Raw genomic sequence first — 144,179 nt, forward strand, 5'->3', positions numbered from 1 at the left:
TGTAAATCATTAACAGACGTGAGAAAAACCATTGATGATGTTAATGGCTCTCAAGGTACTATAGTAAAATTGGTATGGTGTGAATAAATGAGTTAATATCGAACACCACACAGAATATTTTAGTCGAAGGCCATTGATGTAAAAATGTCTCCGAGAGCAAGGAAACTTTCCATTGATGTATGGAAGCACCAAGGTACCAAAGGTGTGTTTCTAAGTCAACTTCCTCGATTATGTGCTGATGTCGATAGGAAGTGACCCGTTGCAGGAGGGCCTTGATGTATCCCCCATCAACGACATGAAACAATTACCATGATTGAGATAGAATGATGTTGACATGGAACTAGATCAGGAAAGGCAGACATGAAATTAAGGCTTAGGATTATTGTAGACAAGATCAATTGAATTACTTCTCTTGAACAAACCCGCAACACTGAATGGAGTTGGAAGCATTGACCCAAAACCGAAATGGAGGCTTTGAAAATGGTATGATAACCAAAAGAAAAGTAGATTACCCAACCCAACAACTATGGAGATGAAGTGGAAGAGTGTCATGTTCAAGAGCGACTCGCTACCATTAGAAAAATGGAATCCCTTGTTTTCCCAATTTCTCCAACCATACTAGTCAGTACCTATTTATTTTTTAACAATCTTGAGGAGGATAACACATGTTTGATCTGTAAGTTCATCCTTCAGATGAATCCCTCCGAGTATATTTAGCAAAGCCCAAGAAGAAGTAGTTCAACTTTTTCATGCTTGAATATTCCATCACTGTTTGATGTTTTTACGAGTCCAGCGAAGGTAAAATTTGACATATTTTTCATGTTTATATAGTTTGAAAAAGAGGCAAAAAAGAAAATTCCAAATGCCCCTTTTCGTAGGTAGTCCCTTAGGTTCAAAAAGGTGGAAAACAATACCCAAGAGAACCTCTTAGCCATGTTCAACTAAGGTATTCCTTTTTCGTAGCTAGTCTATCTTAGTCCAAAAAAGGGTTAAAGTTATACTAAGTAGATGTATTTACATTTACTTTTACGAGTTTGAAAAGACATGTTCTTGACAATCTTTTCATATTTTGAGAGTCTGAAAAGAGCTGAAAGAGGAATCCTCCTTGAGGAACATGTGGTATAAAGGGTAAAAATTAGTTCCAGTCATGATGGAACTGCTCAAAAACACACAAAGGTCATGAGGTTGACTAATACAACCACTCATCGTAGTTGTTCCTCAGGAAAGAGTAAAACAACCAAGTGAAAGCATATGATTGGCTAAACATATGGTGATGATGGAATTAAAAAACCAAGGCTCATCTGGAAAAAACAGGTTGATAAAAATGGCAATCATGAGGGATAAAATGGGAATGGTTTCATTTTTACAGAATCTTGAAACATGGGAAACTATGCTTGAAATTGGTTTTATTTTTACACAATCTTGAAACAGAGGAAAAACAATGCTTGAAATAAGTTTTCATGCTCCCAGCATAATGACTCAATTCAGGGTACATGCCCCCCAAGCTTCATTTCATGCACCTAAGTATATTACTAGGTACTAACAGGTGGATGGAATGAAGGTTCATTTGCAATATCAAGTGAAAGAATCGACTGGGAATTTACGAGATCTAATCAAAGACTCTAATTGAAAGGGGACTTGTTTCATATTTTAACAAGATTGACAAAGGAAAAGAAATATGCTCATAGGAACTTATTTCATTTTTTAATGAGGTTGACATAGTAAAATAACTATCCTTATAAGAGCTTGTTTCATTTTTTAACGAGCTTGACACAACAAAAGGAACTCTACTTTGACGACCTTGTTTCATTTTTTAATGAGCTTGACAAAAGAAAATAACTCTACTCAAACCTTGTTTCATTTTTTAAGGAGCTTGACACTAGAAAAGGAACACTGCTCCAGAATCATGTCCTCCAAGAGACCATGACTTCCAATAGGTTCTCATCAAATGGGAGAACAATGTTCTGGAAGGGATCAAAGGATCCAACAGAAAGATAAGATTCAAATTCCCCCAATATATGATTCACCATATCACCTACCAAATCTAGGTCGAAAGAAGTTGAGAAAATAGTGAAAGGCTCATCTTCAACAGTAGGTACGTGAATGGGATAGGTCGCAACATAATTAACCTTTGGCAGGGAAGATATCACTTGCATATAAGGACCATTTCATAATGCTGGTTGATTGGGAGTCAAATTAGGATTAACGAATGAAAGTTGGTCAATAGTCACAATTCTTCCTTCATGTGAGAAACACATCACACAAAAGAATGAAGAGGCAAGAGCTCCCATGGCATAAACATACTCATGCCCAAGGAGTAAATTAAAATCCAAACGGCCCTGGAATGCCATCACATCAATTTAGACAACCTTTCCTCCCAAAGTAATAGGAAACATAGGAAGCATCCCTATCAGTTGATTGGTTCCTCTGTTAAAAGCCAACAAATTCTGGGTATCAGGGAAAAGTTGCGAAGAGCCTAAATCTTTCTAGGTAGTTGAGGACATAATACTAACATATGTTCCTTCATCTATGATTGTTCTAGGTACAACCACATTATAATCCTACACGATGATCTGGAAGGGCATGTAATAATGAAGACGATATCCTACTAGTCGACTCCAATCAGAGGAAGCGACCATACTACTTGGAGCGGGTGTCGTGAGAACAGGAGAAATGCCTCCTTGTTCTATGGGAAAAGAAAGATTGTCCCCCTTTACTGTGGTAATGGGAGAACTATCCCCTAGTTCATTGGAACCTAAAGAACAAGAAGAACCTGAGTGGTATGCGACTCACTCTCTACGAGAAAGGTATGATAAACTAAAGGTGGAATCAAGTCAACCATTTTCTGAACCAATGGTTGGTCGAGAACAGACCCATGGGATTCATGTTCATAGAGAGCAGGATTGATTGGATTCAGATTCTGATCAATCACTTCATCAAATATTGGAGGATTGGGAGAGAGCTTCTAGTAACTAGCTTGAAGTAGTGGTTGAGAAGCTGCAAGGTTTTCCAACACTTTTGAGGCATCATCTATATAAGGAAAAAGGTGAATAGGATGATTTCCTTCACATAACTTACATGGAAATTTGATTTTACCCTTTTTCCCATGGACCTTGCTATTACTATTTGAGTGTTTATCACCAGCATGATCTCTAAAGGCTGATGACGAAGGCTGATGTGAGCTTGCTGACCAAACTTCTAATACCTTGGGAATACCAGGGAAGTATCTAAGAAGGTGATCACCCTTACAAAGCACACAAGGGAATTTAACTTTTCGGAATTGATTGGAAGGTTCATCCTTACTAGTTGCATTTATAGCAATGGTTGCTTGGCTACTCCCCTGCTTATTTTTCTTCCTCTTCTTCATCCTTTTCTTCTTCTTCTTAGCTTTCTGGTTACTAAAATCAAGACCTTCACCAAACGGGGAGGAAGAAAGGGATGAAGAAACAATGAGTGAAGAAGAAAAAGGGTCAACTTTAGGATAAACACGAGGTTGATGTTGTTTAGGTGGAGAAGAACCTCGTCGAGAAGCAGCTTGGATATTCGGAACCATAGGGGTCGAAAAAAGCCAAACTGGCAAACCAATGGTAAATCCAGGAAGGGACAATGTTGCCATATAAGGAGTACCAATATTTCCAAAAGAAGGAAAAGGACCAGGATTCTCGTCAAGGGGGTTTTCCTTTACTAGTAGAATTGGGAATTGTTGCCATTAGTCTTAGCCTGAGATTCACTAAGTATTTGTTCCATGGGGAGTATGTTGTTACATGCTCAATTAATTGATTTTAGAAATTAAAGACACGAACAAAACAAAGGGGTAAATAGGAATAAAGGTTTACCAAGCAACTGTGAACTCCAATATACACCTTGGCGAACTCAATGTATGTGCAAGAAATATCCCCGAATGTTGTGTTCGGTGTATTGTAGTATACAAGCGACCGACTCGGTTACCTATAGATGGATAGCAACCTATAGGGTACTCCCAAAATATACACAATACCCAAGATCTTCTCCCTTGTAGGATCTTCTCGTTATCTAGCTTTATTATCCACCATTGAACCACAAAATGTAAATCAAGCGAGTAAAGATGAATGTTGGGTTAAGGCCATGAGTGAGTAAATTGATCAAATTGAAAAGAATGATACTTGGGAATTCGTTCCAAGGCCTCATGATAAAAATGTTATTGGGACTAAATGGATATTAAAAAATAAGTTGAATGAAAATGGAGAGGTCACTAGGAACAAAGCTAGACTTTTTTGTAAAGGTTATGCTCAACAAGAAGGTATAGACTTTGAAGAAACATTTTCACCAGTAGCCAGACTTGAAGCCATAATAATGTTTCTTGCATTTTCAAGTTTTCGAAATTTCAAAGTTTATCAAATGGATGTAAAATATGCTTTCCTTAATGGAGATCTAGAAGAAGAAGTATATATTGAACAACCAGAAGGATTCATTTTGGGGAATGATGAAAACATTGTATGAAAACTCAAAAAACATTTATATGGGCTAAAACAAGATCCACGGGCATGGTAGTATTGTATTGAAAAATATATTAAACAACAAGTTTTCACAAAAGGATCCATAGACAACAACTTGTACACAAAAATTGAGGGTGATATACTGCTAATTATTGTTGTTTATGTTGATGATATCATCTTTGGCAGTGATGAAGAATCTATGAGTCAAAACTTTTCTGCTGTTATGCAGCAAGAATTTGAAATGTCTTTACTTGGGGAACTAACCTATTTTCTTGGTCTACAAATGCAACAAGCAAAAGATGGCATCTTTCTCTCACAAACAAAATATCTCAAGCAAATTTTGAAGAAGTATGGTGTTATGGAACCAGCTCACAAAAAGATAGAAAAGAGAGATCCACGCCTTAGAATTCAGCCTCTTCGAGGGGGCAACCTCCTTTACATTACATAAATGAACAATTCTTGGATGATACAAATGAAAAAACCTCCTTTCTATATATAGGAGTCTAAGGAGTCACAATATAATCCAGTCGACCTAACAATAATAATATAAAGCCACAAAAATAACAATAGAGGGATTCTATGGGGCACATAAATAATAATATGGGGGTAATAGGGGCACAACAATATAAATAAGGGGTATAACTACAATAGTAATGGGGTAATCACTAGTATTATAGGGACCCAACATGCCCCTCTCCTTCAAAAAAGTGTTGTCCTCAACGCTTGAGTAGTTCTGGATAATTCTGCATTAAATTCTCATCCTCCCATGTGGAATCTTCAGCGGATAAGTTCTTCCACTTGATAAGATACTCTAAAATTGATCTATTTCGTAGCTGTCTAGTTCTTGTTTCTGTGACTGCTTCCGATTCCAATATAATTTTTCCTTCCTCGTCAAGTTCTGGCAATATTGTTTGAACTGGGAGCTTGTCGCCTATAACCTTCTTTAAACATGAAACATGGAAAACTGGGTGCAATCGAGAAGCTGCAGGAAGCTCCAATTTGTATGCCATAGTACCAATCTTTTCCAACACCTTGTACGGACCATAATACTTTGGTGATAATTTATTATCCTTCTTAGCTTGCTTTAGGGACATTTGCTTATATGGTTGTAGCCGTAGGAATACCCAATCACCTACATCAAAACTTCTTTCACTGCGATGTTGATCTGCCTGTTGTTTCATTCTATTTTGTGCCAACACGAGGTTATCCTTTAAGAGTTGGAGGACTTGTTGTTGATGTTCGATGTGATGTTCCACTGCTTGAACCTTATAATTTTCTCTTAAATATGATGTGATTGATGGTGGTTGGTACCCATAAAGTGCCATAAATGGGGTCATTTTTGTTGCTGTATGGAAGGAAGTGTTATACCACCATTCAGCCAGAGGCAACCATTTGACCCATTGTGTCTGTTTATCAGATACAAAGCAACGAAGATATCCTTCCAAACATTTGTTTACTATCTCAGTTTGCCCATCAGATTGAGGATGATAAGATGAGCTATGAGCTAACTGAGTACCCAGACAAGAAAATAATTCTGTCCAAAAATTTCCAGCGAAAATGGGATCTCTGTCACTTACAATAATCATTGGGTTTCCATGTAGCTTTTGAACTGTTTCCATAAATGCAGTAGAAACTGTACTGGCTTTAAATGGATGTGATAATGCACAAAAGTGTGCATACTTGGTAAGTCTGTCAACTACCACCATGATGACACTCTTTCCCTCAGACTTGGGTAAACCTGTGATAAAATCCATTGAAACCTCCTCCCAACGTTGGCTTGGAATGGATAAAGGTTGTAATAGACCGGTGTCTTAATTGTTTCAACTTTATTTTTTTGGCAAACCAAACATTCCGCCACAAACTTTTGAATATCTGATTTAAGGCCATCCCAAAAAAATTCCTTCTTAACCCTGTGGTAAGTTTTTAAAAATCCTGAGTGCCCTCCTAAGGGAGAAGTGTGCAATTCCATAAGAATCTTTTGTTTTAGCTGGGAATTCTTACAGAGGTATAAGCGATCTTTGTACCATAACGAATCATTTTGCCAGCTAAATGTATCAGAAGTACTGAAATCTTGTTGTAGCTTTCGAATAAGTGCCCACACTTCTTCGTCATTCTTCCATTCCTCCTTTGCTTCGTTTATCCAATCTGGTTGGATAATAGAAATGGCACACAACAATGCTTCCATATCCTCATCCTTTCTTGAGAGTGCATCTGCCACCACATTTTGCTTCCCTTTTTTGTAGATGATTTCAAAGTCATAACCCAACATCTTTGTGACCCACTTTTGTTGCTCTTCAGAGGATAATCTTTGTTCTAAAAAGTATTTAAGGCTATCATGATCCCTTTTTACCTTGAAGTGTCTTCCCATTAGGTAGGGTCGCCATTTCTTAAGTGCATGGAGTATTGCCAACATTTCCTTCTCATAAATAGCTTTGCTTAAAAACTTTCCCTTGATTGGACGACTTTCAAAAGCAATGGGTCTTTCATCTTGCATTAGAACAGCACCAATTCCATTTCCTGAAGCATCACATTCCACAATAAAGGTTTTTGTGAAGTCCGGTGTAGCTAAGACCGGTGCTTGGCACATTGCCTCTTTAAGATGTTTAAAGGCCTTTGTTGCTTCCGGAGTCCATGAAAATGAATCTTTCTTCAATAATGTTGTTAGAGGTGTTGCTATTCTCCCATAATTCTTAACGAACTTGCGATAATACCCTGTCAACCCAAGAAATCCTCGCAGATGCTTTATGGATGTGGGGATTTTCCATTCCTTAATGGCTTTAATTTTGCTAGGGTCTACCTTAACTCCTTCATGAGATACAATATGACCCAAATATTCCACCTCCTGGACTCCAAAGAAACATTTGGATCTTTTTGCATATAATTGTTTCTCCTCCAATAGTTGTAGCACCTTGTCAACATGTTCAACATGATCCTTCCAAGACTTGCTGTAGATTAGTATATCATCAAAAAATACCAACACAAATTTTCTAAGGAATGGTTTGAAAATTGAATTCATCAAACCTTGAAATGTTGAAGGTGCATTGGTAAGGCCAAAAGGCATGACCAAAAATTCATAATGACCCTCATGAGTTCTAAATGTCGTTTTCGGAATGTCTTCAATCTTCATTCTGATTTGATGATATCCCGAACGAAGATCCAACTTGGTGAAGTAAATTGATCCATGCAATTCATCCAGTAATTCATCAATGACAGGAATGGGGAACTTATCTTTAATAGTGAGCTTGTTGAGCTCCCTATAATCTGGACACATGCGCCATGATCCATCCTTCTTGTGCACCAATACTACTGGAGCTGAGAAAGAACTTTGACTCGGTTGAATTATACCAGCCTCTAGCATTTCTGCAACCATACGTTCAATTTCACTTTTTTGGACATATGGATATCTGTACGGCCTGATGTTTGGAGGAACACTTCCTGGAATCAGATGAATAGCATGATCATGATCACGCATAGGTGGGAGACCTTTGGGAGTCTCAAATACCTTGGAATGATTGTCCAGGACTTTTTGGAGATCTGGAGAAATAGATGATTCCAATGTGGAAACATCTAGCGAACATAATTGTGCAATTACACCTCTTTGCTCCTTTTTTAGAAGCTTTGTCATGCCATTAGAGCTGATTATCTTTCCTGGTTTCCCTGCAATACCCCTTAATTCAACTTCCTTTCCTTCCACAGAAAATTTCATGAAAATTTCTTGAAAATTAAAAGCTATTGTACCCAAGGATTGTAGCCATTGGACTCCTAGTACAACATCAGCACCTCCCATTGGAATGGAAAGCATTGGGCTAGTCAATACATATTTTCCCATGGATAGCTTGATATTATGGCACTTTCTAGAACAATTTATTGTTCCTCCATTTGCAATCATCACTTGACACTCTGGTGCTGGATATAGGAAGCAATTCAATTCTTTTGCTACCCTACAATGAATAAAATTGTGGGTGCTTCCTGAATCAATCAACACTATTACCTTTTTCTTCTTGATTTGTCCTTCTATCTTGATGGTTTGAGGAGTGGTAATTCCCGCCAATGCATTACAAGATATGGTCGGATTTATTTGTTCTTCATCTAGGCTTTGTTCCTGGAATATATTCTCTTCTTTTGACCTTTCTTGCTCCTTTTCTTCTTCCTCTTCACAATCTATGTAGAATAATTTCTTCTCAGCACACTTATGACCTTTTGTGTATTTGCTATCACAATTGTAACAAAGCCCTTTTGCTCTTTTTTCTTCCAATTGTTGTGGTGTCAACCTTGTAGGTTGTGGAAGACTATGGGCAACAACACTTCCGTCTTTATAGTTGTGAATGGTATGCTTCCTAGTTGCCATAATTTTGCTTTCCATTTTTCTTGCTAACCTGAATGCCTTCTCTAATGAATCAGGTTCCCAAAGGCGCACATCATGTTGGATATTATCCTTTAAAGACCCTATGAACACATCAATCCTATGCTCCTCTGGAATATCTTTTACCCTTATGTTCAATTTTTGGAACTCCTCAATGTGCTCCATTATTGAACCCTTTTGTTTGAGACTTATCAATTGGCTAAAAAAAGTGTTGCTTTTTGTATCCTCATAATGTGCTATCAATTCTTCCGTAAAAATTGCCCAAGTGATAAATTGTTTACGAGAACAAAGCCATTGATACCATACAAACTGATTTGGTTCCAAATATAAACTTGCCATACGTACCTTTTGTGTGTTTTGCACATTATTGAGATCGAAGAATTGCTCCATCTGTAATATCCATGTGGCGGGATCCTTGCCATCAAACTTCCTCATATCGATTTTTGGAATGTGGTGATTCTTCGATCCAACATTAGCATCTATGGAATCATGACTAACATTTCTTTTGTTCTCATCATGAGTTTCCTTTACTACCTTTTCACCATTAGTAAGTATTTCTTGTAGAAAATTAGTCAAATCTGTCTTCAAATCTTCCATGCCTGTCTTCAAATTTGTGTTCAAATCTATCTTAAAATTGTCCATCTTAGCTTCCATGCCATTCATCTTAGCTTCCACGCCATTTATCTTAGCATCTGTTAACTTTTGTGAGTGTGACATTTGTTGCACTTGTTCTTGTAATTTTGATATATCATGTAGCATTTCTTCCTCTTCTTCATGAGTCATGCTAGAGCTTTCAGGTTCCTTACTAGGTATTTGCATTTTTTTTCCTCGGGGCATCAGTTACCGATAATAATGCTCTACTATGCCCTTTGAATTCCTTCAAAATAAATTTTCAAACCAAGCTTAAGCAAAAATTTTAAAAATCTACACACCTTTTTTCACTTTGTAGGAGCTCGATATTTCCTCTGATGTATCTCTGTACTTTCCAGTCATCTAGTTCTAAAATTGTGACCTGTAGTAGCTCTCTGTGTCCTCTTTCCAATGCCACAAGTCTGACGCAAATTGGATTCTCCAAGGAAGAGTTATGCGAAATCTCCCACAGTGACTTGATTATAGACTAGTTCAGTAGAGCTAACTTGTACGACGTGCCGCGAGTCACTGTTTCGACCTTTGGATCTAAAAAACATCCACAAGAAACTACAGTCCGTCCTCTTTCTGTACCTTTTTACTAAATTTCAATCCGATCCTCAGAGAGAAAGTTATGACGATTTTCCCCAGGTCACCTGTTTTGAATGTAATTCAGGAGTCTGCAAAAAGACAAACTTCCTCAGATCATATCTCCGAAAATATCGCGCGAAAAGCTCTGAAATTTGGACCCAAGGTTCAGCGCCAATACTTCTCAAATGGGTTTTTTTTGCAACTTCTGAAACTTCACAAAAAAAGAGTTATAGCGAAAATTCCACGATGACCTGTTTGGAGCAGCGAAACCCTAGAATCCAAAGCTCTGATACCAAATGTTATGGAACCAGCTCACAAAAAGATAGAAAAGAGAGATCCACGCCTTAGAATTCAACCTCTTCGAGGGGGCAACCTCCTTTACATTACATAAATGAACAATTCTTGGATGATACAAATGGAAAAACCTCCTTTCTATATATAGGAGTCTAAGGAGTCACAATATAATCCAGCCGACCTAACAATAATAATATAAAGCCAAAAAATAACAATAGAGGGATTCTATGGGGCACAGAAATAATAATATGGGGGTAATAGGGGAACAACAATATAAATAAGGGGTATAACTACAATAGTAATGGGGTAATCACTAGTATTATAAGGACCCAACATGGGATGGAAGATTGCAAACCTATATGTACTCCCATGATGATAGGATGTAACTTTAGTTCTAATGATGATTCCCCCATAGTAAACCAACCAAAGTATAGGTATATGATTGGAAGTATGCTTTATCTAACAAGTACCAGACTAGATATCATGCATGCAGTTGAGATTGTTGGAAGTTTCCAAGACAATCCAAAGGAATCACATCTTCAGGAAGTAAAGATAATATTCAAACATCTCCAAGGAACCCAAGACTTTGGTCTGTGGTATCCTAAAGATACAGATATTACCCTTCATGCATACAGATATGAGGATTGGGCTGGAAATGTTGATGATCAAAAAAGCACTAGTGGAGGTGCATTTTACATGGGGCCCCGATTGGTATCTTGGTTCAGCAAGAAACAAAGTTCCATTACCTTATCTACAACGGAAGCAGAATATGTGGCTACTGCATCTTGTTGCACACAATTTCTCTGGATGATGCAAACATTACAAGATATACAAATCAAATGTTCTCCACCCATCTCCAACCTATGTGATAAAACAAGTGCTATTAGTTTTGTAACTTAGTAACCGGAGAACCCACAGTAAAAACCATTTTTTGTCAACGTTTCAAATCCCAACAGGGATCCATCATCAGGACTATTTTGAATGTTGATAGTAGAAGAGCTCAATTGCGAGATTTAAATAGTTATGAGAGAGTATGGTGAGTCTACATTAGGCCTCATATTATATTTATACCTCTGTGTAATTATTGAATGTGACTTGTGAGGATGATTATTTGTTGATGTGAGAGGTTTATGTATTGAGTCAGTTGGCCATGTAATACAAATTTTATTGTTGTTCCCATGAGTAGATAAGGTATGCCAACTTGATTGAACTAAAAACAAAAACATGGATATGACCTTCATCAATTCCTTTAATAAACTAGCAGCATAAATAACTAGATACTTTTCCAATGGGATACTTACTTTACTACAGCGAGAGTAGCCATAGGAAGAGCATGAGTTTTGATATAAAATCTATTCATTAGGGATAGATTTTAGATTTATATGGTTTTCAGTAAAAGCCCTTCTCAAATTGGAAGAAATAACTTCACTTCTTTCCGAGGTGGATCAGTAAAATGGGAAGAGATTGATTTGGGTTCTAAAACTAGCCATGCTTGCCTTAGTACAAGACAAGTATTTGGACAACCCTTGTGTAGGGGTTAGACTTCTAGTTTCTTCTTGACTCAGTAGTATCATGATGTTGATCACATGACCTATACCTCCTTATAGTGATGACATAATGAGGAGAGTCTTTAGATTGATAGTGGATACCTTTCAGGATTTGGATAACAGTAAGGGCCCTACCTTTGGGAAGAGGCTAGAGATTCTAGAAGTCGTGGCCTTGGTTAGATCTTATGACCTTGTTTTTGAGATGGAGTGTGACAACTTAAGGCTACAATTATTCCAATACTTATTCAGTATTAGGAAATGTCATCCTGGCACGATCATAACACACATGCATTCCATTTTGTCCTCGTGTATGGGAGGCTATGATGTCATTTACAAGAGGTTGCAGTCTAGATTATTGGCCATTTGGAGGAGAAAAAAATTGGTCCCACCTATTTATTATGAACTACGAAATGCTAGTTAAGTAGAACACTGGTCTATTTAGGAGACGATTAACCTAGGAGGAGTTACGGATGATTGGTGGTGACCAACCATGCACAAAGAATGAATTGAGGAGGAAGGGTATTTTCTTCATCAGCAAGGAACCTTGGTGATCTAACCACTCATGCTTGAGTGATGCAGAGGAGACAGCAGAGGTAGAGCATGAGGAGATTCCTAACTTTCAGTATGAGGATTCTTCTTTGGATTAGTGCATGGGTTGTTGCGAGGATGCCTCTGAGGACCATGAGCAATCATGTCAAGTTTTTGACAGCAGGACAAATTTATATTTTGGTGTGTATAGTTATCAGTCAGTGTACCCTATGGGATACATTCAGGGTGATGTGTCACTGGTGAAAATTCAACATGAGTAACATATGTTGTAGCATGAGTCTCTTGAGGAGGATGATATAGAAAGTATTCATGATGAGCATTTTATGGAGACTTAGTTGGAGGTTCATGTTAAGCCCATGATAAGGGAGGATGAGCAACCATATTTTGGACCAACCATTAATGAGGAACATGTAGATACACCCTGTGTGATGCAAGAGTCACCCTTGTTGGAGATTCCTTTGACAGTCCTAATTGACACAGTGGTGGAGATATTTGAGCATACACCTGAAGATCCATCTATTGATGAGGTGCATGGAGACACAAAGGTGCCTACAGTTGTGCCTAATTTTATTGATGTTAGCCACCAACAACAGTTCCATCAATTCTAGGCCAACCTTATAGCATTGAGAAAGAAGGCCATGACACTCTGAGAGACAATTTTGAAAGAAAACGAGGAGTTGGCTGACATGAAATCTGTTTCTGCCAAGTCAACAAATAAGTTGACTCATTGTTGGGACAGGGTCCCCTAGGGTCAATTTTGGGGTAAAAGCCAAAGTTTTGGGGTAGAAAGCCCAAGTTTTTGTTATGTAAAGTGTAAAGTCTCCGCAAGTTGTGGTCGCAGAGCACGTAGATAGTAAAGTGTCATAAAGGGTTTTACCCTTCTTTTATGTAAATTGTGTCAGCTTTTGTAGATCCACCCATGGTCTGCAGACCATGGGATTGTATAAAAAGGAGAGTCTTAGAGAGTCTAAGGCATGATAATGATAGATGATGAAGATGAATATAAGGGGTCAGTAGAGAGAAGAGTGAAAGGGCTTCGAGTAGAAGAGAGGATCTGCAACTATGTACACAAAGGCCTAGAGTAGAGTCTACAGTTGAGTGCGCGAACCCCTGCAGCTGAGTGCGCAGGGTAGTCTTGAGTCTGAAAGCAGGAATTGAAGTAACAATAAAGAGATTATTGGAAAAATATTTGTGTTCATCTATTTACTTCTGTTATGAATGAATGCGTTATTATGTTATGATGAATGGTGGGTTTATGATCTAATACCATATTGATGCGGGATTTTGCATGATTTAAACTATTATATGAATGCAAGTAATAATATTTGTTTACGCGAAGAATATATTAATACATGTTAAAGTTATCAGACACTTAAGCTGATCTAGGTAAATACAGGAGTAGGAGTAATCACAGAAGCGCTTAAGTGGTTGATTCACCTGTTTAGAGTCCGCGAAAGACAATCGTAGGACTTTGTGAAGGTCTAGAGGTCGATTAAGAGAAGTATATCGATAAGCCCTAAAGGGATTATTGATCTGTGCGAAGGAAAATTTAGGGCATAAAATGACATTACGCTAATCTCTTGGTGCAAAAACTTGGTTCCAGCATCCCCTCATATTGCTTCAGGTGAGACTTCAATCCGCGCTCCACAGATTGATACCGAAAGGGCCAGTAGTGTAGGGATTTGTTTGGAAAACTAACTCTGAAACTGGGTCAGGACCCACTAAACCAACAAATGGTTCATTGCTGGGATAGAAATCTGCATAAAGAGATGTGTGATGTCGCATCACTGGAATCCAACTAAGAAGGAAATTGAGGATTGGTAGGATAGAAAGATCCACGAATTCGCAGTGCAAGAAAACAAAAATCCGCAATTGACAAAAGAACAGTGGTTGGATAGATATCTATACACATAGATACACAGAATTTTCTTATGTTCCTTCTCAATCAAATTTTACGAGTGGATCCCTAAATTGGCAGATGACAAAGGAAGGTGGAGGCTTGACGGTCCGATAGTGTGGACCTTGGAGCTAGTGCGGAGATTGGAAGCCTCTGAAGATTGGATTGTGTGCGCTATTGATCACTAGCTTGATCGTGTCATAGGAGGATTTGTGATAGAGTTCGCAGTCGATACCTCGGTCAACTACAATGAAGTAGAGAGACGTTTTTTCAAGGGGTCGTGGGCTAAGTATTTGAGATCTTTGAATAATTGGATTAAGATGCTCTCATGCGAAAAGAATGTTATGCAATTAACTTGACGTTTGGAGCTACGCGAAGTGGAAATATATTCAGGGATAAAGGGAGAACAAGACTTGAATACAACCTGTTGATTGGGCCTCCTTTGAGCGACGACGAGGAAGCAGCACAAGCTTCTCCATAGAGCGTTGTCTAGTTAATACAATAAGGGTTTCTGTGAATACCTCATCCAACCACACCACCTCTGGATTCACCTCCATAGACTACACCTTCGCCCATACCGCCACCACCTCTTCCACCGTTCGATATGACGAATACAATGAAATTTCCCGTTTTCAAGGTCCTGGGAAATGAGGACCCCAACTAGTTTTGGTTCATTGCGAAGGTCGTATGGACAACCCAGAATATTACAGATGATCAGATAAAGAAAGCAACATTGGTCACTGTGCTACAGGATCGTGCGTTAACCTGGTACATTAAGTACTACACTAATAACCCGACGGTTACATTAGCAGACATTCAGACTGTGCTAAATAAGGAATTTAGTAGTCCCAAGTATGAATCACAATCGGTCGTTGGATTCAAGGAAATCCTGATGAGGCTTGGTGAAACACCCTAGGAGCTGGATAAGAGATTGAAATTCCAGATCTGCGAAGCTAATATGAACCTTACAGATGGGCAGCACCGCGAATGGTTTGTAGCTTTGCTCTTGCCTCACCTAAGGGTTGCCTTATCACAACAAAATATTGGGACCCAGGCAGAAGCTCTGGAAATTGCAATGAGATTGCATGAGACGAAAATTCAAGATGTTGCTTTGGGAGTTCAATAGATTCACGTGGGGTTGCAGAATATTTTCCTAGAGTTTCAAAGTCTAAAGAAGGATAGAGCGGCTCAACCACAGGCGCACGAAGAAATTTGGTGCCTGAAATGCAAGAGTTAGTTGCATGACAAAGATCACTGCCCAGTCTTCACGAATTATGTTGCAGGAGGAGGGTTGATGCCTCTAAGGCCAGAAGTTCAAGCGAAGCCAAGTATAGGGCCCGCACTATGGTGGGCTATCTTTCAGGTAGCTGGAAAATACGTAATAGACAATTGCCACTTGCCACAAAAATTCGTATAGACACTGCAACAACTCTTCTACAACTTTTGTAAATTGGTGGGTCACAATGAGCGTAACCGCCATAGCTATGAGCTGATGATGGAACGAATTCCTTCAATCGAATGCAGACATAAACTCATCCTCTGGATCAAGGCGTTGGGGGAGCACAAGGAGGATATCAAGGACAAGGACTAGGCTCAGGTGGAGGAGGACCTGGTAGAGGCTGAGGACAAGTTATTTGTTACAATTGTCGAGTGCCAAGACACTACGCACAGGAGTGTACGAGCCCAGCAGACCTGTTGTGAAAATACTGTACTCAGTTTGATCATGTGATAGAAGACTGCCCTGTATTAATAGCTGATATGCGGGAGAAGAGGACACAACCTCAACAACCTACCCAGAACATGTAGATGATGAGGGCTGAACCCCGCGAAGAGGATCCTAATGTGAATATTGTGTTGCGAAGTGGAATGACGACTGGTGAAGATAAAGGAAAACAACCTAATAAATTGAGTGGGTCTGCAAAGCTCTAGCAAATGAGGTTGGGTTTGATCTAGAGCGCGCAAAAGAAACCTTCATGGAAGCAAAGAAAAGCTTTGCTGAGGCCTCTAACTCAAAAAGTCAGGATAAGCTATCTAAAGAAATGGACCCCTCTATGATTACTACCTTCTTGGAGACCTGTATGAAGCTGCTATGCGATACTAAGGCCGTGAACAGGTTACAGGAGTTGATAAATAAGTGTGTCGAAAAAGAAAATCCTCTTAAGGGACCGTGAGTAGTCAGAAAAATTGGTAAGCATAAGGCAAGAACGGGGCGTGAGATGAGCCTCACTGCACAGATAGGGGAGTATGAAATGGACCAAGCTATTATGGATTTGGGGTCAGATGTGAATGTTTTAACTTTTTCCTAAACATACATGGGAGATAATGGGGAGACTTGCATTGCGATGGTCTCCGATTCAATTCAGGATGGAAAATCAACAAAAGATCATCCCCATGGGAAGATTGCAGGGAGTAACAATAGATATTGAAGGCGCAAGCGCATTGGCCGATTTTGAAGTGATAGAGATTGTGGATGACAACAATCTATACCCTGTGATCCTTGGGATTGATTGGGCCATTAAAATGAATGGGGTGATCAATTTGAAGAAGAAAACAATGTCATTTGAAAGAAAATCGCTTCACGTAGTAGTACCTTTGGAACGTGCAGAAGGACCGCGCTATTCGAAACCAGGCTACAATTATGAAAGTGACGATGAATTGGACCAAGTCTATAAAATAATAGTGTGAGACCAGGATTGGGTTAATCCGACAACTGATGGGCGCATTGCATGAGACCGCGAAATCTCTTGTACATCAGATTTAGATGAGGAGTTGGAACACTGGTAGAATAGGTAGCATGAAGTATCTACGTTGCGTTGTAACATGATGACTAAATCGTTGCGATGTGTATTGTCAGAGGTAAGAATTTTACCTTACTATGATGGTTTAACTGATGTCGAAAAAATTTTGGACTCATTTGAAAGGGAAGTGCCAGAGAAGCATCACTTCCAAGCCTTGGATTTTGCACTGCGTGCTACGCCCGCAAGGTGGTGGGGTACGCACAAAGACAGTTTTGATGGATGGCGCGAGTATAGAAAAATAATGAGATTGTGGTTTGGACTCCCAAAAGTTCGGTTGAGAGAGAAATATGATGGAAGGAATGATCTGCGCGATCATTTAGAAAAATGGACTAAGGTTTATGGAGTGGAGCCGCAACCTGAATGGGTACACTTGTTCTGTCACACTTTGGATGTAACACCAATGAACTGGTACTTGGAGACAGAGCTCCGCCACGGCATTAAAGAGTGGGACATTTTGAGACAAGGATTTTTGATGACATTCAGCTTTGAGGATGGATTCAAATGTATTGATGAGGTGTTGCAGGAGGTCAAGGCAACGATCTTCAGAAGGATTTGATTCAACCAGATTAGACTACCCAGTTGTGCCATGCGCTGGAGTGCTATAGCGTGATTATCGAAGAATAAGACAAGGATCCAAGGAACGTTAATATCCCAGAGACAAAAGGCCACCGCGAAGTGGAGGGACCACTAATAGAGAATCCATATATCACGTGCCACAAGACTAGACAAGTGAATATTGGTACAGAAGCAGAGTCGAAGTTTGCAAAGATTGGAGACTACTAGGATGATGCCATAGTAGATAAGGTCGTTGAGCTGCTCTACGAGTATCAGGATTGTTCCCTAAGAAGTTTTCATACTTGAAAGGAATAATAGGGGACTTGGGTGTCATGAAGATTACCATGAAGCCTGACGCGAATCCGATTAAGCAAAGGCCCTATCACCTTAATCCAAAGTATAAAGAAAAGGTTCGCTTGGAGTTAGATAAAATTCTTGCAGTAGGTATTATTGAACCGATAGAGGAATATGATTGGGTGAACCCAATGGTAGTTCAGGAAAAGAAGCTGAAGGATGAAATAAGGATATGTGTTGATCTTAGGAAGCTAAATGATGCTTGCGGTCATGATCCTTTTCCAATTCCATTCACCGATGAAGTGTTGGATATTGTTGGCGGGCAGGAGGCCTATTTAATCATTGATGGGTTCTCGGAATACCATCAGATTAAGATTGCGCCGGAAGATAGGAGTAAGACGACCTTCACGACCGAGTGGGGATGTTTTCAGTATACTATAATGCCTTTTGGACTTAAGAATGCGTTGGTGATCTTTTCGCGCGTAGTCATCGCGACATTCAAAGAGTTCATTCACAAGTTTTTGGAGGTGTAATTTGATAATTGGACGGTCTTTGGAATGGTAAAGTGCCATGTGGCTAGTTTATTCTTGATGCTCGATACATGTCAGAGATATCAGATCGCGCTAAACTTGAAGAAATGTTTGTTTTGCATTCCTTCCAGAATCGTGTTGGGTCATGTGTTATGCAAGCAAGGATTAATGGTGGACCCTGCTAAGATCACAGTTATAATCAATTTGGAGGCACCAAGGAGTGTTAAACAGTTGCGCGCAATGCTGGGTCATACTGGATACTATTGAAAGTTCATCAAGAGTTATGCCCAGATTACCGCGATGATGGAAAAACTGTTGAAGAAGGACACTACATTCTGTTGGGATGAAGAATGTCAGTGGAGTCTGGATATATTAAAGGAGAAAATGGTCACTGTGCTGATCCTAGTCTTCCCAGATTGGAAGAAGGAGTTTCATGTGCATGTGGATGCATCATTTATTGCACTAGGAGCAGTACTGACCCATGCCGGTGAAGGAGAGTTGGATCACCCTATAGCGTTTGCAAGCAGAAAGTTGTCTAAAGCTAAAAAGAATTATTTGATGACAGAGCACGAAGGTTTGGCTATGGTGCACGCACTCCAGAAGTTCAAACATTACCTGCTAGGCAGACACTTTAAGATGTATATAGACAATTCTACATTAAAGTACCTAGTCAACAAGCCTGTGTTTGGGGGGAAATATCCAGATGGCTACTGCTGTTTCAAGAGTATGATTTCGAAGTAATTGTGAATCCAAGATGATTGAATGCAGGGCTAGATCATCTGTCACGCATTGAAACAGGAGAGGAGCCTACTAATTTAGAGTAGGGGTTTCCTGACACGCAACTCTTTATGATGCGCATAGCAGACAATCACTTTGCAGACATTATCCACTTCCTAACTACAAAAGTGGCTCCATAGGGGTACACCAGTCAAAAAAAGAAGGAATTAGTGGTACGTGCGACAAAATTTTCTATTATTGCAGGCCATTTGTATAAAAAGGGATCGAATGAAATACTGCGACGTTATGTGCCTGATTTGAACGAGACAATGTCCTCGCTGAAGCTCATGGAGGAGTTGTAGGAGGCCATTATGCAAGAAAAGCTGCAGTGAAGAAGATTGTATGCGTTGGGTTGTGGTGGCCAACACTACATAAGGATTCCAAATCTTATGGTAGGGCATGCGATGAATGTCAGAGAACCGACAGGCCATCACGGAGGGATGAGCTACCTTTGAATCCACAGGTATCATTGCAGCCATTTGAGAAATGGACAATTAATTTCGTACGACCGATTCAGCCTCTAGGAAAGAAGACGGGTGCACGGTATATCATCACCACGACCAAATATTTGACCAGATGGGCAAAGGCACAGACCATGAGGGATTGTACAAGGGAAACGATAACGAAGTTCCTATTTGAGTATTTGTTGACCAGGTTTGGTTGTCTCAAGATTTTGATGAGTGATCGCGGTACACATTTCCTTAATGAAATGATCGGTGTGCCGACGGAAGAATTCCAAGTGTATCATCAGAAAAGTATGCCATATCATCCTCGGGCCAATGGGAAGGTTAAAGAATTTAATAAGATATTGGAGAATAAACTGGTGAATGTTTGCAATGCATAGAGGAATGATTGGGACGTGCACATACTAGCGGTGTTGTGGGATTATAGAACTACTTGTAAGAAGCTTACTGGTCAGACACCTTTCAGGCTGGTCTATGGCGTAGAAGTTGTGATGCCGATGGAGTACATTGTGCCTAGTCTATGAATAGCGACATTCATAGGAATGGCGGACAGTGGAGCCTTAGAAGAGAGGCTCGTGCATCTAACAGAGCTCGAGAAAGATAGATTTTTGACTGGATTCCATCAGCAAGTTTAGAAGTAGCGCGAAAAGGCATGGAATGATCGACACATCAAACAACGCACCTTCAAGGTAAATGATTTAGTTTTATTATATGACAAAAAGTTTGATAAGTTTCCAGGAAAATTTCAGATGCATTGGCTGGGGCCATATGTTATCAAAGAAATTACCGATGGTGGAGCAGTTCATCTTGTGAAATTGAATGGAGATCCATTTCTAGGAAAGGTAAATGGAAGCCAATTGAAGCCATACACTGGGGATCCATCTAGATGACTACATGATGGTAGCACAATATTAGCGCTCCAAGCAGCTGTAAGGAGGCGCTGGACTATAAAATACACTGCCCGGGTTGTAGAGCTGTGCGAAAGGGGGTCTGTGCGGGATAGGAGGGTGTCACAACATCAACAGAAGCGTGAAGGGAGTTGTGCTATAGGAGGAGAGACCACGCAGCGCAGCTAGAAAGTGATCGTTACCATTACTATTCATGATTTGACATTTAGAAAACGGTTAAGAGGAGCGGGGGTGCGACATTTAAGGTTTAATTTAAGTGTGAGATCTTTGGAAATCTACCACCCATCTATCATTTATGGATGAATTTGAATTCGAATTTGCATATAAATTACATGTGGCCACCCATTGAGAAACACTTTGCATTCTTAGACTTTCTATGTTGAGCTGTCTATTATGCATGAATCGTGGGTTCTTTGAGGAGTTTCTTGCAAGCCCCGTGTTTGATCAGTATCTCGAGTCAAATAGAAGGACTATTCGAGATATCATGTTAGGACCAAGTCCCACAGAAACTGCAAGCATTGGAGGGACTACTACCTCTAAGGGAGCTACCCCTGAGGTTGTGAGTATGGAGGTTCCTGCAGTAATTCCTACAATGCCGAGGTCACCTAGGCCTACACTGACGAGAGTGGTTCCCAAGCCTAAGAAGGATAGAAAAAAGAAGCCGATGCTAGTGTGCGAGTCACCGAGGAAGCATGCAACCATAAAGGCTTAGAGAAAAGAAAAGTCGAGTGTAAAGGAGAAAGGGAAAGTGGTAGATCTAAAGGACAAGGAGGGAGCGAAAGACATAGATATTGAGGGGGTAGACCCTATTTCCAAGCTATCGGAGTATATCCCTCAGCACTAGGGAAAGGTGAAGGTCTCGAAGGATCGAGATGAGGGACATTTCCTCCTTAACACACCCCTACTGCCAGAAAATATAACTATTGAAGGTTCGCACTTGGCGGGCATCCCGCATCTGAAGCTTGAAGATTGGGATTTGGCGGACCTCGAGTGGTTCCCCCACCTTGCTACAAACACCTTCATGAAGAGGGTTTTCTACAAGGAGTCTGGTGTCACCATGCTGGAGCCAGTGGAATGGATTTGCGGGGTAAACAAGTCAGGGTTGTTGAACCTGCTATGGGTGCCTCACTACCACCGCGCCCCAATAAAATTAATTGTGATTAAGCAGTTCTTGTGCCTTGTGCATGACGGGAGCGTGTGGTTGAATGAGTTGACACCAATCATGGATATGTTGATCCATTGGATCACATTACTACCTCATTCAGGTATGAATCCGGCCAAGGCGTTTGGCGAAAAGACGAGTGAGCGCGACCTCACTAAGAAAATGAAGGACAAGTTCAAACTTGTCAAGAAGTCATGCAGGTATTCCATTACTAGTATTACTAACCCCACAGTGAAGGTTGCCACTCAAATTTTGGCTGGAAAATTTATGAGAAAGTGTCGCGCGGATGAGGTGCCAACACTAGTGGTTTCTTTAGCAGCTCATTGCGCAAAGTCTGTACAGTTTAACTGGGCACTCTACCTGTGTAGCAAGTTGCTCAAGAACTACAGAGAGGCACAAGACCACAATAAGACCTTCCATTATTCATGGCTATTACTCTCGATTGTGCTGGTCACATGGGAGTTACCGGAGGACAGTCAATTTCCTCCGATTGAGATGGATTTACCAGAAGCAGCAAAGTTTGTGTCTCTATGAGCTACAAAGGATGTTGCGTGGGTTTGAGAAAGCAAAGTCTTTTGGGTGCTAATGGAGGCAAGAATTCACGCAACCATCAACCAAAAGCCACAGTTGTCACCAACCATGTTTGAACAGCTATCTAGGTATGTGGAGTTCAAAGTGGACTTCCACCATGTTTACATTTAGGTGCGGAAGGATCCAAATCAGAAGTGGTATGGCTTACCCTACTTAGCTACGAATGACACCATTGCAGAGGTCCTCAAGCGCTAGCTAGAAAATTGATACTCAACATCGGATTTGGCCACTGAGACTAGAAAGCCCATGGAGAAGCAGAAAAAAGAAGTAGCCAGACTAAAGGTTCAGCAGTTGGCTTAAAAGAGGAAGAAGGAGACAGAGGAGAAGGCTCGGGTAGAAGCGGAGCACTCTGCAAAGGAACAAGCAAAGCAGGAAGAGCATAGCTCTGATAGAAGTCAGAAATATCCTTCTCCCCAAACGGAGGAAGAAGAGCGGTCAGCACAGGGTGGCGAAGATCAGGAGAGCACTCCCTTCTGCGTAAAGTGACATAGGGAAGAAGAAAAGGAAGGACATTGAAAGAAGACCAAAGCCTTCAAGTTGTCGCTCGATCCAATTACCTTAACGGAGGGTGATTTAGATGATATTGGCATAAGGTAAGGGATACAAGATCAGAACTGCTGCAACAATTTGAGCAATAATAGAAGCCAATACTGAGCACCATACAGAAGGATCTGCGCGAGCTGCAGATCCAGACGATGAGAATTCAGGTATGTACAGGGCAGATCAACACGACATCAACTAGTTTGACACTAGGGACCACTCAAGCAACAGAGTTGGTTCGATCCTTGGATCTCCGGGTAGTCTCGCTGCTTGATGGAGCTCTGAGCATAGAGGCAGCCGCTAACAAGGCTACTATTAGCATTTTGAAGAATATTGGTCTAAACTTGGCCACACTCCCTAGTGAATTCCTTCACACACTACAAGTAGGTGTAATTGCAAAGATAAAGGCCCGAGAGCAGCGTGCGTTGAGCTTGATCAACGAATATAAAGTCAACAACGAACAGATGTTCGTGTAGAGATCAACAAAGCTAGAAGCATGGAAGAAAGTTCAGGAGAAAAACAAGTGAACTACAGCCGTGGTGGCCAAAGCGTGCAGAATAGTTCCTGAACTCCATATAACACAAGAAGTGTCATTGGAGGCCAAGACTAGGAAGTTGGTTGCAAGTGTGTGAAATGCAAAAACGGAAGTGGCCAAGGTTCAATTTGAACTGAACTTGAAGATAATAGAGCTTCAGTTGAAGTCACAACCTTCAACTCCACCAGAGGTCAGAGAATAGTGTGAAGCCGCTGTAAAGGATTGTTATGCTCTTAACCTGCAAAACAGTACCAGAATACCAAATATGCGAAGAAATATACCCAGAACATAGAACAATGAGAAATAACAGCAAGTATTTTATTATTCAGAAAGCAATATTCACTTGCCTCTTTGAGGGGGCAACCTCCAATAGAGCAGAGCTTGATTACAAAATAAGACACGATGCTCCTCGAGGAGAGTCTCTATCCTTTATATAGGATTCATACATGCAATACCATGGTTCTTATTAATACCATCTATCTAATACCATGGCCTATTTGCAACTAACTGTGGTCCCTTCATTAAATGCGGGTTAACCACTTACAATTATTAATATGGGCTTTATCGACTCTTTACTTAACTATAACTATGACTCGATCCTATTACATAAATAAGGGGGTTAGGGTGGGACTCTAACAAGGATGGAGTCACCACAGTAGATTTCGCGGTGGTGGAGTGCACTGTGCTCTTCGGGCAATCTATGGAGGTAGTCACAACTCTGCAAGAAGATCCTAACCTGCAGAGGTTAAACATAGAGGCCCATGAATTGCAGCAGCAATATGATGAAGAAAGAGTGATGATACGCACTGTCGCTATAATGCAAAGATTGGCAAAGTTGCAAGAGGCGAAACAATTGCTTGAGCGGGTGGAAACAACGCAGCAGAAAGAGGCATTCCTCAAGGCCATATTGGGGCCTTGGTTGGATGAGGCCTATGTTATCTCTGCCACCATCGAGGAGAAGTTGGAAAGCCTACAGAAAACGTAGGAGAAGATCAAGGAAGATAATACAGGACCAACAACAGAGCAACTAGTGGAGCAGATCAAGCAGGCAGCCACGCAGAGCACAGCTGAGGTAGCAGTGGTGCAAGTAGAGTTGGGAGGTCTCCGCAGTAAGATATTTGCACCAGTAGAGTGACTCGAGGGCCGGTCATGATATTTGTGTTGGGGGCCTGCTAGGACAAGGTCCCCCAGGGTCAGTTTTAGGGGAAAAGCCCAAGTTTTGGGGCAGAAAGCCCAAGTTTTCGTTATGTAAAGTGTAAAGTCTCCACAAGTTGTGGTCATGAAGCACGTAGATAGTAAAGTGTCATAAAGGGTTTTACCCTTATTTATGTAAATTGTTTCGGCTTTTGTAGATTCACCCATGGTCCACGAACCATGGGATTGTATAAAAATGAGAGTCTTAGAGAGTCTGAGGCTTGATAATGATAGATGATGAAGATGAATGTAATGGATCAGTAGAGAGAAGAGTGAAAGCACTTATAGTAGAAGAAAGGCTCTACAGCTCTGTGCGCAGAGGCCTGGAGTAGAGTCCGCAGCTGAGTGCGCAGACCCCTGCAGCTGAGTGCGCAGACCCCTGCAGCTGAGTGCGCAGGGTAGTCTTTAGTCCGTAAGCAGAACTAAAGTATCAATAAAGATATTATTCCAGAAATATCTGTGTTCGTCTATTTACTTCTGTTATAAATAAATGCGCTATTATGTTATGATGAATGATGGGTTTATGATCTAATACCATATTGATGTGCGATTTTGCATGATTTACATTGTTATATGAACACAAGTAATAATATCCGTTTATGCAAAGAGTATCTTAATGCATGTTAAAGTTATCAGACACTTAAGCCAATCTGGGTAAATACGGGAGTAGGAGTAATCACAGAAGCGCGTAAGTGGCTGATTCACCTGTTTAGGGTCAACAAAAGACACTCGTAGACCTTCATGAAGATCTAGAGGTCAATTAAGAGAAGTATATAGATAAGCCCTAAAAGTCTTATCGATTTGTGCGAAGGCAGGTTTATGGCGTAAAACAACATTACACTAATCTTTGGCTGCGAAAAATTGGTTCCATCATCCCCCCATACTGCTTCGAGTGAGACTTCAGTACGCGCTCCGCTGATTGATGCCGAAAGGGCTAGTAGTGTAAGGATTTGTTTGGTAAACTAACTCTAAACCTGGGTCAGGGCCCACTAAGCCAACACTCATGTTGGGGAACGATTGGATTCCCTAATGGTACAACTAGAGGAGTACACATTAGAGCATCAGAGAAGCCCTATTCAAGTATACGTAGGTGGGGCTGATAGCACTGTTAGGTTACCTATGTACATTGGAGAGAGAGAGGCAGAGTTACCAAGTCATATCTCATGTGTTGACTAGGACAGTGATATGATGTGACATGAGTTGTGCAGGGCACAACATTCACATGTTGTGGTTATTGCGTGTATGGGTATACATGCATTCGATCCTTCTCTTGGGGTTGGATGACGAGAGATATTGAGTTGGTATTGCATAGACAACCAATAGGGTGGTATACTGGAGGAGAATGGAGTTCCCCATTAGATGAGGGATATGGTGGTGCATCCATATTTGGGTCTACCCATTGATGAGGTGAAAATAATGTAGCGGCAGCCAGCAAAGCTGCAACTTTTTTAGGAAGCGACCTTCTCTGGGAGTACATAGATAGGGCATGCATCACAACTTGCCCACTTTTTCCCACTATAGGGAGAAGGGAAGCATTTATTGGACAGATCTTATCAGTGTACCAGACAAAGTAGCATGAGTTGAGCAAGGACCAATGACAACATAGTAGACTTGCTTCATGCATAGGTGTCCATGCATTCGAATATTTCCACAAGATAGATTGGTGAGAGTTCATGAGTTGGTATCCTACTTATGGAGAGGTACTTTTATTCAGGGATATATTACAGCGAGAGACCTTCGGTGTGAGGGATAATGCATGTTTCAATTGGCAGTGGGATATATGTCGTTAGTTCATTATCATTCCAACACAACATCAACATAATGAGTTTGACATTGGTTTATGTTAGGGGTTAGAGTGGAGAGAGGTGATGAGTTGGTATTCTACTAGTCGAGTAGAATCTACGGTAAGATAGAGAGCACAACTCAAGCCATGGGGGATGGACGAGGATGATTAGTTATGGTGGCTTTGGGATCCAAGTGGCAGATTGAGTCAATGGTTTGTTTGGAATCTCGGTATTGAAGTACCCATTCATGCTTGGTGGTGAACACCAATATTGCAGTAATAATGCTGCAACTCCTAGGCTGCCTACTTTACTCTTATCAACCCGGTAGTTCGTAACAAACACGGAAGCGATGGTGTTGTATGCACAAGTACTAGTTCTTACTGTAGGCTGTCACTTGGTCAATTGGCACAAGATCACTAGGAGCTCAAGCCAACTTCTATGGATTCCAAAAGAAGCTCTATATGTGATGAAAGAAAGGAAAGCTTACTCTACAGAGGCTACTCTACTTGCAGAAAGGAAAGAGACTGGATTGTAAAGTAAACCTAGCAAACCCTACTTAACCAACTAATTCTACTTTTGCAGAAAAAGCTATGAAAACCATGAAATGAATGCCATTACCTACTCAAGGAAGTAAACAACATCTACTCAAGCTATTTTTAGAAGGAAATAAGGAAAGAACATCTTTTTGAATTTTTATGTGAAATTGTCATGCATGTAATTTATTTGTTTGTGAGTATGGTAGTGATTAGGTGGTGATGAAGGGAGGTTTATGGACTTGAGAGGATGTAGGATGGTGTATATAGGTCCTAGGAGGTCCCAGGTGGCCTTCTGGAGGCTTTTCCTGCAATCGGACTTCAAAAGGAAACCTACAAGAAAATCTACAAGAGGCTACAGGGGATATACAAGAGGTCTACAGGAGGATGCCGATAGTAGTTTTGAAGGTTTTAAAGGTGTGAGAGTGGGTAGAAAGGGTATTTGAAGGCTGGGATGATGTACTAGGGTGCCTAGGGTTCACCAAGGATCACAAGGAGAGGGAAAGATGGTCGAGAGAGAGGAAGAAATCCTATGGAAAAACGCAGAAAATTAAGGTAGATTTGAGGTGAACTTTGGGCGACCTGTAGGGCATAGACCTGGGAGAGAATGTGATGGCTGCTGTGAGAAGAAATTTGTTGCACAAGAACTGAAAGTCAAACAATGAGATCAAGCAAGAAAGGAAATTAAGTACATCAAAAAACAGAATTTTGCATCAAGCTAATCTAAATTATGAGCTATGGAAAGAAATGCTGAAAAATGCCATAATGAGAGAAATCATGGAAGAAGACTTATTGCAAAGACATAATGAGCATGGTGAAAGAGATCTAAAGTAAAGCATTAACCTTCTAACAAACTGCAACACTAGAAATCCTATGGAGAAGGAAAATCTGTGTTTTTGTGGCAGCAAGAGGGTCTTGGCCTCAGTTCATGGTCCCAAGGGGAGGAAAGGAAGCCAAGGCTCTATTGATGGCCTTTTGTATCTTCTTTCTATCACTGTTCAACCTGCTACAGAAAACTCAAATGGAAACAACCTTCTAAATCACTAAAAGCAACCTATTCTTAACCAAGAAAGAAATTTATCTAACATCAACTAATCCATAAACTAAAACAAAGTATATAAATACAAGCAAGAGGAGCTTGGATGCTTGGATTGGGCCCTAACCCAAGAGCTTCAGCCCTCTAAGGTAACTCAGTGCTAGTTCAAAAAGGATCTCATCCTTATTATCAAAATAATAATAGGATTACATGAAACTGTCAACAAAAGTAAGCTCGAAGTTAAGCAGAGAAAAGCTGCAACAAAAATTCGAAAATTTGACCAACTCCCTAATGATGCCCTAGGCCTCTCTACTTATACCATTGAAGCTCCCAACAACTTCCTTAAAATCAGGGAGGCTTGGCTCCCAAAACTTGAGATAAACAGAAGTTATCCTCCACTTGCTCGGTTGCCTCCTAGTGCATTGATTTGGCTGGTTATGCTCCGAGCTGCATGGAGGAGAATTCGAAGTGGGGAGTCATAAATGAGGGGGATAACCTCCTATAAATCCTCTACCTTGTCTACTTCGAATTATTGCTGCCAATTGTCCATTAAATCTTTTAATTTGTCTCCAAAATTCAACAAAAATATGCATTAAACACATATTAGACTCCATGGCATAATAACCAACCCAACTCACTCCATAAGCATAAATATAATTAAAAAACATGTAATAAGCTAAGAGAATGGTTGATTAAACTATGTTAGGAGGCAAAATGAGCTAATATAATTACCCAGTTATGGGGCTCATCATCACCCCCCTACTAAAGGTGTTGCTCATCCTCTGAGCAACCTAGTCCATATCCTCATCTTTGATGGCCCTGATGGCCTCCCTGACATCCCATGCTTCTGATGTGATCTCCTCTTCTTTGTCATGGAATCCTGCCTTTCTTTCCACCTCTTCCCACTGCTGTTGCTCTTCTTCCTCTTTTCTACCCTCTAGCATGCCTAGCAGCAGTGGGGGACTCAATTTGAGGCCAATCCAATTGACCTTCAAACTCTGCATAGAGCGCATGTACAGTGGCACTCTCCTTAATTCTTCTTTCATCCTTGTTGGGCAGTGACACTCCCTGATCTGTAAACTATGTGGCAATGTGTTCCACCTCCTCATACAAGCATGAATATAGCCATCCCCAAGTAAGCTTTCCATATCCTCAAAATGTGCAATGGCTTGGGCCTGATCATTGATATACTTAGGGGCAATTTGGGGATTATTTGCAAGCAGGTGATGTGTGCTGATGAGTGCCATGGGATCTGATGGCTCAGCTCTGATCATTAAGGGCTCATTCTGCTCTTTTACCATCAACTTTTTTATTTCTGTTGCCCTTAACTCCTCATGATTCATCCATGAAGCCATGTCCATTAGTTGCAAGTCCCCTAGCCTAGCATTGGGGTCCCACACATTCATGTCTGTGAGGGTCATGTTATGCAAATAGAATTATGTTATTTTTGCCTTGTCTTCTGAAGAGCTTTGGTCACATAGGTCCATAAACTATTTGTAATCTTGAAAGGGCATTGTGCCTCTCTGTTCCAAAGTCTTTATCTGAAACTGTAGCCATTGATCCTTAAGGTATAATCCATATGATTTTGCTGGTGTTCTGCACTGCAGTGCCTCCATAGACTAGCTGGCCATGCATGCCAATTGTGTCTCCTTTTCCTGCAATTGTCTTCTTAGCAACTCATTTTCTGTTTCAAGGTGAGTTCTTGTGATTGCCTCTCTATGTCTGACAGCACTTAATTCCCTGCCCATTTCTCTAACTCGATTCTCCATATGGCCCATATCCTCTACTCCCTTGGACTTGGTGATTTGCATCCACCTATGGCTCCTTATTCTTTCTTTCTCCAACTCAAAAAAAAGTGGGATTGCAAATTTCTGTGGAATGATTCCCCCCCCTCAAGAAGATTGTAGTAAGAGCCCAAACTAGGTTGGGGGTCAGGTTCTTGTGCCTCTGTTGCTTCCTCCTTCCCCTGTGGCTATCCTTCTATCCTTCTTTCAAGTTTTTCGGTCTCCTGTAGTCTTGACAGGGTCTCCTGTAGAACAGTCTGTGCTTCCTGTAGAACTGTTTTTGAGTCCTGTAGTTCTACTTTTTCCTTCCATGTGGGAGATCTAGGAGTCCCCCTTTCATAAGTGATAGGTGCCTTGGAAGGGGATTCCTTCCCTTGAGCAGAGGGTGAATCTTCAATAACAATGGGCACTTTAGAAGAAGGCTGGGGCTTCCCCTGTTTGATCCTTGTGCTTTTCCTAGCCCTGAAATACATTTGTGCTGCCTCTTCCTATTTTGTTTTGGTTTAATTGGGATGCTGAGGGTAGTGAGGGCAGTTGTTGCCTCTCTTTCTAGGTTCTTAGGAGACACTTCTGTCTTTTCTACCCCTTTTTCTCCTCCTTCTGTATTTTTCTTTGTCTCTGTTGGTTTTGTTTCCTCCTGTTCTATTTTGGTTTCTTCCTCCTCTGTTTTGGTTTCCTCCTTCTCTGTTTCGGTTTCTTCCTTCTTCCTTTCTTGTTCCTCAGTTTCCTCCCCTTCTCCCCCTTACTGCTCTTCCTCCTCACTATCAGAAGGACTGAGATCATATGTGAGGGCCTTTATGTCATCTTTTGCGATCATGTTTCTGAAAATTTCCCATGCTATGGGGATTGTGAAGGTATGGAGGGCTTCTTCCACTAACAGTTTAATTAACCCATGGTGAGCCAACTGATCTAGACCTCCTGCCTTCAACTTAATGCTGGAGTCTATGAGGGACTGCAGGAGAAAATAGGGGATGCTGAGTTTCTGGGGTGTTGGAGTGTCCATGCCATATCTCAACTCATGGAGAAGTCTAAAATGGTAGCCATAAACTATGCTATACCTCCCTTCATAGGAAATATATTTGATAATTTGGTAACTGACCTCATCCCAAGGGTAAGGTATGCTTGTCCTTCTAATGCCATTTTTGTCTTCTACATGATGTTCATTGTTTTGGAAGAAGTTTTTCTTGGCAGACTGTCCAATTGGCTTTTCATCTTTGCTCCAAGGTAATCCAAGAGGAAGGATGGTAACCATACTGATAAATTCGAGGGTGATTTCCATGAAGAGACCTCTAAAAGTAACAGTGGCATGGGTCCTTGAGTGAGGGACTAAAGAAAGGGAAAACTCCTAAGCCACTTCTTCATCAAACCCTCAGAATTTCTCAAAAAATGGCATCCAATTTGCTCTGGTGAATATGGCTACTACTTCAGGATGGGCTCCTTCCTCATGAATCCCCCTGTCATTGTGCTTGCACCCCTTTGAAACACCCAAGGTAGAGATGTAGACAAGAATTTTGAAGAAAACATTAAAATAGGAGAAAACTGTGTTTTTTTAAGAAAATAGGCAGAAAATTTTTATGGACTTCCTCTTCTTCTATGGACTCAATTCCTCCTTAAAATTATATCATTCCTTACACATATTGATAATCAAGGTGGGTATGCATAGAACCTACCTCCTCAAGCCAGAAATTGAGCAAAAACCCTGTGTTTTCTCCTTAAAAACAACTTACTTCCCCTTGTGTATAACTGCCTGTAGGTGCTCCTATAGAACCTGTAGGTGTTCCTATAGAACGTCGATAGTAGGAGAATGGATGAAAGCAATGGAAAATGATGGTTTCGAGGTTGTGATGGTGACAAAGAGCTTGTTGCAGCTAAGTGGACAAGGATGAAATGAAAGAAAAGGTGGTGAAGGAGTTTCGAGGAGGAGTACTTATTCCTTCTTTTAGATATTTCTGGTGATGGGGTGAGCTGGTAGAAATGCATGTTGCCATATTTGGACCGTTGTTCCCCACTAGCCTTGTCATCATGGTTTCTTCCCGCGATCACCTCCCATCATTGCATCGGAGTTTGCATACCCTCCACGACCTGTCCTTGATATTTTTCTCTGAGTTGACTAGGCACACGTGTGGTGGCATCTTCGAATGAGCACAATCAATTGGATGAGGGTGGTCAGTGAACTGGCCACCTTTTCTCATTAAACCATAACCATCTCATTTTCTTATGCATATTTTTCAATTACACAGATGCAACAGAGGAGAGGGTTAGTCACTTACCTGTGAGTCGAATGTACGTGTTGTGAGGCATTTTGGTTCCTTTTGCTACTGCATGCTTGTATTTCCTTTGCTACATGCCTGTATTTCCTTTGCTGCATGCTCTCTGCTTTCTGATGTGTGGTTGTTTGTTTTATGCAGGTATCCTCTGGTTGTATCTAGCTTCAGATGTCTCCTTCAATCCCCTGGTTTCACTTCTTTTGCTGTTGTGGCTTGATTTTAATGGGATCAACTGCTACAGGAATTCCTACAGGAGCTCCTGTAGCTGTTTCTCCCTTTAAAACTTTTAGTTTATTTTTGTACTGGGAGCTGTGAGAACGATGCTAGCGATGTTGATGAAGATGGAGAGGTACTTGGTAAGTTGCAGGTGAGATTTTAGGTGTTGCTCCCTTTATTTTTTGTTCTTTTTTTTTTCTAAAAAACTGGTTTCTGTGTTTTTTCGACAGGAAGGAAAAAAAAATGATGATGATGAGGTGGTGCAGGTGTGGGATGGATGGAAAGGAGGGCGGATAGTTGTAGGAGGGTCTACATGCTCTTCATTAAACTTCCCAGCCCCTCAAACTATTTTTTGGAACCATTTCTGGCTCTCTATGATTTCTACAGGAGCCTCTTGTAGAACACACAGTTTCCAGAAAAAAAACACAGTGGGGTGGAAGAAAGGACAAAAATGATGGAGAAGAGTGTGGAGGAGATGAAATAGGCTTTGTGGCATCTTCTAGTGCTCCCAGTGGTCCTCCTACAACCTGCAATGCACCTTAAGATTCAATTTTCTTTTTCATCTTTTCTCTGTTTTTTTTTTTTGAAAGACAACTAGGGCACCTCAAGGAGGTTTTCACCCTAATTGTCTGCCCTGGGCGCCTCCAAGGGAGGTTTTCACCCAGGGATCTTATTCTCTCTCTTTTTTTGTTTTTGTCATCACTGGGCCGCCTCAGAAGAGGTTTTCAACCCAATGATGGGACTCAAGTGCCTCATGGAGGTTTTCACTTGAGTCATTATTTTTTTATTTTATTTTTTGCTTCTTTAGTGAGTGGGTGAAGTGGAGGCTAAGACCTGCTCCACTACCATCACTGTCTTATTCATATCTTCAATGAACTCTCGCTTAGAGAGGGGCTTCTTGTAAATTTTCAACCTATGTCCATTGACAAGCATGGAGATGGCTTCCTCATCAATGGTTCTGATCAGAACTGAACCATTGTCATTGCATTTTTCCACAGTGGAGGGTTCTAGCCATCTTATCCTCAGCTTGCCTTTGAAGTCTTTATACCATGAGTTATAGAGCAGTGCCCAATATCCCTCTTGGAATTGCTTCTCCTTGATATTTTTGTCATGCCATATCTTCCTCTGAAGCTGAACTACCTCTATGTGGAGAAGGGCCTGCAATATTTGTTCATCCAATCCATTGAGCTGGAGTAGTATTTCCCTCTGTGCATGGCTGAGGTCTAGGTATAGCTGAGCTGCCATCCTCAGTTTATTGTATTCAAATTCTATTGATAGCAAAGCCTTCTTCACGTAGACCAGTTCATAGGGTGTGAACCCTGTGGTGGTCTTCCATGTTGTGTTGTAGGCCCAGGTGGCCTCAACTAATCTATCCACCCAGTCTTTTCTACTGCTGCTCACTACCTTGGTTAGAATTCCTTCCAAAGCTCTGCTAGTGACTTCCACCTGCCCATTGGCTTGTGGACGGTAAGGGGTGGAAGTCATGTGCTTGATTTTATGATGTGTGAGCAAGTCTTCAATCAAATTGGAAGTAAACTGACTGCCTTGATTTGTGACCACTTCTTTTGGATACCCGAACTTACAGAATATGTTTTCTCTCAAAAACTCAGCCACTTTTTCCTCTGTTGCTGCTTTGATTTCTTTTGTTTCTGCCCATTTTGTCAGATAATCGATGCACACAATGATGTATTGCTTCTATTTTGAAGGAGGGCTAATAGGGAACACAAAGTCCATGCCCCACTTCTCAAATGGCTCAAAGGTCACTTGAGGTTGTGTTATCACTCAAATTTTCATTGAAGTTGTCAGAAGAAGGAAAGGGGTTTGAGGTAACCACAAACAAACTTTTAAGTATAGAATCTAGCCAATCTATACTCAGAGAGGGCTCTATCTTTATGATTTAGCTTTGTTTATAGGATATTAGGCTAGTTATGAAAGCTTGGGGGGTTTTGATTTTGTTTGGTGGTGGAATTCAGGAGCAAATGGATAGAACAAAGTATTTCAGGCCATTAGGCTATGAAGTCAACAGAAGATGGCTTAACTGGATCAGGTTGATTTCACAAAGGAGGGTTTCACAGGGCAAGATAGCTAAACAATAGACAAATGATAGCTTAAAAGGGTGAAATGGTCTTGAAAGAGAGGAAGGGCAGTTAAGAATCCTTCAACAAAGTTTCAAGATGAGGGAAAATGGGTGATCATTAACAAAAAGCAATTAAGAATTCTTTGTCAAGTGTCCACAATGATAAACTAAGAAGTAGAGAGAAATTAAGAATTCCCTACCTATGATAGCTTAGAAGAAAACATTAAGAATATAAACGATTTTAAAGATAGAATGCAGTAAAGCACTTTCTGAAATATACTTTTTCGTTTATCATTCAGATATGAAACACATGTGAAATATATAACCAGAAAACTGTAAAAACATAAGATATAAAATACTTATTTTTCTCTCGTTTAACACATGAATCCTGTAAAAGTCCTTTGCTTTATTACTTCTTCCAGCCAGCCATACAATAGTTTTTCAACAACACTTCTATTCCAAAATAATGAGTCTATAGAAATGTCTAAGAATCCACACTAAGTACTTCGAATGAGGAAGTACTTATACAAAAATTTACAACAAAATATCTCCTAACTAAGAGAGATATATTCTAGGAAAACTAAATATATTTTACATAAAAGTAGAGACAGATGGTCTCGAAGATAGAAACTGAAAGTGAACTGCTGGCTTGTTGTCCCTGTTTTTGTTGAATGAGCTGGAGGCAGGCCCTATGATTGAGCATCTTGTTGTCTTACTCGTAATTCTGTGCTGGCTGATTTCTTTTGGCTTTTCACTAATACTCTTTTACCTGTTACTGATACTCTTTATCTGCTTTACCTTCATTCACCTTCTTTTACCAAAATTGACTATGGTAAATACTTCAATTTACTTTTTACCAAGGTAAATCATAAGATGTCTGTCATATCTATCCACCAATCATCCCTTGGTATCCTGGTCCTTGTTAGCTTTCTGTATATTTCATCAGCCTCTGTGTATTTTACAAAATTTGGCTGTACAGGAAACAAGTGTTTCAATTCATGCTCAACATAAAAAAGGTTCTCCAGACTATCATAGAGAACTTTGCCTGTAGGTAATGCTTTGGGTGCAGATGAACTGGTAGATGAACTGGCTTGGTTGTTTGCATACTGATCCAATTTGTCGATATAATCCTCATGCCTCATTAACTTATCATTGATAACTAAAGGACTTGGAAGTCCTTTACTCTGTAAAATGCCAAATTTTTCCATAAATTCATCTATATCTTCTTGCATATTCTGACATTTTCTTTCCAGGTTCTGCATTAGAGTTCTTTTTGTCAATACTTTCTTGATTTCTAGGATGGTTCCAGTTCTATCCTCAATATTCAGCTGTTCCAATTGATGCCTGTTTCTGCTGTTTAGAAAATTTATTAACCTGATAGCTTCTTCAGGTTTTCCTCCTAGCTCTTCCTTGGTTTTTTGAATTTCTTGAAGAGCAACTTTCACTAGGTCAATCTGTTCAAAAATGATTTGTATTGATGACTACACATCATTGATTGATTGAGTGATGTTGGTCCATAATATTTTCTTGATATTTGTTAAAGGCTTTTCAAATGTGAGATCCTTTTCCAGTGTTTTTACTTGTTGAGCCAAGCCTTTGTTTTTCCTCACTTCTTCAACAAAATTGATTTTTGAGACATCATACTTTTGTTCCAACGTAACAAATTTCTCCTTTACCTTCTGCAATTCAGAAACTTGGAGTTTCATTTCCTCCATGGACTTGATGTTCCTACTTGTGTTGTACCAATACCTGTCCCTGTAATAGTTTCTGTTGTGGCCAAGGGGACATTTGGTGCTAGAGCAGTTGCAAGTGTAGAAGGGACTGCTGTAGAAACTACTGGTACTACATTTTGAGGCTGAGAGGTCGACTCACTCTGCTTGCTTTGTAGTGTTTTCTCTAATTCCTGCTCTGTCTCCCTTAATTGTTCATTTAGCTTGAGGACTAAGTCCATAAGCTCTTCTTCATTCTTCTTTTCAATTACTTCAGCAGTCTGTGGATGCATAAGTGGTGGCAACTTTAACTGCTTTCTCAAGGCAGCTATGTCTTCATTTTTCTTCTTTATTAGGGCCTCTACAACTTTAACATCCTTTGGGTTATGACCCAATCCAATAATCAAATCCTCCAATGATTTGATTCTGTTGTCTTTTGCCTGTGAGGAGACTCTTTCTAACTGCAATTGAGCAGTGGTGTTGTTCAGTGAGCTCTCCAATCTGTGTGCCATAATGGCCTTGCTTGTCAATGTGGAATACACCATTTCCCCCGTTTGCTTATGCAATTCTATTTGATCTATGGGGTGAATGTCTTTGGCTAAGACCTCAAAATTAGTTTTGAGGTAGTCTGCAAGTGATTGGGGCTACTGTACTTTAGGCTTTAAAAAGCTCATCTGCATTTTGCCTTCCTTGATGTCATAAGCTGACATCAACCTAGTTTGATTGGTAGGAGCCATCTTCAAATATTGAGTGTAAGATTGGGCCTTTAGTTGTTCATTTTTTGCCTTTATTTGCTTGAATTTTTCTTTGATGTCTAAGGTCTTGTTAGATGAAGGGTTGAAAGATGAAACTTTAGTACTTTTCTATCTTTCCAGCTCCTGTCTTTGTGAACTAGAAGGTGTCCCACCTACTAGGAATGTATGTTGACTGTCTCCACCTTTCTTCAAAAAATTCTTCTTCTAAATGTGGATTTAGCCTATGCCTCTTAGCACCAGGCTGGTCTGAAGGACCACTAGAAGGGGTAGCTACTTCCCTGTCTCTTTTTAAGCTCTTTTCGTCATTCAGGGGAGTCTGCAAAACTGGGGGATCTTCCATATTAACTTAAGCTGGATGGGTCTGTGGTTGAGCCTGTTCTTCAGAAATTTCAGGCTGCTTTGACATGTTTGATTGCCCTAATGCTGGAGTACTGGTTCCTCGTTCATTTCCCTGTGATGGTTTTGCAAGGGGTGCACTAGTTTCCTGTGAGTGCCTTTGAGAAGTATTTGCTGTAGAGGCACTAGTTCTTGGTGTTGGCTTCTGAGAAGTCCCAACTGGTACCTGTTCAAAAGAGTCCAAGTCAAGTCTCTTTTCTAGGTCTTTCATCACATTATCTACATTTACCTTATCACTATCCATCTCAACTAGAGTCCCTTCCCTCCATTCATCCATATTAGCATATTGCTCTATTTCAGGGATTCTATGATGAAAATAGGGTGATAACCTATTTTTCATTCTCCTATCACAAATGAAACTGTGTGGGTCATATATCCAACCAAATTTATTTAATTTCATGTGTTCTAGGATTTCTTCTGCTTCTTTTCATGCTTCTCTATTGTTGCAGACAAATGGGCCTACGTGATCCTTGATTCTCAACTGTGCTTTCTTCTTGGCCTTGGTAAAGTGAATCTGATCTGAGTTTATCATTTGTCTATAATACTCCAATGCAAACAACCTCATAGGAACATATTTTGGTAGTTTGAATGGAGGAAGATCACAACCATATATCCTGATCTCTGTGTGATTCTGGTACAAGTACCAGTCACCTACCTTGTATTTTTTGGATATCTGAAGGATTCTTTTGATTTCATCACTAATCCTAAGAGGAGGATTTCCTGTCAGCATGGTGGTCACTGGGTGGACAAATTAGTCAATGAATTCATTGTATGAATAGGGACAATTAAATGAATGGTGGAAGATAGAAGTCCAAAAAATGAGTGACCTGGGATTACCCTTTGTATCAAGTTTGTTTACAGAGAATGGGAACTTTTCAGACTGATAGTAAAGGATAAGGTGATATATGAATGTGGAGTACTTGAAAACTTTTTCATTTTCCAGTCTCATGAACTGGTCATGGATTTTCTCAGCAATAAATGCAACATAGTTGTACTTGATAGCAGGAGGCTGACCAGGGGTAAAGATGGACATCAAAACTAGGGTCAATTCATCCACATATTCACTAGTATTGAATCCCATGACTACAACTATCATATCAACTATAGTTTTGCCTATCTCTATGAAGAAAACTGACAAATAAGGAGGGGTATTTTTGGGTTGATGCTGTTTATCTATGAAAGTCTGGCAAAGGCAATTGAGTTCAGACTGGGAGAATTTAGATGATTTCTCTAGCAAATCTCCAAGGGAAATGGGGGTGAGGGCTTGACTGGGCTGAAACTGGAGCATTTCATTGATTGAGTCTGCAGTAATTGTGAAGAGGACAGTTTGATTGGGGGACATTACTGCTCTGAGGTTGGGATCATAATTGGCATGACACTGATGGATAATGTCAAGGAAAATGCGCACAGAGGGGAGAAAGTACATTGGGAGATTTGATTCCCAAAGCCTTATAGTATCATAGCCATTCATGTGATTGTCCCGGCATTGGAAAAATACTTTCAGGTGGTCTTTATCAGTATCCAAGTATTTTATTTGAAAATCTTTATCCGCTAAGGGCAGATAATCCAAATCACGGTGAGGAGTAGTGATAGGTGCAACATTGAGGACCACGAGGGTTTCCATTCTGGTTTTTGTGGATTCAGATAGGAAACTGGGGTTTTTATGTGAAATTGGTGAAACAGAGGGTCTTGGGAAACTTGAATTGTAAATGCAGCAACTGAATTTAGTGAAAAAAATTTGGGTTTTTTTCCAATTAATTGTAGAGAAAGCAAGTATTTACAGGGTTTCTGGATGAAAACTGGTAAATACCTGTTTTAGTGATGGGCAATGAAATGCAGGTTCGCTGGGTGCGAATGGCGGAATTGGAGCGACGTCGATTGCAATTTTGAGGGTGGCTAATGGTTGGGTGCACGAGCTAGTTGATTTTCAACGTTCAGGTTGCTGCATGCATGTGTTTTTCAGAAATAAGGACGAAAACTGATTAACTTTGTTTTTTTATGCAAAGTCAACTTTTGGCCAGTTCGAGAATTGGACAGGTGGCGTCAACGGGAGAATGATTTGACGTTTTGTCGGTAGCAGGACGTGTTAAGAGGTTTTCATTGCACCGCTAATGGAGGGGAGGCAGTACTTGGGCGCGACCGCACGATTCCATACAATGAGCGACACGTAGCAATGGCACTGTTCAGAAAACCGCTTGCCATCACGCGCTAATGTTCGACCGTGGAGGCCCGTGCGATATGCGCGACAACCATTGGATTTGAGGGATCCGATCAGACAGCTATCGGGGAGGTGAGGTGGCAGAAATTTAATGGAGGGCGGACCCAACATAATTAAAGGTTTTTTAATTACATCGAGGGCAACTGGATTGGTTGTTGAGTTATTAATTAATCCTGGTGACTAATTAATCCTCACTTAATATGGCGGGGTCAGGGTTCTTAATTAGTTACGGTTTAACTAATTAATCCCATTTATTAACTCTATTATGGTTATATTTAATCGAGGGGCAGGATATATAATAATTTGGGGTTTTTACATTTTTATAATAATACGGGAGTGGGTAATTTTTTATAGGGGAATTACTTAATAATATGAATTAGTAGTTAATATGACTTTATGAAATGCATGCTAAGTTCAAAACATTTTCATGTATATTTAAAACTTAGGCTAAGTGAACATGAGGGTTTTTATGGAAAGTGTTTTATTTTCCCTAAGTAAAATTGGATTTTACTTAGGAAAAGATTTATTAGGGGAAGGGAATGAATGACTTATGAAGGGGTGTAATTATTGGTGAAGGGGTTTAAGTGCTTAAGGTATTACAGATTATTGGGCTGAGGGTCCAGTTCCTCCAAAAGTCAGAAAAATGCTCTGAGCCCCTCTAAATTGATAGATACCTTGGCACTTAGGGGAAATTAGTGAAAATTTAGGGGAAATGAGTAGGGAAGTTAATTATTTTTGACTTTTCTCGCTTGATGTGTCTTCCATGTGATGCATGCCTTTGCCTTGTGATGAAAGTAAAAGATTTACACATTTTAAACTTACCATTCACCACATATTATTCTGCAACCATTCATCTACTTACCCTACCTACTTAATCTATCATTTTTACTTCTTTATTAGGGTGCACTTAGACTGGAAAACCCTTATCAAACTTTCTTTTCTTTTACATGATGATGCCTATCTAAGTCTACACTTATTACATCCAAGGGCTCAGGTTAAAATGTTGAGCTCCTTTTATTCACTCTACCTATCTACTCATCTGCCAAGATTACACTGTTTGGTAAGATATTTATTCTCTATTTCTACAACATGAAATTGAAATATGAACTAGTCAAGTTTAAACTATTTGACTATTCATGAATTGTGGCATAGGTAACAAGCTGCACACAATTGCTTATTATACAAAAGTAAAAAGTAGTGGCATTTAGACTTGCACACTTTCCTGGTCTTTTCTTTTTGTTGGGGTTCATTTTCTTTCATTTTTTTGACCTCTTTTTATTTCCTTTCACCCTTTGATTTTTCTTTTATGGTATACCCTCTTTATATTTTTTAAATTTTTGATTTTTTACAAATATGGAAAACCTTTGCAACAAGTAAAGGTATGAACATATTACAAAGCTAAATCAAGTCAATCATGATATATGACACCTATTGTTATAGGGGCATAACAGGTTGCATGGGCATCTCATCCTTTGGAGTAGGTTTCCCCATATTTTTACACTGATCACATTGGCTGGTATACCTCCTCACATCTTGATAAAGAGTGGGCCAATAGTAGCATGCTTGCAATATTTTAAAGGAAGTCCTATTCCACAAGGCCCGTCATGTCAGGTCAGGAGAATGTCAAAAACTTCCTCCTCCCTGACACATCTTCTCAAGATCTGATCTGGGCCAAGTTTGAAGAGATTGCCCCCAATCCAGGTGAAAGGGGCGCTTTTCCTCACGATCTTGCTCTTCTCATTTGAGGACAGGTGTGGTGGGAACTGTGCTAAAACTAAGTAGTTTGCTATATCAGCAAACCATGGAGAGAGTACTGAGATAGAAAATAGGTGTTCATATGGCATTTGATCATCCACCATCCCTTCTTCACCTGTAGGCAAATTTACTCTAGACAAAAGCTCAGCAACAACATTTTCTTTACCAGGCTTATCAACAATGGTCAAATCAAATTGCTGCAGTAAAAACAACCATCTAATAATGTGAGCATTTACATCTGGTTTTTCATTAAATATCTAATTGCAGCATGATCAGTATGTACAAAGGTTTGATAGCCTGTGATGTAATGTCTGAATTTGTTTAAGGAATGCACTACTGCTAGGAGTTCCTTCTCGGGTACCATGTAGTTTAACTCTGCCTTTGACAAATTTTTGCTTATAAAGTATATGGCATAAGGTAACTTCTCATCAGTTTGTCCTAAGGCTTCTCCTATTGCTTTGTTCGAGGCATCTGTGTGAATGTGGAAAGGTAGGGCCTAGTTTGGGCCTCTCAAAATTGGGGCAGTCACAAGTTTGTTTTTCAAGGTATCTAGGGCTTCTTAACAGTTTTCAGTCCATATGAACTCGACATCTTTTCCTAAAAGACCAAACAACGGAGAGGCTAACTTACTGAAATCTTTAATGAATCTTCTGTAATATCCAGCTAAGCCTAGGAAACTTTTGACATCTCTCACATTTTGAGGAGGTGGGACCCTTTGGATGATGGCAACTTTGTTGGGGTCCACCTGCAATCCTTGTTGAGATATTGCATGACCTAGCACGGTCCCTTTAGTCATCAAAAATTCACATTTTTCCGGACTGAGGGACAGGTTCATTTCAATACACTTGTCCAAAACTTTTCCTAGGTTAGATAAAGATTCCTGAAAGTTAGAACCATGAGGAGTAAAATCATCCATATATATTTCCATTGCATCATGAACGAGTTCAGAAAATATACTCAATACTACTCTCTGGAAAGTGGCTGGAGCATTGCATAAACCAAAAGGAAGGACCCAATATGCAAAGGTACCCCAAGGACAAGTGAAAGTGGTCTTATCCTGGTCTTCCAGGCTGATTTGAATCTGATTGTACCCGCTAAACCCATCTAGGAAGGAGAAAAACTTTTTCCCCGCCAGACCATCTAACACTTGATCTATGAAAGGCAAAGGAAAATGGTCCTTTTTAGTGGCTTTGTTCAATTCCCAATAATCAACACAGATTCTCCACTTACCATTTTTCTTTGGCACTAGCACCAAAGGAGAGACCCATTCACTGTCAGAGATGGGGTAGATGAATCCTGCATCAAGTAATTTTTGCAATTCTTCCTTAACAATGTCTTTAAGGGCTGGATTCATCCTCCTTTGAGGCTGCCTGACTGGTTTGCAATCTTCCTTAATGTATATATGATGAGTACATATTGAAGGGTGCACTCCCTTCATCTCCTTATAACTCCAAGCGAAGGCATCTAAATGTTTTCTCAATAAGCTGCACAACTCCTTCTCCTGGGAAGTGGATAGGGATGGATTGATTTTCAAGGTTCTTTCTGGGCTGAACTCTATATTCTTAACACGGAGAGAGGTCAGGTTGGCCACACAGAGATCAGTTAAGGGATTGTCTTGGGTTTCTTTCACTATATCTTCTAATGGCAAGGTACTGGGGGGTGGATTCTGAATTAAATTTTCAATGATATCATCCTCATTTTGCGGTTTTCCCCCCATGACAGTTTCTAATGCACAAAGTGGTGTAGAATAGACTTCATCCTCATCCTCCTCCTCCAACCAGAGAGGTAGATCATGTTCTAGCAAGGGTTGGGCAAGAGGGTATAGGATTAACTGCTTGGACATATGCTCGTTCTTTATGGTCATATTCCCAGCCTGACAGCTAATATAGGCATTGATAGTAGCCAACCAGGGTCTTCCCAGGATGAGAGGATACCCAATGAGCTTTGCCTTCAGCTGGAGAACTAGGAAATCAGCAGGGTACTCCCAAGAATCAATGGAGACCATCACATCTTCCACAATCCCTTCAGGGGTCACGGTGGAGTTGCCTGCTAGTTGCAGTACTGTCGTGGTCTTCCTCAAGAAGCCCTGGAGGTTAAGTTTGAGCATGGTGTCCTTTGTCATCACATTAATGGCAGCTCCTAGATCAATCAAGGTATGTGGGATCATGGTGCCATTGATGTGGACATCAACTACTGGGTTTCTAGGGTCCAGATATTTCGGACAGATTACCTGCCCCAACATCAGGTCGGACAATTGTTGTCGGGTCCCTATAATACTAGTGATTACCCCATTACTATTGTAGTTATACCCCTTATTTATATTGTTGTGCCCCTATTACCCCCATATTGTTATTTTTGTGCCCCATAGAATCCCTCTATTGTTATTTTTGTGGCTATATATTATTATTGTTAGGTCGGCTGGATTGTGTTGTGACTCCTTAGACTCCTATATATAGAAAGGAGGTTTTGTCATTTGTATCATCCAAGAATTTTTCATTTATGTAATGTAAAGGAGGTTGCCCCCTCGAGGAGGCTAAATTCTAAGGCATTGATCTATCTTTTCTATCTTTTCTTGAGCTGGTTTCATAACATTTGGTATCAGAGCTTTGGATTCTAGGGTTTCGCTGCTCCAAACAGGTCATCGTGGAATTTTCGCTATAACTTTTTTTCTGTGATGTTTCAGAAGTCACAAAAAAACCCATTTGAGAAGAAGTCGCGCTGAACCTTGGGTCCGAATTTCAGAGCTTTTCGCGTGATATTTGCGGAGATATGATCTGAGGAAGTTGGTCTTTTTGCAGACTCCTGAATTACATTCAAAACAGGTGACCTAGGGAAAATCATCATAACTTTCTCTCTGGGGATCGGATTGAAATTTCGTAAGAAGGTGCAGAAAGAGGATGGACTGTAGTTTCTTGTGTGTGTGTTTCAGATTAAAAGGTTGAAACAGTGACTCGTGGTACGTCGTACAAGTTCGCTCTACTGAACCAGTCTAAAAGCAAGTCACTGTGGGAGATTTCACATAACTCTTCCTTGGAGAATCCAATTTGGCTCAGACTTGTGGCATTGGAAAGAGGACGCAGAAGGCTATTACAGGTAGAAATTTTAGAACTGGATGATCTAAAATTATAGAGATACATCATATTCAATATCTGGCTTCTATAAAGTGAAAAAAGGTGTGTAGTTTTTTTTTTTTTTTTGTGTAAGCTTGGTTTAACGGAATTCAAAGGGCATAGTAAAGCATTATTATCGGTAATTGATGCCCCGAGGAAAGAAAATGCAAACACCTAGTAAGGAACCTGAAAGCTCTAGCATGACTCATGAAGAAGAGGAAGAAATGCTACATGATATATCAAAATTACAAGAACAAGTGCAACAAATGTCATGCTCACAAAAGCTAACAAAAGCTAAGATAAGTGGCGTGGAATCTAAGATAAATGGCATGGAATCTAATATAAAGGGCATGGAAGCTAAGATGGATGATTCGAAGATAGATTTGAAGAGAGACATGGTAGATTTGAAGATAGATTTGAAGACAGACATGGAAGAATTGAAGAAGTTGCTACAAGAAAGGGTCACTAATGGTGAAAAGGTAGTAAAGGAAACTCATGATGAGAACAAAAGAAATGTTAATCATGATTCCATAGATGCTAATGTTGGATCGAAGAATCACCATATTCCAAAAATTGATATGAGGAAGTTTGATGGCAAAGATCGCGCCACATGGATATTACAGATGGAGCAATTCTTCGATCTCAATAATGTGCAAAACGCACAAAAGGTACGTATGGAAACTGTATATTTGGAACCAAATCAGTTTGTATGGTATCAATGGCTTTGCTCTCGTAAACAATTTATCACTTGGGCAATTTTTACGGAAGAATTGATAGCACATTATGAAGATACAAAAAGCAACACTTTTTTTAGCCAATTGATAAGTCTCAAACAAAAGGGTTCAGTAATGGAGCACATTGAGGAGTTCCAAAAATTGAACATAAGGGTAAAAGATATTCTAGAGGAGCATAGGATTGATGTGTTCATAGGGTCTTTAAAGGATAATATCCAACATGATGTTCGCCTTTGGGAACCTGATTCATTAGAGAAGGCATTCAGGTTAGCAAGAAAAATGGAAAGCAAAATTATGGCAACCAGGAAGCATACCACTCACAACTATAAAGACAGAAGTGTTGTTGCCCCTAGTCTTCCACAACCTATAAGGTTGACACCACAACAATTGGAAGAAAAAAGAGAAAAAGGGCTTTGTTACAGTTGTGATAGCAAATACATTAAAGGTCATAAGTGTGCTGAGAAGAAATTATTCTACATAGATTGTGAAGAGGAAGAAGAAAAGGAGCAAGAAAGGTCAAAAGAAGAAGATATACTCCAGGAACAAAGCCTAGATGAAGAACAAATAAATCCGACCATATCTTGTAATGCATTGGCGGGAATTACCACTCCTCAAACCATCAAGATAGAAGGACAAATCAAGAAGAAAAAGGTAATAGTGTTGATTGATTCAGGAAGCACCCACAATTTTATTCATTGTAGGGTAGCAAAAGAATTGAATTGCTTCTTATATCCAGCACCAGAGTGTCAAGTGATGATTGCAAATGGAGGAACAATAAATTGCTCTGGAAAGTGCCATAATATCAAGCTATCCATGGGAGAATATGTATTGACTAGCCCAATGCTTTCCATTCCAATGGGAGGTGTTGATGTTGTACTAGGAGTCCAATGGCTACAATCCTTGGGTACAATAGCTTTTAATTTTCAAGAACTTTTCATCAAATTTTCTATGAAAGGAAAGGAAGTTGAATTAAGGGGTATTGCAGGGAAACCAGGAAAGATAATCAGCTCTAATGGCATGACAAAACTTCTAAAAAAGGAGCAAAGAGGTGTAATTGCACAATTATGTTCGCTAGATGTTTCCACATTGGAATCATCTATTTCTCCAGATCTCCAAAAAGTCCTGGACAATCATTCCAAGGTATTTGAGACTCCAAAAGGTCTCCCACCTATGCGTGATCATGATCATGCTATTCATCTGATTCCAGGAAGTGTTCCTCCAAACATCAGGCCGTACAGATATCCCTATGTCCAAAAAAGTGAAATTGAACGTATGGTTGCAGAAATTCTAGAGGCTGGTATAATTCAACCGAGTCAAAGTTCTTTCTCAGCTCCAGTAGTATTGGTGCACAAGAAGGATGGATCATGGCGCATGTGTCCAGATTATAGGGAGCTCAACAAGCTCACTATTAAAGATAATTTCCCCATTCCTGTTATTGATGAATTACTTGATGAATTGCATGGATCAATTTAATTCACCAAGTTGGATCTTCATTCGGGATATCATCAAATCAGAATGAAGATTGAAGACATTCTGAAAACGGCATTTAGAACTCATGAGGGTCATTATGAATTTTTGGTCATGCCTTTTGGCCTTACCAATGCACCTTCAACATTTCAAGGTTTGATGAATTCAATTTTCAAACCATTCCTTAGAAAATTTGTGTTAGTATTTTTTGATGATATACTAATCTACAGCAAGTCTTGGAAGGATCATGTTGAACATGTTGACAAGGTGCTACAACTATTGGAGGAGAAACAATTATATGCAAAAAGATCCAAATGTTTCTTTGGAGTCCAGGAGGTGGAATATTTGGGTCATATTGTATCTCATGAAGGAGTTAAGGTAGACCCTAGCAAAATTAAAGCCATTAAGGAATGGAAAATTCCCATGTCCATAAAGCATCTGCGAGGATTTCTTGGGTTGACAGGGTATTATCGCAAGTTTGTTAAGAATTATGGGAGAATAGCAGCACCTCTAACAACATTATTGAAGAAAGATTCATTTTCATGGACTCCGGAAGCAACAAAGGCCTTTGAACATCTTAAAGAGGCAATGTGCCAAGCACCGGTCTTAGCTACACCGGACTTCACAAAAACCTTTATTGTGGAATGTGATGCTTCAGGAAATGGAATTGGTGCTGTTCTAATGCAAGATGAAAGACCCATTGCTTTTGAAAGTCGTCCAATCAAGGGAAAGTTTTTAAGCAAAGCTATTTATGAGAAGGAAATGTTGGCAATACTCCATGCACTTAAGAAATGGCGACCCTACCTAATGGGAAGACACTTCAAGGTAAAAACGGATCATGATAGCCTTAAATACTTTTTAGAACAAAGATTATCCTCTGAAGAGCAACAAAAGTGGGTCACAAAGATGTTGGGTTATGACTTTGAAATCATCTACAAAAAAGGGAAGCAAAATGTGGTGGCAGATGCACTCTCAAGAAAGGATGAGGATGTGGAAGCATTGTTGTGTGCCATTTCTATTATCCAACCAGATTGGATAAACGAAGCAAGGGAGGAATGGAAGAATGACGAAGAAGTGTGGGCACTTATTCGAAAGCTACAACAAGATTCCAGTACTTCTGATACATTTAGCTGGCAAAATGATTCGTTATGGTACAAAGATCGCTTATACCTCTGTAAGAATTCCCAGCTAAAACAAAAATTCTTATGGAATTGCACACTTCTCCCTTAGGAGGGCACTCAGGATTTTTAAAAACTTACCACAGGGTTAAGAAGGAATTTTTTTGGGATGGCCTTAAATCAGATATTCAAAAGTTTGTGGCGGAATGTTTGGTTTGCCAGCAAAATAAAGTTGAAACAATTAAGACACTGGGTCTATTACAACCTTTATCCATTCCAAGCCAACGTGGGAGGAGGTTTCAATGGATTTTATCACAGGTTTACCCAAGTCTGAGGGAAAGAGTGTCATCATGGTGGTAGTTGACAACTTACCAAGTATGCACACTTTTGTGCATTATCACATCCATTTAAAGCCAGTACAGTTTCTACTGCATTTATGGAAACAGTTCAAAAGCTACATGGAAACCCAAAGATTATTGTAAGTGACAGAGATCCCATTTTCACTGGAAATTTTTGGACATAATTATTTTCTTGTCTTGGTACTCAGTTAGCTCATAGCTCATCTTATCATCCTCAATCTGATGGGCAAACTGAGATAGTAAACAAATGTTTGGAAGGATATCTTCGTTGCTTTGTATCTGATAAACAGACACAATGGGTCAAATGGTTGCCTCTGGCTGAATGGTGGTATAACACTTCCTTCCATACAGCAACAAAAATGACCCCATTTATGGCACTTTATGGGTATCAACCACCATCCATCACATCATATTTAAGAGAAAATTCTAAGGTTCAGGCAGTGGAACATCACATCGAACATCAACAACAAGTCCTCCAACTCTTAAAGGATAACCTCGTGTTGGCACAAAATAGAATGAAACAACAAGCAGATCAACATCGTAGTGAAAGAAGTTTTGATGTAGGTGATTGGGTATTCCTACGGCTACAACCATATAAGCAAATGTCCCTAAAGCAAGCTAAGAAGGATAATAAATTATCACCAAAGTATTATGGTCCGTACAAGGTGTTGCAAAAGATTGGTACTATGGCATACAAATTGGAGCTTCCTGCAACTTCTCGATTGCACCCAGTTTTCCATGTTTCATGTTTAAAGAAGGTTATAGGTGAAAAACTCCCAATTCAAACAATATTGCCAGAACTTGACGAGGAAGGAAAAATTATATTGGAACTGGAAGCAGTCACAGAAACAAGAACTCGACAACTACGAAATCTATCAATTTCAGAGTATCTTATCAAGTGGAAGAACTTATCCGTTGAAGATTCCACATGGGAGGATGCGAATTTTATGCAGAAGTATCCAGAACTACTCAAGCGTTGAGGACAACACTTTTTTGAAGGAGAGGGGCATGTTGGGTCCCTATAATACTAGTGATTACCCCATTACTATTGTAGTTATACCCCTTATTTATATTGTTGTGCCCCTATTACCCCCATATTGTTATTTCTATGCCCCATAGAATCCCTCTATTGTTATTTTTGTGGCTTTATATTATTATTGTTAGGTCGGCTAGATTATGTTGTGACTCCTTAGACTCCTATATATAGAAAGGAGGTTTTGTCATTTGTATCATCCAAGAATTGTTCATTTATGTAATGTAAAGGAGGTTGCCCCCTCGAAGAGGCTGAATTCTAAGGCGTTGATCTATCTTTTCTATATTTTCTTGAGCTGGTTTCATAACAGTTGTCCTATGACATTGATGGTTGGGGCATCTCTCTTGCACCTGCCTGGATGCCTAAAGCACTTCTCTTTGATCATCCTATTGTATATAGGCACATCGTTTATGGCTTGGAGAAGTGGTATCTTCACACATAACTATTTCAATTTTCCCAGAAGTTCAGTTTCTTCTGAGGTGGGTTGTGTTGTCCCGGATAGTCTCTAAGGAAAGGGTGGAATTGCTTTAGGTTCACTTTCCTCTTTATCTTCCTCAACCTCCCTAGGGGGAGGCTAGCTATCTGGGAGAACCTTCCCAGATCGCAGGTTAATCTCTTGAATCTCCACAGCATAAGTTGGGCATGATGGTTCCCCACTATATACTTGTTGAGCTTGTCTGTTGTTTGGGTTTGGGTTCGGCTGGGCAGGCATTTGGGGTTGCCTTAGTGGAGCAGGAGGCAATGGTTGTGGTTGAGCAGGTGGTGGAGGAAAAAGAGCGGGAGGAGAGTTGTACTGGGGCCTACACCCCTGATGAGATGCATTCCACTGAGGTTGTGGCTGAGCATAGGATTGAAATGAATGAGCAGATGGTTGGGCATGATACTGAGATGGATAGGACAAAGGAGGAGGCGTGGACTAGGAAGGATGAGCAGGAGGGCCCTAAGAAGGTATGGAAGTGACTTGGTTGGGGTTGTAATATGCCTGGGATGTCCCTTGCATCCCCTGTTGATATGGTCTAGGTCCATGCGGTCTTCTCTGGTTCATGAAATAGAGTGGTTCAGTGGCTCCTTTGGCCCCTTGGTATACAACTTTAAGTCCGAGCAAGGAAGGACACTTATCTATAGAATGATCTTATTCACAGACTGAACAAACTTCTATAGAGTTCAATGGACATGCGTTCCTAGGATGCCTCTTGATGCACTTAGGACAAAAAATGGCCAAATCCCTCTCTGCTTCCTCTTGTTTCCTTTTGATATGCAAGGTATCCATTTACATGGCAAGAGTCTGCAGCATCTCACTCTTGAAGTCTTCCAGCATGTTTCCAAGCTCACCTTTGATGGATGAATTGGATGAGGAGGTACTGGCTATGGGTTGACTCCCCCTACCTCTCTTTCTGGTTGCTCTAGAATGGTTTCTAAAAACAGTCTTTATGTCCTCATAAGGTAGTTGGTAGATGTCTCCCTCGGTCGGTAGATGGAGGGTGTCTAGAAGGTCTTCCGGAATTCCCTTGAGCAGGACCAACTTCAGAGATTTGGGGTCAAGTGTGCACCTGGCCCTTTTGTAACTGAGCTGGAACCTCTCTTCATAATATTCTAAGGATTCATCACTTCCCATGGTCATTCAGAAGATTTCTTCCTTGGTATCTTTTGACCTACAGTAGTCTCGATATTTGTTATTAAAGGCTTGTTGCATCTGAGCCCAAGTCGTGATGCTATTTCTAGGTATCCCCATGAACCAGCGCAATGCTGCATCCTTGAGGGTAGAAGGAAATAGTTTCAACTTTTTCTCATCTTCTGCATAGTCATAGGTTCGATAGATGACAACAAACTCAAACAAGAAGGTGTCAGGATCTTCCATGGTCAAACCATGGAAGTGAGGTAGGGCTGAGGGACTTATATTCTTCATTTTGGTGTCCCCATTGGTCTCTCGGATGGGAAAGGTACCCTCTATTCTTTCTCCATTTCCCCTAGCATTTATGTTTTCAGCCATTGTCTAAGTAGGGATGTTTTCTTCTTCTTCTTCCCCTATAGGTTCTTGAAATATCTCTGGTTGTTCACCTAAAGGTTCTTCTTGATCACTGCCACTGAAGAAAAGAGAAGGTTGGCTATGTGATGTGGTGGGGGTGTTGGGCAAGAATTTTCCTGAATTATCTATGTTCCTACGAGGTGTGAAAGGAAATCTTTTGGTTGGTTTTTGCTTTGTCACTGCTTTTTCCTGTAAACTAAAATTGATTGAACAAACAAATTGCAACTAACTGAAATGAACTTGTTGAAATGAAATTGTAGAACTGAAAAGGAAAGCAAATGAAATGCAGAACTGAAAGCAAAGAAATGACTAATCTACTCTTGCTGAAATGGAAATTACAGAATTGAACATGAAAGCAGGAAAATGCAGAAAATAAAAGAAACAACTATTCTACTTTTGCTGAAATGGAAATTGCAGAATTGAAAAGGAAAACAAGGAAATGCAGAAACTGAAAGAAAAAACTACTCTACTTTTGCTGAAATAAACTACTTAGCAGAATGTTGCAAGAGAAAATAGAAGAAAACAATAATCACAAAATACTCTGACGCTTCCCCGGCAATGGCGCCAAAAAGTGGTGAGCACCAGTATTGCAGCAATAATGCTGTAACTCCTGGGCTGCCTACTTTACTCTTATCAACCCGGTAGTTCGTAACAAACTTGGAAGCGACGGTGCTGTATGCACAAGTACTAGTTCTTACTGCAGGCTATCACTTGGTCAGCTGGCGCAAGATCACTAGGAGCTCAAGCCAACTTCTATGGATTCCAGAAGAAGCTCTATATGTGATGAAAGAAAGGAAAGCTTACTCTACAGAGGATACTCTACTTGCAGAAAGGAAAGAGACTGGAATGTAAAGTAAACCTAGCAAACCCTACTTAACCAATTAATTCTACTTTTGCAGAAAGAGCTATGAAAACCATGAAATGAATGCCATTACCTACTCAAGGAAGTAAACAACATCTACTCAAGCTATTTCTAGAAGGAAATGAGGAAAAAACATCTTTTTGGATTTTTATGTATTTTTATGTATTTTTATGTGAAATTGTCATGCATGTAATTTATTTGTTTGTGAATGTGGCAGCGATTAGGTGGTGATGAATGGCAGTTTATGGACTTGAGAGGATGTAGGATGGTGTGGATAGGTCCTCGGAGGTCCCAGGTGGCCTTCTGGAGGCTTTTCCTGCAATCAGACTTCAAAAAGAAGCCTATAGGAAAATCTACAGGAGGCTATAGGGGAACTACAGGAGGTCTACAAGAGGATGTCGAGAGCAGTTTTGAAGGTTTTGAAGGTGTGAGAGTGGGTGGAAAGGGTAACTGACGGCTGGGATGATGTGTTAAGGTGCCTAGGGTTCACCAAGGATCACTAGGAGAGGGAAAGATGGTCGAGAGAGAGGAAGAAATCCTATGGAAAAACACAGAAAATTCAGGTAGATTTGAGGTGAACTTTGGGCGACCTGTAGGGCATAGAGCTAGGAGAGAATGTGATGGCTGATAGGTTGAACTGCTATGGGAAGAAATTTGCTGCACAATAACTGAAAGTCAAACAATGAGATCAAGCAAGCAAGGAAATTAAGTACATCAAAAAACAGAATTTTTCATCAAGCTAATCTAGATTATGAGATATGTAAAGAAATGCTGAAAATGCCATAATGAAAGAAAGCATGGAAGAAGACTTATTGCAAAGACAGAAATGAGTATTATGAAAGAGATCTAAAACAAAGCATTAACCTTCTAACAAACTGCAACACTAGAAATCCTATGGAGAAGGAAAATCTGTGTTTTTGTGGCAGCAAGAGGGTCTTGGCCTCAGTTCATGGTCCCAAGGGGAGGAAAGGAGGCCAAGGCTCTATTGATGGCCTTTTGTATCTTCTTTCTATCACTGTTCAACCTGCTATAGAAAACTCAAATGGAAACAACCTTCTAAATCACCAAAAGCAACCTATTCTTAACCAAGAAAGAAATTTATCTAACAGCAACTAATCCATAAACTGAAACAAAGCATATAAATACAAACAAGAGGAGCTTGGCTACTTGGATTGGGCCCTAACCCAAGAGCTTCAGCCCTTTGAGGTAACTCAGTGCTAGCTCAAAAAGGATCTCATCTTTATTATCAAAATAATAATAGGATTACATGAAACTATCAACAAAAGTAAGCTCGAAGTTGAGTAAAGCAAAGCTGCAACAAAAATTCGAAAATTTGACCAACTCCCTAATGAGGCCCTAGGCCTCTCTACTTATACAACTGAAGTTCCCAACAACTTCCTTAAAATGAGGGAGGCTTGGCTCCAAAAACTTGAGATAAATAGAAGTTATCCTCCACTTGTTTGGCTGCCTCCTAGTGCATTGATTTGGTTGGTTGTGCTCCGAGCTGCATGGAAGAGAATTCAAAGTGGGGAGTCATAAATGAGGGGGATACCTTCCTATAAATCCTCTCCTTTGTCTACTTCGAATTATTGCTGCCAGTTGTCCATTAAATCTTTGACTTTGTCTCCAAAATTCAACAAAAATCTGCATTAAACGCATATTAGACTCCATGGCATAATAACCAACCCAACTCACTCCATAATCATAAATATAATTAAAAAACATGCAATAAGCTAAGAGAATGGTTGATTAAACTATGTTATGAGGCAAAATGAGCCCATATAATTACCCATTTATGGGGCTCATCACTTGGTTAGCTTGAAGGCATGGCATGGTACATTGGTTCATTTTGGATCTTAGTATTAGTTTACAAATGCCTCTGCAGTGGAAAAATACAGATTGCTTGAAGGCAAGAAATCTTGGGCGGGGGGGGAGGGGGAGGATTTGTCACGTCCCCATTTTTATTTTCCTCTATAGTACAAGTGGGTTGGACTTCCAAGGCAAGGGATGGCTAGGTCATGGGAGTAGGTTTATGTCATCAAGGGTTCGAGGGAGTTTTGAGGAGTTTTTATGGGTTCTAATTGCATTCACTTGGCATATTATATCATCCACAAAACTTTTCTTTCATTACGTTGCATTCCGACAACTTTTAGAAAACTGGGCTATTATTGAGCTTGACTTAATTAATTTCGCTTGGGGTGGCAGTCCGGGAGAAATATTTGATAAAACACCAAGTGTAATAGCTCGTTGGAACCAGAATGCAAATATTTATAGGATGGGATGCTGAAAAGTGACTTTGAGTGGGCGAAGAGAGTATAGTGGAGATTTACCATTCTCCTTAATTAAAAATGGCTTTAATTAGTCATTTAATTAATGAAAAAAATTAATTGGAGGAAAAATTCCAAAAGTGGTTTAAATGAAATACAATTAAATTAAAAGGTCACTTAAGATAAAGCCAATGGATGAGCTTCTAGAATAATAATAAAATAACAAAATTAGATGCTTCTAGAGGCTTAAGGACCTATCTATGGAGATCTATAAAAGAGGAGGAAGAAACCATTTGGAGACACCTTGAAGTTGAGTTTTATTTCTTGTGGAGAGGCTTGGAGAACCGAAAGTTCCTAGCTTCAGCAATAGCCCCACGACAGAAACCCTCGGGTGATTCAGTGACAGTACGCGAGAACCTAACTCTCTCCCTTGGTGAATCCACTCATTATTCCCATGTTGCAGCATATTGATCGACCAATTTAGTTTTAGAGGCCCAATGCAGTGTTGGAGAAGATTTATTTTGGTGGTCATTCTCTCAGCCACTACTATTTTTATATGTACTCCTTTTATATTAATAAAATAAGGTTGAGTTTCACTGCATGTGCATTTTATCGAATTTTCAATTATAGTTCATATTTCTTGATGCAAGTTAATTTTTATGGTTCAATTTGTGAATTTTGTTTAGCAAGTTAACGACAAAAAAATTATAATCAATTTCCTACAAATTTTACAATTCGGACACTACACCTAAGGGCGTAGAGGAGATTTGACTTTGTGACCTCCCGATTAGCGAGGTACTTAGCAACGGGGACTCGACCAATTGAGCCATTCCTTGAGATAACATATGGAGTTATTAGAGTCACATATTATAATTAGAGATCTAAAAAATTCTCTTGGATTTATTAGGGTCTCTTATTGGTAAAGCATGAAGTCCAAAGGAAAAGTTAGACCAAGTTATTAGAGCCACCTATTATAATTAGAGATATAATTGGAAAAGATCAAGATGTCTTTGAAGAGACGATATATTTTAGCCTTATTGTTAGATGTTATACCTAGACTCCATGAGATCCCAGCTCCCACCCTTCATAATATCATTTATTATTTGATAAATATAATTAGTAATTTCATACTCTTAAATAAATAAATGTGAAATAGTAAACAAGTTCATTAATAATATAAATCTAACTTTAATGATTTAAAGAGGATAATACTAAAAATTATATTTATTGATTTAAAAAAATGATGAAAATATACCACCATTTTTACTTCATAATAACAAATTTGATATTTCTAATTAGGAAAGAAATTAATTTACCACGTTTCAATTTCATTTCAATGAAAAAAACCCAATAACATAATTAAAATTTTCAGAAATTAATAACCAAATCATTAGATACATGTCATTTTACAAATATATAAATTAAGTTTATGGTATTTAAACTATTAATCTTGCTGTTAAGACCTCAAAAAGAAACACTCAAAAAGTCACAACCAAATTTAATTCTAGAAACGTTTGCATAGACCTGTGTAGATTGAAGGGACAACAGACGATATCAAACAAACCTTCTTTAGCCGGCACTGAGGCGAATCTGTTAAGTGTGAAGCCAAATTCATGGAGGATTCTAGATCAGATCTTTCTAGATCTCCAAGATTCTAGATCTTTCTACACCGCCATTAGTTTCTAGAATCACATGCAGGATTCTAGATCCTCCAACACCGCCAGTAGTTTCTAGATCATTCCAGATCTCCATCACATACAGGATTCTAGATCCTTCTTCTGCCTCTATAAATTTGTAATTTCTCTGGCCAAGGAAAGAAAGCCAAGGCCCAAGTCTGTTATGTAATGCAAAGTGATTTCTGTTCTCCAGTGATTGTTTTATCTATTCTGTTGTTTCTGACTGAGTAATCTTGTTGTTTCTCCATTTGTCTGTCTCTGTGAATTATTCTCTGCTATTGCCGTCTAAGTCTCTGAGTATAAATCCGCTGTGTGTTATGTATGCTCTGGTCTAACAACTGGTATCAGAGCATAGGTTCGAATATCCACCATGCAAGCCGCTTAGTGCCATCGCCTTGCTCTGGAAGTGTTCATTAAAATGTTGGTTGTTACCCCTGGAGCTATTCAATGATCTTACCAGGAAATAGCTGAGGAACGCTGGAACTAAAAGGCAGTTGCTGCAAGAAAAACAAGGTCGTGGATCTATGTTGAAACGTGTTGCTGGAGTTTGAAAAGTGGAGATCCGTGGAGTTTGGAGTTGAAACGTGGTGTTCGTAAGTTTTTTTTACATCAAGCTTGCACGTATACGTCAAGTTTTTTTCTCAAACCAACATATGTATCTGTGAAATGTGAAAAGGTTAAAACGTTATATATGTTTTTATATTTATTATGAAACATATATAATTATATGTTGGAATTTTGAAAAGTATATTTTAAAAAGGAGCAGGAATTTTGAAAATGGTATTTTAAAAGGAGGAAGGTCATTATTACTAAATTTTAAAGATTAATAACTAAATTTTTATTTTTAAGTGGAGTTTTTGTGTTTTGGAGCGTGAAGTTGATTGAAAATGGAGACAACACTTACAGATATGGAGAAGTTGAGCGAGGCTAATTTTGCCCTATGGAAATCACAGATGGAGGATATATTGATTTTAAAGGATCAGTATTTTCCGATTAAGGGCACAACAAAGAAACCCTCATCGATGACAAATGAAGAGTGGAATAAGCTAGATAGAAAGGCGATTGCAACAATCCGCCAATATTTAGCAAAGAATGTTTATTTCAATGTGTCTAGAGAAAAGACGGCTGAAGGATTATGGAAGAAGCTCCATGATCTATATGAGAAGAACACAACATCAAACAAAGTGTTCTTGATGAAGAAGCTTGATAATCTCAAAATGAAGGAGGGTGCTTCTGTTTCTGAGCACTTGAATGCATTTAATATTATTACTAATCAGCTTGCCTCTGTTAAAATCATTTTAGATGATGAAATTAGAGCTATTTTGCTAATGTGTTCTATGCCAGACAGCTGGGAAAATTTAATTGTAGCTATGAGCACTTCAACAACTACAGGGACCCTGAAGTTTGCTGATGTCAGCAACAGTTTAATGAATGAGGAGCTGCGACGCAAGTCAATTGCGGAAAACCAGGGAAGAGAGGGTCTAGCTCTAGCTGATCGTGGTAGGAGAATCGATCGAGGCCAGCAAGGGCGATCAAGATCAAGAGGCCGATCAAAATCAAAGAGAGGAAGGATCATCTGCTTTCATTGTGGCAAACCCAGGCACATGAAGAAATAATGTCGATTCTGGAAGAAAGGACAAAAGGATCAGAGACCATCTAGTACAAATCACAAGTCATCCAGCACAAAAGAAGGTGAGACTACTGCTGTAGCCACAGATGGTGATGTGTTTTTTACTGTTTCAGTAGAGGATGCATGTGTATATACATCTAGAAGTAGCTTTGATTGGATCCTTGACTCTGGGGCATCTCACCATGTAACCCCATGCAAAGATAGTTTTGTTTCATATAATCCCGGTGATTATGGTAGAGTGCATTTGGGGAATAATCATTTTTGCAGTATTGTTGGAATGGGAGATTTCCAGATCAAGATGAAAGATGGACAAGGTATATTGTTGAAACAGGTCAGGCATGTACCAGAAATGCGCATGAGTTTAATCTCTATGGGACGACTAGATGATGAAGGCTATTCGACAAGCTTTGGAAAATGAGGCTGGAAAATTAGCAAAGGTGCATTGGTCGTGGCCAAAGGACCCAAGACAGGAGCATTATATACATTGAAGACACTGATAGGAAAATCAGATTTGACTGCTGTCACAAAAGAAGGAAATTCAGCAGATCTGTGGCATAAGTGTTTGGGTCACATGAGCGAGAAGGGTTTAAAAATCCTCGTTGATAAAAATTTATTTCCAAGTTTGAAATCCTACAATCTTGATCTTTGTGAGCATTGTATATATGGTAGACAAAGAAGGGTTTCATTCCTTAGAGGTGGCCATGGCAGAAAGAAAAATGTGTTAGAATTGGTACACTCGGATGTGTTTGGGCCTGTTAACATCAAATCATTAGGAGGAGCATCATATTTTGTAACATTTATAGATGATGCATCCAGAAAAGTTTGGGCATGTCCTATGAAAAATAAAAGTGAAGTGTTTGGAATATTTCAAAAATTCCATGTTGCTGTTGAAAGAGAGACTAACAAATTGCTGAAGTGTTTAAGAACAGATAATGGTGGAGAATATTGCTCAAATGCATTTAAGGAATATTGTAACAGGTTTGGCATAAAACATGAGAACACTGTGCCTAGTACTCCTCAACAGAATGGTGTCGCAGAAAGGATGAATCACACCATTATGGAAAAGGTGTGAAGTATGTTGTCCAATTCTGGTTTGGAGAAGAATTTTTGGGCTGAAGCAGTCAGCACTGCTTGCTACCTCATAAATAGATCTCCAACTACAGCCTTGGATTGCGGTATCCCTGAAGAAGTTTGGACTGGTAAGAATTTGAATTATTCTCACTTGAAAATCTTTGGATGTGAAGCATTCGTACATATTCCCAAGGAAAATAGAACTAAGCTAGATGATAAATCTATGAAATGCATTTTTTGGGGATATGCAGATGAAGATCTTGGTTATCATCTATGGGATCCAATCAAACATAAAATTATTAGAAGCAGGGATGTTATATTTAATGAGTCAGAAATATTCAAGAGAACTGTAGGTGAGTTGGAGGTCAGGAAGGTTATTGACAGGTTTGAAGAGCAGCAGGAATACATACCACCAATACAAGAAAATGAATAGCAAATTCAGGAGCATGAAGAACAACAAGTGGACAATAATGAACAACAAGAAGAAGGAATCTTGCAGGAACCTTTACAAGAGATTCAACCTGACAATGCACCACCATAGTTGGTTCGTAGATCTTCTAGGCCTCATAAGCCTTCACAAAGGTATCCTCCTTCAAACTATATTGTGTTGACTGATGAAGGTGAACCTAATTGTTTTCAAGAAGCTTGTAAAGTTGAGCAAAATAAAGAATGGAAGAAGAAATGAACTCTTTGCAAGAAAATAAAACTTGGGGGTTGGTAAACCTCCCAAAAGGTAGAAAGGCTCTACAAAACAAATGGGTGTACAAGATTAAGCATGAAGGTAACGAAAAGAAGGAGAGGTATAAAACAAGACTGGTGGTGAAAGGTTTTGCCCAAAAAGAAGGTATTGACTTCACTGAAATTTTCTCACCTGTTGTTAAAATGTCATCCATTAGAGTCATTCTTGGTCTAGTTGTTGCTTTAGACCTAGAATGTGAACAGTTAGATGTAAAAATTGCTTTCCTTCATGGTGAATTGGAGGAAGAAATTTATATGGAGCAGCCAGAAGGCTTCATAGAAAAAGGCAAAGAAGGCCTTGTTTGTAGGTTGAAGAAAAGTCTCTATGGGTTGAAACAGGCACCTCGACAATGGTACAAGAAATTTGATTCATTCATGTTGCAACATGGTTTTCAGAGGTTGGAAACTGACCATTGTGTCTATATCAAGAGGTATGATCAAGGAAAGTATATCATATTATTGTTATATGTGGATGACATGTTGATTGTTGGGCATGATAAGAATAAGATCAATAGGTTGAAGAAAGATTTGGGTAGCAAATTTGCAATGAAGGATTTGGGACTAGCACAACAGATATTGGGCATGCGGATTATGTGTGACAGGAAAAACAAAAAGTTGTGGCTGTCACAAGAAAAATATATCAAGAAGGTGCTTGACAGGTTTAATATGAAGGATGCCAAGCCAGTGGGTACACCCCTTGCAGCCCACTTCAAGCTGAGTATTGGATTATGTCCTAGTAACGACAAAGAGAAAGAAGAGATGAGAAGAATTCCTTACGCTTCAGCAGTTGGCAATTTGATGTATGCCATGGTATGCACACGACCAGACATTGCATATTCAGTGGGAGTAGTGAATAGGTTCCTTACCAATCCAGGCAAACAACATTGGCAAGCAGTAAAACGGATTTTAAGGTATCTCAAGGGTACTAGTCATTATTTTTTATGTTTTGGTCATGATGAGACCGTGCTTGAAGGATTTACAGATGCAGATATGGCTGAAGGTATGGACACCAGAAAGTCCACTACAGGTTATTTGTATACATTTGCAGGTGCAGCAGTATCTTGGGTGTCAAGGCTACAAAGAATAGTAGCCCTCTCTACAACAGAAACAGAGTACATAGCTGCAACAGAAGCTTGTAAAGAGATGTTGTGGATGTAGCGATTCCTAGGAGAGATAGGAATAAAGTAGGACAAGTATGTGTTATATTGTGATAGTTAGAGTGCCATTCATTTGGCGAAAAACCCAGCATTTCATTCAAAAACCAAGCACATTGAATTAAGGTACCATTGGATCCGGCATGTGTTGGAGGAAGAACAGTTATCCTTGAAAAAGATCCATACGGATAGGAACCCTACTGATATCCTCATTAAGATTCTACCACGAAATAAACATTATTTATGTAGAGGCATGGTAGGACTCGGTGTGACTTGATGAATCTTATTTGGCTTCAAGTGGGAGAATGTTAAGTGTGAAGCCAAATTCACGGAGGATTCTAGATCAAATCTTTCTAGATCTCCAGGATTCTAGATCTTTCTACACCGCCATTAGTTTCTAGAATCACATGCAAGATTCTAGATCCTCCAACACTGCCAGTGGTTTCTAGATCATTCCAGATCTCCATCACATATAGGATTCTAGATCCTTCTTCTGCCTCTATAAATTTGTAATTTCTCTGGCCAAGGAAAGCAAGCCAAGACCCAAGCCTTTTATGTAATGCAAAGTGATTTCTATTCTCCAGTGATTGTTTTATCTATTCTGCTATTTGTGACTGAGTAATCTTGTTGTTTATCCATTTGTCTATCTCTGTGAATTATTCTCTGCTATTACCGTCTAAGTCTCTGAGTATAAATAGGCTGTGTGTTATATATGCTCTAGTCTAACATAATCAACTTGTCAAACGAATAGTAATCCTCAACACTCCATGTTACTAATTCAATTTTTCAATTGAGATATTACATGACGTTGTTATTATGATGAAAATAATGATTTACCCCTTTAAAATAATAAAATACCGCATAATTAAGTTATATATTTGTAAAGTTATTTTCCCTGTGGTTGGTTGTGCTCTTGAGTTGCACGGTTAGAGCGGGAAATCTTATAGTTTCAATACTTATAGTTTATTTCAAATTCTTGGTTAATATTGATTTCAAATTATTTTTTAATTAAAACTATAAATATTATCTATATTAAAATTAGAATTAAAAAATATCATTTCTTTAAATAATAAAATCGATAACATCTACTATTCTTCATCTAATACATAATCTAATAAATCAAAATAAGATTTAATATATAATCTAATAAATCAAAATAAAAATTGCAAAACCTAAGTGAAATCAATTTTCAGTTTCAAAATGTATTGCCCATGTTTACAAGGTGTTCCAATTTTACTAGCAGTCCTTCCAATACATTGTCGTTCGTTTCAACTTCTTCATCTGTGTGGTCAACAACTGTCAACGGTGTTTTGTGTTCTTTCCAGCAAAAGTGGAGCAGGCTGTTGTCTTATGCTGTCTCGGGCTGACGAAATTACCAGTACATATCTCCATTGCAGTGCATGTTGAATTCAAAATGTTATTAAATGAATAAATTTAGAGTAACTAACAGAAAAGCAAATATAAGGTTAGATAGTGAGGAGAAGATTGAGATAGTGAGGAGGTTGTTAGATTAAGCTAGTGAGGAGGCTGAATCCAGGTAAAGAAGCGAAGCAAGCGGTGAGGATACTGTGGAGGAATAGGCATTAGGTCAGTGCAGGAGCTCCTCTGCCTTTGTTCCAAACAATTCCCACTACCAGCACCCAAAGAGTTTTAGTAAGCCAACGTTGGTCAACGTATTCCAGAGAAGGTTATGTTAAGAATTACAGATTTTAGCTCCCAAGATTGAATCTATAAGAGGTATCGTTCGGAAGAAATTAGCAGTTATTGTAACAGGCTTGGCCACTAGGCTATCATTGTCCTCTCCCAGATAGTGACAGCATCAAACTGGTAAAACATAATACATTGCTGTCTTTTGGGTAGATGGTGCTTCTGTAATTCTTCCTTTTATGTCTATCACCGGAATTCTTGGCAAAAAAGGAGGCTCTTTTGCTGATGATACAAGAATCACAGAGAAAAAATCCACGGCTGCTGCTTAAAAAGGTATGTTTTTTCTCAGGGATAATTGAAAATCACACAAAAATGGTTTGATAGATAGATAAAATCATCAGAGGAATAGAATTGTTAAAGCTCTTTCTAAAAGTGTTTTTTTCCTATTGGAACTTAACAGGTTTCTAGATCAACATTATTCCTGCTACTTTATGAGTATTTTGTCTGAGAAATACACTCCATAAAACAGTCCAATCCAACACAAAGTATGGACTAAATCTCAGCGTCTAGATCATAGGGTGAAATTATGGTCTGTAGAGGGATACAATCTACCCCTTTCCCATATGCGGTGGGGAACACAAAAAATTTCAGGATATCTATCGGATTTCTTGGCCTTCTGCCTATCCAGCAACCAGTTAAACTGGCATTTTCCGACATGGCTCCACCTATCAAACCTCATAATTGTCTCTAGACCCTGTAAACAGTGTGGTATTCATTTTTGTAATGTATGGATAGCCTGTAATTGTTGTTATTGTTGTTGTGTGAACGTTGGCTGTTAATTCAAAGTCTATGTCCTCTTACCAAGTGATATATAGTGATATCTGAAGCATGTCATTATTTTAGTTTTCATCTATGATCGCCATTAGAATTCACTCATACTCTCTTAACCCTCCCTGCATCTTGAGAGAATTGCCATAGCTCAAATTCCTCTCTTCGGCCTCTGCTGTAGCTTTCGCCGGTTTAAAGTTTTCCGGTCGACGGACAAATTTCCGGTGGTGAATGTAAGGTTCCGTCAACCCCAACACCCATCAACAATTAATTTTCCTGACTCCATACGCTGCACCTTCACTCTTCTCAAGATTTCACTTGAGATTCAAAAAAGGATTTATCCGCTGCCACATTCCCATTGTCGGGGGTTTTTAAATAGTAAAAGTCAAAAGGAAAAGGACCTTGTCTTAGTGTAACACCTCCAAAGTCTCCAATTGTCTCACCGAAAAACTTGGTGGGGAGTGATTTGGACCTCCTTCAACAAAATAAGACCCTAGATCTTCGTACTCTCACCATTCATAAACTGAAGGATAGTTCATCCCCTCATATCAGCCCAAACTCAGCAGGGAATATCACAGTATGAAGAAAACAAAACTGAGGAAGCCGCCACTTTCGGGGACAGTCCAATAAAGATCCTTTTTTTTTCTCCTATGGACAGATTTCTTGTTAACATTCCAATTGCTGATATCTCTCCCTCTCAGGCCCTTAGAGCACGGATGCCTGAAAAATATCTGTGATGATGTGCATCATCTCACTTAATATTCGGGGTCTGGGGACTACTCCTAAATATCTAGCCCTCAAAAACCTCCTGGAGTCTATTCATCCGCTCATAAACCTCATTCAAGAAACGATGCACAATGTTTTTGATTCTATTCAATATTTTCATAACATGTATCCGTCCTGGCATATAACTACTACAGCTGCTATGCGACTCTTAGGAGGCCTGGTAGCACTATGGGACCCGAGATGGATTAAAATAAAAGCCTTCAAATGTTTCACTGGTGTTCTCCTGGAAGGGAACATCCGTGGCATGCTGGGATATGTAGATAGTTTAAGTATAGATGCCCCATACAGAGAAAGAGGGGAATTCTAGGACCAATTCATATCATCTGGCATAATGGATCTACAGTCTCTCATTATCGCAGGAGATCTAAATTGCACTATCAGTCTAGATGAGAATTGGGGTTCTAGGAAAATTGACCCTCTCACAGACAAAATACAAAATGCTATCATCATGAACAATTTTGTAGATATATGCCCATACAGAATATCACCAACATGGGACAATGGTCGATCGGGCTCTGCATATATCGCCAAAAGATTGGACCGCTTCTTAATTCATGAGCAATTACTGGATAGGTTGGGAGATGTTCAAGTAAATACCATCAATAATTTTATATCCGATCATAGACCTATTACCCTACAATGGAAAGAAAGAGTACCTCGCACGGGTTTCCCTTTCAAGTTCAACAGAACATTACTACAGGATCCAGATTTTAACTAGTATATGACACTTGGGGGATGGTCAATGTTTTGGGTACCTCTCCTATGAACAATATTCTGGAAAAACTTGATTCCCTCCGGGAATCAGTGAAATTATGGCAAAAAAATAAAATGAGAGACAATAGAAAAGAATTGGAAAAAATACAAGAACAATTGGATTATCTTCAGAAATCCATGTCCGCACATTTCCTGCCAAAACATATCCGAGCCAATATATAAAATCTGGAGTGTAGAAAGAAGGAAATCCTAGAAATGGAAGAGGCTACATGGAGACTAAAGAGCAGAGCTATCTAGTTAAAAGAGGGAGACCGAAACACTAAATTCTTTCACAGATATACAAATTTTCGTCAGAATATAAATTCCATTTGGAAAATATCAGACAGGGAAGGACGTATAATCCACACACAAGAAGAAATAAGTGATGCTGCTGTAAATTACTTTCAAAATGCTTATAGAAGGAACGAAGATGCCTCTGCAGAAAATATGATTTGGGGAATTGAACCCTATCCTAATATGTTTGATTTGGCAAAAAATGAGGAATTCATAAAGAAAGTCTCCGAGGAAGAACTGCTGGAGGTTCTTAAGTCTTTTAAAGGTGACAAAAGTCGAGAGCTTGATGGATGGACTATTGAACTATTTACTCACTTCTTTGATATAATAAAGAAGGACTTGCTGGATATGATCGAAGAATCAAGAAAATTGGGCTACATACAACAAAGCATCTCCTCTACTTTCATCGCCCTCATTTCGAACAAAACGTTGTTGAAAACTTTGCGGACTATAGACCCATCTCATTATGCAATGTAATATATAAAATCATTTCAAAAATGATTGCGAGGAGATTACGCAATACCCTCTCATAGTACATATCTCCTGAGCAACATGGTTTCCTTAAGGGAAGAATTATACACAACGTTGTGGCAAATACACATGAATGTATGCACTCTATACACACAATGAATATGGACGCGACTATTCTGCAAGTAGACCTCTGTAAAGCTTATGACTGTTTGGATTGGGGATTCCTTAGACTAATACTCAACAAGATCAGATTACAGAAAAAGGGCATCAACTGGATTATGCCATGTGTGGAAAATGTAAATTACACAATTATCATAAACAGTCTACCTACAAGATTCTTCAGATCCGAAAGGGGTCTTCGACAGGAATGCTCCTTATCTCCATTATTATTCATTCTGGTAATGGATTCTCTGAGTCTACATATCAAAAGAGTTGTGATAGAGGATCATTTCAAACCACTAAAGCCGGGCAACAATATAAGCATCTCACACTATCTCTCTGTTGATGACATCCTCATAATGGGTATGTTATGTCGTTTCTCTTGGTATTATCTGTTTAATATTTTCAGCAGATTTGCAAATGCTTCCGGAATGTACATGAATTCCAACAAAACAGTTCTTTATTATAATCAAGTTGATATGATAACCATAACATATATAAAAGATCTATTTAGAATTGTAGCCAAACCTTTGCAAAACGGCTTGAAGTATTTAGGGTATAGACTTAAACCATCATGTTATAGAATATCTGATTGGAAATGGCTCACAAAAAAATTCTATAAAATAATTTATGGTTGGGAATTTAGATTTTTATCCATAGGGGGTAGGGCCATTCTGCCACAATCCGTTCTAACACATCTAGGAGTATATTGGGCACATCTTTTCCACATTCCTTCCTCCATTATAAATGACATAAATCGTCTCCTGGCAAATTTCATCTGGGCAGGGACACACAATAGGAAAAAATTCCATCTCACCAAGCTCTCAAATATAACCCTTCCAAAAGACATGGGAGGATGGGGAATTTTAGATCTTCGAAGATTTGGAGAGGCTTTACTCATAAAGTCTCTATGGAGGGGTTTATTTGGAATAAGTAATTGGAGCATGGTTATACAACACAAATATCTAAAAAACAAAGATTTCATATGGTGGTACCGCTCTGGATCGATAGGGAAAAAACAAGGTTCAGTAATTTGGTCAAGTTTCTTGAAATTGAAAAATGCTTTATCAACCTCTTGACTTGGAAATTCCAATCTGGAAATAACATCCTGATTGGTTTTGACCCTATCCTGGGTGCTGAACCAAATCTCTCCATCTCAAACAATATCTTGCAGATCTTAAATGATCATGGTGTTTTTTTCTGGGGCCAAGTCATAAATGGTTGGAAAGGAAATCTCCCTATCTGGAAAAAAGCAGATGAACTGGGACTAACCGGCCATCTGCAAGAAGAATGGGTAAAGATTATAATATCTATGAAACAATTAGGCATTTGTAGAACAGGGTCCCAAGATAAAATTATATGGTCGAGAAAAACGCTATCTGATAACATAGTTGTAGCTGATACATACCTGATATTAACAAGAAAAGTTGTGGGGAATGAGGAGAAACATACCTTTTATGCTTTCTGGAAAACAAAAGCTCCAAATAGAGTTATAATCTTTAGCTGGCTTGTTTACCATAATAGAAACCTTGTCTGGGAAAACTTGCAAAAAAGGAATTGGTATGGGCCAGGTATATGCTACATATGCAAAAACCACTCTGAGGGAAATGACCATTTTTTTTTTACAATGCATACCCACTACTTGGGTATGGAAAAAACTTTCTTCCCTCATAGGCTTTCCTTATATTCAACACACTTGCATTAGGGAGTCTTTACAATGGTGGAGCAATCAGAAAACAGCCTGTCGAATCATACCTCTTGTAATGTTCTAGGAAGTCTGGAAGTGGAGGAATAGAAGAATCTTCCATCACAGTAGTGAAGATTTCTCTAAAATAATAGAAAAAATAATCACAAATCTCTTTTTCTATTCTGCACAACCTTTACTCTCTAAAGAGAAATCCAAAATGAAGAATGACTTACAATTATCTTATCTTATGAGTTTTTTTGATGGAGCAGCGCAGGGAAACAACTGTGCCTGTGGATTTTTTATTGCAATAAATGTTGAATTGATATATAGGGTACATTGGAGCTACGGAATTGGTACAAATACTAATGCTGAAGTGGTAGCACTCTAGGGTCTCCTATGGTTCAACAATTTCCTGGGTAATCCTCAGCTACATATATACAGCGATTCCAGAATCATAATTGACCAAGTCTTGGGGAAGGCATCCATTAACAACCCCAGACTACAAGGATGGATGGAAAGAATTTATCTGCTATGGAAAACACAAGATGGATACACAATCCAACACATTGCAAGACAATTTAATATGGATGCAGATGGACTATCAAAAAAAGGATTACAGGGAAGCATTGATAAATGGTATCTAGAGATTACATGGGAGCAGGTCATATATGATATGGGGTTTTTTCCAAATCCGGGTTAACGTTTCTTATGCATGCTACTCAAAGTCATTTTTTTTTGTATGTAAATTTTTGTTACATAAGTTTAGAATGAACAACCTGTTCAAGACCACTCTTAAGGGTAAATGAACTCTCAGCAATCTCCCAAAAAAAATCTGAACTGCTGTGTTAGTTTTTGTATGGTTCTATATATGCTTTTTCATTCAAACTTTCTGAAGTCATCTGCCTGGCCACTGGGCAAAAACAGTGTCCTCTAGGAGGACAGGCTTGTGCCTACTCGTTAGATGGTGCCATTACAAAGCAAAACATTTTTCTGATCTGGCTGTATTTTAATTTTGATACAATCTTTCTCACATCCGCTGAAGTATCATATGAAACAGGTCTTTTTATTGCTATAGGATTCTCTTCAATAGGAGGACATTCTATTCCAAACAGGAATATTTTCTAACAATACAGCTACAACTAATGTCGATGGTCTACTCCTCAGACTTTTGCTGCTGATATATGCAATTTATGTTTCTTACTACTGATCTGTAACATGCACACTATGTCATCAATATTGTCCTGATGAGTTTCGACTCTTGACTTAGATTAGGATCACAGTTTTTGCTATTGAGTTCACGAACTCTTTATTTTTTTTAATATTGCCCAGTGGCAACTGACAAATATGTTAATAATGTACATCTATGGCCAATATAATATATAAAAAGCTTTTTTCGTTCTGAAAAACTTCTTCATCAATGTCGATTTGGAATGTTTCTCCAATTCAGTTTGATTATAAGAAGATGCTATCAGCATACATCTTTGGATCGCTGGATCACTGTTTCGCAGATCTGTAAAACTGTTAGGACGGAATGGCACTCGGGTTGGCATAACACTTAGTCTAAACTGGATCCAGTATAATGAAGATAAAAGGTAGCTACTGTTGCAATCAAAACCTATTCACAAGAAGGTTCTTGTATTAATTCACAATTGAAAGATTGTTTGCAAGCCTATTATTATTGCAAACTATATTGATGAGACATGGACACAAAGTCGCTGAATAGTAAAGCCAAAGATCCATACGACTCAGCCAGTGCAGGATTTTATGTTATTTTTCGAGCCAGAGGTTTATGCAATAGTCTAGTGTAATCTTGTTAGTTGGTTTAAAATAAAAATTAAAAAAAATAAAAATAAATAAATAAATAATTATATAAAATATTTAAATAATATTAACTAATAAAAAGAATTAGAGCTGGAAAAATGAGATCTTTCCATACTCATATTAAATCTATATTTAAATAAATCTATATTCATATTAAATCTATATTTATATAAGTCTATACTGGTGTAAACTAAACACCTTAAATATACCATCGTTGACGACAAGGTAATAACATCGAATCGATCATTTCATTATCTAGAGTTTCTGCGTCAAAGACATTAAATTGGTTTCCTGTGCAATTTTTCATCTGAAGATGAATCTTCTTCTTGGAGTATTTTATTTTATTAATTTTAGAAGACTATGAAGTCATTTACAAGAAGAAAAATGAAAAATCAAATCCGATAAGATGTTGAAAGAGAAGAAAATGAAAAATCAAATCCGATAAGATGTTGAAGGAAAAATCAATTTAATACTTTACATTGAATTTAGAAGGAAAAATCAATTTAATACTTTACATTGAATTTGGTTGAAGTTCGAACCAATTAATATGAAAAATCAAATCCTATAAGATGGTGAAAGAGAAGAAAAATGAAAAATCAAATCCGATAAGATGTCGAAAGAAAAGAAAAATGAAAAATCAAATCCGATAAGATGTTGAAAGAAAAATCAATTTAAGACTTTACATTGAATTTGGTTGAAGTTCAAACCCACTAATATGGTAACATATTTGAAAGGTTTTTGTTTAAATTTTTTATTAAATTAATGAAAAAAATCTATGGGCTCTTTTTATCTTTTAATTTGTTTGCAATAAAAATATAAATGTATATTTCAAATTATTTTTAATGTTATGGAGAGCAATTGAAACTTCTTATTATTATTATTATTTTACTTTCAGATTTTGGAATATTATTATTTATATTTTTAAATATTTTAGAGTCTGTAATCAAATTACCTTTAATTATACATATTTGAGAGGAAAACAAGTTTGTAATTTTTAATAATTTATTGTTACTGGAGGAGGATATAGCACAACCACAATGTTTTTTATCATTTTCTATTTTTTCTACTTTTTATAAGTTAATGGGAGTTTTAAATTATGCTTATATGAGTATATCAATCACATTTACTAATGTGTTTGTGCTAGTAATATTAGACTTTCCATTTCTTATTTTATTATAAAATTAAATCTCCAATAATAAAAGTATTCACTATGATAACATCATTTTACCCCTTGGTTAGGTGATGATGTGACCATAGGGGACTATGGAGGATTGAGAGTTAATTTTCTTTTTCCATGACCCATTTGTGACTGAGTTCAAGGAAGTTGCAACTTTTGTGGTAATCAGTTACATAAAAGAAGAGAGATAGATGTCAAACCCTTATGTAATTAATAATTATAAGTGTTATTGGTGTAATGATATATTTTGTATATTTTTTTAAGATGTTATTTTTTTATATTAATATAATTATATGGTGAACAATTTAGTAGTATATTTTTTTATATTAATTTATATAGTGAATCAATCATATAAATTAAATGGTTGATAAATGTAGATAGCCATTAATTCATAATAAGCATCAAATCACTTACTTTATGATAAGTCTCACATTCATAAAATAAAAATCTTCACAAAAAACTAACTAAATTATAGATTTCTTATTATTAGTATTAGTTCTGAATAAATTTCTCTACTATTCGATAAATATGTCTATCTATTTATAAGGTACCATAACAAAATTAAAGCTAGCATTTAGATTACAATTAATTATTCTTTAGAGATAGAGAAGTAATTATCTTATATTTTTCTTAAATATTTCAATAAAAAAAAAATCACCTAACTTCATAATAAATTTTCTTTATATTTATTAGAATTTAATTCAGAATGAGAGGGAGAATCTGGATTATTGTTAATATTTCTTGGAATATAGTGGAGTAACTTTCTTATAATCTTTTAGTGGGAAAAAAGTACCGTGTTTCAATATAATTTATTTTCTCTATTTACTATAAATTCAATGTTTCCAATTTGTGTCACAATTAATATTCCCTCAAAGATGAAGATATATCTCTCTGTATTCTTTGACTCTTTTTTTAGAGTTGGCATATTTATGTGGCTTTCTTTTGGGTATGTTGTTACTATTTTTTTTTTCTTTTCTTTAAACGACATGGTGAGAAACGACATGGTGAATCGGTAAATGCTAGTCCTAATCTATGGGAGACCCAAGATCAATCCTCGTAGCTGCCACTATAGGTATGTTGTTACTATTAGTTCTAAATGATTGAAGATGAGAAAAGGTAAATATAAATGTCTTATCATAAAAGCATATTTATTTGACCTTTTTAATTATGTTCTTACAATTAGTTTTGAAATTGAAAATACCAAAAAAAAATAAATATATATGTTTTTAATATATGTTTTAGAAATTACATAAAAACAAACAAATTAAGGAATCAAAGAAAATTAATTAGATACAAATTTTCACTCTAACCAATTCATGTTTACTCACATATTGCCTAATTCATTCCTCTTGGTTCACATACAACCAAAAATTACATAGAAAAGAACAATTTACTTTCACAATGCACTCGAAATCTTAATACACTTCAAAATTTATCCAACTGATTGAGAAGTTACCCAGATCCTAGATTTACGGGACTTTTTAATAAATCTCATGGTTATTCGCATCCCATATTGAAAATAAAATAAAATCCTAATTGCACATATCACGTAAAAAAATATCTAGATGATCTTACCATGATCACGTAAAAAAATCTAGATGATATTACCATGATCTTCCTTCGACAGTCTAAAATTAGTTAATTCCTTTTAATAAGTGATCAGTGCCAGAATTGGATATCCTCTTTATTTTCTTCCAAATTATGTTTGTGATATGAATCAATTAAAAACAAATTCCTTACTTCGAAATTAGGGATGTTTTGGAGAAGCAGAGTGATCAAGGAAAACATTTATGGTATATATTTTTTTATTATTGGTTTTATTAGTTTTTTTTGCATGATATTTCTTAGAGAGCATCAATAAATTACAAATTGAAAGATTTAAATTTACAAATTGAAAGATTTAAATTTAGAATATTAATGAAAGAAGTGTCAATTCCAAAATTAAAGATTCAATTGAAAGATTTAAATTTACAAATTGAAAGATTTAAATTTAGAATATTAATGAAAAAAGTGTCAATTCTAAAATTAAAGATTCAATTGAAAGATTTAAATTTACAAATTGAAAGATTTAAATTTAGAATATTAATGAAAGAAGTGTCAATTCCAAAATTAAAGATTTAATTGAAAGATTTAAATTTAGAATATTAATGAAAGAAGTGTTAATTCCAAAATTAAAGATTCACATTTTAAATGATGTGTAATGAGGTTTTTGTTTCCCAAATAGGATTTGAATAATTATTAAATCTATTAAAAAGTCGTGTAAATCTAGGATTTGGATAATTATTTAATTCAATGGAAAAAGTTGGAAGTGTATTAAGTTTTTGCACTTGCATTGTGAAAGTAAAATGTTCTTTCCCATGAAACTTTAGGTGGTATGTTAACAAAGAGGAATGAATTAGGAAATATGTAAGTATATATGAGTTGATTAGAGTGAAAATTTGTATCGAGCTAATCCTCTCTTCTCTCTTGCTTTATTTGTTTTTCTGTGATTTCTAAATCACATATATTTGTTTTTTTTGTTATTTCTAAATCACATATTAAAAAGACAACACACTTAGTTTTATATTTACTTTTTTAGCATCTTCAATCTTAAAACTAATTGTAAAAACTTACCCAAAAGAAATCCACATAAATATACTAGATATAATAAAATAAATTAAAGAATACAAAGAGATTTATCTTCATTTTTTAGGAAATATTAAGTGCAACACAAATTCCAACTTTATTTTCAGGGAAAATTTGAAGGATGGAGAATTATCTTGAAGTTTAAAAACATTGACGAATTTCACTTGTCCCTAATATGTAAACTATAAAAAAAGTATTGATGTATTTGTAATATTATTCAAATTTATAATGATCTTATACATATTCTCTAATTGTTGGTGATTTTTAATGTAAAATAATTTATATTGTCAAATTTGGGCTAACCATTTTTATAAAAAATGGAAATTGGTGAATCTTTGTTTTTGGAATATGATAGAAAATTAACTCACTCGCTAATATTAGCCTCTAAAGTTTTCTATGTCTAAATGGCATTGAATTTATAAATAAATAAATAGATAAAATAAATTATATTGGATAAGAGAAATTTTTTCCCATAAAAATTATAAAAGAAACATTAAAAAAACATTAATCTCTCCTTATATATCACTGAAAATTTAATAATAAATTATTTTATTTGAATCTAAAACTAGAGTGATGTCATCTCTTCATTTCCATACTTTTATCATATTCATTTGCTTCCCAACCACCACAAGTCCATAGAGAATTCACTTCAAGATATGTCCAAACCATCAATGTTTTCCAATGTGAATTAGGAATCCGGTTGCATCCAACGCTAAAACAAGTGGGGTGAGAGAGGCAACTGGCTCAAGTTTTTGGAAAAGTTAACAAACCATTTTCTGCGATCAACTAACTACCATTTTATTTTTCAGTCATTAGGGTTGGTGTAGCACTGAAGAAGTGTAGAAGAAATTAGGCTATGAAAATCGTTGATGCTCGAGTTTTATGCCCACCATTACAACTTAAATCATTGGGTGCTATATTTCCCGTGCTTTCATATCTGTCATCTATTCTTTTCAAAAGAATTAATTTTTATTTTAAATCTATCCAAAAAGGTGATCAATTCACGGTGTAAACCGTGATCATAAATGGTGTATATTTTTTTTGGAATATCATAGAAAATTAGCTCGCTCGCTAATATTAGCTTCTAAAATTTTCCATGTCTAAATGGCATTGAGTTTATAAATAAATAGATAAAATAAATTATATTGGATAAAAGAATTTTTTTCCCACTAAAAATTATAAGAGAAACATTAAAAAAACATTAATCTCTCCTTATATATCACTGAAAATTTAATAATAAATTATTTTATTTGAATCTAAAACTAGAGTGATGTCATCTCTTCATTTCCATACTTTTATCATATTCATTTGCTTCCAAACCACCACAAGTCCATACAGAATTCACTTCAAGATATGTCCAAACCATCAATGTTTTCCAATGTGAATTAGGAATCCGGTTGCATCCAACGATAAAACAAGTGGGGTGAGAGAGGCAATTGGCTCAAGTTTTTGGAAAAGTTAACAAACCATTTTCTGCAGGCAGATGCGGTTGATTGTGGCAGCGTTCTTCCTCTGTTTTTCGTCTGAATCGGGTGGTGAATTTGAGAGGGCGGGGAAGGAGTGCCTCCTTTTGCTGCTCTCTTCCTCATTTCGTGCCTCTCCCTCCATTTTGGGCTGTCAGAACTTGTTGCTCTTTCTTCAGATGCTTATCTGCTTGGTTTCTTGGTGCCTCTTCTGCACCTTATAGTTGGATTGCCTTGTCTGGGGGCAATATTGGCCTTTCGGGGCTTTATTTGGGATCTATTTTAGCAAATTTGCTTGTGGCTCGGTCCACGTTTCTGCATATGCTTTCATGCATTTGCTTATGTAATTTCCATATATGAATGTTTCTGCATATGCTTCTTGCATTTGCACTATGTAATTTTCTTATATGAATATATCTCGTGTTTTTTCTTCTGAAAAAAACTACCATTTTACTAAAAAAGTGTAGAAGAAATTAGGCTATGAAAATCGTTGATGCTCGAGTTTTATGCCCACCATTACAACTTAAATCATTGGGTGCTATATTTCCCGTGCTTTCATATCTGTCATCTATTCTTTTCATAAGAATTAATTTTTATTTTAAATCTATCCGAAAAAGTGATCAATTCACGGTGTAAACCCTAATCATAAATGGTGTATATTTTTTTTATAACCCTAGATCCATCCAAGAATGCCTGAAAAAATATCTAACACCGAAGTCAGAAGAGTAGCCAGATCCATGGGCGGCGGAGTGGCTATATCTATAAATATGGTATGTAACATTATTGTAACTTTTCTTTAATGGGAACAATTATCCGACTCATGGATAAATATGTCTATATATTTATTACGTATCATAAAAAAAAATTACAGTATGGATTTGGGTTACAACTAATCATTCTTTCGAAATAAAGAAATAACTATCTTATGTATTTTCTTAAATCTTTCAATAAATTTTTTTACCAAACTTTATGGTAAATTTTCTTCACAACAATATCAACTGTTCTCAACTGCTCTGGCTTTGTTTGAACTTGGGAGCCGGGGCCACCTTCGAGGATGGGCGACTATCAAAATCAACTATTAATGTTGTTGACTTTTCCAATGACCTGATACGTCGCTATCGGGTTGAATATAACTTTTTTCATAATTAAACTTTATTTTTATTTTTTCATAATTAAAATTTACTTTTAATATTTACATGTTTTACCTTTTTTTGGTTTAGTGAATTTAAAAAAATATATAGGTCATCATTTAATAATGGGTTATAATTGGTTATTAAAGTGAATATACACCTATACAGGTTTCATTTTGTTGACACTTATACATTCAACTTTTATTTTTTATTTTTATTTTTTAGGTAAGTGTTTATTTTTCTTCACAAATGACTTTATTTCATAAATCATATATATGTATGTATATCTATCTATATATATATATATATAAAACAAGAATAAGAATAGGGTAGATTATATTAGCAAAAAAAATGTGTCAAGCATCATGAGATATATCCATGAATAACATGGAGGAAATATTGCAGAAGGTTTTAAAACTAGTATGACTCTACTTGCAACTTTTAGATCCTAATACTAAGTTCCAAGAAAATTTATATGGATAAAATATATAGAAAATGCTATTAACATGGTAACATTTAGCTAGCATCAAAATATAACAAACATTGACTCCTAGTCATATATAATGACGAAATTTTCATCAAAACAGTTTAATGGGGGTAGATTGGATAGAGTTTGCAAAAGAGATTTTGTGCTTACTACATTGAGCTTCTCCCTATTGCACCACCTAAAGCTATTGCTCTTGAGAGAAGATGTTGCATGTCAATGCTCATATTTTGCATTGGCACTTGCTATGCAGAGATAATGTTATATGTTTGTTATAATGACCTCCACACACATTCTTTGTGCCTTTGAAGTGCCATGTTCCCGTCATGCAAATAGTCTTGTAGGGTTTTGTTGACCCACAAAGTTTCATGAGAGAGTGATTATGATTGATTTGTTAATTTGTTTGCTACCCCTGTTTACATCTCTAAAATAGTCTTGCAGGGTTATGTTGACCCTCAAAGATTCATGAGGGAGTGATAATGATTGATTTGTTAATTCGTTTGCTACCCCTGTTTACATCTCTAAAATAGTCTTGCAGGGTTATGCTGACCCTCAAAGATTTATGAGGGAGTGATAATGATTGATTTGTTAATTTGTTTGCTACCCTTGTTTACATCTCTAAAATAGTCTTGCAGGGTTATGTTGACCCTCAAAGATTCATGACGGAGCGATAATGGTTGATTTGTTAATTTGTTTGCTACCCATGTTTACATCTCTAAAACATGTTAGACCTGAATGCAAGGGATCCAAACAAGTTATCTTAAAATTGTTGTATAAAGATGGTAAAGCATGGAGTCCAAAGGAAAAGTTAGATGGTGATGCAGGAGCATCCAGCTCCAAGGAGACAGAAGGTAGTTGACTGTCTCATGGAGAGAACAAGAACTAGTAGAGAACACATGCATAGCTGGACAAGTTATCAAACTTGTCATTTGTTTTAATTTTCTTTATTATTTGTTTATTTCCCAGAAGGTCGTTAGAGACCATAGAAATTGCAAACTGTGAATTGTTTTAGTTTAGAAATTAGTTAACAGTAAATTAGCATTTTAGTGAAAACAAACTAGTTGGCAGTTGTAATAATTCTAGTTAGACAGTTCAACTGGAAGTGGAAGCAGTTATGCTTCCCAGATGTTAAAAACAGGAGGAGAAAAAAAGGAGAAAAGAAGGAGAGAGAGACCCCTCGAGAGAAGAGAGACACAGAAACATTCCTCTGTAATAAAATTGTTTATTTTGAACCACTGCTAAATTAATTCATTCGGTTAATATTAACTGTGATTGCATCCATTGAAATAATAGTACTGTAAGCATATAATTACAGTGAGCCTATAAATGAAGATAGTAAGTTGTAACCAATAGAGCACACACTGCTACAGGCAGCTGTTTCCACATAGAAAGGAAGGCGGACAACCGACCTCGACAAACATAACCAGGTAACGAATATACGAGTATTTTGTACTTTTAGAAAGACATGTAATAGCTGGAAATGACAACACAGTAGTTCATTTAACTAAATCAATATAAATAAGCGCATAATAGAAGTTGTCTGAGCATAACATGCTCGCTAGAGCGAGTTCCTTACAAAACGAAACCATTACAAGCGAAGTGGAAGCCACAAACGGCTGACAGAACCGACAGAGGACCATACAGTTTCATTTGCAACCTACAGAACAGCGAATACCTACAGACAAGCACTAAATGACAGAGTGGAATATCGGTCGACCATAACCCAGGTGACTATAAATTATTACAGAAAAGAACTTCCATTTCTTTACAAACTTATAAGCGGAAACAACGCCGGAAGGACCCTACCCGATATAAGGCTTGAGGGTTCGGGTTATCCCCAGAAACGCAGGAAGTATAAACCCTCGGCGGCCACCTGAAGCAACCTGCAAGAGCGAGTGTGGGCGTGGATTAGCACAAAGAAAAGCGAGAAAAACAAATAAAGCGGAAGCCAACAAACGAACGAGCCTTATACTGTGGCTCTCACCTGAAGTTGCAGAGGCAGCATTGGAAAAACCCACCGATACCCATAAACTGAAGAACAAGGAACAAATCTATCAGAGCCTGGAGAAGAAGCAACGACAGAGTCTGGCATTGAACCAGAGCTTACCTTCGAGACAAGGTTGAAACGAAGTGGTTTATTGAAGCGTGAAGCCGAAGAGAACTTGTTACAGAACCCATTACAAGTTAAGACTGTGTGGAAAGAAACTATTCGACGGAAAACAAACAAAGAAATAGCAAATGAAACGCATGATGGCGTAAGAAACCAACAGTATGTCGCTCTCACAGGAATCCCAACGCGCAGACTAGCGAGAGGCCAGAGGAACCAGAGAACTCAACGCCGGAACGAAGAAACTGTAAGTATAAAACCCTCCACAGAGCAGGGCCGAGGTTTAACACAGCAAACGATGAAATGACCAACACAACCGAGGTTTTGGCTTGACAAAAGGCGGGAGTGACTTGCCAGACAGAACCCACAGGTGGAGTTTCCCAACCGGTACCGCCGGTTACAAACCCTCCGAAAAATCTAGAGGCCTGTACACTCACATTTACACCAACGTCAGTCGCATTAACTCTGCCCAGTTGACACGGCACGCCACGTTGGAGGGCTGGGCCATCAGATGGACTTATTAGAGTCACTTATTATAATTAGAGATCTAATTTGAAAATATTGAGATGTCTTTGAAGCGACATATATTTTAGCCTGTTTGCTAGAGGTCATGCCTCGAATCCATGAGTATTCTAGTTATATTTGTCCTTTAGAGCCAAATAGAATCCACACTACCAACCTTCATGATATCATTTATTATTTGATAAATATACTTAGTAATTTCATAATCTTAAATAAGTAAATGTGATAATCTTAAATAAGTAAATGTGAAATAGTAAACAAGTTCATTAATGATATAAATATAGCTTTAAAAATTTAAGGAGGGTAATATTGAAAATTCTATTTATTGATTTAGAAAGAGATGAAAAAAATATACCACCATCTTTGATTCATAATAATAAATTTCATATTTTTAATTAAAATAAATATATATATATATATATATATATATATATATATATATATATATTATCAAGTTTCAATTTAATTTCAATAATAAACACCCAATAAAGTATTTAAAAAAATTTAAAATTAATATACTTATCCTTTAACAAATATACCAATTAAGTTTAAATTAACTACTTATACTTCCACAAATATAAAAATTAAATTTATGATATTTAGAATATTAATCTCGTTGTTAACCCCTCAAAAAAGTAGCAACCAAATTTAATTCTAGTTCTAGATACGTTTGCGTAGAGCTGTCTATATTGAAGGGACAACAGACGATATCAAAGGAACCTTATTTAGCCGGCACTGAGGCGAATCAACTTGTCAGACGAATAGTAATCCTCAGCACTCCATGTTACGAATTCAATTTGTCAATTGAGATATTTATTACTCATAGCCTATACGATTGGGATGGCTTACATGACTTTGTTATTATGATGAAAAAAATGATTTACCCCTAAATATTATAAAATACCATAAAATTAACTTATATATTTGTAAAGTTATTTTCCCTAGGTTGCTTGTGCTCTTAGCTCTTGAGACGTTCCGTCAGCCCTCAGTTGTTGTGGTAATTCAGCTGAATACATCAATTTTAGATACTCGAAAATCATAACTTTATAGGGCATGACAATGTTTTATAATTAATTAATATATAGTTATTCTGATTTTATTTTTTTTTATGATTATTAAAAATATTTTAAAAGGTTAGATTTTTATTATCTATTTTTTAATTATTAATAATTAGAGTAAAATTTTGAAAATCTTATTCTAAAATAGTCATATATATTCATATAATTACTTAATATCAACTTTGAAATCATTTTCTATTTATTTTTTAATTAGGGCTATAGGTGTGGTCTATATTGAAACTGAAGTTGAAGAGTCTAATTTATTTAAATAATAAAATTTAGAACATATACTATTCTTCATCTAATACATAATCTAAGAATGGATCAAATTAACAATGGCAAAATTACGCTACATTATTTTTCAGTTTCAAAATCTATTGCCAAGTGTTTACAAGGTGTTACAATTTTACCATGAGTCCTTCCAATACTTGTCATTTGTTTCAACTTCGTTATTGGTGCCGATTTCAATTTATTTTCTAATTACGATGATAAATATTGTCTATATTAGAATTAGGGTGGAAGAAATAATTTCTTTAAATAATAAAATCTGAAACATGTAACATATATTATTCTTCATCTAATACATAATCTAATAGGTCAAATTAAAAGTTACAAAACCTAAGTGACATTATTTTAGTTTCAAACTCTATTTTCATGTGTTTATAGGGAGTTACAATTTTACCAACATTTGTTCCAATACGTTGTCATTTGTTTCAACTTCTTCATCAGTGTCAATTTCGACTGTTTCTCCAATTCAGTTTGATTATAAGAAGATGCATTAGTTGAAAATAATTAATATTATATTGTATTAATTGAGAAATGGTTAAATGGTTGTAACGTAACTCCTTAAGTTAGGATTAGTTCTTAGGTTGTAGGAGTTTGTTCTCACCTCCCTATTCCTTTGTGATGTATTTATTGAATCATATTTGATTAATTGAATGAGAGTGTAAGCTCGAGTTTGTGCAACCTCCAGGTGTAGCTTCCTCACCTGTGAGTTGCTGGTTAATTCAATTCATTTCTTTTCTTTCCAATTTTCTAACATGGTATCAGAGCTCAGATCTGGTGAACCTGATTTACCTACAAAGCCTTATTGGCTACATTAGAACCCTAGTGGCTATAGAGCCTTCATGGCTATAGTGCCCCAGTGGAAACATAGGAGCCTCAGTGCTCATATTTTCGGAGTCTAGGTGGTCGCGAGTGACATACCTTATTCACGGGAGAAATTTGCTTTCTCACAGGTCTCAGCATATCTCTAGTTGAGCACAAGGCGATCATCATGTTTTTTAGCGTAATAGAAGCGATGATCATCACAAATTTCAGGGTCGAACCCACGATTATCGGCGTTTCCTTAGAGCGATTTTGATCATTGTGCCCAAAAATCGCGGTTTTTTCAGTGTGAAGGAGCGCTGATGTGATTTTACGATTCTGTGCATGAGATCTTGCTAGATCGGTGGTGGATCTGAGTTGCATACAAAGAGATCGTGGTAGATTGGTGGCAGATCTGTGATCGATTCAAAGCTTCTAGTATGTGTTGAGATTATAATTTTTTTTTTACTACAACTTTTAATTGTTCGCTTGGTTAGAATCGACTGAAGATCAGGGGATCTGGAACCTGATCAGTTGAAAATAAACAATTTCACAGAAGCTTATCTCAATGAGACTAACAAACTCGATTGGACCAATTATACCAATTGGAAATTCAATCTACCGACGTTTCTTGAGGGATCGAGCGCATGGTCGATCGTCAACAGCGATGAGCAGAAGCCAACCATTTTGGCAGGTGGCACGACAACACTAGTACAAGATTGGGATAAAATGGAGAATAAGGCGAAAGTCTTATTGAAGATGTCTATTAAAGACAACATTATCCCACATATCAGAGGCCGTAAATTGTCCATTGAGATATGGACTACACTCAAGAACCTTTACCAGACGCAAAACACAAATTGCATTTTGTTGCTCAAAGGCAAGTTGTTTTCCATGAGGATGGAGGAGAATGAATCTGTTGTTGGATTCATTGCATGGGTGAAGGACCTGAAGGATAGATTGGGTGACATCGAGGAGAAGGTGTCTGATTCCGATCTTGTCACAATTACATTGAACAGGATGACGGATGAATACTAGATGTTCATCACAGGCTTGTCTGCAAGAGATAAATACCCTGCATTTGAAGAGCTAACATGAATCCTGATACACGAAGATGAGCAGCGACAGAATTTGAGACCACGGAGTTTCAATCTTACTCTGATGGCAAAGAATAATCCATACAAAGGGAAACAACCATAGGGACAGAAAGGAAGTGGCCTTTTTTAGAAGAGACCATTCAGAGGTATGTCTCCAAGTAATAATGGTAACAAATCTAACATTAAATGTTTTTACTGTGGGAAAACTAGTCATTTAGCTAAGTTTTGTTTTAAGAGACAGATAGATGAGGTTAGAAATAAACAAAGAAAACACACAAGGCACTTTTCCGATGAAGTTCACAATTATGATCTTCGATTATTTGTAGTTGATTATGCTCTTTCATCTCTTGAGGAGGATGAGGCTGAAACATGGTTCGTAGACTCACGTGCGTTATCACATATGACATGTAATAGGCATTGGTTCGAAAATTTTGAAGAAACTACTTGTGGAACTAACATATATCTAGGTGATAACAGAGGTTAACAGATTAAGGGGTACGATGATATTCCGATGATGTTGCCTGATGATAATATCATATATATTAAAAATGTGATGTATGTACCTCAGATCAAGAATAACTTGATCTATGTTTCAATGATGGCGGATGAGGACTTGCAAGTCAAATTCTTTAGAACATATTGTGTCATAAAGGACAGTAAGAAGGAACCAGTTGCATCAGGAGTGCATTTGGGAGGCTTGTATAAGTTGAATGTTAATAGAATGCCACACCACGCTCTGGCTTCAACAGGATTGACAGCCGAGAATCTTTGGCATCAAATATTCGGTCATCTTAACCTATAAGATCTCATGCTATTAAAAAGAAAAGGTATGGTTGATGGACTTCCTAGTTTTCAGAATGTTAATTTAGATTGTGATGGATGTGCATTAGGGAAAATGCATAGGGAAGAGTTTCCTTTGAATGATGATAGGAAGAAAAGAGATATTCTGGAGCTTGTGCATATAGATATATGCGGACCTATGCAGAGTAGGTCTCTAGGTGGTGCATATTATTTTCTACTCTTTACTGATGATTGCATTAGATTCTCCTGGGTATACTTTATCATAAACTAGAGCCAGACATTTCAATGGTTTAAAGAATTTAAGAATATGGTGGAGAAGCAGACAGGGAAATTCATTAAGATTCTCCGCTCTGATCAAGGGGGAGAATACAAGTTGGGAGAGTTCATGAAATTTTGTAGGAATCATAGGATTATTCAACAGTTCACAGTACCTCACACTCCACAGTAGAATGGAGTTGTAGAACAAAAGAACATAACCCTTGTGGAGTGTGCATGAAGTATGCTTCAAGGTAAGGGTCTATCCAATTGTTTTTGGGTTGAAGCCATCAACATTGCAGTATACTTGAAAAATAGGAGTCCAACTAAATGTCTCAACTTTAAAACTCCTTTTGAAGCATTTTCTGGATATAAGCCTCGAGTGAATCATTTAAGGGTTTTTGGGTCAAAAGCATTTTCCCATATTCCCAAGTATGATAGGAAGAAGTTAGACCCTAAGGCCATGAAATGCATCTTTGTAGGATACTCCACCGATTTTAAAGCTTATAAGTTGTTTAATCCTTTGAATCATAAAGTTTTTGCGAGTCGAAATTTGTTATTTCATGAGCAGGTTGAGGAAGGAAATAAGGAGAACAACCTTGAAGAGTGGCACATTCCATTATTGATGGAAGAAAGTAGTGAGGACAATCAACAACAGTAGCAACAACAAAAACAATGGTAGCAGAAAGAGGAAGAGGCAGGTGATGTAATCAGTAATTCAAGCCCGCTAAGGTCTGATGCAGACAGGTTTGAGGTGAGTCCCTTACCTAGAAGATCAGGTAGGCAGACTCAACTACCAGCCAGATTAAAAGACTATGCTTTAATGTCAAACATTTTAAATTTTATAGATCCCACAGATTATAAATAAGTTAGTCAATCTCATGAGTGGAGGGCCGCAATGAATTTGAATTTGAATTTATTATTAGAAATAATACTTGGGAACTAGTTGAATTGCATGAAGGAAAAATACCCATAGGTTGCAAATGGATTTACAAACCTAAATTTAATGCAGATGGAAGTGTAGAAAATTTTAAAGCTAGGCTGGTAGCAAAGGGTTATTCAAAGAAAAATGGATTTGAATATGAAGAAACCTTTGCTCCTGTATCCAAACTGAATACTATTAGAATGTTAATTGCAGTAGCTACAAAACATTAGTGGAAGCTACACCAATTATATGTTAGGTTTGCATTTGTAAATGGTGATTTAAAGGAAGAGGTTTACTTAATGCAGCCTGAAGTGTTTGTTAAACAAGGAAAGGAGCATTTATGGTTTAAAATAGGCACCCAGATCTTGGCACGAGAAGATTTATTCATTTTTCTTACAACATGGTTTTCATAGAAGTAAGAATGATCCAAATCTATATACCATGTATGATGAACAAGGGAAAATAATTTGATTTCCTTGTATGTGGATGACATGATTATAACAGGTAATGTAGATGCATTAATTAAAGAACTCAAATTGCAGATGTCACAGGTTTTTGAAATGAAAGACCTCAGAAGTTTAAATTACTGTCTAGGTTTGGAAGTGTGGAGAGACTGTCGGCAAACTTTCCTTACTGAAGGGAAGTATGTCAGATGGTTCCCCAAAAATTCAGAATGGAACAATGTAAGACAACATCAGTACCTTTGCAACAAAACCTAAAATTGTGCAGAGACGATGGCTCTAAGGAGGTGGATGCTACTTTATACGGGCAGCTAGTTGGTAGTCTAATATATCTGACTACAACTAGACCAGACTTAGCATATTATGTTAGTGTGCTAAGCCAATTTATGTCTAAACCTCTTGAAAGTCATTGGGTAGCAGCAAAAAGTGTACTGAGGTATCTTCATGGTACTAGTGATTATGGTATTTTATACACTGATACATTTGATGTTATTTCAGCAGGTTTTTCAGACTCTGATTGGGTATGTAACCTGGATGATCGATGATCTATCACAGGTTATGAATTTAGTGTTGGATCTGGGGTCATATCATGGAGCAGTAGAAAGCAGATCATTGTGTCTTTATCTTCAGCTGAAGCCAAGTACCAAGCATTATGCGCAATGACATGTGAAGCTATTTGGTTGAGGAGGCTTCTCCATGACGCAAGAGAAGAGAAGAAAGAAGTGAGCGTCATCAAATGTGACAACCATAGTTCCATTAAGCTGGCAAACAATCCAGTGTTTCATAAGAACACGAAACACATAGATACGCAGTTTCACTTTGTTAGAGAAAAGGTATATTCAAAAGAAATTTTTATTGAATACTATAAAGCATGTGATAATGTGGTTGATATTTTTACAAAGCCTCTTGTGAAAGTGAAGTTTGAATTGTTTAGGGGGATGTTAGGACTTCAGGATAATCCTTTCTCCATTAAGGGGGAGAATTGAAAATAATTAATATTATATTGTATTAATGGAGAAATGGTTACATGGTTGTAACGTAACTCCTTAAGTTAGGAATAGTTCCTAGGTTGTATGAGTTTGTTCTCACGTCCCTATTCCTTTGTAATTTATTGAATCATCTTTGATTAACTGAATGAGAGTGTACGCTCCAGTTTGTGCAGCCTCCAGGTGCAGCTTGCTCACCTGTGAGTTGCTGGTTAATTCAATTCATTTCTTTTCTTTCCAATTTTCTAACAGCTATCAACATATATCGTTGGATCGCTGGATCACTGGTTCGCAAATCGGTGAAACTATTAGAATGGAATAGCACTCGGGTTGGCATAACACTTGGTCTCAAATGGATCCAATTAATGAATGAAGATAAAAGGCAGATGGTGATGAAATCAAAACTTATTCACAAGAAGGTTCTTGTATTAATTCACAGTTGAAAGATTGTTTGCAAGTATATTATTATTGCATAGTTTACTGATGAGACATGGACACAAAGTCACTGAATATTAAATCCAAAGATCCATACGACCAATCCATTCCTCACTTCTAGGCTAATTTGGTAGACGAGACACAGGACACAAGCAAAAAGCATCAACGCTACAAAGATCAATGCAACAATTGCAGTGCAGTAAAGTTGTAATTCACTGGTTATTCCAGATGCTCGCAAAATCTAGAAGACGTTGAATATTAAAGATAAAGATCCATACGACCAGGCCATTTCTTGCTTCTGGGCTACTATTGTAGACGATAAGGTAATAACAACATCAAATCGATCATTTCATTATCTAGGGTTTCTGCTTTAAAGACACTAAATTGATTTTAGGTGCAATTTTTCATTTGAAAGTGAATCTTCTTCCTATAGTATTTTATTTTATTAAATTTCAGAAGACTATGAAGTCATTCATAAGAGGAAAAATGAAAAATCAAATTTGAATTCGATAACATGTTGAAAGAGAAATCAATTTAAGACTTCCTTGCATTGAAATTGTAAAATAATGTCTACATAAACTATTTTATAATAGTATTTGTCACTACATTATTATATGTTAAAATTTTAAATATGAAAAGTTTTTGTTTATAATTTTTTTATTAAATTAATGAAAAAATTCCATACATATTTATTATTTTTATCTCTTAACTTGGTTGCAATAAAAATATAAATTTTTATTTCAAATTATTTTTAATGTGATATGAGAGAAATTTACACTTATTATTATTATTTTACTTTTAGATTTTGGAATATTATTTATTCATATTTTTGAAATATTTTAGAGTTTAGAATCAAATTATCTTTAATTATATATATTTGAAAGGAAAACAACTTTGTGATTTTTAATAATTTATTTGGATTGGAGGAGGAGACAGCACAACCATAGTGTTTCTTATGATTTTCCACCTTTTTTCTCTTTTTTTAAGCCAATGGGAGTTTTAAATTATGCTTATAGGCGTATATCAACCACATTTACTAATGTAGTTGTACCAGTAATATTAGACTTTCCGTTTCTTATTTTATTATAAAATTAAATCTCCAATAATAAAAATATTCATTGTTATAACATGCTTTTACCCCTTGGTTAGGTGATGATGTGACCATAGGGGACTATGGAGGATTCAGAGTTAATTTTCTTTTTCCGTAAAGTTGCAACTTTTGCGGTAATCAGTGACATAAAGGAAGAGACATAGATGTAGAATCTTTATGTAATTAATAATTATAAGTGTTATTGGTGTAATGATATATTTTGTATATTTTTTTAGTTGTTTTTTTTATATTAATATAATTATATGGTAAACATTTTAGTAGTATATTTTTTATATTAATTTATATAGTGAATCAATTATATAAATTAAATGGTTGATAAATATGGATAGGCATTAATTCATAATAAACATCAAATCACTTACTTTATGATATGTCTAACATTACTAAAATTCAAAAAAACTAACTAAATTATAAAATTATTATTATTAGTAGTAGTATTATTATTACTATTTTTAATTATAAAAAGAATTAAAATATAAGTTAAATATATATACACTTGGAGAAAATATGGAACAAGATTCTTAACTTTGGAGATTTGCCTCTACTTTACCATGAAGATTCTTAATTTGTAAATATGCTTTGTTACAATACCATGGGGTAAGACTATGGCTTCTTAGTACCACATGTCAAAAAAATCACAAATCACTCCATATGATACTTGCTCATATAATTTTTTTTAATAATCACTTTAATTTAAAAAATGTTACAATTAAGATTTAAATTGAAAAATACACTTAAGATTTGGGTTACAACTAATTATTCTTTCAAAATAAAGAAGTAGCTATCTTATGTTTTTTCTTAAATCTTAAAAAAAAAACCACCCAACTAATGAAAGCCACCCAACTCTATGATAAATTTTCTTTCTATTTATTTGAAAGTCATTCGGAATGAAAGCGAGAATCAAGAATATTTTTAATATTTATTCAAATATAGAAAAGTAACTTTCTTATAATGTTTTAGTCGGAAAAAATTACCATGTTCCAATATAATTTAGTTTCTCTATTTATTAATAAATTCAATGCCATTTAGAATTAGAGCTATAATTTGTGTTGTAATTAACATTTCTTTAAAAATGAAGATATTTGATTTCTTTTATTATAGTTGGCGTTTTTTGTGGCTTTCTTTTGGATACATTTTTACTATTAGTTCTAAATTGTGCTGAGAAAAGGTAAATATAAATCTTTCTATTATCTTTGATTTATTTGTATTATAAAGAATATATTTATGTGGCTTTCTTTTGGGTAAGTTTTTACAATTTGTTTTAAGATTGAATATGCCAAAAGGGAAAATATAAAACTAAGTATGTTTTTTTAATGTGTGATTTAGAAATTATAGAGAATCAAATAGAGATAGGGATTGGTGAGGATTGGATGGAAACAAATTTTCACTCTATCCCATTCATATATATTGGTATACTACCTAATTCATTCTTCTTTGCTCACATACAATGTAAACTTGCATAGGAAAGAACTTTTTTACTTTCACAATGCACTCGAAATCTTAATACCCTTCAAACTTTTTCTAATGGATTCAATCCTAGATTTACAAGTCTTTTTAATGGATCCAATGGTTATTCAATTCTTATACTGAAAACAAAAGCCTAATTGCACATATCATGTAAAATTTCTAGATGATCTTACCATGATCTACCTTCAGTAGTCTAAAACTAGTTATTCCTTTTAATAAGTAATCAATGCCCAAGTTGGATGTCCTCTTTATTATGTTCCAAATTATGTTTGTGATACGAGTCAATTAAAAACGAATTCCTCACTTTGGAATTATGGATGATTTTGAGAAGTAGAGTGATAAATTACACATTGAAAAGTTTTATGGCGTATATTCCTCTATTATTGGTTTTATTGGTTTTGTTTTACATGAAATTTATTATGGGGGTGTTGACAGTGTTGGACCCGCCAACATTCAGGGGATCTCCCCGATATGAAGTCCCAAGTGGACCTCACACTATTTGGAGTAGAAGTCCTGATAGGGGGTGGTAATGTTATGCTTTGACTGCGAAAATGCGTAGAGTGATGTATGGTAACTTTGGTGAGAGAAAGTGTGTGACGCTACAGAAAGTCAAGTGTGAAAGTCAAGGTAACATTGATCTCTTGCATGATATGGTTCTTGGGTTTAGCTTCCGTGAGCGAGCCAACTGATGGGATCTTGTGTTCATTCACCAAGGCATCCAAACTATTGTATAACCGTACATATGAGGCATGAATAATTCCAATGAACGAGGTGAGTTTATTTGTTGTTCTAAATCAATATTCTAACTCTTGATTTCTCCAGCTCTGCATGTGGCTTCATTTTCTTTGGCACGTTAAGCGGTGCCCCTTTGTATCACATTGTCCATTCCTGCATGGCGACAATGGCATATTGTACATTCATTTTCAAAAAGTCTCTTCTTTGCTGCTGCAAACCATGCAAGTGAACAACTGCCTTATGTATGGTTATGATATCCTCATAGAGGTCCCGTATGGTCTCTCCATGTTTCGATACTTCACCAAGTATCGCTGCTCTCATTTCCTTTAAGTAGACCTGTGCGGAAGTTGCATTTTGCGTTGGTGCGCGAAGATGTTCTATCTTTTGTTGGGAAAGCTGTAGATTTTGTACCAATTTCTTACTCTCAGCTCTCAAATACTGATTGTTTGATCTCATCGCACTCGAAAAGGAAAAGTTGGCTTCGATAATGGAATTTGGATTCCTGCTGGTGTCCGCCACTATCACCCTTTCTCTAATGAATGCAGGTGATGCATGATCATCGAGAAAATGCTTTATTCATGCTTGTACAATTCTCTTCTAAAGTTCGTTATATGAAAAATTGTACACATCCATTGACATATCTTCCTCAAGAGGAACTATGTCCCATTCCTCGCTCAGGGCTAACTTTGAGGCTGGAGGTCGTGGAGTCTGAATGGTGATGTGTGGTGCATTGGGCATATGGTCAACATCTTCATCCCATGGTTCATGTTCCAACTCCATGTGTACAACTTCAATCAAGTCTTCAACCTGATGAGAAAGCTCCCAATCCTGCATCTGTTCGCTCTCCCCCTCTGCTACTAGTTGGTTATGTTATTACTCTTCAACTTGAATCAACGTTGTTTCTTCTGCCATAGTGCCCTTCCTTTATTCTTCTTCTTGCTTCCGCTTCTCCTCCTGTTCACTCTTTCTCTATTCCTGTTATGTTTTCTTTGCCCTTAGTTCTGCTTCCTGCAAGCTCTATTTTCTCTCTTCCTCCACTCTGCTCTCTGTATCCTCTACTTCCTCTTTTCTTCTACTACCATAGTTACTTACATAAGGATTGAATCCACTTTCACCCTGCATCTTTCTTATCCCTCTATTATGTCAGAAATCTTTCTCTTTCCCTTATCCTATACAAGATTTCTCTCTTCTGCTACTACTGTTATAATTGCTGCCATGTTAGTGTTAGCTCCTTTTCTATAAATAGTTGAGTGTCCGCATATATTGGAAAGTTAACTGGCACTTGCTAAATTGCTTCCTCAGTAATGCTTTCTCTAGTCTCTTTTCAGGTATCTCTCTTTGTTTCCATGGTAACAGTGACTGTTAGAGAGAGTGATGGGTCCAGCCCACGTGGTCCCACGCTAGCTCAATCTACGTGGACTTACACTAATACTTTGGTTTGATTAAAAAGCGATTGTAAATGATTCTGGTGGCTGATTGACATTCAATTCATGGTACCTTACTTGGTCTCTCCTTATGACACCTGCCCCCCTCGGAGTTGACAAACCCTAATCCCCTTAATTCGCTTTTCCTCCGCCGTTTCGCGCCTGTTCGGTCATTTTCACTTTGTGACTTGCTCTGTGGTCTCGTTCTGGTCTCGGCTCCGCCTCTGGTTTCTCTGCCTGTGGGGAGAACCCTGTTGAGCTGCCGCTGGTTTTTATGATGAAACAATGCTATTCAACTCTGTCTATCCGTTGCTGCGGGAGTCGATGTATTCACTTCAGGTTTTATTGGTAAGTTCCGGTTCCTCCACTGCACAGTCAACTTGTTTTTACAACTGTGTGAGCATTCCTAGGTTTGTTCTGGTGAATACTGTTCGTTATGGTCCTTTTGGTAATTTCGTGGTGAATGCTGGTGATGAATGGTTGCTGGTCTGCTCAACTATCAAATGCACAGTTCGATGGCTGTCCAACTTGGCTTTCCTCCGGCGCTCGGCTTTATAGAACAGGTATGGTTTCGTTCCATGTTATATTTCTTTATCCACTGTTTATACCGGAACTAACGTTCCGCAGCCCCTTCGTGTTCAGGGTTAATACTTCGATTCTGCTGGCCTGGGTCTCGGCTCACTGCAGGTATGGCCTCTCCGTCTCTACCATACACGGGTTTTCTTTGGTTTATTCACAGCTTCGTGTCATAGCTTTCTTGTACAGGGTTATTATCTGGTTTCAAACCCTAACCCTTCACCTTGTTTTGTGTTGGTAGGTGTGGCCGGTTCCCGTGGATTCGCAAGGGTTACAGTCACTCCTTTCCGGGTAGCTCTGTCCTTGTTTCACTTTCTCACAGTGGTTCTTGGTCTTGGTTGCATTTGCTTTCGCCTGTTGTATGTATACTATATGTCTATCGAACCTGAGTGTGTTGGGTTAACTCCAACCCGTAGCCGCAACTTGGAGGGTTTCTGTGAGCCCTTGATAGCTCGGTTCAATGAACCCTCGTTGCACAGTTTTATGGAAGTTGAATTATATAGGCGTACAATGTAATATTCAGTGGCTTATAAACTTAATTGTAATTGGTTTTGTTGCTTACACGGTCTCGACCGTGGTCTGGTACGCTCTGTTGTGTTGGTTTGCGCCTTCCCGCCTTGTGCTCACTCTCGGCCTTGGCTGGTCGATAGACTCTTTGGAATTGTAAAAACTCTGTTATTTTATTTACCTGAAATGAATTGAAAACACAGTAGTATACATGTACATTCTGTTACAGAGACAAAAATCTTGGAACTGTGTGTTTAATTGTGCACTGTATTTGATGAAGGAAGAAAATGTTTGTATTTCTATTATTCTCCTTTACATGTTCTGCTGCTGAAAACCCCTCTGGGTTATTTCGTTTGTCTTTTTGTACAATAGTTTGGGCAGTTAGTTAACTGCTTGGTAGTTATGCTATTACAGTTTGTGCAGTTGCTACAGGCATACGTTTCCTTTACTATTTGTTTGTTCACTTGTCCCCTTTATACCATAAGGGTTTGCTGTTTACATACTTATTGACACTAATCTATCTTTAACACTTCTAACTAAAACCTGTTACAATAATTAAAATAAAACAAACATAAATTAAGACAACAGAGTTTAATGCTGTAGTTGACCCTGAAAGAAATTAAACAAAAAAAACATAATAACTCTGACAGGCTTGCTGTCCAGTTTAATGAATTGTTCATCTTCCCCAATCTTCTTCCGAAACTGTGTTCACCCCCTCTCGGTCTTCACCCTGTCGACCAGATGCTCCTGCATCAGGCTGCCGGGGTAAAAGAGAGATATCATGGCTCCGTTCCATGAGTTCCTCCACCGAGCAGCCAGCTTTCCGAATATGTGTCTCGTCGAGCCAGGAGCTGTCCTCCATTGGACGGTCCTTCCAGTTGACGAGATAACGCAGATACTCCTTCCTGCGCGTCTTCTTGGCTACCTGTGTGTTGAGGATTCCTTCGATTTCATGGGTCCGGACCGAAGGCAACTGTTTCTTCCAAAGACTGCTCTCGAACTGGGTGTCCCGTTGTGGCTGTACCATTCTACCATCTTCCACCTGGGCATGATATGGGAACAGGTCTGCCACGTTGAATATGGGTGATATACCTATATCAGGTGGCAACTGAATTTCATATGCGTTCGCTGAAAATTTGCGCAGAATTTTGCATGGGCCGATTTTCTTTAATTTCAGTTTGTTATACGTACCATTAGGAAACCGTTCCCGGCGTAAATGTGCAAGGACTTCATCTCCAACTTCAAAATTCACCTCACGCCGCTTTGTGTCTGCATGCTGCTTATACTTCTGCGTGCTGTCCTGTAGTCTTAATTTAACTTTTTCATGCAGTTCGCTCATTGCTTCGGCAAAATCTTCTCCGTCTGCACTTCTCCTTTCCAGCTGTCCCAAATCTCGCAATTCATGTACTCCTCGCGGATGCATACCATACAAGATTTGAAATGGGCTAAGACCGGTGCTCCGATTGGGCGAATCGTTATAAGCGAATTTTGCCTGGGCGAGAGCTCGATCCCATAATCGCGAGTTTTCTCCTGTTAAGCTGCGTAACAAATTGCCCAAACTCCTGTTCACCACCTCTGTCTGTCCGTCAGTCTGCGGGTGATACGCAGAACTGAAATTTAACTGTGTGCCCAGCTTTTTCCACAGGGTGCGCCAAAAATGCCCTGTAAATTTCACATCCCTGTCTGAAACTATGGTTTTAGGTAAGCCATGTAATCGAACCACTTCTGTAAAGAAGAGGTGTGCCACGTTTGTGGCGTCGCTAGTCTTCCGGCAAGGAATAAAATGAGCCATCTTTGAGAACCTATCCACCACCACCATCACTGAATCATATCCCCGCTGCGTTCTAGGCAATCCTAGGACAAAGTCAATGCTGACCGAATCCCACGGTCTTCTTGGGACAGGTAAGGGTGTGTACAGTCCGGTGTTCTGGCTGTGCCCTTTCGCCAGTTGGCAGATTTTACATCTGGTTACATACCTCTGCACGTCCCGGCTCATCTTTGGCCAATAATAGAAATGCCCAAGCTGCTCCAACATTTTATCGATGCCAAAATGTCCCGCCAATCCACCACTATGCTTCTCTCTTACTAAATTTTCCCTCATTGAACAGTCTGGAACACATAGCTGTCCTCCTCGAAACAATAATCCTCCCTGTAAATTGAAATCTAGCCATGGGCTTGTATTCCTCAATACAGGATTCTAGCATGCTTCAAAAGCTTCTTTGAAATCCGCGTCCATCTGGTACAAATCATTCAAATACTCAAATCCCATCAACTGTATGCCACTTTCTTGTAAGAGCAGGGCTCTTCTGCTTAAAGCGTCCGCCACTTTGTTGGCTTGCCCACTTATGTGCTTCAACACAAAAGTGAAACTTTGCAGGTACTCCACCCACTTGGCATGTTTATGGTTCAGTTTGTGCTGCTGTGTTATATACTGTAACGCAGAATTATCAGAGAACAAGACGAACTCATTGCCTAGTAAGTAGTGCCTCCAATGCTTCAAGGCTTGAACCACTGCATAGAATTCTTTGTCATATGACGAATATTTCTGCCGACTTTCATTTAGTTTCTCACTAAAGAACGCCACTGGTCTGTCCTCTTGACTGAGTACAGCGCCAATAGCTGTCCCGCTTGCGTCACACCGAACCTGAAAAGGTTTGCTGAAATCGGGCAGTCTCAAGATTGGCCTCTCCGTTATTTTCCGCTTCAGAAGTTGGAAACTATCTTCTGCTGCCTTAGTCCAACAAAAAGGTTGGCTGGCCTTTTTGATGGTCTCTAGCATTGGTGCGCAGATTTCACTAAAATTCTTAATGAACTTTCGATAAAAACTGGCTAAACCGTGAAAGCTACGTACCTCGAATAAATTCTTAGGTGACGGCCAACTTATGATCGCTTCAATCTTCTCTGGGTCCATCTTTAACTCATTCTCTACCACTACAAATCCCAGATAAATTAACTCTTTCTGCAAGAAAGTGCATTTCTTCAAATTTATCAGCAGTTTGTTCTGCTGCAGCTTCTCGAATACCCTTCGAATATGCTGAAGGTGCTCTTTTTTCGTCCTGAAAATTAAAATATCGTCTAGATAGACTATCACGAATTTTCCAATAAATTCCTTTAACATTTCATTCATCAGTCTCATAAAAGTACTCGGAGCGTTACTCAACCAAAATGGCATGACCAGCCATTCGTACAGTCCTTCGTTGGTCTTGAAGGTTGTCTTCCATTCGTCTCCCTCTCTAATTCTGATCTGATGGTACCCACTTTTCAGATCTATTTTCGTAAAATATGCTGCCCCACTAAGACAGTCCATCATATCATCCATTCTAGGCAAGGGAAACCTGTACCGAATCGTAATTTTGTTTATAGCTCGCGAATCTGTGCACATTCGCCATTCTCCACCTTTCTTGGGTGCAAGGACTGTAGGTACCACACAGGGGCTTAAACTCTCTCTGATCAGTCCCTTATCTAACAACTCCTGCACTTGTTTGCGTACTTCTTCATTGTCCTTTGGACTCATTCTGTACGCTGCCTTGTTTGGTAAGCTTGCTCCTGGTATGAAATCAATATGGTGGCTGATGCTCCTCTTGGGAGGCAACTTATCAGGTAGCTCATCAGCCGCAATATCTTGAAATTCTTCTAACAGCTCTTGTACTTCTTTGGGCAATTCTGATTTCTCTAAGTTCAGTAATATTGGCTTCATCCTCCTCACAACTACAAAATTAATTTCATATTCCTCAACCTGCTTTATGAACTGTTTTCCTCCCATTAATAGCGCCTTTGTTCCGCTTGATTCTGCTGAATCTTCCTCCTTGATGGGTACAAGTGTGTGTTTGACCCCATCCTTCGTAAACTTATAACAATTTGTTTTCCCATCGTGTGTCACCTTCCTGTCATACTGCCATGGTCTTCCGAGCAGTATGTGGCACACGTCCATTGGCATAATATCGCAGACCACTGTATCGTGGTACTTGCCAATGTGAAAATCTACTTCGCATTGTTCATCAACCAACAGTTGGTGGCCTTTCTGCAACCACGACACCTTGTAGGGTGTGGGGTGCTTCCGTCGCTTCAACCCCAGTTTTTCCACCATCTCAGTGGCAACCAAGTTATCCGTACTCCCGCTGTCTATTATCACCTTGCAGCACTTTCCCTGCGATTTGCAGACTGTCCGGAACAGTGCTTTCCGCTGTGTTGGTTCAGACACTTCCTTGGTTGGTTTTAATAATACTTTGTTCAAAATTAAGGCTTCTCCTGTCTCCACCATGTCTTCCACCTCCCGGGGTTGGGCTTCAGCTTCTTCAGGCTGCGCCATAAGTGTCCCTCTCTGTCCGGCCTGTTCAACTTCTGGACATTCAAAGGCTCTGTGCCCCCATTTGTGGCACCTGTAGCACTGGACATTAGTCCCTCTTCCGCGGCCATTCCCTCGTCCTCTCTAGTATGACCGACCTCCTCTGGTGCTATCTCCTTTTTCTGCTGTCCCTGAAGTTTTTGAACTGCTGCCTTCTTCGCTGTTCGCAACACTCTTTCCTCTACCGTAGGATTGTCCCCGTCCTCTGCTATTTCCTCTGCCTCTTCTGCTGTTCTGTTTTCTGTTAATCTTTTCCTCAGCCTTTACAGCGCTCTGAAAGGCTTCTTCAATATTCCGGGGAGAAAGAATACTAATTTCATCTAATATCTCCATCCTCAATCCATTTACGTACCTTGCTGTCTTTTCTGGGTTATCATCAGTATAACCAGCACGTAAATTTAATCGGTAAAATTCTTCCGTGTACTCCTTAACTGTCATTCCCCTCTGCTTTAAATTCTGCACTCGCCAATATAATTCCACCTGGTAGTCTTTTGGCAGAAATCTGCCTTTCAATTTCGCTATCATCCTGGACCATTGTCGTATCGGCGACTTGTTCATTATTTTTCTGTCCGCTTGGACACTGTCCCACCACAGTAGCGCGTGTCCCTTTAGCTTAGTGGCAGCGAACTTAACCCTTTTATCCTCACTGACTTCTTCGTTTTCAAAATATTTGTCCAGTTCGCTTATCCAGTCCAATAAGACTTCCGCGGACAGACTGCCATCATAATTAGAGATTTCTATTTTTGGTTTGCTGCTGGCCAATAAAACCTATCGCAGCAGCTTCAATTCTGGAGCTTCCTCATCAGACCCGTCTGCAGCAGCCACCACTTCCTCCTCACTGGTATCTCCAAGTTCTGGGTCTCTTCATCTACCCGCTTCCACTGCTTCCAAGCGAGCTGTAAGAACTCTAATTTGTTCTCTCAATCCTTCATCTGCTCCTCTACGTGCACCTCTTCCACATCCTCGTCTTGGCGCTTCCATCCTCTTCTACTTCAACAAAAAAAAAAACTGCTCTGATACCAATTGATGGGTCCAGCCCACGTGGTCCCACACTAGCTCAATCTACGTGGACTTACACTAATACTTTGGTTTGATTAAAAAGCGATTGTAAATGATTCTGGTGGTTGATTGACATTCAATTCATGGTACCTTACTTGGTCTCTCCTTATGACACCTGCCCCCCTCGGAGTTGACAAACCCTAATCCCCTTAATTCGCTTTTCCTCCGCCGTTTCGCGCCTGTTCGGTCATTTTCACTTTGTGACTTGCTTTGTGGTCTCGTTCTGGTCTCGGCTCCGCCTCTGGTTTCTCTGCCTGTGGGGAGAACCCTGTTGAGCTCCCGCTGGTTTTTATGATGAAACAATGCTATTCAACTCTGTCTATCCGTTGCTGTGGGAGTCGATGTATTCACTTCAGGTTTTATTGGTAAGTTCCGGTTCCTCCACTGCACAGTCAACTTGTTTTTACGACTGTGTGAGCATTCCTGGGTTTGTTCTGGTGAATACTGTTCGTTATGGTCCTTTTGGTAATTTCGTGGTGAATGCTGGTGATGAATGGTTGCTGGTCTGCTCAGCTATCAAATGCACAGTTTGATGGCTGTCCAACTTGGCTTTCCTCCGGCGCTCGGCTTTATAGAACAGGTATGGTTTCGTTCCGTGTTATATTTCTTTATCCACCGTTTATACCGGAACTAACGTTCCGCAGCCCCTTCGTGTTCAGGGTTAATACTTCGATTCTGCTGGCCTCGGTCTCGGCTCACTGCAGGTATGGCCTCTCCGTCTCTACCATACACGGGTTTTCTTTGGTTTATTCACAGCTTCGTGTCATAGCTTTCTTGTACAGGGTTATTATCTGGTTTCAAACCCTAACCCTTCACCTTGTTTTGTGTTGGCAGGTGTGGCCGGTTCCTGTGGATTCGCAAGGGTTACAGTCACTCCTTTCCGGGTAGCTCTGTCCTTGTTTCACTTTCTCACAGTGGTTCTTGGTCTTGGTTGCATTTGCTTTCGCCTGTTGTATGTATACTATATGTCTGTCGAACCTGAGTGTGTTGGGTTAACTCCAACCCGTAGCCGCAACTTGGAGGGTTTCTGTGAGCCCTTGATAGCTCGGTTCAATGAACCCTCGTTGCACAGTTTTATGGAAGTTGAATTATATAGGCGTACAATGTAATATTCAGTGGCTTATAAACTTAATTGTAATTGGTTTTGTTGCTTACCCGGTCTCGACCGTGGTCTGGTACGCTCTGTTGTGTTGGTTTGTGCCTTCCCGCCTTGTGCTCACTCTCGGCCTTGGCTGGTCGATAGACTCTTGGAATTGTAAAAACTCTGTTATTTTATTTACCTGAAATGAATTGAAAACACAGTAGTATACATGTACATTCTGTTACAGAGACAAAAATCTTGGAACTGTGTGTTTAATTGTGCACTGTATTTGATGAAGGAAGAAAATGTATGTATTTCTATTATTCTCCTTTACATGTTCTGCTGCTGAACCCCTCTGGGTTATTTCGTTTGTCTTTTTGTACAATAGTTTGGGCAGTTAGTTAACTGCTTGGTAGTTATGCTATTACAGTTTGTGCAGTTGCTACAGGCATACGTTTCCTTTACTATTTGTTTGTTCACTTGTCCCCTTTATACCATAAGGGTTTGCTGTTTACATACTTATTGACACTAATCTATCTTTAACACTTCTAACTAAAACCTGTTACAATAATTAAAATAAAACAAACATAAATTAAGACAACAGAGTTTAATGCTGTAGTTGACCCTGAAAGAAATTAAACAAAAAAAACATAATAACTCTGACAGGCTTGCTGTCCAGTTTAATGAACCGTTCATCTTCCCCAATCTTCTTCCGAAACTATGTTCACCCCCTCTCGGTCTTCACCATGTCGACCAGATGCTCCTGCATCAGAGAGGTGCTCAACAACTGTGGTACCTATGGGACAAGAAAGACACTCATGGAAAGAAAACATGAGTCTTTAGCAAGTCTACTTTCAAGGCATGCTCAAGCAGAAAACTAGGAATTTGATGAGAGGTATTTTTGTTGGCTTATGGGGGCCTGACCCAGGTTCAATGTTAGTTAGCCAAACAAATCCCTACACTACTGCCCCTTTCGACATCAGCCCGCGGAGTGCGAACTGAAGTCTCACCAAAAGCAGTAGGGGGGATGCTGCAACCAAGTTTCTGCACCCTTGAAATGGTTGTGATGTTGGTTTATTCCAACTATACTTGCCTTCGAGTAGGTCGCTTCACGTTTTGTTCCACCCTTTAGTACCTTCGCGATCTGTTACAATCGGTTTTCGCTCAATCCAAACCAGGGGCTGAAGTCCTTTTGCGCTACTAGGGTAGCGACTGTGATATTTTCCAAACTATGCTAAGTATATTATCTTATTAACATACCGTTGTTATCTTTGCGTAATCAGATGTTCTTACTTATGTTCACTTAACCAATACAATTATACACATTCGCACACCATATAAGCATTAGAAGTGAAATTCATACCCGATATAACAGATGTATAAATAGGAAATAATTACGCGGAAATGACAAAAACTTCTCTTTATTAATACTTCTAGATGATTACAGACTTGACTCGCCCTGCGCACTCAGGTGCAGGGGTCCGCACACTCAACTGCAGACTACTAGGCCTTTGCGCACTCAACTGTAGAGCCTCTACCTACGTTACGACCCAAAAGTTAGACTTACACTTCAGAGCTATCTCGCATACATCATATCTTCATTATTCGATCTTCTGTATTGATGTCTTAACTACTTAGAGCTTCGCTCTATTTATACAATCCCATAGCCTACGGACCATGGATAGATCTTCTACAGTCAACATTACATTATCAAAATAAGGGCAGACAACCCTATGACTCTTTAACAACTACACGCTCTGTGCCCACAAAATGCGGAGTCTTTACATTAGAATTACAAAATTAGACCAAAATCTGGGCTCTAAGCCCCAAAACTGCCCTTGGGGGATCCCGCGCCCAACAAGACCCCAACACAAACATCATGACTCGCCCTCAAGTCACTCTGCAGGTGTGGAGATCTTAGCATGAAGACCTCCCAAATCTGTTTGGATCGCTGCAAGTTCGGCAACGCACTGAGCGGCTGCCTGCTAGACTTCCTTCACGCGTTGTTCGGTGACCACTGCTGTTGAACTGCTGCCCTGAATCCTCTCCTGAGTTGCTTGTAGTTGCGCGACCTTTGCTTCAATGGAGGCTGTAATTGTATATGCCTCATCGATCCAGGGCTGTAGTCGCGCTTTCAAGGCTGCCTCCTTATGCCGAGCGACATCCACCTATTCCTTGAGCGCATTTGCCTATTGCATTCGTGCAAGCCTTTGTGTAAGGGCAACCGTCTCTGCTGTCCCTTTTACCTCATCGTATTTTTGTTGCAGCTTGCGTGCCTCTGTCTCTAAGTGCTCCACATTCGGGTACTCCTGCAGGGTGGTTAGGACCTCGAATGATTGTTCGAACGACTTCATGCAATCTGTCACTGCACTGCCAACCACCACGATTGTTGTCGTAACCGTGGTGCTACGCTGTTCCTTAACCTCCGGTGGAGTTGAAGGCTGAGCCTTCAACTGTAGTTCTGTGATATGTAGGTTCAGCTCCAGTTGAACCTTGGCAATTTCTGCTCTTGCGTCACGCACCCTTGTGGATAACTTACAAACGCGTGCCTCCACCGGTTCCTCTACTTGAATGGCCAACTCCAGGACCATTTGGTAGGCTTCCTCCACAACCTGCATTATTTGTTTGTTCTGCTCCACTGCCTCGTTGCAATGCAAGCTCAACTGTTCAATGTTTATGTGCTGCTTGCTCATTACCTGTAGAGCACGACTCTCCCTGGTCTGAAGTTCTGTGGTGACTCCATCCTGCAAGAGATAAAGAGTCTCCCGAGGGAGTGCAACCATGTTTAATTCGAATCCTTCAAACTACTGACCATAGGCCTGTCAGCCTCATTCTCTGCAATGAGTGCTCCATCTGGTAGCACTATTGTGTTGGTCATCCTGGCGTGCGACATTTCCTCGGCAGCTGAAGTGCCGACTGCGACGCTGGTGGACACTGTTCCAACCTGTGGAGTGCGCACCTGCAACTCCTGTATTTGTGTCCAGAGTGCCCCAAATACCAACTGGTGTTGTTCCTCAAACTGGTGGAGGGCCTCTGCGGCGACATCCCTCAACGTTTCGCCAATATCATGCAAATCCCCTTCAGTGAGGGTGATAGGGTCGAAAGATGTCTTCGAGGCCTTTGTTTTCATTCACAACCCTACCTGCTCTCGTGTCTCAGACGTTTGAGTTGGGTGGACGTCGTCTGCGGGTCTGCGCCACCTTGTTATGTGTCTATCTCTAGTTCGAGCGAAGGTGACTTTTGTCCTTTGCGCTCTTCGTCTGCTGTTTTTTGGTGCTTCGCCAACTTTGCAGCATCGCGCATTGCCTAGGCCTTAGCCACTACTTCTTCTTTCCTGCGCTTTTTTGCCAGCTGCGCCATCCGAAGTTTTGTCTCTTCCTTCTTGTGCTATGCGGCGGATTTCTCTGATTCCACCGCGGAGTCACCTGGAGAGCACTACTACGATGGCCAAGACTCAATGACTACGAATATCACATCGTCCTTCTCCAAATACGATAAATAATGCCATGTCTTTGTAGGGTCCTTTTGCGCCCTTATGAAGATATGGTGGAATTTTGCTTTGAACTCTGCAAAGCTTTGCAGACTTTTGTAGACTGTGGGTGATAACTGTAGCTTGCGATTGATCCCCATCCGGATGTTCATTTCCATTAGCACCCAAAATATCTTTCTTTCTCTGATCTGATGTGCATCCCTGGTTGCCCACAGCGAAGCATACTTCACTGCCTTTGGAAGGTCCGACGTGACTGAAGGGAACTCGATATCTTCGGGCAGTTCCCATGCCACCAGTATGATCGACAACATAAGCCATGCATAATGAAATGTTTTCCCTACTACTGTTCCTCGCAGTAGTTCGCAAGGAACTCACCGCATAGATAGTTCGCCCAATTGAACTGGACCCCCTCTGCGCATTGCGTCGCTAGTGCAACCACTGGTGTGGGCACCTCATCCATGTGGCACTTCCGCATCACCTTCCCTACCAATATCTCTGTCGCAACCTTGACTGCAGGGTTTTTGATGTTGGAGATGACATACCCTCACTTCTTCTTCTCCAACTTAAACTTCTTTTTCATTGCCTCCACGAGGGCCAACTCGCCACCTTTTCCCTCTGAAATGTTTGCTGGATCCTCCCCTAAGCAAGGGAGTCGTGTAATCTGATGAATCAGATGGTCTATGATGGGGATGGGATCCTCCAGCCACAAGCACCCATCATAAACCAAGAAAAGCAGCTGCCTGATGATGAAAACGGTCACTGGGGTGCGGTGGTAATGCGGCACCCAGAGCAGGTTTAGCAACCCTGCTTTCTCGACACCTCTGAGCCATTTGCGCAACTCCAATTCAATTATTCCAACCAGCGTGTCTATATTATGGCGCATTAGCTTCGCAGTCGCTAAATGCGGGAAGTTCTCGTGGTCTACAAGGTCCCAATATTCAAATTTCAACACCGGAACCGTCCCAAGTGCAGTCCCTCAAAAATAATATCGTTAGGGAGCAGCACGGTTTGTAGAGAGCTCCTGCCCTCATCTATATCCTTTGGAACCTTGGCTTTAACCTTTTGTGGAGGAACATATTTCGGAAACTGTGTCATAGGGTCCGCACCTTGGGTTTCAACGTCCATCTCTACATTCTCCTCCTCCACCAGGATTTCTTCAAACTCTTCCTCCTCATCGGCTTCCAGATTAATGGCCTTCCCCTTTTCCTGCAATGTGAGCTTGGTCCTCAGTGGATTTCGGTGCAAGACGCGCACTGGGATCATGGCATGTTTATCCTTCTTAGGTCTCAGTGTTCGCGGTGATTTAGGGACCTCAATGATTATTCCAGCACTCTCTAGGGCTTCCACTTCTGCAATTTCCTGCGCAGCTTCCTCGGCTGTCACTACTCCTGTGTCCATGGCTTCTTCGGGTGTTGACGTAGTGTTATTCCACAGTTATTTCAGTGTCTCTGGTAGCTGCTCAAACAATGAATTCACTTTCAGAGTCTCGTATAAGTCTCAGTTCATGAATACTTGAGCGCGCAACAACTCAATTCTCAAATTGCCAAGTGTTTTTCGCTGGACAATCACTTGTAATTTATAGCGCCTTTTGAATTTGAATTCAACCATTCCCCCCACATTCGGTCCATTAATGCTAGATTGGCGACAGATTTTCAAGAATCTAGCCCATAAAGTTCATCTTAAATGCCTGCCGCCCGCTCCATTAGCCTCAAACCAAGCATCAAATCGTGAATAGTGACTTTAACAGTCACTTTCTTAGAAACTTGTGCGCCAGTGCAGTTGTCTTTGCGCTGTCACAGACCCTGTGACACTTCGCTACTCCGCACAGTCCTGACATCGTGCAGCTCCCGAGCAGAGTAGTTTACAGACCCGTGCCTCCTTTTAGCTGCCTAGAGCACTAACACTGTGCTTCGGTCAGCTAGTCATATGGCCGAGCCACCTCTGTATGGCTTCAAACAACTACCATTCACTTAACCTAAGAAGGGATCTCCATTTAACTTAACCAGTTGTACCGCGCCTTCATCGGTAATCTCCTTAATAATATATGGCCCTAACCTATGCATTTTGAACTTTCCAGGGAATTTATCAAACTTACTATCATACAACAAAACCAGATCGTTTACCTTGAATCTGTGCAGCTTGATGGGTCGGTCGTGCCATGCCTTTTCACGCTGCTTTTGGAACTGTTGGTGAAATCCAACCAAAAATCGTTCTTCTTCGAGCTCATCTAACTGCGCGAGCCTCTCCTCCAGGGCTTCGTGATCCATCATAACTGTGAGTGTTGCTATGCATAGACTAGGCACGATGTATTCCATAGGCATTACGGCTTCCACTCCATAGACAAGCCTAAAAAGTGTCTGTCCCATCAGCTTCTTGCATGTCGTCCGATAAGCCCAAAACACTGTTGATCCGGATTTAAACAGGAACGCAAAAAAATATAGAGATAACCATATACACAAAGATGCAGCGGAAATAATACTTCATTTCATTAATGTAAAATACCGAAATATGCTTACAAACAGAAATGGAAATAAACCAGCTAGGGTGATGGTAGCTTATCTCTGAGAAGAGATGTGGTGGCTACATGCCTCTAAAATGTGTTACAATGAGGCTCGAAGGCCTATTTATTGTTGAGAAACAATGGAAAACCCTTAACATCCCAAAACCTAACCCTAGAAGATGAAACGCCAAATTGTGGGCCCTGTTTGGGTAAATTGGTACGTCAATTTCCGAGGGTCGTAACTTTGGCACCCGATCTCTGTTTGATGTGTACAATAGCTCGTTAGAAAGATCTATCTGAGAACTATAACTTTGGGAAGAGCAACATTAGGCCATGGACCCATGTTGCTCCCAGATTTCCCAAAAAATGTCGTTTAGGGCCTTAAAATGGCTCCAGAAGTTCAGGACCCTAAAAACTGCTAAAAATAGTAAATTGTGTTACAATTACGGAAATTGAAAAACTGAAAGAGAGATTTGTGGGGGTCCAAGTGGGATAGGTGGGTGGCCACCAACATCCACCTGGATCATTCATCCCCCCTTAGGAAGTAATGGTCCCCATTGCGTTGAGTTCCTCCATCTACTGAACTTGTTACTGGGTGAGCTGTTCTGCAATCTCTGATGTGTCTAGTAATGGTGGGAAGCATGGTCGACGACAGTCCACATTGAACACTCGATGCAAGCGAAGGAATGGAGGAATGATGTGCTCCAAATAATTGTTTCCTATAGCCTTAGTAATGCTGTAAGGACCATGTCAGAGTGGTCGGGGCTTCTGATGGGATCTTGTAAGGCGTTCTTTCTGCAGATGCAACTAGACTTTGTTGCCCACCTGAAACTTGTGTGGTACCCCTGTGGGTGAGGAGAAGATGTTCTTGTGTTCTTTCATGACTTTATCCCTCTGTTGCTGCTGCTGTGTGGAGGAACCCTTCACGCGGTTCATGGATGTGGTAACGACCTTCCCCTTACTTTGGGAGTGAACCAGATAGAAAATAAATTTCCTAGTCTATGAGATGAGCTTGCTACCTTTCTTAGCAGTGATCAAAGAAGTGGCGGTAGGTGGAGCTACCTCTGGTATCTTGTATAATGAATTATTCAAAGAAATAATGACAGCACGAGGCCTGGACTCATACACAGCATGTCACCTCCACAATTATGGCTGGCCTAATAATACATCACAAACATCCAGAGGTGTAACATCACACAATACCTCATCTTTGAAAGGCTTGATGTTGTAGGGAAGGCGGCACTACTGGCGCTTTGAGATCTCGTCCTTCATGAAGCCACCCGATACTGTATGGCTGTGGGTGTGGTGTAGTCGGTAGGCCCAACCGCTTCACGACCTCTGCTGAAATGAGGTTCTTTTGGCTACCACTGTCAACAATGAATTGCAGTGGCGAACCTTCACCCACATTTGTGAGTGGAAAAGACGTTCCCCCTCCTCTGGATCTTCGGGCTCATTCTTCTGGATCTTGGTGGTGGCAATAGTGACGCTAGGCTCCGCATCAATGATCTGCTTCCCTTTGCCATTCCCCTTGTCGGGTTCTGACTCAGGGTCGGAACATGCATCTGATTCTGAAGCCTTCAACTCGGCCACCAACGACTGCTTGGTCCAACACTCACTTGTGTTATGAGTGGGACTCTTGTGGAACTCACACCACTTTCCTGTGTCCTTCTTCGACTTTGTGGTGTTGTTCTTTTCTTGTGGCTTTGATGGGTTGTCTTGGGTCACCCCGCCTTGGCTTTGTCCTTTGGTCTTTGGATTTGCAGATCCAAAGTCTCTCTTCTTCTGTTTGAACTTTTGCTCGATTTTGACAATGTATCGGTACATCATGCCGAGCAAGGAGATGTTCAGGAACTCCATCTCTTCCTGGATGTATCTGTGTAGGCAGCCACGATATTTGAGTACCAAATGTAGCTTAGAGTACTTGATACCCAACTGTGTTCGAAGGGTGTAAAAAATGTTTGTGAACTCTGGCACATCTTGGTCCCTTCTCTGTCACAGTGTGGTCCATTTGATGTATTTGTCCTCATAGCTTTTGACAAGGTATTACTGCTCCTTGACGACATCCCAGAATAAATCCCAAGTGGGTGCGGCTGAAAATAGCGAGCCTGTACTTTCATTCTTCTGCTCGCAGTAGGTTTCCCACCAGTCCTTGACGTGGGGGGCTGCTTTAAGAAGAGTGAAAACAATCTTTTCCCGACTGGAAAAATCATGAACAGAAAAATACCCATCTAGCAGATTTAACCATTTATCTACGACATCTGCGTCTATTTTACCCTCGAAGATGGGGATTTCAAAATTAACTTGTACCTTCAACAGTGTGGTGTTTCCAGAGTAGCTGTTCGAAGCCAATGCGTCGCCTCTGGGTAGCCGCTGAAGGATCTGGGAAAAGTTGTCCATCATCGCGTTCCTTTGTCGCTCGAGGGCTTCTTCGAGCAAGATTTTGATAGGATCTCCTGCCCCCTCATCTTTCTTCTCATCCGCCATGGGAGGCCATCGGGATTTGCAAGGCTGGTCTTGCAAAGGTTCGACCAGTTCAAGCCCTAACTCCTTATATCCCGACCTCGTTGGGGACATGCAAAGAAAAAAAGAGAAGAAGCAGACTGCTCTGATACCACTAATCCAGATTTAAATAGGAACGCAACAAAATACAGAGATAACCATATACACAAAGATGCAGCGGAAATAATACTTCATTTCATTAATGTAAAATACTAAAATAAGCTTACAAATTGAAATGGAAATAAACCAGCTAGGGCGATGGTAGCTTATCTCTGAGAAGAGATGTGGTAGCTACATGCCTCTAAACTGTGTTACAATGAGGCTCGCAGGCCTATTTATTGTTGAGAAACAATGGAAAACCCTTAACATCCCAAAACCTAACCCTACAAGATGAAACACCAAATTGTGGGCCCCGTTTGGGTAAATTTGTATATCAATTTCTCGGGGGCGTAACTTTGGCACCTGATCTCCGTTTGACGCGTACAATAGCTCGTTAGAAAGATCTATCTGAGAACTATAACTTTGGGAAGAGCAACATCGGTCCACGGACCCATGTTGCTCCCATATTTCCCAAAAAATGTTGTTTAGGGCCTCAAAATGGCTCCAGAAGTTCAGGACCCGTAAAACTCCTAAAAATAGTAAATTGTGCTACAATTACGAAAATTGAAAAACTGAAAGAGACAGTTGTGGGGGTCCAAGTGGGATAGGTGGGTGGCCACCAACACCCACCTGGATCAACTACAGGTATGTGTAGGTCCCAATCACTTCGCTGCGCATTGCATACCTTGGTCAGCGCAGTCTCTAGTACTTTCTTGAATGCTTCCACTGTCCTGTTGGCCTGTGGGTGATAAGGTGTGCTCTTTTGATGATGCACTTGAAATTCTTCCATCAGTGTGCTGATCGTTTCATTCAGGAAGTGGGTACCACGATCGCTCATCAAGATCTTCGAACATCCAAATCACGTTAGTACATGTTCAAATAAAAACTTCACGGGAATCACGTCTGTGCAATCCTTTGCCGGCTACGCTTCTGCCCAATGAGTCAAATACTCTGTCGCAGTGATAATATACCTCACGTCTATCTTTGCCTGAGGTTTGATGGGTCCTACAAAATCTATTTCCCTTTTTTCGAAAGGTTGCAACGTCATTTGTGGATTCAAAGGCATTTCATCTCTTCGCGATGGCCTCCTTGTTCTTTGACATACATCACATGCCTTGCAATATGCTTTTGAATCCTGATGAAGGGTTGGCCACCACAACCCTGCACGTAGAATCTTCTCCGCGGTTGCTCTCCCTGCGTAATGTCCTCCCGCGACACCTCAAAGAGCGTCCACGAGGATGCTGCTTCGTTCAAATTCAGGTACATACCTTCGCAATATTTCATCATTCCCTATCTTGTATAGATGCCCATCAATGACAGAGAAATTTTCCGCGCGCACCACTAATTATTTCTTTTAGTGGACAAAGTATCCTTCCGACGTAGTTCTAGTTGCTAGAAAGTGTATTATATCTTCAAAATTTCCATCTACTACACGTGCAGCAAAGAGCTGCGCGTCGGGTAATCCTTCCTCCAAACTAGTAGGTTCCTCCCCTATCTTGATGTGCGACAGGTGATCTGGTCCCGCGTTCAATCATCCAGGCTTCACAACAACTTCAAAATCATATTCTTGGAATAATAAAATCCATTTGCAAATGCACCCCCCCCCAACACAGGCTTATCGACCAGGTACTTTAGCGCAGAGTACATGTGCATCTGCACAAGTTGGGGCCCTTCTCCATAGGCCTGCATCCACTTGGCCAAATGCGCGGGTGGATCATCCTGTCCATTGTACTTGTCTGTTAGTCACATCTTAGGCTTCTCAAATCATACTCGCATCATTCTCCTACATTTGCGCCAATCGTCAAAGCTTCCTTTGTGCATACCCCACCATCTTGCGGGCGTAGTGCGTAGTACCTGGTCCAAGGACTGGAATCGTTGTTTTTCTGGCACTTCCATTTCAAATGCATCCAAGAAGGTATATACCTCATTTAGACCATCATAAGTAGGCAAATCTCTTACTTCTGTCGATAGGTAGTGCAGGGACCTGGTCATCATATTGTTGGGCCGTGCAACATGTATAAATTTACCCTTGATTGCACTATCTTTTTTCCTCCTTTTTATGCATCTGTCCCAGGATGTAATAAGGTTTTGATAAGATTTCAATAGAAAATGAATGAAACTGATTTTAATGTGATTGGCTGCAAAACTAACTTTCATTGCTTTTTATGTAGAAATTAGTGAATGGAATAACTGTTGTTCAAACTATTGAACAACAAAGGCTAAACAGAGAAAACAATGTGCGTCTTGTGCGGTCAAATCGAGAAGCGAATCAGGAGGATCAGTGCAAGATAGAAGACTGTCTGATAATAGTATTTAGTTGTGAATTCCTCAGGATCTCCTGATCCTGAGGAATCACATTTATCTCTTTTCCTCTTTGATTATAAGAGGGGAAAGACGAATAGAATAGGGGACTTAACTTTTCGACCTTTTTACTTCAATTGTAATTTTAATATACAGAGCGTTATTCTGAAGGATACATCGTGCTGTAATGACATTTGGATTTGATGAATAATATATAATTCGCATTGCTGTTCATTCGTGATATTCTGAAGTAGTCAAGTAGCAATCATTAGCGGCTTGGGCCCGGTCACTGATGGGTTTCACTGTTGTTCCCTATTTTATAGTTTACCTTTCTTTTATTGCAAGTTTAATTACTTTGCTTTATAGCTTTGCGATTGATTTACTTTCACTAGTGTTGAGTTTGTGTATTCACTACATTAATTCTTATTTCTGTTGATTGGCTTCATTTATCTATGTCGTGGATTGATTTGATTACTAGATAAGAATAATTTATTGTTAATTGAAAGCTAGAGTTTTATTGATCATATAAGGTGTATTACTTTTATGCATAAGTCTAGATTCAGCTGAAAGAGCAATGTTATCGTTACAGTGCACTCGGTTGATGTAATTGCAGTTACATTAAGATTGAATTTGGTTTTGATTAAGATTGAGTTTTGATAAGTTAATTTCCTTGAAGTTACAAGTTGGTAGTTTATGGTTTGATCCGTTTACTCTTGTATTGAAATCAATAAGTTATTTTAAAGCATTACTCTCTGTAGATTCAATGATTTACATCACTTGCACATATTGTGTACACTCTTGAAATAAAAAGACTTACCCAGGTTGATAATTAATGTGAGGCATTTAAGAGTTCTAAAAGACACCTTAAATGCGCCCAACATTTTGGCGCTGCTTTCGGGGAGAGTGTTTCCATTTCACAAAAGGTGAAGTGTGTTTTATGCTTGTGTACTGTGAAAGAACTGGGTATTAAAAATGGAAGGTAAGAACCTGTGTACGAGTAAGTAAAGTGCTTGCTCCCTCGCTTGCTTTTCAACACAATTGCGTAGGAATAGATGTTTGATGTTTGATTGCTGTGAAAGAACTGGGTATTAAAAACAGAAGGTAAGAACCTACGTACGAGTAAGTAAAGTGCTTTCTCTCTCGCCCGCTTTTCAGCAAAATTGCATAGGAATTAAAGTAGAAATAAATGTTTGAATTTCTGTGTGAATGACTAAGAAGAAAAGAGTAGAAAAAGATTTAATGCCTCTACCCAGATCCAAAAAATCTAAGGGATTGTTACCCCTTGGATGATCAACCTTCATCGACAAAATCATAAGGAAAGTTGAGTCTCAGTCATCAGTAGGACCCCGAATCATTTCTACAAGAAATCCTATTGTAACCCTTCAGGCCGCAGGATCACCATCTGCAGCTGACGTTGAGATTCATAGCAAGACTAAGGGGTCTGAACAGAGTTTTCAAAACACTGAAAATTTGCAGTTTAGCACTTTACAAGAAGGGAATTCTTGCAACCTCCGTGAAGGAGAAGGAGAAACATGTAGTGCTGAAAAGATTAATTCATTAGAACCCAAATCTCCTAAAGCAGTAGTTGATTAGAGGACACCCAGTATTCCAGACCAAGGTAGTGCTGTTAAAATCATTTTAAAAGCCTCTTCTAGCTCCCCTAGAAACAGAGCTCCAACTCCATAAATCCCTGAAGAATATTGGCATATTTTTGACCAAATGGCCAACAATCCACGACAGCCTCAGACCTCTACATTACAATACCCTATTGTTTATACAGCTGTCAATGCTCCCATGAAATCCATTCCATTACAGAATATTCCTAACTTCCATGGGCTAACTTCAGAGGATCCTGATGTATTCCTTTTCAAATTCAATGTTTTATGTAGGGGATATGATTACACTACCGACCCCCAGAAACTGAAGTTGTTCCCCTTTACTTTGAAGGGAGTAGCTCTGCGTTGGTTTATGGGGCTTGGTGGAGGTACCATTAATGACTGGGATCAAATGAAAACAACATTTCTAAAAAAATACCAAGATTTTTGCCGAACTAGAGAACTGAAGGATGAAATCTTTCAAATGGTAGCTAAGACTAATGAGACTCTTGAAGAATATGTAGAGCGTTTTCAATATAATCTGCAAAGATCTCCTTATGAAAATTTTCCCCCTTAAGTCCTTAAAACTATGATGATCAAAGGTATGAAAGACCAATGGGTAGAAACATTAAATTTAATGGGGAAGGGTGATATTTATCAAGAGGATTATGATAATAATATACATTTCTGCATCAGGTGTTCCAGAGGCAGTACAAGGCTAAAACCAACCGGACTTGACGCAATCACCAAAGACAACAAAGCTTCAGGAGGAAGCATTACACGAGTTGAAATCAACAATCTATTGGAAGATTTCAAGATTGATATCCGGGGACCTGACCACACAATTGGATATTATGCAAGCCAAACAAAAGCAGGACGAAGTTGAACAAAATCTGGCTATTTTTTGTCTGCGCTGCAGAAAGAAACACAATCATAGAGAATGTTTGTTAGATACGATTCAAACATGCACTATTTGCATTAAGGATCACACTACGGAAAGCTGCCCATCGCTTCCTGGATTAAAGGAAGTCTTCAAGGAAGCAGAAGAGGAAGTGGAACCAGTATATCTAATGAACCAGCGTCATCAATGGCCAACACGTCTGACAGGTATGCCTACAGAACCATCTGTGTTCTTTCCTTCTTCGCAATTTAATTCTAAGTAGTATTCAGGAGAAGCATGGCAGAGCCGGCCACCTTTCTCTACTTGGCCACCTCAAGCATTTTCTATGCCACCATGGCCTAACCAATCAAATCCAAATAATAATTGGCCAAATTCCTTTTACCCTCCACCTTTCTGGAAGAACACCCCTATTCTTCTCAATGGTCTCCTTCTGCCTCGAAAAATCAGAACTACCAACCAAATTGGCAATGATCCGCAAACCAGCCTATGGGAACAGTTCCTCTACCTCAACCAACCTTACCAGCACCTTACACATTGCAGCAAAATCCTCAACCTAATATACGACCGCAACTCCCAGCTCAACCCAACCCAAATCCTAACAACAAACCAATCCAGTCAGTCCAAATTATTGAGATTCTGGACCCTAAAGTTGAGATGAGAGAATGTAATGAAATTAAGTTAAGATCTGGACGCGTAATTGCTCCAGATGAGGACAAAAATCTACAACCTGAAGTTAAAGAAACATATCCGAATAAGCCTTCGACTGTAGATGACCAGCAAATAAAACAAGGAGGAGATACAGTCAGGTAGAAAGATCCCGAGCAAGTTATAATTACTTCTCCCCCGTTCCCAGAAAGATTGATAATACCTCGACCTATTGAATATCCCGACTTTGATCTTCTGGGTGAACTCAAAAATCTCTGTATAAAAATACCCCTCCTCCAGGCCATTCAAGACATTCCAATATATGCTAAAACCATTAAAGAATTGTGTGCAAAGAAGTCTGTGAGGAAAACAAAAATAACACCAACTATCCATGTTGTCGGAACTTTGTCTGATTTATTACTAGGCAAAGAGACACCTGTAAAATACAAAGACCCAAGAAATCCCATTGTCACAGTACAAATAAATGGCCACTCTTTTCCCAATGCTTTAGTTGACTTAGGGGCAACCATTAATATTCTTACAACAGAAACTTGTGAAGTGCTTGGCATCACAGCCTTAGAACCAACCACTACCTTGCTGGAACTAGCTGACCATTCAGTAATTAGGCCAGAAGGAACATTACAAGATGTGATGGTTTCTGTGGACTCATGGGAATATCCAGCAGATTTTTTGATTATTAACCCTAGAAATCAGCTAGATGGACATCCCTTAATACTAGGAAGGCCTTGGCTAGCAATAGTCGATGCTTATATAAGTTGTCGAACAGGCAGCATGACCATAACTAGAGGGAATGGTGTAAATAATCTAGCTTTATACCCTCCTACTCAGCCAAGACTAACCATTGTAAAAACTAAGAAACAACCAACAACATATTTAAAAGAAAATATTCTTTCACCATTGACTGTGGCAGATGTGCTTGAATTCAAAAACCAAACAGAAGATGATGTCATCAACTCCTTTATCAATCACCTTGCTGCAGTGTCTAATTTGAGATGTCACATGATTGAAGCAGTCCTTGATAATGATATTGAAGAAGATTCCTTGAGAGACATTAATGACCAACTAATACCAACAACCACTGTCTATAATATCAAGCCTATTGAAGTTGAGCAAGGTAAAATCCTAAACATTAACAGTAATCTGAGTAATGACCAGCAACAAAAACTTATCCAAGTCCTTAGGAAATATAAAGGGTCTTTTGCTTGGGATTACCCAGACATGAAAGGGATTGACCCTTAGTTATGCATGCACCACATCTACACTGAAAAATATGCAAGACCCATTCAACAGCCACATCGTAGATTAAATCCTCATCTAAAGGATATTGTGAAAGAAGAGCTTCAAAAATTGTTAGTTGTGAATTTTATTTATCCTATATCTGACAGTAAATGGGTTTCTCCATTAGTAGTTGTCCCAAAAAAGAATGGAAAATGGCGGATATGCATTGACTATAGAGAACTCAACAAAGCAATGCAAAAAGACCATTTCCCCTTCCACTTATCGACTAGGTCCTAGATACACTAGCAGGAAAGAAATTCTTCTCTTTCCTGGATGGCTTCAGCAGCTACAACCAAATTCAAATTTCCCTTGAAGACCAGGATAAAACTACTTTCACCTGCCCCTGGGGAGCATTTGCTTACAGGGTATTGCCTTTCGGATTGTGCAATGCACCTGCTACATTCCAAAGAGCCATACTCAGTATTTTTGCAGACTTGATAAATGAAGGATTAGAGGTGTACATGGATGATTTCACACCCTATGGAGATGACTTTGATCAGGCATTACAAACATTGGAGAAAGTCCTAGATCGGTGTATTGCTACTAGACTATGCTTAAGTCATGATAAATGTCATATGATGATGACAGAAGGCCTGATTCTGGGTCATTACATTTCAGCAGCTGGAATTCAGGTAGATCCAGCAAAGATACAGGTAATCCTCTTATTAGCTACTCTGTGCACCCAATAGAGGTACATAGTTTTCTGGGATTGTTGGATATTATCATAGATTTATAAATAACTTTTCACAAATTGCTGCACCATTATATGCATTGACAAGAAATGTTGATTGGACTGATAAATGTAAATGACATTGCTTCACAAATTTGAAACGGTTAGTATCGACAGCACCAGTATTATGAGGCCCGAATTGGGATATACCTTTCCAGATTTCATCAAATGCATCAGATACAACTATCGGAGCTGTTCTTGGCCAAGAAGAAGACAAGAAACCCTACGCTATATACTACATTAGCAAAAATTTAACTCTTGTTGAGTTGAATTACACAGTAACATAAAAGGAGTTTCTAGCTGTTATTTATGCTATTAACAAATTTAAACACTATATAACTGGATACCCTATATTTTTGTATACTGATCACTCTGCTATTAAATATTTAGCCAATGAACCTATTACAAATGGTAGAGTGAATTGTTGGTTACTACTTTTGCAGGAATTTGACATAACTATAAGGGATTGACCAGGGAAGGAGAACCTCGTGGCAGACTTCCTCTCCCAAGTGCCAAGAACAGACAATACCGTGGTAGTAGAGGATCAGTTCCCAGATGAACATTTGTTTGTTGTGGCCGTAAAAATGCCATGGTATGCAGACGTAGTGAATTACTTAGCAACGGAAAAATTGCCCAAACTTCTGACATCCAAAGAAAGGAAATTGATTGTGCAGCGTAACACTTGTTTCTCCTGGATCGGAGGATACCTTTTCCACACGGGAGCTGATATGCACATCCGCAGGTGCATCAGGGAGGACAAAATTTATGATATCTTAAAAGCCTTCCATGATGGACCTTGCAGTGGACACTTTGCAGATCGCAGAACTGGACATAAAATTCTACAGATGGGCTATTATTGGCCCACTATTTATAAAGATGCTAAGAAATTTGTCCGGGCATGTGATAGTTGCCAAAGGATGGGTCGCCCTAGCCAATCTGACGAAATGCCCCTACATCCACAACTGGTGATAGAACCCTTTGAGCGTTGGGAATTAGATTTCATTGGGCCATTCAAACCACCATCCAACCAGAAAAAGTATATATTGGTTGCAACAGATTACGTAACTAAGTGGGTGGAAGCAGTAGCGTTACCACGAGCAATAGAGGAAATTGTTATTAATTTTCTTTTCGAAATTTTTGTGCAGTATGGCTTACCTAGAGAAGTAATTACTGATGGGGGGCCACAACTCGTGGATCACAAGATTACTGCTACACTGAAAAAGCATCACATCACACACAAAATTACTTCTCCATACCACCTGCAGGTGAACGGGCAGGTGGAAAGCACCAGCAAAGTTATCAAAGCTATTCTAACAAAGACAGTCTCATCACATCGACGAGACTAGACTGCTTAACTGCCAAATGCCTTGTGGGCATATCGTACAACTTGGAGAAACACTACTGGATACTCACTGTATCAGTTGGTATTTGGTAAGGAACCCATTTTTCCCATAGAATTTGAGATACAAACACTAAAAACAGCCCAGGAAATAGGATTGGATTTAACTGAAGCCGAAGTTAATAGGTTACAGCAGATGAACGAATTAGATGAAATTTGGCTACTGGCTCTACAACATACGACACTTATTCAACAGTAAAGAGCTAAATGGCATGATGCCCTGATTAAGAAAAATACATTTCATGAGGGCAACTGGGCACTTCTTTACGATTCCAGGTTCCAGGACTTCCCTGGCAAACTGCAGACTAGATGGTTAGGCCCTTATGAGATAAAGCAAGTAGATGACAATCTCACTCTTACGCTAGCCACCATAGATGGGTCTGGTTCTTCTTTTAAATCAAATGGGCATCGGGTGCGCCTCTACCAAAATCCACTTGCCAAAGAATATTTCTATCAATAGATACGTGAGGACCCCACCATGCAAGTTTTAGCTGCAGAAGGCAACCCTTCGATAGCTTCATCTTTATAAATTTACTTCTTCTCTGTAAAATATGTAAATATGGTTGTTGATTTGATTTTCTTTTTCTTTTTTTTTTTGTTGTTCAATTATTTGAACAACTGTTGTTCAATATATTGAACAACACTTTCGTTCTTTTCATCGTTTTGCTTTTCAATCTATTGAATAACACTTTCTTTCTTCGTGTTGTTTTGCTGTTCATTTAATTGAAGAACCGCTGTTCAATCTATTGAACAACTATTGTTCAATCTATTGAACAACACTTTTTTTCATTTTGCGTGTTTGTTGTTCACTTAATTGAACAACTGTTGTTCAATCTATTGAACAACACTTCCTTTCGTTTTGCGTATTTTGTTGTTCATTTAATTGAACAACTGTTTTTCAATATATTGAACAGTTGTTGTTCAATCTATTGAACAGTCACTGTTCAATCTATTTAACAATAGTTTTTTTGTTTTGCTTGTTTGTTGTTCACTTAATTGAACAACTGTTGTTCAATCTATTGAACAACTGTTGTTCAATCTATTGAACAACACTTCCTTTCGTTTTGCGTGTTTACTGTTCACTTAATTGAACAGCTGCTGTTCAATCTATTGAACAGCTGCTGTTCAATCTATTGAACAACACTTCCTTTAGTTTTGCGTGTTTTGCTGTTCATTTAATTGAACAGCTGTTGTTCAATCTATTGAACAACCCTTTTTTCGCTTTTCATATTTGTTGTTCACTTAATTGAACAACTATTGTTCAATCTATTGAACATAACTTCTTTTCTTTTTGCGTGTTTTGTTGTTCAATCTTTGAACAACTACTGTTCAATCTTTTGAACAATCGTTGTTCAACCCAATTAAACAGTAAATTTCTTTCTTTTTTGTGATTACTATTCGCTTACCTCAACCCCATTTTTCTTTTGTTTTTCAGTTTGTTTTCTTTTCATGGCATGGAGTACACTACTTTTATGAGGACAAGAATTTGTGGATTCTATTGAAGGGAGTTAACATCATTAATGTTATGATCTTTAACAGGACAACTTCTTGATGATAGATTCTTTTCAAGAAAAGGGAAATAGTTATTTATATACCACTTTACTGCATCGTTTTCTGCTGTGCATGATACTGATTGATCATCTTAACACCATGCTGGTTCCACCCTTCCTGGTTATAATCTTCTATGTCTATAATAAATAGGACTATGGGTATACTTTTTCTATTGACATGTTCAACTTCTTCCACCATCCCTGCTCTTAAGGAGTATTGAGCCTCCCTCTATTTATCATAAAAATGTGTAATAACAACAAAATTTTGTTTTCATATGGAGGATAGGGGGTCTCATTATGAGCCAGCCTACCATGTTCATAAGGCTGTAGCAAAGTGACATTCCCACTATGGCCACCACACCAGGGTTATGATCCATTGGATAGCTAAAATATCCTTGGAGCAGGAGGTCTCATCACGAGCCGGCCTAATCACTTTTGCTACATCCCAGTGAATGGTAGTGTGGTTATCTGGTTACCACGCCAGTACACTGATCTCTTCTGTAGAACAACACCGGAACTCTCCATTTATAAATTGAGGATCCTGGCTCATATGGGTTAAAAACCAACCCTGCTGAGGCTATGGACGCCTGCTGGCAGCAGAGGCTCTGCTTATGGTATTGAAGTTATATCTTATTGTCAATTACTACTATAATACCCTCTTCTTATTCTTTCTTTTTATCGGAGAAATTATTTCCTTAATTTTCCCTTGTTTAGAACCTTTATGCATTAGATAATGTTTTTCGATCAATTGTATCATTCTAAGCTAGAATACCGTCAACAGAGTCCCTTTTTGGAATATTGTTTCCTTTTATTTCTCTCATAACTTATCATCAATCCAGAGCGTCCTATCTCTTATTCATAACTATCATTACGCACTCCGCTCTCCTTATAACCTGACCTCTTTCCGTCCTATCATTGATATGCGTACTCTGCTTCATTTACTGTCGTACTGTTCATTCCCTTGCCTTGCCATCAGAACAACACTTTCCCTGTCTACTCGGTCATAGGCAACCTCTCTTTTTAAGGAGGGGGAAGGATTTCCATTATGCCTTTGCATGCGCTATATTTATTCCGCTTATCGAACTTGATATGTTGCTATGGTATCCCATGATCAAATGACATGTGGTAGTATGATAGTCCGACAAGTAATATTATTAATTATCATGGAAATTTCGCTTGACATTATGGAATTTAGTTGTTACGTCCACTTGTTGTTCCATTTTTACCAAAGAATTTGTTGTTCTTTGCTGCGTTCTTCTCCGGTGGTAATCTTTGAAATTGTAGGGCGAATATTGGAAGATCTGAGCATTATGGGTGGAAAATGATTTCGCCGAGAACCCTTAGTGTTGGAGATTTTTGACAGAGCCAGGGAAATTCTGGTGCATGCAGGATGGATATCATATTTCACTAGCCTTCAGGCCCCTAGCGAAGAAATCGCTATCGAGTTTTTATAGCATTTACAGAATGGGAAGTCCACAGTAAAAGGCATAAGAATAACAATGTCAGAGGCTGTGATAGCTAAAGTTTCCGGGCTATCGGCAGAAGGAGCAGTATGGCCTAAAAACCACATAATGTTGCATGACGCAGTGGAGATTTTTAGAGACGCTGGTGAGGAATTAACACGAAAAGTCAAGGGCATTCAACCATCCTCCCTGGGAGAACCATGGCACGAATTGGCAAGTGTCATCCAGAAGTACATCACCTGTGATGGTCAACGGGATGTGGTAAAACTACGACAACTTAAACTCTTAGCCATTTTAAAGCAGAAGCTTACTGTCAATTTACCATTTTTCTTAAATTCATTATTGCATGACACATCTGATAGAATAAGACGGCCTAGACATCCTGAGACTGTAGTTAGTCATCATGGTTTGATCAAACTAATTGTTAGTCACAGTCTTGCCCAGCAAAATTTAATTTGGGACAATTTTATAACGCCGCTAGAGATAGGGACAAACCCTGTAGTCCAAACCCTGCAACCGTGGAAATTGAACAACAGAACCCTGTTCCAAAGAGGAAACGAACTGCTCATACAGCAATAGGACCCCATAAGCGTAGGCATTCAGCGAGGTTAAACCCAGTTCAGAGGACTTTCGTAGATCCTCAGGGTAGCGCCGAACAGCCGGCAAAACCATCTTGTCCAATTACTATGCATGAATTTGAACTGGAACAAGAGGAAGAACCTAATTCTGAATCAGAACCCAAGGAAGAATGCAATTCTGACCCAGAACAAGGGGAAGCACAACATTCTTTTCAAAATGATGATGAACCAGAAAATGAAGCAGGGCCTTCTCAAACACCACCTATGAACCCCCAAGATAATTTCTTGCAGGACTTTGAGGAAGGGATGGCCCAGGTTCTTGCAAATTTGAATGCATATATGTAACCTGGAGGATCAGGATGACCAGAATCTAAACAAAGCTCAATCCGTAGAAGACTTCGGTCACACAAAAATTTTGCCTTCCCCAAAAGCTGCACACTGGGAAGAGGAAGTGGACACAGAAGTAATGCATGAATCCGATAACCAGTCAGGTGAGATGGTTATATTGGAACATAGCCAAGACGAGCACCAAGAACCCTTAGATACAGAGGGTATTGATAAACCTATTTCTATAAAGGATGCTCCTCAAAAGAAACGAGTAGCAGAAACAGAGTTAAGGAAGCTGAGAAAGAAATACAGAAAGCTCCAGAAGATGGTTAAGCGGCTACGTCGGAAATTGAAAGAGACTGCAAATATGGAAGCTCAGAGCACTACTACTGAGTTAGTCACTGTCGCCATAAAAATAGAAATATGTGAAGGTAGGGCAATAGGAACCCAGACCGAACCTATTTCTACTCAGACGGTGGCCACACAAACAAGATTTCACATAGAGTTGATAGATAAGTCTACTCAGACCAAGGGTTTACCCTCTCACAATAAAAGCACCCAGACAGAAGAAATAATCAATAATGCTCCATCATGCAGTGAGCATATTCTTTCAGAGTTACAAGAGGAGTTGGCACAAGCCCAGCTTGCTTTAGAGCAAAATACGAAGGAGACAGTTCCTCTGCCAAAGTATCAGTAGTTGCAGAGGCAATGCAAAGAATTGACCATAACTGAGAATGAAACTGTTGATAAGTTCAGGCAGGATGAAGAAAAGTAGAGGAAAGTAAAAGCCAAGCTAGATAAGGTCGTGGACCAGATCGATGTTATTTTCTCTTTATACTCTGATGTCTTATCTTGCAGATCTCCTGCCACAAATTATGCTCTATTTTTATTAGAAAGATATTTGCTGTTGAAGATTAAAGCTGTTAAGGCCGGCAAGTCAGTTGAATTGAAGACAACTGATGATTCATAAATCATTGTAAGGAGCATGGGATAAAGTCCAAGTCTCTCCTCTGTGAATTTTATTTGCACATTTTGTATTAGAATTAGAGGTGGAGGTGGATCCTAGCCCTTTTTTTTGGGGATCAGTTCCAACCTTTATTTCTCTTGCAGCAAACCAACTCAAGTGGTCTAAGGCTTATAACACCTTTCAAAGAAAAGAACATGGACTGGATTTGTGGGTAAGGAGTGAACCTACGCACCCCTTACAACTTTTTTGTTAAACACAAAAGGCTCATCACACAGGAGGGTGTAACTAAGATTCTGGGGCCTATACATAAAGAAATCGTGCAAACAGGAAGGGCATATTCTTATCCATTCAGGAAAGATCCTTGCTTGCATCCAAATAGAGATGGACAGTCTCAACCAGTGGTGTCAAGGACAGAGAACCATTTAATTACAAGAATTTTAAAGCTGCCGCAGGCCGTTTTGTCACTTACAGCAATATTATCTTGAGGGAAGGACCATATTGGCTAGGATGTCGATTTAGGAGTCCTATTATTTGGTACCCACCTAAGGTATACCATTCTGGTTGTGAGTTGCCTGAAGGTCATGAAGGGATAGCCTTTGCAGATTTAATACAAAAGCATGGTCTTAGGTTATATACAGAAATTTTTTTTCCTGCTTACTCTTTAACTGCATTACACAATAACTATTTATGTTCACGAGGATGTGAAACAAGGTAAGCAGGGGAGTATGGTGGGCCGTGCAACAGGTATAAATTTACCCTTGATTGCACTATCCTTTTTCCTCCTTTTTATGCATTTGTGCCAGGATGTAATAAGGTTTTGATAAGATTTCGATAGAAAATGAATGAAACTGCTTTTGATGTGATTGGTTGTCAAAACTAACTTTCGTTGCTTTTTATGTAGAAATTAGCGAATGGAACAACTGCTATTCAAACTATTGAACAGGAAAGGCTAGACAGAGAAAACAGCGCACGTCTTGTGCGGTCAAATCGAGAAGCGAATCAAGAGGATCATCGCAACATAGAAGATTGTCTGATAATAGCATTTAGTTGTGAATTCCTCAGGATCTCCTGATCCTGAGGAATCACATTTATCTCTTTTCCTCTTTGATTATAAGAGGGGAAAGGTGAATAGAATAGGGGACTTAACTTTTTGAGCTTTTTACTTCAGTTTTAATTTTAATATAAGAGTGTTATTCTGAAGGATACATCATGCTTGTAATGACATTTGTATTTGATGAATAATATATAATTCACGTTGTTGTTCATTCGTGATATTCTAAAGTATTCAAGCAGTAATCACTGGCGGCTTGGGCCCGGTCACTAGTGGATTTCACTATTGTTCCTTGTTTTATAGTTTACCTTTCTTTTACTGCAAGCTTAATTACTCTGTTTATAGCTTTGCGATTGATTTACTTTCACTAGTGTTGAGTTTGTGTATTCACTGCATTAATTCTTATTTTTGTTGATTGGATTCATTTATCTATGTCGTGGATTGATTTGATTACTAGATAAGAATCATTTCTTGTTAATTGAAAGCTAGAGTTTTATTGATCATATCAGGTGTATTACTTTTATGCATAAGTCTAGATTCAGCTGAAAGAGCTATGTTATTGTTATAGTGCACTCGGTTGATGTAATTGCAGTTAGATTAAGATTGAATTTGGTTTTGATTAGGATTGAGTTTTGATAAGTTAATTTCCTTGAAGTTACAAGTTGGTAGTTTATGGTTTGATCTGTTTACTCTTGTATTGAAATCAATAAGTTATTTTAAAGCATTACTCTCTGTAGATTCCACGATTTACATCACTTGCACATATTGTGTACACTCTTGAAACAAAAAGACTTACCCAGGTTGATAATTAATGTGAGGCATTTAAGATTTCTAAAAGACACCTTAATTGCACCCAACAAATATTGCAATTCAGCGTAGTTACCTCATGTAACCGATTCTGCAATCGTTCTATTTCTTCGTCAGAATCCGAAGTGCAGGAACTCTCGTGCTCCCATGTAATCCACCCATCCATGGTGGGATTCACCCAGTCTTGGTCTCGCGTTGTTATCTTATAGATACAGTCCAGATCATCATCACTCTCATAGTCACGGACCGGCTCCATATAGAGCAATCCTTCAGCAGGGTTCAGGGGTATAATTACGCGCAGTGATTTATTTTCAAAGATCATCTTGTGCTTCTTCAAATTGATTACCCCATTCATATCAGTAGCCCAATCAATTCCCAGGAGCACAAGGTAGGGATTGTTGTCATTAATAATCTCTACTACTTCAAAAAATGCCAGCGCGCTTGCGCCCTCAATATCCACAGTTATTCCTTTCAATTGCCCCATGGGTATGATTTTCTGCTGATTCGCCATTCTCAGCTGGATTGGAGACCATTGCAGCGCAGGTCTTCCCATTCACTCCCATGTCTGTTTCGGTAAAACATTCGCATCTGATCCCAAATCCAGAATGGCTTGATCCATTTTGTATTCTCCGATCTGCACTGTTAGTCTCATTTCATCCCCTGTCCTTATTTTATGTTTTCCGGTCTTCCGGACTACATGTGTTTCTCCTGGTGCAGTCCAGCGCATCTGCTGATGAGTTCCTATAACCCTTTCACAGCCTTGCTGTCGCACAGTAACTTCATACAGGTTTCCAGGAAAGTTGCGAGCATGGAGGGATCCATCTTTTGCTCAGGCTTATCATTGCTTCCTGACATGGAGGTCTCAGCGAAGCTCTTCTTAGCTTCCATGAAGGTTTCCCAAGCACACTTCAAATCAAACTCAGATTCTTTCATTGGAGCTTTGTGAACCCAAGTACTGTCTTCTGGCTATTTCCCTTTGTCATCTCCTGTCGTGATTCCACTTCAGGAACAATGTTTACATTCGGATCTTTCTCGTGCGACTCAAACCTCATCATCTGCAGGTTTTTAGTCGGGGGAGGTGGTAGCACTCCTTTGTCGCGTATCCTAGCTATCAGTGTAGGACAATCTTTTATCTCATGATCAAATAGTGTGCAATACTTGCACCACAGGCGCATTCGATTAGTGCAATCGCGGGCATAGTGTCTTGGTCCTCCGCAATTGCAACAAATCAACTGTCTGCGACCTCTACTAGGTCCTCCTCCGCCTCAACCTCGTCCATGCCCCTGAAATCTTGTCAATAACATTCCTGCATTCTGGTCAAGGGGCCACATTTCGCCCTGCACCCTGTAGGTGGGAGTTCTATCCATCATCAATTCATAGCTTCTGCAAGTACACTCTTCATGTCCCACCGACCCACAAAAGTTTCAGAAAAACTGTTGCGAAGTTTGTGTATACTTCTCTGACAAGTGGCAATTATCCGTGGCATGTTTTCCTGTTATTTGACAGATAGTGCACGACAAAGCAGGCGTCGTGCTAGGTCATGCCTGAGCTTTCGGCCTTAGAGGCATTGGTCCTCCTCCTACAAGGTAATTTGTAAAGACTGGGAAGTGGTCTTTTTCATGACCCTGACTCTTGCATTTTACACACCATACTTCTTCGCGTAACTCTGGTCGAACCATCCTATCCTGCTTCAAGCTTTGCATCTCAAGGCACAGATTCTTCAACTACGCGTGGATCTGCTGAACTCCTAGGTTAGGATCTTGCATTGGGGTCTCATGTAGCCTCATAGCAACCTCTAAGGCCTCTACCTGAGTTGTTATCTTCTGCTGTGATAGCGCACTCCTTAAATGTGGTAGTAGCGAAGCTACAAACCACTCGCGATGCTGTCCATTTGTCAAATTCATATTGGCTTCGCGAATCGTACATTTCAGCCTCTGATCTAGTTCCCAAGGAGACTTGCCTGGTAACATCGTGATCTCTTTAAATCCCACAATCAACTGTGCTTCAGATTTAGGCATGCTAAATTCTCTATTTAGCGTTGTTTGTTTATCCGTGACTCTCGCATTCGGGTTATCATTGGAGTACTTAATATACTAGGTCAGCGCGCGATCCTGTTGCGCGCTAACCAGTGTCACTTTATTTATATGGTCATCTGTAACACCTTGCGCTTCCCATATAGCCCTTACAACGAACCAAAATTGGTTCCAATCCTCATTTCCCAAACCTTTGAACACATGCAACTTCACTATGTTTGCCATACTGAATCACGGTGGTGGTGGAGTTGGTACGGGTGAAGTTGGAGGTGATGGTGGTGAAGCCGGTGGTGTGGGCAGAGGCGGTATTCGTGGAAATACCTATCTTATAAGATGAAATAGCACTTCGCGGAGAGACCTTCGCGAGCTCTTCCTTGTCCCCTCATGGAGGTGAAATCAAGAGGCTATTTTCTAGACCCTTATTTCCTTCATTCCTGTAAACCTTTCTGCTTCGTGTAGCCCTGAACATCAAGGTAACTGCATAACCATTTTTTCGCACAACAACATTTTAAATCCAAGTATTCAAATATTTTACTTACTTACCTCGCGGTCCTTTGAGAAAGCATCGTTCAGCCTCGCTGTAGCTAACTGAGGTGTCAACCGCAAACTCAGTAAAAATTCCTCCTATAATGCAATCATGCCAATAATCGACAGCGCACGCGATCTTATCCTCCGATGCTTCCAACCTTCGCACTAGCTCTGGTGTCCACACAATAAGATCGTCATGTTTCCACCTTCCTTGGTTATCTAGTAGCTTCGCAATCCACTCGTATAGCTCAGTAGGGTAGGACAAGAAAAATATTTCGTGGATCTTCGTATACAGGTAGCTGTCTAGCCACTCTTCTTTTGACAGTCGCGGGTTTCTGTTCTTCTGCGCCGCGAACTTGTGAATTCTTCTATCCAACCATCCTTCGATTTCTTTCTTAGTTGGATTCCAATGATACAACATCACACATATCTTATGCAAATTCTGGTCCCAACAACAGAACCATTTTTTGGCTTATGGGGGCCTGACCGAGGTTCAGCGTTAGTTAGCCAAACAAATCACTACACTACTGGCCCTTTCGGCATTAGCTCGCAGAGCGCGGAATGAAGTCTCACCCAAGGCAGTATGGGGGGATGCTGGAACCAAGTTTCCACACCCTTGAGATGGTTGTGATGTCGGTTTATTCCAACGATACCTGCCTTCACACAGGTCGCTTCGCACTCTGTTCCACCCTTTAGTACCTTCGTGATCTGTTACAATCGGTTTTCGCGCAGTCCTAACCAGGGGATGAAGTCCTTTTGCGTTGCTAGGGCAACGACTGTGATATTTTCTGAACTATGCTAAGTATCTTACTTGTCTTATTAACAGACCTTTGTTAGCTTTGCGTAATCATATGTTCTTACTTTTGTTCACTTAACCAATAAAATTATACACAGTCGTGCATCATATAAGCATTAGAAGTGAAATTCATACCCAATATAACAGATTCATAAACAGGAAATAATTACGCAAAAAAGACAGAAACTTCTCTTTATTAATACTTCTAGATGATTACAGACTCGACTTGCCCTATGCACTCAGCTATAGGGGTCTGTGCACTCAGCTGCGGACTACTACGCCTCTGCGCACTCAGCTGCAGAGCCTCTACCTATGCTACGACCCAAAACTTAGACTTACACTTCAAAGCTATCTCGCATACATCATATCTTCATTATTCGATCTTCTCTATTGATGTCTTAACTACTTAGAGCTTCACTCTATTATACAATCCCATGGTCCGCGAACCATGGGTAGATATTCTACAGCCGACATTACATTATCAAAATAAGGGTGGAAAACCCTATGAATCTTTAACAACTATGCGCTACGTGCCCACAAAATGCAGAGTCTTTACATTGGAATTACAAAATTGGACCACAATCTGGGCTCTAAGCCCCAAAACATCCCTTGAGGGATCCCGCGCCCACCAATTGCACAATTGTAAACAACAAGAGGGAGAAGTTTCCTGTGGGAACTTCACACTATGTAGTCCCAACCGCCAAGGATGAATCTTGTGGCTTGAGACTTCGTAATGCACAGTTCAGCCTCGATAATGGACTAGGAGAGGCTGCGCATTGCGCAGTCTCAGCGGCTAGGGAAGTAGGTTGAGCCCTAGAACTGCACAATGCGTAGTTGGGCCAACATGTACTATGGTCTATGTAGTTCTAGAGGCCAAGCTTTTGGCTTGAGCCTTAGAATTGCGCAGTGCCTAACTGGGCAAAGTGAAAACGGGCAAAGGAGAGTGTAGATCTGCTCAAGGGAAGTGTGAAAAATGAGTAGATCTAAGTGTTGGTGTGAGCTTGAGTGCATATCTAGATAAGTGTGAATGAATCATGATAGATCATGTGTAGAAACAGAATGAATGGGAATAAAATCAAATCGGTGAGGAGAGTCGTCGCAATGGCGACCATTGGTCAAAAAATAAGAAAATTGATGCGACACTTGCGAAAGGCAAATGAAAACTTAGAAAAACACTTCTAAAAGATAAAATAAGTTTAAATTCCAACAACCATCAAGAGAAACAAGCAAAACAACACTCACACAAGCAAAACGACAAAAACCGACAAAAAAATGACAAAAGATGATAAAAGAAAAACTCACCCGGAAATGCTATGATGACTGCACCGAAGGTTCCTTGATCTCCTTACGAATACTAGAGATCCAAGATCAAATGTGTAAATGAGATCTAGAGGTGTCGGTTAACTAGATTTGAGCAAATTAGATTATATGTCGTGCATACCTAAAATCAAGGAAAAAATGACACTTGGCAGAAACTTCTTAAAATAGAAATGTGCCACCTTTAGAAAACTAATAATGGATCCTTATTTCCTAGGGATTTTTTTTTCCCTTTAGTTTTATTACTTTTTTAGGGAAACTTCTCATGCATGCTACCGCGAAAGATTGTGCAATTCTGGGGAACTGGGCAACATTTTTGCTCAGTGAACTGCACAGTTTCTGAGCTCAATGAGTGATTGCACATTTTCTAGGCTCGATGTTGGGGTTCCTTCCATGACTGCACAATTTCTGAGCTCAAGGTTGACTGCCAGTATGAGCCGTGTAATTACAATAATCAAGGTTGACTACCTTCAAGGATTGCGCAGTTTCTGAAGGCAAGCCCAAAATGGTTGTGTGACCAAGTCAAGAGGTTAGCTTGTGACTTAGAAAAATCAACCAAGTAAACAAATGAGAAAAAAAAAAACACAAATGAAAAAGATAAGTCTTATTCAAAACATGAATACCTAAATCAATACAATATAAGCTCCTGTGAATATGAATGAAGGCTCCAAAATCAAAGCATAGGAAAAAATTTGGAGGGTGGTTGTAGCCGCTACAACACTGGAGACACATTGGTAGAACTCCAACTCTCTGTATGGATATGGTTTCATTCAAAATAGGTCTAACTCTTTTGGAAGAATTTTTTAGTTTATTGATTGTCGCAACTTCTTCACTTAGCTTGAGTTAAAGATATAGTCCCTACCATTCTCTTTATCGGCAGCACACATACCAAGCCAAGTCAAATTGACTTGTTTCGATTGGGGATGAGGAGTATATAAATGCACAAGTAAAACAAAATGTTAGAGTATTAGTATTCATCTCTGGTGTTTCTTCGCCACCAATAGGACTAGACAGTACCCTGATGAAGTCACTTCAGGAACACAAACATTTTTCCATTGCCAATGATCTTGGACAATACCTTGGCAAAGTTGCTTACTTCACCTCTTTGTGTAACAAGCCTTTCTCTTCTTTCGCCCTTTATTTCATTTTTCATTTTTTTCATTTTTATTGTTCAAAGAAATATGCATAGGCACTTATTTATTTCATGGGGGTGGAAGAGGGATCCTGACTTATTAAGAGAATAAGAGGTTATCCCTTCAGAGACGGATATTTATATATACCTCTGACATACTTGTTAATGTTTTCCTCCCCTCCTTACTCTACTTTACTTAGTTGACAAGGATTAACCGAAAACTAGAAGTCCGATTAGAGTAGGCGGTACTAATTAAAAGTGCAAGCATCATGATTTCAATGTGACTTTATTCAAAAGGAATGTATTTTAGATCATAGTATCATAGACTAAAAGAATGCACTACTTACACAAAGAGAGTGAATAGAAAGAACACCAAGTGTTGATAATAACACAACTTCCTCTTGGATTTCACTATACTTTCTTCAGAAACCAAACATGGTTTCATGTGAAAGCTAACCTATAACTGAAAATAAAACAAAGGAATAGAAAGAAATGAAGTGAAAGAAAATCAAAGGAAACAACAAAGAAAAGAGAAACTACTCCTACTCCTAACCTAAACATAGCATAATCTAGACTCACGTGAAGTGATACTTCCAATGCAGCCATCGGCACATTGGCTAGCCTATGTGGGCAAGGGGATGTATGTCAAGAAAAATATACACGAAAAATAATAAACAAAAAGGATAAGACAATACAAACCAAAACGTTCGAAGTATGAATGAACATGCAAAAAGGTAAAAATGAAAAGTGCATGAAAGTCATTTTGCAGTCGTACCATGGCATTTAAACAAACTGCGAGTCAAAGACATGCAGTAAAAAACTCTCAAACTGCGAAGATGAGCGAACATAAAGAAAGAATAAAATTTCCATTTTGCAACAGTGCTCTCGACGTATGACTCCTCAGATGAATGAGCAATAGGATCGTGTAATACATCTGGAGGATGTGAAAATTGTAAGATAATTTGATTTTCAATAGGTGCGATAGAGTGATGAGGAGCCTCAAAATATTCAACAATTTTCTGATTGGAAGTGGAACTGACCTCAAGACTATGAGAACATGACATAACCATTAGCTCAGGATGAAGTGCCTCGACATCTTGGGGTAGTTCCAACTCATTAGAAGGTAGATCGTCACAAATCGATGGCTAGGAAAGATCAACAATGGAAAAATCAAAATATTGACCAAATAAATCAAAGAAGAGGTCATGAAAGCCACAATTAGAAAGTTCAAGATCACAGATGGAGGAATCATCATGATCTAATGAATTGCAAAGAGGGGAAGATGAAAAACGATAAATTTCACCCTCTAAGTTTTCAAAAATATGAGATGAGAGATTGGGAAGATCAATAGTAGAAGATTCATCCTCTCCACATATTGATGAAAAACTGACATCCCACATGTTGTGTGAATGATTGGAAGTAGTAACATCATCATAAACTTAATTTTCACAGGATTCAATAGGAATGAAAGAATCGTGGAAAATTTCAGGATGATGAAGGAGAGGTGTGGAAGAAAAAAATCATCCTTTGTCACAGATTATTGTTCGGCTATGGGATCCCACACATAATCCTCGTGAATTATATTGTAAGTTGGCTACTTAACAACAACGCCATCCAACACTTGATCCTCATGAACATCACAAGAGAGATTCAAAATAGGTGAATGCAAAAACTCACAATCTGGAGGATCATAGGAACCAAAGGAAGGAGGAAGAGGAGATAACACTTCATCGTAACCATCAGATTTGCAATCCAAACCCACGCTGAGATTTTGAGTATGTGGGGTGGGATAAGATGGTGATAGATTAGGAAATGGATTCTCAATCTCTCCCACCTCAACCTATGGAACCAAAGCTATTTGATGAGAAGGGAATGGATGGTCACTTGGAACAACAACCTTGTCCATCCCAGATTTAGAAGCTCTAACACAAAGGTATGTTGGGAGTAGTTCGAAGGATTCAAGCTTGTGTGGATTTTCGGAACTGTGAACAAGATATTGAAATATTCGTGACAAGAAAGGCTAATCAACTTCATATTTAGGAAATTTAAAACAAAAATGCATGAAATGATTGTGAAAGTGATGCAGTGACTCATCAGGTGATTTTTGCAATTACAAAATTTTCTTGCACAAACGTTTACGATCATACATATCAAAAGCGCGAAACAATTTTGTGACAAGATGTTCGAAAGAGTGTATAGAGGCATCAGGTAATATGCGACACCATTCCCTTACGCGCCCTTCAAGCGTGACAATGAATAACCTACAACCAACATCCTCATAGTGGATGTTGTTTTCTATGCATATTTCAAGAAAACGAGCAACATGCTCAAATAAGGTTGTTTCAACCTCACCATTGAATCTGAGAGTTGACAAGTCATCTGTGATACTCACCGACACTTTCAGTCTTTTGTTTCCTGGAAAAACATGTCGGGATTATGATTGTGGAAGAAGTAATTAGATGAGTGCGGAAATTCAAAACAATCTTCAAGGGCTGAACTTGTAATATGGCCCTCGGGCCTCCTTCTGGCGCCGAAAATGATCACGGTGTTAGACCCGCCAACATTAAGGGGATCTCCACGATATGAAGTCTCGACTAGAACTCACACCGTTTGGCCCTAGGTGTCCCAGCAATGGGTGGTAATGCTATTCTTTGACTGCAAAAACGGGCAGAGTGAAGTACAGTAACTTTGGTGAGAGAAAGTGTGTGACCCTGTAGAAAGTCAAGTGTGATGTATGAAGGTTCCAACACATGAAGGGAAAAGGAAGTGAGCACCTTGGAAGCCTATAATACTACACAGCTGGAAAGGAACACATGAGCATAATGACATCACAGGCTAAGATGTGGAATAATCCACAAGTTAAAGTGATGAATTAATACAACAACATGCATTCAACAAGATTCATACAAATGAAAACAAAATATTTCATAAGCATAAACGTAGTTTATATAACATACATTGTAAATATAATAAGAATAGTCCTACTATTTTTAGAACATATGCATGAAAACATGTCAACTCTGATTTTATTATTATAAGTAAAATTTCATTCATACATATACCATTGATGGACCACTAGCCCCAATAGTGGAACATTAAAGTCAAGAACACCTGCTCCTCCAAACAAGTATGCACGCTCTACGCTACAGAGAAGCCAGGGCTTTTCACAATACTCCCAAGCTCCTTCTAAGTCAAAGCCAAAGGCTTGGCTCCCAAAAGCCTCTTGCATGAGTTATGAGGTTCTATTTATAACAAGAGGGGGTGACTCTTCAACTCCCCTTTGTGACCTTTTGACTACCCTTATGACTCTTCAACTTCTTTAGAAACTCATTACATTACATCGCGACTCTTCATATTCCAATAACAATGTAAACTTTGAAACATGAATTGTAAACTCAAAACAAGGACTCTAGCAAAAAAAACATGAAAAACAACACGAAAAAGAAAAGTATTGATGTTGGAATAACTTTTTTTCTTTTAGAGTAAAATTTCACCTTTTTTTTTAAATGTTAGTGAAAAACAATTTTTTTTCGTGGAAAAAACATCTTGAAAACGAAAAGTGATGATGCTGAAATAACTTTTTTTTTTGTTCATGATAAATTTTCAACATTTTCAAACAATTGCGTAAAAGATAAAATATCATGACTCCAAAAAACCTTAAATTTCAAAAGAAAAATGAAAACAAAAATTTACAAAAAAATTAAAATTAAAACAATGAAAAAAAAAAAAAACTAAAAGTTAAGAAAATAATAAAAAGCAAATAAAAATATATATTAAAAAAACATAAAATGACAAAAAATGACAAAAAAGAAATCAAATATTAAAAGATATATAAAAAATACAAAAAAATAAAACCAAACATAAAAATGTAAAACAAAAAAACAAAATTAAACTATGTAAAATATATATATATATATATAAAATTCAAAAAACATAGTTAGATAAAAATAATAACAAAAGAAAGAAAAATAAATAAATAACACTTTTGGGAATTAAAAAAAACAAACAAGATAAAAAAACATTAAAATAAATAAAATAAATAATACATTAAAAAACACATTTAAAAAACATCAATAAAATAAAAACATTAATAAAAAAAATTCATAATAAAAATTAAAAATATAAACCACAAAAAAAACATTTAAAAAAAAACAATTATAAACAAAATTTAAATAAATAAGAAAAAATAAAATAAAAATCATTAAAAAAATTAAATTTAAAAAATCTAAGAAATAAAAAAATAAAAATAACAAAAAAAACATTAAAAAATAAAAATAAAAGATAAAATTAATTAAAATTAAAAAAAAATAATAATAATTATTGATTTTTTTATTATTATTATTTTTTGCAGCATTCAAGGCCATAAGCGAGCTAAACCTGATTCTCAAAATTAGAATGAGCCCGCAGTCGATTCCCAAAATCGGCTTGAGCCTTCCCAGGGGCCTGAAGGGTCACCACCCTAGGCGGGTGGAGCTACACGCAACTCCGCCCACCAGGGGTGGCGACCCCTCATGCCCCTAACCGAGCTCAAGCCAATTCTCATGATCGGGTTGAGCACTTGACCGATTCTAAGAATCGCCTTGAGCCTGCATAGGGGTCAGAGCGGTCGCCACCCTCGCAAGCTCATGTCGATTCTAAAAAATCGGCATGAGCCCACCTAGGGGCCCAAGTGGGGAGACTCAGCATCAGCCCGCCTAGGGGCTCGAACGACGACAATCAGCATGAGCCCGCCCAAGGGCCCGAGCAGATACCACCCTGGATAGTGGCGACCGCTCGAGCCCCTAAGAGGGCTCAGGCCGATTCTAAGGCTTGAGCCCACCTAAGGGCCCAAGCGACGACCACCCTGGGCGTGCTCACGCCAATTCTCGGAATCCGGTGACGACTCAATCTGATTCTGAGGATCAGCTTGAGCCTGCCCAGGGGCATTTTTTTTTTTTTTTGTTAAAATTGTTAAACTATTTTTATAATATATTTTTTAATGTGTATTTTTTTAAAACTTTTTATTTAATGTTTTATTATTATTATTATTATTATGTATGGCTTTTTTTAAATGGTTACTTTTTTCTTTTTAATGTATTTTTTTATTTTATTATTTTTTTCAACGTTTGCTTGCTTGTTTTTTTATTCTTCCTTTATTTTTAATGGTTTTTTTATAACTTAATTGTATTTTATATTTTTATATTTTTTATTTTTCTGATTTTATTGTTTTTTAAATTTGTATGTTTTATTTTTATTTTTCATATTTAAAATCTTATCTTAATCTTTTTTTTTTGGAATTTTTATGTTTCAAATGTCATCATTTTTTTTTATATAAAATTCATAAAATTTGTTATTTTTCCAATATTTTTTATTCAAAATTTCCATAAATTTTTTATTTAACATGTCATTTTTAGCGAAAATATCCTAAAATACATACTTTTTAAATTATATCTATATGCAAAATGTGTACTTTTTGTCCATTTTTAAAAATTATTATTTTTTAGTGACAACTATTTTATGTTTATTGCAATATTTAAAAAAAAAAACAAAAAACAAAAAATAAACCTAACCTCAAAATATTATTTTTTTAAAACTTAATTAAAAAAAAAAAAAAAAAAAATTCATTATAAAAGATATTGCAAAGGAAAGCAAAATGAAGAAATTTGGAAAACCCTTAAAATCCAAATATCTTAGGATGAAAAACATGAAGAGGAATAAGACAACTTGAAACATGTTAAAATAATCAACATTTAAAAAAAAAAAAAAATTATGTATACTTGGGATATAAGAAAAATTAGAGTGTGAAAAATATGCTTGAAAAATATTATTGATGTTTTTCAAAATCTACATGAAAATCACCAATATATATATAAAAAAATTATGCACACTTAATACATTAGAAAATTTAAACTGTAAAATAAAAACCCTCTAAAGAAAGGGGTTGACACCGCATCAACACTTTTCAAAATTAGCATGAAAATCACTAACATTTTTTAAAAATTATCCATACTTGATACATAAGAAAATTTAAAGTGTTAAAAATATGCTCCAAAAAAAAGGTGTATTCTGAATCAGCACCTTTCAGAATCAAATGATTTTTTTCTACCTCAAAATTATGGGTACTCAGTACAGTCCATGTTTCAAAGTTTACATTCTTCAATATTGACAATTGGAATTTCACTTACAACATAATTACAAATAATATTACAACTTAGACTTGTACCCATATAACACAAAATAGGGCAGAGACAACTTGACAACCTACCAAGACACAACACTATGATGCGTGAGTTTGGGAAAACTCTAGCTCAACAACTTCCACTTGATGCTTCTCGGCAACATATCGGTGCTAAGCTCGGTACTATACGATGACATCCCCAAACTAAATAATGGTGTTTGGATGGAAGCGGACTCTAGCCTCCATGGCAACTGGGTACAATGACTTGGAGCTAGTTTCAACCTCATTCTGAACCATGAGAAACATTGTTCTAATCTGGACAAGACCACCAATGTAGTTCTACATGTTCTATCTGTTCAACTCCAAATCTTCCTTAGTGCCAATCTGTCTCTACTGCTCGAAGTACTCGTTGATCTCCTGCATGACCTGGTTCCTGGGTTTAGCTTCTGTGAGCGAACCAACTGATGGGATCTTGTGTGCATTCACCAAGACATCCAAACTATTGTATAACTGTACATATGAGGTTTAAATACTTCCAATGAACTAGGTGACATGATTTGTTGTTCTGAATCAATATTTGAACCCTTTCTTTCTCCAGCTCTACCTGTGGATTCATTTTCTTTGGTAACTTAAGTGGTGCCCCTTTGTATTGCATTGCCCATTCCTGCACGACAATAATGGAAGCTTGTACATTCCTTTTGACAAAGTCTCTGCTCTGCTGCTACAAACCATGCAAGAGAACAACTTCCTTATGTATGGTTGTGAGCTCCTCATAGAGGTCCCACATGGTCTCTCCAAGTGTCGATACTTCACCAAGTATCGTTGCTCTTATTTCCTCCAAGTAGACTTGTGCGAAAGCTGCATTTTGCGCTGTTGTATGGAGTTTTTCTATCTCTTTCTAGACAACGTGTAGATTTTATACCAATTTATTACTCCTAGTAGTCAAACACTGAGTGTTTGATCTTATCGCACCCAAGAAGGCCAAGTTGGCTTTGGTAATGGCATTTGGATCTTTGCTAGTGTCCACCACTATCACCCTTTCTCTAATGAATGCAGGTGATGCATGATCATCTGGAAAATTCTTTCTCCGCACTTATACAATCCTCTTCTGAAGTTCATTATATGACAGATTGTATACATCCATTACCAGATCATCATCAAGAGGAACTATGTCCCCTTCCTCGCTAGGGCCTAAATCTGCAGCTAGAGGTCATGGACACTGAACGGTGACCTGTGGTGCACTAGGCATCGGGTCAACATATTCATCCTATGGTTCCGGTTCCAACTCTGTGTTTGTCACTTCAACTGAGTCTTCAACCTGATGAGCAAGGTCCTGATCCTGCATCTGTTTTCTCTCTCCCTTTGCTACTGGTTGGTTCTTTTCTTGCTCTTGAACCTGAATCGACATTGTTTTTTTTCCATTTCCCCTTGCCTTTCTTCTCCTGCTTTGCTTCTCCTCTGCCTCTTTTGTTTCTCCTTCTTTGTTCCTGTTATTTTTTCTACACCTTTAGTTCTCCTTCCTGCAAGCTCTATTTTCTCTCTTCCTCGCTCTCCTTTGTATCCTCTGCTTCCTCTTTTCTTCTGTTGCCAAAGTTTCTTACATAAATCTATTGAATCCTCTTTCTCCCTGCATCTTTGTTCTCCCTCTATTCTATAAGCAACCTTTCTCTTTCCCTTATCCTGTACGGGATTGCTGGCTTTTGCTAAATTGCTGCCATGTTAGTGTTAACTCCTTTTCTATAAATAGTTGAGTGTCCGCATATATTGGAAAGTTAACTGGCGCTTGCTCAACTTCTTCCTTAGTACTTCTTTCAATGGTCTCTTTTGAAGTAGCTCCCTTTGGTGCCATGGTAACAATGACTTTTGCAGAGAGGTGCTCAACATTTGGGGTACATGTGGGACAAGAAAGACACTCATGGCAAGCAAATATCAGTCTTTAGCAAATCTACTTTCAAGGCATGATCAAGAAGCAAACCAGACATTTGATGAGAGGGATTGTGCAATTTTCAATAGTAAGAGGGAATGGATACCTGTGGGAACTATGCACTACATGGTCCCAACAGCCAGGGATGAAGCTTGTGGCTTAAGACTGCACAATGTGCAATTTATCCTAGGTAGTGTACTAGGAGAGACTGCGCATTGCACACTCTTAGTGGCTAGGGACATAGACTGAGCCCTTGATCCGGATTTAAACAGGAACGCAACAAATTATAGAGATACCATAAATATAGAAATGCAGTGGAAATAATACTTCATTTCATTACTGTAAAATACTGAAATATGCTTACAAATAGAAATGGAAATAAACTAGCTAGGGCGATGGTAGCTTATCTCTGAGAAGAGATGTGGCGGCTACATGCCTCTGAATTGTCTTACAATGAGGCTCTAGGGCCTTTTTATTATTGAACAATAAGAGCAAACCCTAAACAACCAAAACCCTAACCCGAGGAGATGTAACACCAAGAGTTTATGGGCCCCGTTGGGGTGAGTTGGATAGCCAACTTCCCAGGGTCGTGACTTGGTAATATTATCTCCGTTTGACGCGCATGATAACCCATTGGAAAGATCTCTTCGAGTATTATGACGGAAAAGACGATTTTAGACAAAAAAATCGTTGGCGGTATATTTCCAAAAAAAACGTCGTTTAGGGCCTCAAAACAACTCCGGAAGTTAAGGACCCGAAGAACTGCTAAAAATAGTAAACTGTGCTACAATTAAGGAAACTGAAAAACTAAAAAAGAAAATGATGGGGGTCCAAGTGGAATTGATGGGTGGCCACCAACATCCACCTGGATCATTCCTCCCCCTTAGGAAGCAATGGTCCCCATTGCGTTGAGCTCCTCCATGAGATGAGGAAAGTTCTGCTAAACTTGGTCCCTGGTGAGCCACTTGCCCTGGTGAAGGAGTTGGCTTGCTTTGACAACTCGATACAGTTGGATATTTTGCTGGCGATTGTGCTTGATCTGTGTGTCTATGATCCAATCAGTTGCAGCTTGTTCCATGCAATCTGGATTTAACTTTGTGGGTGTGAGCTATTTTGCAATGTCGGATGTGTCTAGTAATGGTGGGAAGTATGGCCGAAGGCAGTCCACATTGAACACTGGGTGCAGGCCAAGGAATGGGGGAATGTTGAGCTCAAATGCATTGTCTCCCACAACCTTCGTAATGGTGTAGGGACCATATCGGAGTGGTCTAAGTTTCCAATAGGCTCCAGTAAGGCGTTCCTTTTGCAAATGCAACCAGACTTTGTCGCCCACCTAAAACTTGTGTGGCACTTGATGTTGATCATGTCGCTGCTTGTACTTGGCATTTGATTTCTCCAGAATGTCGTGGACCTGCTGGCGAATATGTTGGATGTGCTCAATGAAGTTGTTTGCCTTATCTGTTTCGGACTGAACATGAGTCAAATCTGTGCGAGTAGCTGCAAATGGCATGGCCACATCAATGGGACATAGTGGTTGGAATCCCAAGCCCGCCTAAAAAGGGCTGTGTTCAGTCGAGCGATGTAGAGCCTGGTTGTAGCTATGTTGAAAATAGGGGAGGCTCTTATCCCATGTGCGTGGATGCTTTGAGTTGTACATGCGTCGAATGTGTACGATCATCCTGTTCACAACCTCTGTCTGGCCATCAGTTTGAGGATGGAAGGCTATGGACTTAGTGAGTTTGGTGTCCAACATCAACCAGAGACTGGACCAAAATGTATTGAGGAACCTGTTGTCTCATTCTGAGATGATAAACTGTGGGATCCCAAAGTGTACCCACACTCGTTCAAAGAAGAGTTTAATAGTGGCTTCTGTTGTGATATTCTTCTTGCAGGCCGCCATAATAGCCATCTTCGAGAACCTATTGACGACCACAAAAACACAGTCATTTCCATGCTTAGTAGAAGGAAGGCCCGACATGTAATCCATGGAGATGGATTCCCAAGGTCGACCAGGGGTAGGCAGCGGGGTATAGAGGCCTTGCTTCTTGATGGTCAGTTTGGCAATGACGTAAGCAGTGCATGATCTGATGCACTTCCCGACATCCTATCAAAGATTCCGCCAATAGAAATACTTCTGCAGTACTGCCACCATTTTCTCAACCCCGAAATGCCTAGTAGCTCGACTGTAGTGTGCTTCCCAAAACATCTTGGCACGCTCGCTTGAAGGAACACAAAGGTGACCCAGGTGGCATAACAAGGCATCCTAGAGGTGAAAATATGAAACATGCTGACCCTCCAAGAGTGCCTGGTATGTGTGGCCAAATTCTGGGTCGCTTTTGTACAAAAGAGGCTAGTCAGAAGTCTCGTGCCCACAAGAGTTGAGCACGGTGGTTAACACCATGATCGGTGGTTGACTGAGGTAATCTGCAACATTATTGGTGCTGCCCTTCTTATACTTGATATTCAAATAGAACTGTTGTAGGTATGTGGACCACTTCTGATGGCAATCATTCTGCAATTTCCCTTGGGTCTGTATCAACTGCAGGGGTCGGTGGTCTGCGTGGATAACCGTTTCCTTCCACAAAATGTAATGCTTCCATTGTCAGCAAGCCTGCACAATGGAATACATCTCTTTGTAATAAGTGGGATACTTCGGTCTGTGTCTGAAAGTGTCTCACTGTGATATGCCACTAGATGCCGTGTTGAGTAAGGACTGCCCCAATAGCATAGTCAGAGGCATTTGTCTCGACCTCAAACGGTTGTTGCAAGTCTGGTAATGTGAGCACTGGTGCCGAGCAGAGGCGATATTTCAACTCTGTGAATGCCTTCTGTTGAGATTCAAACCAAAAGAATTTTTCTTTCGCTCCTCCCTTGGTGACTTGACTCAAGGGCCAAGTGATATGAGAAAATCCCAACACGAACCTGCGGTAGAAGTTGGCAAGACCTAGAAATCTGCAGAGCTCTGTCAGAGTGGTTGGAGATGGCCAATCCCGAATGACTTGGATCTTGGCTGGATCCACATGCACCCCTCGTTCATCAATAATGTATCCCAAATACTGAACTTAAGTCATGCCAAAAGTGCATTTCTCCAAATTGGCACATAACTTGTGTTGCCGTAGTGTTTGGAGAACCTGTCGAATGTGGTGGAGGTTCTCTTCCCAACTCTGGCTGAAGATCAGGATGTCATCCAAGTATACCACTACAAATGAGTTGGTGAATGGCCGCAAGATGTCATCCATTAGCCTCATGAAGGTTGCAGGAGCATTTGTCAATCTGAAAGGCATAACCAACCATTCGAACAGGCCCTCCTTGGCTTTGAAGGCAGTCTTCCACACATCAGAGGGTTCGATTGGTACTTGGTGATATCTTGACTTCAAATCGATCTTGCTGAAATATTTTTCCCCCTTCAGTTGGTCCAAGAGGTCATCAATCCATGAGATCAAGTACCTATTACGGCCAATGATCTTGTTCAGCGCCCGATAGTCAATACAGAGTCTCCAAGTCCCATCCTTCTTTTGTACCAACACAATCGGGTTCCCACAAGGTGATGAACTCGGACGGATGTGACCTTTTTGCAATAGCTCCTGAATTTTCCTCTTGATTTCATTGTTCTCCATAACAGAGCGCCGATAAATTGGTCCATTAGGCAGCGGCGCACCTGGGGTCAGATCGATGGAGTGCTTGACCTGACAGTGCAGAGGAACTCCTGCGGGGGATGTGAAGATGTCCTCGTACTCCTCCACGACCTTGTCCATCTATAGTTGTCGTGCGGAGGGGCCTTGTCTGGAGGTTGTGTCCACCGTCTTCTTCTTCCCTTGAGGGCGTATCATTAGGAAAACAAACTTTCTAGTTTTGGAAATGAGCTTACTGCATTGTTTTGCAGTAACCAAAGAGATGGCGGTAGGCGGTGCTACCTCTGGTATCCTGTACAACTTATTTCCCAAAGTAACAATAACAGCATGAGGCCTTGATTCATACACAGCATGTCGCTTCCACAAGTATGGTTGTCCTAATGATACATCACAAACACAATACCTCATTCGTGAAGGGCTTGATGTTGTATGGAAGGTGACACTGATGGCTTACGTGAAGATCCCATCTTTGGTGAAGCCACCCGATGGTGTATGGTTGTGGATGTGCTGTGGTCAGTAAGCCCAGCCGCTTCATGACCTCTGCCGAAATGAGGTTCTTTTGGATCCCGTTGTCAACAATGAACTGTAGCGGGGAGCCTTTTACCCACATATGGGAGTGAAAGAGACGCTCCTCCTCCTCTGGATCTTCGGGTTCCTCCTTCTGGATCTTCGTGGTGGCAACGGTGGCGTTGGGCTCCGCATCGATTATTTGCTTCCCTTTGTCATTCCCCTTGTCGGGTTTTGACTCAGAGTCCAAACATGCATCTGATTCTGAAACCCTTAGCTCGGCCACCAGTGAGTGCTTGGCCCGACACTCACTTGTGTTGTGAGTGGAACTCTTATGGAACTCACACCACTTTCCTGTGTCTTTTTTCGGCTTCGCGGCGTTGTTCTTTGCTTGCAGCTTTGGCGGGTTGTCCTGGGCCGTCCCGCCTTGGCTCTGTCCTTTGTTCTGTGGTTTGGGGGCACCTTTCCCTTGCTTCGGATTCGCAGATCCAAAGTCTCACCTCTTCTATTTAAACTTTTGCTCGACCTTGACGACATATCGCTATGCCATGCCGAGTGAGGAGATGTTCAAGAATTCTATTTCTTCCTGGATGTACTTGTGCAGGCAGCTGTGGTATTTGAGTACCAAATGCTGCTCTAAATCCTTCATACCCAACTTTGTGCGAAGGGTATGGAAAATATTGGTAAAATTTGGCACGTCTTGGTCCCTTCCCTGCCGCAACCTGGTCCACTTTATGTATTAATCCTCATAGCTTCCAACAGGGTAGTACTACTCCTTGATGGCAGTCTAGAATGAATTCCAAGTGGGTGCGGCTGAAAAAAGTGAGGTCGTACTTTCATCCTTCTGCACGCAGTAGGTTTCCCAGCAGTTCTTGACATGGGGGGCAGCTTTGAGAAGAGCGAAAATAATCTTTTCCCGACCGAAAAAGTCATGAACAGAAAAATACCTTTCTAGCAGATTTAATCATTTATCTACAACGTCTGCATCTATCTGACCCTCAAATATGGGAATGTCAAAGTTAACTTGTACCTTAAAGGGGTGTGGCGCTTCAGAGTAGCTGCTAGAAGTAGATGTGTCGCCCCTGGGTAGCTGCTGAAGGATCTGGGCAAAGTTGTCCATCATCGCGTTCCTTTGTCGCTCGAAGGCCCTCTTGAGCAAGATTTTGATAGGATCTCCTGCCCCTTGTCTTTCTTTTCATCCGCCATGGGAGGCGTCGGGATTTGCGAAGCTGGTCCTGCAAAGGTTCGACCAGTTCAAGCCCTAACTCCTTATATCCCGACCTCGTTGGGGACATGCAAAGAAAGACAGAGAAAGAGCAGACCGCTCTGATACCACTGATCCGGATTTAAACAAGAATGCAAAAAATTACAAAGATAACCATAAATATAGAAATGCAGTGGAAATAATACTTCATTTCATCACTGTAAAATATTGAAATATGCTTACAAACAGAAATGGAAATAAACTAGCTAGGGTGATGGTAGTTTATCTCTGAGAAGAGATGTGGCGGCTACATCCCTCTGAACTGTCTTACAATGAGGCTCCAGGACCTTTTTATTATTAAACAATAAGAGCAAAACACTAAACAACCAAAACCCTAACTCGAGGAGATGTAACACCAAGAGTTTATGGGCCCCGTTGGGGTGAGTTGGACAGCCAACTTCTCGGGCTCGTGACTTGGTCATATTATCTCCGTTTGACGCACATGATAACCAGTTGGAAAGATCTCTCCGAGGACTATGACGAAAAAAAGACGATTTTCAAAAAAATCGGTCGCGGATTTCCAAAAAAAACGTCGTTTAGGGCCTCAAAACAACTCCAGAAGTTTAGGACCCGAAAAACTGCTAAAAATAGTAAACTATGCTACAATTAAGGAAACTGAAAAATTGAAAGAAAGCAATGATGAGGGTCCAAGTGGAATTGGCGGGTGGCCACCAATATCCACCTAGATCAGCCCTGAAAACTTGGTGCATTATGAATACGACTTAGAATTTCTTAAAGAACTTGGAAACAATGCTTACATTAGTAAATTGATAGATTAGGTTAGTTGGTTGTTGGAATTTGTTGAGATATTTTCTCAACAAGCAATTCCTTGTTTGGAATCTGTTGGATCTCATGAGCACTATTTATGTGACTTGTAATTTGGCTTTGATTGTAATATATGAATTATTTTTGTGTGTACTATGTCCACCATGTCTACTCTACCAATTTCTTTATCGGTATAAGAGCCTCTTTTGGCCTCTTCTTGCTTGACTCCCTTATGGGAAGGCCATGAAGATAAAAGAGCCTTGAATATTATTGTTACACTAAATATATTAGTAAATCAACTTGTTTTATGTGATATTTCTGTGTGTTGTGTCATCAGATAGTACCAGATCAGGACATTTCCGTGGTACGGAGAATCAACTGACATGCATCATTTTGTAAGCTGTGTGTCTGTAAGTGTTATCGCAACGATGTCTGTGTATGCTTCAGATTTTGTAGCAAGAGATATCACAATTGATATTCATATGCTCCCCGTGCTATGATTCCAATGATCAAGTTGTGGCATCGAGAATTTGGCAGATCGTTGTGCGTTTTATAGTTGCAGACTTCTTGCGTATCAGGATCTAGTATGCCCAGTTTGCAAAAGAATGAAATTAAAGCTCTTGTAAGTGTTTCATTAAGCTGGAAAAAATGAAATTATAGAAGTAGGTGGAGTCCTTGAGATTTCAAATGCTATTCTACAGGTTGACCCTCCACTTCTCCATGTACTTTGAGAATCTGCACTTTTGTACTATCAAGTATTTTACAATTCAGTTCCCATTATTATTTGGTTTGGATGACAAGTTGCATCAAAGATTTTTTTGGACAAGATGAGGCTGTTCAAAAGGTTCTTGATCTCACCTTAAAAATAATGGACAGTGATAATTTAAACAACGATTACTACGTTGGATAAGAAAGAATTCCATTGGAGGAGGTATTCGAGGAAGGAAGCCTACCTCTGAAGTCGTACAATGTGGTCCTTCCAGACCAGACCTACTGTAGTGAGATAAAATTGGGCCTCACATTCACTGAGAAAAAAAAGAAGATGATGATTATGGTAAGGAAGCGGAGGAGAAGAGATTTGAACGTGTCAGCCGAGGTTATTGTGGCATTCTCCAGGTTAGATTAAAGCTGCATGCTGTCTTTTTAAAATTAAGTTGTTTGTTGTCTTTACCAACGCATAGTCGTTGGTGTGGCAATCACATTAGTTGTCGTTCTGTGTTATATCTCTGGCAATTGGGAGAAATTCAAAGCGGTCACTATGTTCCATCTATGGCAATTGGGAGAAATTCAAATCGTACATTGCATACGGAAGGCGATGGTTTTGCGTGAAAGGGAGTCATTGCAAGCCACGCTGTCCCATTTTCTAGTCTTTGAAGCCATTGTTTTACATATACTCTGAGTTCGAATTACACTGCAGTGTTTCATCATTGAGGGGAGCCATGGTTATTATTTTTTTTAGACAACAGTGTTTGAGTTCGTGTACTCGTGTTATAACTTTACAAATTGTAAAATTATATAGTGGCGTGTAAAATTATTATTTATTTATTTTATAATGTAAAACTAATTAATGAACAATGTTTCATAATTTAAATTAGTTGTTTTGGGCACTTGGAAACACTAGAACACATTACTAGTTTGATTGTGTTTATATTGTTATGGTTTGTTGTTTTTGACACTTAGAAACCCTGAGCAACGGTTACAAGTTATAGTATGAGATCCAAATGTGTGCAACAGGGCAAGTTGTTTGATTAATTTTTGAACACATTCAGTATTCAAACCGTCTTCCTAGCAATTGATGGATAACCAAAAGCAAAATATCTGACAGATGGTGATTGGTCCATAGGATAGTTCATTGCTTGACAACTCTTATCGTGGAAGCCCCGATGAGCCGAGTTGTCAATATTGTTGATCTTGCAAAATTCATCAAAGATGGTTAGAGGTGATTATGTCTTAAATGAGTTGAATGAGAAGCTCAAATATTGTGGTGGTGAAAAGAGCATTGTTTGAAGACTTCAAAGTGGGGATAAGGGTTGAGGAAGACCAGTGAAACAGATGAGACATGTTAATTGCACTTTATTTTTGTAATGATGTAAA

The sequence above is a fragment of the Pinus tabuliformis genome, chromosome 8, assembly GCF_031772625.1.
Source record: "Pinus tabuliformis cultivar Carrire ecotype Pingquan chromosome 8, CPIR1, whole genome shotgun sequence".
Lineage (NCBI taxonomy): Eukaryota > Viridiplantae > Streptophyta > Pinopsida > Pinales > Pinaceae > Pinus > Pinus tabuliformis.